Raw genomic sequence first — 144,179 nt, 5'->3', positions numbered from 1 at the left:
GTGCAGTGCTTACATGCAGGAACTGAATAGGTGTTGTCATGTCAGGGTTAGATATAATGGCAGATTTGACATCAGAAGTGCTGAATCTAAGTCATTCTGCTTCATAGATGCCAGGATTTTGTATTTTGGTGGCATTATCGTTGAAAGGTTTGGCAGCTGTTCAGTGCTCGACACAGTTGTCACCATTTTCAATGGTTTAAGAGCCTGAACCACGTCCTCGACTATTAATACACCTTTATCAGACAGAGTAACAATGTCCTTAATGTTCCTCTTGATCCTCCTATCTGTAAGAGAAAACAGCAGCCTTCTGTTTAAGGTAGCACTAAATTATGTCATGGCTTGAGTTCCACTTAAGCTTATTAAGGATGTTCCTTTCATGTTCAGGAAGTTGGAGCATCTCTTGTTTTCCCTTCAGCCTGTTGCAGCAGTGGCACTACGATGGAGGAAAATTATCGTTTTTTTCAGTCTGTCTAAAAGTGATCTGGTTACTACCCATTCCCTTCTGAAATGCCAGGTTAACTGTATGTGCAATGCATCAAATGTGTGATTAAAATGCAGCTGCTTAAACTGCATTCACGATGCTTTTACCGTTATCTGTCATGGGAATGGTGGTGTTTGGTCTGTCAGTTTTCCTATAGTATTTCTGACAGTGTGGGAGTTTCATAGAAACTGGGTGTCTGGAGAATGGATTTTTAAATTACCCAGTTGTTGGTAATGTAGCGAGAGCCTTGATTGTGATTAAGTTCTCTGTCTGTAAATTAAAGCAATTCATTTTTGCTTAGTTGTAAAGTCTAGGCTACATATTTTGACTGAAATGCAGTTCGCTCAACACTTCTCATGGGGGTATTTTATTTTTGTGTTGGCTACCTCGCATATTTGCAGTCTTTACAGCTATAGACAGTAGAGAAAAAAAATCTGGGGAGCATTAATAACCTTTTTTTTTTTAAATAAAGAGAATGGCATTTGGAACTTGCACTGATCCTTAGATTTCTGGACAAGCCCTGCACGTGAAACATCAGATTGCACAGTTTTACTAACAATTTTGGTAAGGGGGACTGAACTGCATACAATACCTACCTTGCTCATAAAGGTGTTAAACTTTGTGCCAGTGTAATAAAAAGTTCAGATCCTCATGAAATTAATCTCGGTTATTGAGTCTGATGTTGCTGTTAATGAGTTAATGAATCAACCAGATGGCTAAAGGTTAAACATCAACTCGCCTGTACTATGCTACCATACACAGAAACCTTAAAGGATCAAGCTGTGCAGCAAGCAGGCATCGCTGATGGATTATTTAACACTAGAATTACCAGAGTCTACGAAAAAACCTGTAGATCCGGCCAACCGTTCGCACCTCTCCACCAGCGTCTTTTGTTTTCTAAATGTGCCGATTAAGACGAGCAGCAAGCAGCCGGCTATTCCATCCCCCATCGTTGCAGAACGTTCACTAAGTTTTCTCACCTCATGCCTTGTTTGATTATCTGGGAGTGACTAAACTGCTGGAGTTTTAGAGTGGAAATAATAGATCGTTATTTGGAACACATGCATTTCATGCGTGTTCCCTTTCTACAGTAATCTGTGTAAACACATTGTTAAAACAGAAACTTTTTCATATTTTAGTAATAAATGTTACAAAATGTAGGCATAAACTATAGAATGTGTGAAGCCTGATTTGCTGTCAGAGTGCAGCAGGCCTCAGAGACGCGAGTTCAATTCCCCGCTGGGGAGAAAGTGTTTTTTTTTTTTGTTTTTTTTACCTTTGCCGCTCTGCCTGCCTGCAAGAGTTTGCTTTCTGCATTCTGGGGTGTTTTTCTTTAATTTTTTCTTAAGTAAATCTTAAAGTTTAACATGTTGATCGCGGCAATTTCTGTTGATTAATTCATGTTTTCATTGATTATAGCTAATACTGTTATCAAGTGGTCGCTATTTTTGCCTGTTGTATACAATCTATCTAGCGTCTTTCACATCTATCTCCACTCTCACTGCTCGCTTGCCTGTGTGCAGCGTGTCAATTGATATATGATTTAATGTATTTCTTTTTGACAACTCTCCGAGTTGTTTGTCTATCTATCTATCAACTTCTGTCTGTGCATTATTCAGTAATCTGTCCGACAGTGTGTGTCTTACAGAACTTAAAAATAAGAACAGTTATAAGGACACTTGTTCATGTTAATTGCAGTCTAAATTGTTAAAAAATATTTTAAAAGGAGCATCCCACATAAAAATATAACGATCTCATTAACTGACAGTGCATACCAATTTATAAAATTTTATGTCCATTTGAGGTTAAAAAGGGAAAAAAAAAAAAAAAAAAAACTTTCTACCTAGCAGGGAATTGAACTCAGGTCTCTGAGGCACAGCAGGCCTGCTGAGCTCAGACAACAAATCTTAGCGCTACGCCACAGAAGCTGTTGTATAGTTCTTGAACCTTTTGTGAAAGTGTCTATTTGATCTTTTGAAATCAAACTTCACACATTCTATAGTTTATGCCTACATTTTGTAACACTTATTACTAAAATATGAAAAAGTTTCTGTTTTAACAATGTGTTTACACAGATTACTGTAGAAATGGAACACACATGAAATGCATGTGCTCCAAATAACGATCTATTATTTCCACTCTAAAACTCCAGCAGTTCAGTCACTCCCAGATAATCAAACAAGGCTGGGAAAACTTAGTGAGCGTTCTGTGACGATGCAGGATGGAATAGCCGGATGCTTGCTGCTCGTCTTAATCAGCACATTCAGAAGACAAAAGATGCTGGTGGAGAGGTGTGAACGGTTTTAAGGTGTAGACTCTGGTAATTCTAGTGTTATAGGTGGTGCATCCTTCACAATCTTCAACACAACACACCAGCCACACAGGACAGGTGATGTTGAGACTTTGCCTGTCTCTCTCTCGGTCTTCTGGTCCCCTTTGCCATAGGGAATTACTAGCAAGGAAAAAACTTTTTTGCATGTTACCAATTGATTTTTTCTGTGCTGTATTGTATGGGTTATTTCATAATAAATGTGTTATGAAAAGTGCATATTATCAAAAATAGTGTTTTGTTATAAAGAATTTATGAAGAAAACATTTTGAGCAATCTTTAGCTATTTGCAAAATATAAAGCTTGCCCTAACTTTAATTTTGTGTTTTTTATAGTTTTATTGGGAAATAAGAAATGAGTTTTGCAACATAGTGAGAGATCAACAGACTGCAGCTTAAGTGGTCCCAGTGGTTCCATTTAAGACTGGACATTAGAATTGAGGTTTCAGTATCCATTTTAGAACTGTTACAAGCCTAGTTTTGTAGAGTACTTTCCCTATTATGTTTGATACCGAGTCCTCCAGTGAATCTCACCTTTGTCATTCACCTCAGAGACTGGGTACATTTCACATGAGCAAGGAACAGCTGTTGCTGCCCAGACTTCATCTCTGCCTTGTGTGCCATCTATTTCAGGGTTAAAGACAGGCTTTCATAGCTGACCTGTGACTAAGGAGAAAATACTCCACCATGCTTTAACCTATAAGGTAACTTCCAGGTAAATGTATAATGTGACAGGGAAAACTATTATCAGACACTGGCCAGTGAAACTCAGAAATGACCAGAGACGCAATAACCTAAAGAGGAATACTCCACTCGAAAATGTTTTTTTTTAGTATGTTACTTACCCAATGTAGTGATGGAAGAGAAAAAGTTTAATCTCATGTTTTCATGTAGAGCAACAGAAAAGGATATGATATCATGGAACGTATGTGTTGTACTATGGCAAATAGTAATTGTGTCATGTAATTCACTTGTCCTTCCAGTCATATGCCCAAAACATGCAAAATTCATGCTTTTATTTGCAAAATTGTTATTAATACTTACTGTACTTCTGGGAAATTCAGTGTACAACAAAGAAGAATGGCATATTCCATTAATTCTCTGCTTCCGAATTGAAGATCTGAATCTCTCCACCATTTATTGATCAAGAATCTGTCTTCAATTCAAAAGCACCAAATTAATGGAATTTACTTTTCCTATTTTTGTTGTTGAATTCTCCAGAAGTATTAATAATATTTTAGCAAGTTTTTCACGTTCTTGGCATACAACTTGATAACTTGCAGGAGAAATATGTGACATTGAGCAATGAAGATCGGTTTCTTTTTCCCCCATGGACGTTTTCACATCATTTGCTGTTGTACAACACTAGTATGTTCTATTGTATCAAACTTTATTCCTATAACCTATAAGTATTAAGTGTCCTGTTGACAGGTCTCCACCATATTTTAAAGTAGATTGTGTATGCTGCTATAAATCCACAAGTCAATCAACAGCAATAATGGTATTTTTTACATACCTAAGGGCGTTTTTTTTTTTTTTTTAAAACTAATTTGTAAAAATGCAATTTGAGCATTTAAATGTCAAGGTGAGCAGCATGTTGCACCCGAGTCAATCTGCTTTTATCAAAGATCCCATCCAACAAGCTGCATACAGTAAAAGGCTCATTACTATTGGGAGGGCTGATTTTCAGAATATTCCAGTGAGTTTTACCAAGATACTGCCATGCAGGTATGATTACTAGCAGACAAGTGATGTATAACATGTAACACCAACCACTAATTCACCCAACTCTGTGTACAAGACCTTGAAAGCATGTTTCATTCATACACTGTAATTCCAGATGACATACCTGTGGAAGCATGGAGGTATTTAGGGGAGATGGCAATGGAGTGTTTAACCAGATTGTTTAATGGAATCTTGGAAAGAGAGAGGATGCCTGAGGAGTGAAGAAGAAGTGTACTGGTGCCGATATTTAAGAATAAGGGGGATGTGCAGGACTGTAGTTACTACAGGGGGATAAAACTGATGAACCATAAAGTTATGGGAAAGTAGTGGAAGCTAGGTAAAGGAAGTGAGGTGATGATTATTGAGCAGCAGTATGGTTTCATGCCAAGAAAGAGCAACACAGATGCAATGTTTGCTCTGAGGGTGTTGATGGAGAAGTATAGAGATGGCCAGAAGCAGCTGCACTGCGTCTTTGTGGACCTGGAGAAAGCATATGACAGGGTGCCGCGAGAGAAGTTGTGGTATTGTGTGAGGAAGTTGGGAGTGGCACAGATGTATGTAAGAGTTGTACAGGATATGTATGAAGAAAGTGTGACCTTGGTGAGGTATGCGGTGGGACTGATGGATGCTTTAAAGTTGGAGGTGGGATCGGCTCTGAGCCCTTTTTTATTTGCAATGGTGATGGACAGGTTGACAGGTGAGATTAGACAGGAGTCCCCGCGGACTATGATGTTTGCTGATGACATTGTGATCTGTAGCGATAGTAGGGGGCAGGTTGAGGAGACCCTGGAGAGGTGTAGATATGCTCTAGAGAGGAGAGGAATGAAGGTCAAAAGGAACAAGACAGAATAAATGTGTGTAAATGAGAGGGGAGGTCTGAGGAATGGTGAGGATGCAGGGAGTAGAGTTGGCGAAGGTGGATGAGTTTAAATACTTGGGATTAACAGTAAAGAGTAATGGAGATTGTGGAAGAGAGGTGAAAAAGAGTGTAGGCAGGGAGGAATGGGTGGAGATGAGTGTCAGGAGTAATTTATGACAGACTGATATCAGCAAGAGTGAAAGGGAAGGTCTACAGGACGATAGTGAGACCAACTATGTTATATGGGTTGGAGATGGTGACACTGACCAGAAAGCAGGAGACAGAGCTGGAGGTAGCAGAGCTAAAGATGCTAAGATTTGCAATGAGTGTGACAAGGATGGAGAGAATCACAAATGAGTACATCAGAGGGTCAGCTCAAGTTGGACGGTTTGGAGACAAAGTCAGAGAGGTGAGATTGTGCTGGTTTGGACATGTGGAGAGGAGAGATGCTGAGTATATTGGGAGAAGGATGCGAAGGATAGAGCTTCCAGGCAAGAGAAAAAGAGGAAGGCCTAAGTGAAGGTTTATGGATGTGCCGAGAGAGGACATGCAGGTGAAGGGTGAGACAGAGCAAGATGTAGAGGACAGAAAGATATGAAAGAAGATGATCCACTGTGGCAACCTGTAACGGGAGCATTCAAAAGAAGAAGACAGACTTAACACATTTGTTAACCATGGCAAGAGATTACATAGGCACATGACCAACATGCTATTCTTAAACAAACATGCATTAAATGCTTTTTAGCGAAGAGACAGTTTGTGGCACATTTCAACATAATGACGAAACAAATTATCAAAACAAACACATACAATGCATTAGTAAAACATTTTCAGGGATGTTTATTCTTACATTAAATTGTCTGTTTTGTTAAGTAATGTGTCCCTTCCCTAATGATAACTTCTTAAATTGAGCCAAGCCAAACACTTATGAAAGGTTATCCTAGGAAAATTCCTAATGCACTTATTTTCTGAAAAGCACTACAAGGCCAAAACTCAAAGCCTTCCAAAGGAGTTTGTAAAATATCTACATTCACACCTAGAAGGCATATAGAAACATTGTCAGAATCAACTATATACCCTGAGGTGACCCAGGTCTTTTGGCATGGGTAGAAAACTTATTCTCTGTCTGTGGTAAGGTTTTTTTTTTTTTTTTATATAAAATGTGCAGACTTCTGTACACTACAAAGTTCCCCTTCGGATTAATAAAGCATTTACTCAAAATTGTAAGGAGTTCTCAAATTACAACAACAATGAATTCAAGCTAATGAAAAAAGTAAGGATGAACAAGACAACTGGTAGCTAAATATATATTGTGGAATAAGATACCAGAGGTAAGGCAGAAGGAATTGTCATTTACCATTAAGTCGATGTTTTGAACTTTAAATACAGCCATGGTTTAAAGGGCAAGTGCCATTAAAAAATACTTGTGACTGGCTTCTTCTTTACAATGTTTAAATACTTCACTCATATAATACAGTGTAATCTAAATAGCAGCTCCTATCAGTAACACCTTATCTACAGTACATTCTGCTGCTCTTTGGAACAAAGCGACCTTTGAGTACCTCTTTTATTAAGTGAAAAGCGAGCAGTTGGTAACACAGGTGACCTATACCTAAGAAAACTGGTTGCAAATAAAAGCTTGGCAAAGCATTAATATAATTTACACTTGCTTAATTGAGTTCTTCAAACATATACTGAATATACTAATTAGATATTCCAAAGTGACATGAGATACTGCAGCGGTTTAAATTTATCTACAAAACACTTTAAATAATTTAACTGTTTTCAATGTACGTTTAGGAATCTGTATCGGTACTCGGGGTGGGGTTTGGGAAATCTTGCCTTACCGAGGATAAACTGTGCTTCATTTACATTTTAGAAAGTGCAAAAAGTATTCGACAGGTAGGCATAGGTGAATGGGTATACAGTCTACTGCATATATAAACCAAGAGATATAGATATCTCATTTGCAGGTACATTAATTTTAAGAACTTGAGGGCCCAAATCAATCCGCATAATGACTACAGTGGTCCTGTTCTGTGCAAATTCCATATTTATATGAAGCAAAGGCAAAGGTTTTCAAACATGACCATCAAGAAAAACATTAACAAAAGAAATAGTTATCAAAGGCTATCACTACCTCAGTAATGACAATCTAGAAATGCACCAAACCATTTAATCAGCTTTACCTACCATCTGACATGAGGAATGTGACAATATGCTTTAACTATTAGATCAAAAACAAGCCACACTATTTTATTTATTTATTTATTTTTTAAAGTAACACGATTATACTGCCAGTGTATGAAAGTGAAATTATACATTTTCTCCCGATTAGCCAATGACAATTTTATCAATTTAATCTGAAACTCCATATTCAGTTATTTCCCTACCAGTCGAGCCTACCATAGTCACATTAGGTCATAGAAGGACTTCATGTTATTTAAGCTACACCTACTCACACAAAACCCACAAAATGAACTTCTACAACCTCATTTACTCCCATTCACAAATTTACCCAAACTTATCAATTCCTCTCTACATTAACTCGTTGTTGTACATCCAGCATTATCGCTTAAAGGAAAAGGAGCTGCAACTGTTGAAGCATTATAAATAATTAAATTAAGACATGCAAACAAAAATAGCATGCTTAATTGATTTATAGATTTCATCGTTAATGCTTTTCTATCTTTCACAAGAGACAAGTTTAGTTTTCACACACTATGTAAAAGTTTAATATGTAGGGACACCTTGAACTTCTAAGCATAATTAAAGAATTTTATTGTAAACTCAACTTTTGAAAGATTGCCTACAGCTTTTACTTTTTAAATTTGGTATACAATATATAACCTATTTAAGTTACTCACAGGGATTATTCTGAATTGCCCATGTGCCTCAGTCTGACATGTACTTTAATAGTACACAAGCTGAACGCACACTTTATAGGGACGAATGATGAGAGGACACAAAGGAAGAATTTACAGGTCACACAGCAATTTTTCCACCATAGCCACAAAGACCCTAACCCAGAAGTAAAGGCACAACTATTTAGTCTTCTGTTCACAAATGAATGATGACATTTTCCTGAACTTTCTAATACAGAGCAGAGCTCATCCTCCTTCAGTTACAGAAAGCTGTCCAGGTCCTGAGGCAGTAAAATATCACTACACCATCATGCTACCTACACCATGTTTGACTGTTAGCGAGATGTTCTAACCTGGGAATGCTAAATTTTCTTTATGCCCGACATCATAGGATCAGTGCCATCCAAAAAATTCCACTTTTGCATCATCTGTCAACATTCTTCCAAAAGAGATTGTCAAGGTGATCACTGGCAAATGACAAGATGACCACATTCTGCTTGAATAGCAGTGGTTTCCACTTTACTACCCTCCTATACAGCCCAGTTTTGCCTAGGGCTTTTCCTATCATGAAGTCATGAACACTGACCTTTACTGAGGTACGAGAAGCATGCAACAATTTGGATGTCATTTATAATCCTTTTTGCATTCTTGGAGGATTTTATGCTGCATCCTTGGGGTAATTTTGGTAGAGTGGCCACTCCTAAATAGATTAACTACCATTCCAAGCATTTTCCATGTGGGTAATATAGCACTCACTATGGCTCAATGGAGTATCAGAGTCTTGGAAAAATCTTTGCAAACCATTCCAATCATAAAAACAATTTTTTTCCTCAGATCTGCATCCTTCTGTTTGGCAACATGACTCTGAAGGTGAAGGTCAAAATAAGAGAAATTTATATTGAGTAGGGTTGGCTATAATCAAGCCATATTGCGTGTAATTAATTGACTATCACTTCAACTGGGCTGGTTTAACTATGGGACTCAGTGCTAGGAGGTGCTACAACTTCATACATTCAATAAATGGCAAAGGAAATGCAGCATAAATTAACTACATTAGCTCCATCTAATCAAGATTTACTACGTTTTCCATGGTAAACTGCAATTCTGCTCCTACTATTTATCATCTATTCACATTATAACCTGTTTATACAGCACAAGATCACAGGTAGGCACATACAGTATAGGGCCCATACACAAACACATACTCACAAAATCGACTTAGACTTGCAGTTAATCTAACTTGCTACTTTCTGAGACAAGGGAGGAAACCACACACAGGCAATAACTTGAAACCAGGATTATGTGGTTGCAAGAATATAAATCAAATGTTCAACACCACTGCTCTGAGGAACTGATGAATATCTACATCAGAGAACTTGTTCTGGAACCTTTGATTAACAGTTTTAGCTGCATTATCAAGGCGAACAATGAAACTAACACATTTAACAGGGTACAAGGCCAGTAAAAGTGACAAGTATCAATTATCTCTGAACTGAGGTTTTTGTTGGTCTATCATGATGCACAGCTCCTTTTACTGTATTCTGATACTGCAGAGATGTGGTTAGATTGCACTGTACAAATTGAAACTGACAAAAAGGCAAAGCTGCACTTGAAATGCCAGTTCAACCCGCTGTTGTTGCTTTTCAATGCACGATTAGTCCATTTACGTTCTTCTGCCCCAAAAAGGCAGTAGTTCCCTGTCAATACTTTACAATTTACTAAGCTGGAAAATGAAAACATTAAAATAACTGTTCAGATCTACAGTTTAAAAAAAAAAAAAATTACACCTTGGGATTAAAAAATGTTAAACTTAGTAAATGAAACAACAAAATGAAATAAGAATCTTTTTGGATTTGCAAACGTTCAAATTTGTTTGAAAATAAATACATACATAAATAAATACATACATACATACATACATACATACATACACCACTTTTCCAGGGTTTTAATTGCTTTCTCACAGCATTATATTTAATACCATTTATTAATATCACATGCTTCCAAGTCAAAACTGCCTTTATAGCTCAACATTATACAATTACCTCAATTAAATAAAACTAGTAATTACTATAACAATATACATAAAATCTGAGCACTATAAACACCCACATGAAGAGATCAAAATCAAACTCATTTTTATCATTTCGGAGGTCTTGTCAGACTTTAAATCTAACAGAGAGATTATAATAAAAATATTTGGATTTTTAAATTATATTGAGAATTACAAAAACTCTTTACTGCATGGTGCAGCTTCATTAGAGCTGAATGATCTCCAATGTTCTGAATTAAGCATAATGGAATTGACCAAAAAAAGGCAAAAATCAATAGCAATTCCAGCCTCCTAATCCATCAAAGAAATGGCAGTAGGCCCTATGTAAATAAAATTTAGCCCGAGTAATGCATTAATCTCTTAGGTATGGTAATTTATATGCTTTATCAGGACAGTCTATTTCAGATATTGATAAAACCACGGTCTTGAGTTAGAACATTATTAATACAGCGGCTAAAGACTATTAAGAAGCACAGCTAAGCATACACCAAGGAGGATAATAGCCTTAATTATCAAACCTAGAACAATTTACTGAAGTGCAAACCACCTGCTGAGCATGAATGTTTTTATTAATTTGCACAAATGACAATAAAATGGATACGACAGTTAGAAAATAAACCAGTGGAAGAATGGAATGATGCCTAAAACATAAACGACTGGTATAATGTCTAAAAAAATAAATCTACAATCTTAAATGTGCAATACTATAGCCAAACGCTTTGCCTTGCCTACTGTGATCTACATAACAGTTCTATATTCCCATTTAATTTCTGCTCTGGACCTTGCATTAGCAAGACAAACTGGCAGGATCGCTGGTGTTTATATATTTTGTTGTCCCTAACAATCCAGGCAAAGGCAGGTTAAGAAACATGTTCAGGATCACACAGTGAGTTAGAGGCAGGAACTGAACCTGTAGCCCATTGTTTTCAAGTCTATTGCCACAGTCACCTCAACACACTAAATTAGGTAGGATCTTAATAGTCTGCAAATGAATACAGAAATTCATTATTTTAGAGCAGATTTATTAACTAGCTATGGTACCCAAATTTGCACTGGAAATTTCCAAAGACAATGTTCATTAGTCATATTGTCATTGCTTAATTGAGTGTTATCAGAAGTTTGACGTAACTATGTTTCTTATACAATACAGAATTATTTATTTTTTTTAAACCAAGTGCTTATATTATTGGCAGGTAGTACGGTGTAGTGGTTAAGGCTTTGAACCTACACCAAGGCTGTGGGTTCAAATCACAATACTGACACTGTCTGACCATGAGCAAACCACCTCACCAGCCTGGGCTAAAGAAAAAAAAACAAAAAAACCCAAAATGTAACCAATTTTATCTCCAATGCCAGAAGTCACCTTAGATAAAGATATCAGTCAAGAAATAATTATAATATTCTTGGGTCACTGAAGCTGCTTACTCTTGAACATGCTATACACAATTGCACACGAGGAAGACTACTGTACTAGATCAGTTTCTGCTTTTTTCTACTTTTCTTACTGACCTGGCTTTGTTGTTGGTCATTGCAAAATACAACTTTACAGGCAAGTGTATTCTTTAGAACTGAAACAGGTAATCAGTAGGAATAATGCAAAATATGAGTATATACTATAATAAACTACTATAGTGGGGTAAAGGAAATGAAAATAGTATAAAGATTTATTGGAGTTAGAGCCAACAGCCCACGTATTATATATCAAAACACTGGAATAACTGTGGAAGAACTATTCATCCCGCTTGAATATACCGGCCTCAGAGCATGCCTTCTTCCTGGAGATGGTTCCCATTGAGAATCCTGCAGCACAACAATCCTCATTTTACGGTCTATTCTTTACAGTTTATTTCTTTTCTTCCCAGCAACAACCCATTCCACAATAATCACCCATTTTCGGAGTCTGGTATTGGCCTGTTGGGCCTGTTTCCACTTCACAAAGTTTCTGGACAAAAATATTTCCATGTTTCATGTCTGAAACCTATTCCTCTCAGCACTGCCTCTGGCCCCATACTGCTGACTGGTAACTTATAATAGAATTTTCTAATACAACAGTGCAGGTTTACCTACGATTAGATGTTTACAATTTTCATTTGTGTGTGCCACACACTTACATACCTATACATAATTTCTTTTTGTGGTTTTCGTCAGTTGTATGTATTTCCCCTGTCTGAAAGTGTGAATGAACAGTACATGAAAAGTAGTGCTTGAAGTGTATATACACAAGTGTTGGTACTACAGTATATGTGCTACACTGATATATTAAAAAGTATTGTGTTTTGATTTTACCTTGGGCTTCACCAAACTTTTTCCATTTTACTTTTTCCTGTCCAGCACACCAGCCTATGTTCTGTCATCCATCAACCCTATTGGTCACTGGTGCTGCTCACATAGCCCATTAATCACTTCTGCTGCATGCTTCTTTCATTTAAACCCCATTCTCAGCACAGTTAAGAGCATATACAGTCATGGCCAAAATTATTGGCACTCCTGGAATTTCCCCACAAAATGTTGCAATTACAAATGTTTCGGATAGATATATATACATATACACATATACATATACATACATACATACATACAGTGGTGTGAAAAACTATTTGCCCCCTTCCTGATTTCTTATTCTTTTGCATGTTTGTCACACAAAATGTTTCTGATCATCAAACACATTTAACCATTAGTCAAATATAACACAAGTAAACACAAAATGCAGTTTTTAAATGATGGTTTTTATTATTTAGGGAGAAAAAAAATCCAAACCTACATGGCCCTGTGTGAAAAAGTAATTGCCCCCTTGTTCAAAAATAACCTAACTGTGGTTTATCACACCTGAGTTCAGTTTCCGTAGCCACCCCCAGGCCTGATTACTGCCACACTTGTTTCAATCAAGAAATCACTTCAATAGGAGCTGCCTGACACAGAGAAGTAGACCAAAAGCACCTCAAAAGCTAGACATCATGCCAAGATCCAAAGAAATTCAGGAACAAATGAGAACAGAAGTAATTGAGATCTATCAGTCTGGTAAAGGTTATAAAGCCATTTCTAAAGCTTTGGGACTCCAGCGAACCACAGTGAGAGCCATTATCCACAAATGGCAAAAACATGGAACAGTGGTGAACCTTCCCAGGAGTGGCCGGCCGACCAAAATTACCCCAAGAGCGCAGAGACGACTCATCCGAGAGGTCACAAAAGACCCCAGGACAACGTCTAAAGAACTGCAGGCCTCACTTGCCTCAATTAAGGTCAGTGTTCACGACTCCACCATAAGAAAGAGACTGGGCAAAAACGGCCTGCATGGCAGATTTCCAAGACGCAAACCACTGTTAAGCAAAAGAACATTAGGGCTCGTCTCAATTTTGCTAAGAAACATCTCAATGATTGCCAAGACTTTTGGGAAAATACCTTGTGGACTGATGAGACAAAAGTTGAACTTTTTGGAAGGCAAATGTCCCGTTACATCTGGCGTAAAAAGAACACAGCATTTCAGAAAAAGAACATCATACCAACAGTAAAATATGGTGGTGGTAATGTGATGGTCTGGGGTTGTTTTGCTGCCTCAGGACCTGAAAGACTTGCTGTGATAGATGGAACCATGAATTCTACTGTCTACCAAAAAATCCTGAAGGAGAATGTCTGGCCATCTGTTTGTCAACTCAAGCTGAAGCGATTTTGGGTGCTGCAACAGGACAATGACCCAAAACACACCAGCAAATCCACCTCTGAATGGCTAAAGAAAAACAAAATGAAGACTTTGGAGTGGCCTAGTCAAAGTCCTGACCTGAATCTAATTGAGATGCTATGGCATGATCTTAAAAAGGCAGTTAATGCTAGAAAACCCTCAAATAAAGCTGAATTACAACAATTCTGCAAAGATGAGTGGGCCAAAATTTCTCCAGAGCGCTGTAAAAGACTCATTGCAAGTTATCGCAAACGCTTGATTGCAGTTATTGCTGCTAAGGGTGGCCCAACCAGTTATTAGGTTCAGGGGGCAATTACTTTTTCACACAGGGCCATGTAGGTTTGGATTTTTTCTCCCTAAATAATAAAACCATCATTTAAAAACTGCATTTTGTGTTTACTTGTGTTATATTTGACTAATGGTTAAATGTGTTTGATGATCAGAAACATTTTGTGTGACAAACATGCAAAAGAATAAGAAATCAGGAAGGGGGCAAATAGTTTTTCACACCACTGTACACACACATACACATATATATATATATATATATATATATATATATATATATATATATATATATATATATATATATATATATACATACACACACACACATTTAATCGCACGTTGGATCTCGAACAACAAAGTATTCAAGTGGAAAATCATTACTGATTAATACTGTGTAATTATTTGAGAACAAGATGTAACAACGGTCAATGGAAACCAAAATCACCAACCTATTAAGGACTGGATTCAACATTACACCAAAAACCAAAGTTAAAAACTTAAAGTCAAAATCAAAAATTGAAAATCACTACACACAACACCCCATAATGACAACGTGAAAAAAGTTTGAGGTTTTTGCAAATTTATTAAAAATAAAAAATTGAGAAAGCACATGTACATACGTATTCACAGCCTTTGCCATGAAGCTCAAAATTGAGCTCAGGTGCATCCTGTTTCCCCTGATCATCTTTGAGATGTTTCTGCAGCTTAATTGGAGTCCACCTGTGGTAAATTCAGTTGATTGGACATGATTTGGTAAGGCACACACCTGTCTATATAAGGTCCCACAGTTGACAGTTCATGTCAAAGCACAAACCAAGCATGAAGTCAAAGGAATTGTCTGTAGACCTCCAAGACAGGATTGTCTCGAGGCACAAATCTGGGGAAGGTCAGAAAAAATTCTGCTGCTTTGAAGGTCCCAATGAGCACAGTGGCCTCCATCATCTGCAAGTGGAAGAAGTTCAAAACGACCAGGACTCTTCCTAGAGCTGGCCGGCCATCTCTAAACTGAGTGATCAGGGGAAGAAGGGCCTTAATCAGGAAGGTGACCAAGAACCCGATGGTCACTCTGTCAGAGCTCCAGAGGTCCTCTTTGGAGAGAGGAGAACCTTCCAGAAGGACAACCATCTCTGCAGCAATCCACCAATCAGGCCTGTATGGTAGAGTGGCCAGACGGAAGCCACTCCTTAGTAAAAGGCACATGGCAGCCCGCCTGGAGTTTGCCAAAAGGCACCCGAAGGACTCTCAGACCATGAGAAACAAAATTCTCTGGTCTGATGAGACAAAGATTGAACTCTTTGGTGTGAATGCCAGGCATCACGTTTGGAGGAAACCAGGCACAGCTCATCACCAGGCCAATACCATCCCTATACCATCCCTACAGTTAAGCATGGTGGTGGCAGCATCATCCTGTGGGGATGTTTTTCAGCGGCAGGAACTGGGAGACTAGTCAGGATAAAGGGAAAGATGACTGCAGCAATGTACAGACACATCCTGGATGAAAACCTGCTCCAGAGAGCTCTTGACCTCAGACTGGGGCGATAGTTCATCTTTCAGTAGGACAACATCCCTAAGCACACAGCCAAGATATCAAAGGAGTGGCTTTAGAACAACTCTGTGAATGTCCTTGAGAGGCCCAGCCAGAGCCCAGACTTGAATCCGATTGAACATCTCTGTAGAGATCTTAAAATGGTTGTGCACCGACGCTTCCCATCCAACCTGATGGAGCTTGAGAGGTGCTGCAAAGAGGAATGGGTGAAACTGGCCAAGGATAGGTGTGCCAAGCTTGTGGCATCATATTCAAAAAGACTTGAGGCTGTAATTGCTGCCAAAGGTGCATTGACAAAGTATTGAGCAAAGGCTGTGAATACTTATGTACATTTCTCAGTTTTTTTATTTTTAATAAATTTGCAAAAGCCTCAAGTAAACTTTTTTCACGTTGTCATTATGGGGTATTGTGTGTAGAATTCTGAGGAAAAAAATGAATTTAATTCATTTTGGAATAAGACTAACATAACAAAATGAGAAAATGAAGAGAAAACAAATCACATATTTTATTTCTAAGCTTTCAACAACCTACCAGGTGTCATCATCAGAGGAAAAATTTAGACATACAGGAATCAAAGGCAATATACAGCAAATGAGTGGGTGGGAGGGTGCAACAATCAATAAGTGAGGTTAGGTAGGTGTTGGTCACAAAGACCTTTTAATGTACGACTAAAACTGGAACCAAATCAAAAGAAAAAGGTTTTCACTAGAACAGGCTATTCAACTAAACTATGAGTCAGCATAGGTGTGTCCTCAAGTATGTCCTACAAGACAGTTGGTGCTTTACTGAAGGCCAGATCATACTATGCTACTGATGCTACCAAATAGGTTTCAGTCCCGTGACCCTAAGCTAGATAAGACAATTTAAGGATGGGTGGACAAATAAAAAGGAAAACGCACTACAAAAAACATAAAAGGGAACCAGAACATTTTGAATAGCCAGCAACAAAACAAGACAACAAATAATAGCCTGTGAAATAAAATCAGCATTCAAGGTCATTCACTACACAAAGTATAACTTAACTGCATTTCCATCAATTTAATCTAAATGATACTGTGTTACTTTGGGTGCTCGGTGTTAAGAGTTTCAAAACCTCTAAATGTAACTGATAAATTTATTACTAGCAAAATACCCGCACTTCGCACCAGCGAAGTACTGCCTTAAAATTTTTATTAAGAAGAAAAGTAAACCTTTTTAAACTGAGGGAAAATATACCAATAATTATTTTTTAAGGATCTCTTTGTATGCCACGTTGTCAGTTCGGCCCTCCGGTTGTAATATGACCAAGCTGTGCACTGAGCTTACTCTTGAGCATGCAACGTAGAGCTGCCCATGTGAACAGTAATCTTGCCTCAAATCTCACAGCTTGGATTGCTGCTGTCATAATCGGTTTGAGTTTCATGGTTTGTTTCAATTACGTTAGTATTTGCAGGATTGTTGTGTGACATTCGGCATCTGTCAAGCGTTGTAAGCATACAACCAGTTTCATCGATAACTTCGCATCCAGCTTTTGAGAGTTTAAACATTAATAAACAAAGTGTCCACTACTCAAATCGTCACCTGTGAATCTAAGATGTTTAAGAGGCATTGGCGGTTGTCCAAATGTGTAAAATATTTGGCCATTTCGGTTCACTTGAAAGCGACAACTGAACAATTCAGTGGCAGCCATCAACTCACATGCAGAAGCATAGGTGAAGGGCTTAAGCATTTCACTCTTATAGTGCTCCTGTGTAGTATAATTATCTCCTGTACCGTCATCAGCTCACACCTTGAACCTGTCCCAGTCATTCAATACATAAGACACAATGTTCCTCCGCATATCAAGAGTGAGCCCGATATGGCCGTGCAATATGTAACAAAGAGAATGGAAAAGATAGGTGTCATCTCCGGGCATGGAAACCACTCGGTAAGTGACAGTTCTTTGATCGATGGTGATCACCTCGACAGACATGTTTTTGGGGGTACGGTTGGAATGATAAAGGAAATGGGTACCTGAACAATGTAAACTAAGTCTAAAATACCTATACAATAACTATAATCGTAATAAATGAACAATAAAACAGTGGATTAAATAAAAAGGCTGCAGTTATCAGCAGGGAGACGTGAATACCATGGCGAAGCAAGGAAGGGAATGAAGGGACAGGAGCGACGGACGGCCTTATATAGGCAGGCAGCCAACAACGTGGGAGGCGTGGGGATGGGGGACCCAACACCGCCTCACACGGCGACCGAGCTGCAGGCTATGGACGTATATATGTACATTAGTAGGATTCAGTTAGCATTAGGAACCCACGTACCAAATTTCTTGAAGATGGGCCCATAGGTAACAAAGACCGTTGGAAAATTCAATATGGCGGCCAACACTGGCGTCATACCACCGAAATAAGTACATACATCGGTTTCGGTTAGCGCAGGGAAGCCGCCTACCAAATTTCGTGAAGATGGGGCCATAAATAAGACGGTTTAACATGACAGATGTTGTTGATGTTATGACCGTTACACATAGAATTTCAAAATGAAACCTGCTGAAATTTTGTAAGTAACCTGTAAGGAATGAGCCTGCCAAATTTCAGCCTTCTACCTACATGGCAAGTTGGAGAATTAGTGATGAGTGAGTCAGTCAACCAGTCAGTGAGTCCTTTGCCTTTTATTAGTATAGATTATTATTGTACATTATTATCCCAGCAGCAGAGGCAGAAAAAGCCAGAAAGAGCATGGAACAGGGTGCTATTGTATGGCAAGGCCCTATACTCAGATTTTGTAAAGTGAAATTAGATATAGCACAGGTCTGCATTTATTAAAGTATACTCCATTCTCATTACATGCCTCGATTTCAAAAATGAAAATGTTTCCTCATAACTGAACAGCTAAACAATTTGTTTCCTTTATAAAATGACACTTTTTTTTACCCTGAGCAATGTCAAATCATCTATCACTCATACTGAAAATTTCCCAAAGCCTCATTGTCAGACATTGTAAAATAAAGTGCTGCATCTTAAGGGTCTGCACCTTTTTGTCCACATCAATCAGAATGATTATCTTAATTACAGGCCACTGTCTAAAGTATTCCATACTTAGACACCCATGTGTGCACATTTTCACAGATTAGTCAATCATTACTTGATGGAAATAAAAGCCCTGCAGAACAAATAAGAGCCTGGAATTTTTCACAAGGCAAACAGGTGTTTATCAGTGTAACACCAATGTAAGTCCCAAGGCTAACAGAGCAGGACAGACCTTAACTTACAATTTTGCCAAAACAGGAGTATTTGTAATAGACAGCAAAAAGTGCCCAAGTCCTTAAAATGCATCAAAAGGGCACTTTACTGTAGTTTATGAGCAGTAGCACTTACCAACGGGGGAGTGCTTCACTATTATCTGAAAACAAAATGATCAGTGCAGCACAAATATACGTCCTGCCATGGAACAGTGGGGAACAGCTGTGGCCTGTAGAGTCATGTACCCCACAAGACCTCTGAAGGCTTTGAAGACATTAGCAGCAGATCCTTTAAGTTCCTGTAAGTTGCAAGGTGGGATCTCCAGATGATCCTATTTGTTTTCCCAGCACATCCCACAGATGTCCAATCAGATTGAGATCTGAGGAATTTGGAGGCCAAGTCAACACCTTGAACTCTCAAACTAAACCACGCACATGCACTCAACAGTCCACGTGATCTAAAAGAAAATGCGATTCAATAAACCAGGCCACCTTCTTCCACTGCTCTGTGGTCTAGTTCCAACACTCATGTGCCCACTGTAGGAGCTTTCATTGGTGACCAGAGGTCAGAATGGCAATTCTGACTGGTCTGGGGCTCAGCAACCCCATATGCATCAAGCTGTGTTCTGCAGTGTTGGGTTGGTACAAAAATATTGACTTTGGTATCGATATCAGCTCCGAAACGGTACTAAAGCAAATAACCCCATTTCAAACAACTCCCAACTGCACTGGTCAAACAATTGTGAGCCTACCCAGTGAGCTGAACAAAAAAAGTGTGCTGTACCTATTTTGCTAAAAGCTACAGTTTCACTTTGAAATCTCCAGTGTATCAAAATGTTCTGTCCTCTGTAGAGTCTGCAGGATGTTGAAGAGAAGAAGGGGGAGGGTATGGTAGGTTGTCCACCGCAGAGTTTAAAGAGCATCAAAAGCAAGGGGGTGGTTTACGGGGATTGTCCCACACTGAGCCTATAGCTCGCCTCACTGCCTTGCTACAAGCAGCAGTTCCCCTTTGAATGCCCTACTGCAGAGCTTCTTAAGCTTTTTTAATCTGAGGGCCCAGAAAAGAAAATCCACACCATACTTGGACCCAAGAAGAGGATTATTATCATAATGACAGCGGAATCATAAAGAGACAAATAATAAAAACGTTTACTTTTTTATTATTTGGTCATTGTTTCCTTTTAACCACAATTCTCACTTGAATATTACTAAAAAAAGAAAAGTGCGAAACAAACTACTACTTACTAAAAAACACTCCATCCATCCATTCAAATCTGAATATCCTGAGCAGGGCTTGCGGGGCAGCTCATGTCTATCCTAGCCACCCTAGGGTGCAAGGTAGAAAACGGCCCTGAACAGGGCACCAGTCCATCACAATGTAAAAACATACTTGGACCAGTTTAACATTGTCAATTCAAAAAGTCTGGGACCAGTAAGAATTGTTTAACTCTGCCAACTGACATGTTTTTCATAATTTGTGTTACAGTAGTTCTTCTGTGAAATTGGACATGACAGGCTAGCCTTTACTTTCCACATATATCAATGAGCCATGGCCCACAGGTACCCATGACTCTGTTACCAGTTCACTGGTTGTCCTTACTTGAGCCACTTTTGGTAGGTACTATCCACTGCATGAAAGAAACACTGCACAATACAATGCTCTGAACCACTCACCTAGCCATTATAATATGGCCATTGCCAAAGTCTCTCATATCCCTTACACTTGCCTGCTTTTCCTGCTGCCAACACACCAACATCAAGAACCAAATGTTCACTCGCTGCCTTATACATCCCACCTGTTGCCAGGTGCCACTGTAAAGATAGAATCACTTCACCAGTCAGTGGTTTGAATGTTGGGGCTGATCGGCATTTACCCTAACACCCCAATCGTGAGATTACTTCCATTATATAAAACCTGGACATGGACACAAATAGATGAACATACACAGGCTTGGTCTGCAATAGAAATAAAATCCTGTAGTATTTCTTTATATTCCCTGTTTTGTGCCCCTATAAATGCAAGTTATCGCCAATATACTAACAACCCAATTGTGCTTCATTCACTCAGAATATGAAACCAATGTAGGAAGCATTTTAAGATAGAGAAGCTTTTATCTGTGGCACCTCTGCACGAGAACCACCTTTTTCAACCCTCGCAAACATATGCAGTTTTTAATATCTGGAAAACATTTGGGCTTAAATCATTTAGAGATCTGTACATAGACGACGTCTTTGCATCCTACGAACAATTACATTCCAAATTTAACTTTCCAGCAACACATTTCTTTCATTATCTTCAAATTAGAATTTTTGTTAAACAGAACCTGCCCGATTTTCCTCACCTCACACCTTCCTCTATGCTGGAAAAAAAATATCAGTTTCGAGGAGTCAGACAACATTTCTGCAATATATAAAACCATGTTACAGTCCCTCCTTTTCAAAGATCCAAGAGGACAGTGGGAAAAAGATCTCTTACTCAACATCTTAGAAAAGGAGTGAAAGGTAGCAATGCAGAGAATTCACTCGAGCTCCACATGTGCAAAGCATACAATTATTCAACTCAAAATTATATATCGAGCACATCTGTCTCGTTTAAAATTGTTCAAAATGTTTCCAGGGCAAGATCCAACATGCAAACGCTGCAATCGAGCTCCAGCCTCACTGGGCCACATGTTCTGGACCTGCTCCAAATTAACATAATATTGGACCAAAATCTTTAACTGCCCTTCAGACAGCCTTGGCGTCACAATCCCTCCTAATCCAATATGTTTTGTGTACTTCCAGATGGTCTTGAAGTGTAGAAGGACAAACAAACTGTGATTGCCTTTATGACACTATTGGTACACAGACTTGTCTTGCTCAACTGGAAGAATCCTAACTCTCCTCTTTTAAGTCAGTGGGTAACTGATGTTTTATACCATTTGAAATTGGAAAAAATCTAATTCTCACTTAGGAGGAGGATCTAATCAATAACATTTTTGATTAAGCTCTTAAAGCACTGAGGAAGCTGATTCTCTCCCCATTTCTTTTTCTTCTCCATTTATCTTTATCCGCTTATTAAACTCATCAACTTGCTTATTTTTACTAGCTTTAAGATTTACTCTGTTGGCCATGCTCTCTTTCTCAGGGGTGGGGGTTGATTTGTTTTCAATCCTATTTTTTGTAAAAATTCATCTATTTGTATGGAATGATTACAATAAAATCTAAAAAAAAAAAAAAAAGAAAGAGATTACTTCCATTATGTTACTTCTGGTGGGCTTTGGTGATCTTTTCATGGATGATTTTAATAAATTAAGGAAACCTGGAAAAATAATGAAATCTCAAATTACCCACTTTAGCATGGTGACTAAAATAAACCTAATCAAGTGATTAAGTGATAAGGCAATCGAATGTTGGTCAGGAGTAATAAAGACATCAATACCAACACAGTTTTCTATTTGACATTTGATGATAACGCAAACAATATTAGAATTCACTGAACAAAGTGCATTTTCACAAATATCTGAACCCAAACGTGGGCACACATGCTGTACTCTATATGCAAACTATTTCTCTATGCACTTTGGATGCATACATTTTATACGCATCGTTTCCAAATGCCACTTTAAGACACTTACAGTGTATAAAATTGCAATCTAATCATTTTTTCACTGAACAGCTATGGTGCAAACACAGCAATTGGCTAAGTCAGCATCACAAAGGTGATAAAGAACAGAATTGAGCAAAGAGCTTTGAGGCTCACGGTTAAATACCTAAGTCAGTACACCATAACTCCACACTGTTGGCTTTGCAAATCACAATTTCAAACAAACAGAGATCCCTTTAAAAAAATATATAGCCTTCGGCATTCTGGAGGAGTACCACAAGTAGCAAGATCTCTGCACAGGAAGAAAAAGGGGCAGGAAAAAAAAAAAATTGTGCACTTGGAAGCATTTTAATAGGTAGGCTCTACATTCTTTGTGTACAGAATCTGACTGCACTCTGGAGATAAAGACAGTTGGATGACTGTGTACTGATAACCGTTGCCCAGGACAATGATCTCTGTCCCACCCAAGCCTGCAAACCAATGCCATTCTGTTCAAAAAAACAAGTACTGTTTTAAAATATGAAAAAGGCTTGACTTGTGTGAAAAAAAAAAAAACTGCTTTTGTGGATATACTAACTTTAACAACAAACACCTGAGCTCCAGCAAAGGCTTTATGATGACTGATAGACAGACAGATAAATTTAAGGAGATTATTTTCAAAGTGCAGCAATAATTAAAAGATGGGCATATTATGTTAACTAACAAATCTAAACTGACCCAGTGTCCATGACTCTGGGTGTGTGCGAGTAGTCCCAGTGATAAACTGATGCCATGGTCCAGATCTTCTTTGTGCCTTGGGTCTTGCAGTGCTATGACAGGCTCTATACTCCTGTTAGCCTGGACAGGTTTAACCTCCTTAGCATTAAACCTGAATGCCACTTGGGCTATGAAAACAGTTCTAAAAGTGTTAGTCCCAAAGGAGACTAGGGCAACTGTATAGACACATCTCGTGTAAGCATTAGAACCAAGGATTACTCAGGTTGTATAAATGCTAACGGCGTTAGTCCTGAACATTACTTGGGCAACAGTAAAGGTGTATGTAACGTAAGCGTCAGAACCAAACACAACCCAGGCAACAGTGTAGATGCTTCTTTTCCTAGCCTCATCATAGAGTCTCATAAGAAATGTTTTTCAGCAGACCGGTGCTGCACACCCTTGACAGTGATATGAGCAGTGATGTGGAGGAGTCTTTCATCTGCAGTGATCATGAAGTGAATCTGTCTTCAGGCAGTGAAACTGAAACTAAAAGCGAATCTGACGAATCCGAAAGTGACGTTCACGTTTGCGTTTCTGTTGACCCTGCTTTTGTGAGGCAGCCAGGAATAAAAGTGAATGTTGACAGCCAAGATCCAGTTACTTACTTCAAGTTATTTCTTGAGGATGACAAAATCGAAACAGTTGTTGTTGAGACAAATCTCTATGCTGAACAGTGTTGGGTAAATGAACGTACACCTGAGCAGCTGTCCAGCTCAAGTAGGAGTTTAAACAGGTTTGAGAATGTTACATTGAGTTAATTTGATAACCCACTTTTTATAGTGAAAGTGGGAGTTAAGACCACCTGCATTCTGGGTAACAGTACACTATGGTCAGTATTCCCTCCATTTTCAGAGAAGCTTTTAAAAAAAAAATAATAATAAAAAATTTGTCCTATGGGACAGTAGCTTCTCCATAACTGCTGCTTGTACTTAGGTGAAATTCAAATTATGAATGCATGTGCTGTTCACATTGAACACAAGCCAACTTCCTTCAACAGAAGAAATTTTTAAAACAGTGCCGTGGTGACCAATTAGTCCAACAGTTTCATTTTGCATTTAGTAACTGTTTTGTAGCTTCAGCCCAAATTTAATGGAATTTTCTAAGGAATGTACTTCCCAGAACAAGACTTCTCTGCCCAACAAAACCCAGCAGTCATCCAATACACCTAATTGAAATTAGTCCTCAGTATGGTAAAAAGTAAAATCCACAGGAAAATGTTACATCCCTCAGTTGCTCCTTTTTACACCCAGCAGTTAACTCTTTATAAGCGTAACTGTCAGATTATCAGACTGAACTTCATCTCAAATGCACAGATGAAAAGCTTCCCATAGAATTTGAGTGTTTGACAATCTACCAAATCGGTCCAAATTTTTCTCTCAAAAACAAGGTACAATGGGATGACTACAACTGTTACCCATAAAGCTTATCTTCAGGACTAAAAAGCCTTTTTGAAAATATACTGCTGTCAGAAAAGAATTAGGTGGTGCTACTTTGTAGCAATTGTTGCTATGTACTATTTGAAAGATTATCACTAACCATGACTTACTGACTCAGTATGAAAACTGGTTTTAGCATTTCAGTTTTGGCCTCAAATGCTGATGGCAAGCACAAACCATACTGACTTCATACATGTGTATTCTTCGGCATGCATAACCATAGAGTATTCCCCTATCTATATCATAGGATTCATTATTAGACTTGTCCAACATGCTGAAGCCACTTTCCTAAAGTGCAGCAAATATGTGCAACTTTAGGTCTTTATTAGGAATAATTAGGAAAGTATATACTAAATTATACAAGATCCCGGTTGCAATTTAAAAATATTTATAAAAGCACTAACTTAAGATTTTAAAGTGTCTGCTTCAAAGTCCCAAATTCCCTTTCAATGTCTGTTTGTATAATAACTTCAATCTAGATTTTCAAACCCAATGTCAGTATTTTTTGATTGTTCCCAAGATGTGACCTTCAACCTAACCTAAGTGGAATACAAAGTCTAGTAAAACTCAAACAGAGACACTACTGTATTGCTTTTGAAATGTAAAAACTGGACATCTTTAAATCGTATGGAGCTAATACCAATTCTTCACTACTTTCTCATAGGAAACGGTAAAAAGGTGCAAACTTTCCCTGTCAATAACTCCTTCTCAGCCAATACCAGTTCACCACACTGAAAATCACAGCTGTTGTCGAATAAAATCTAATAAATCCAATAAGACACAATGTAAAGATCTGATGTGTCCAGCGCAACTTTCATTATATAAACCTGCAATTTTACCAGTAAAACACTACACGGCAAAATTTAATTTGCAGCAAAATGTATTTTCCTTCCTGAATTGTTCTACATTAGAGTTTTATATGTGCACAAAAAAAGAAACCCTGGTTTCCCACTTTAAATTGTAAGCATTACTAGAATATAGGAACTAAGGCTGCCTGCTTTGAATAACTCGTTTTAGAATAAGCATCAACAAACACACTTTCCATCTGTGCTAATCCCATGACTTTGCACAGATTCCTGTTAGACAGGACCAGCTTGTTTGGCAAGAAAGGCAGATACTGAGCAAGGACATAACACTGTAAGACAGAGATGTTTTTCTCTCTTATACAAAAACTTAAAGGTAGGGAATATAAGACAAAATCTTTTTTTGGGGTAAAAGCATGAACTGCTTACTTATTAATTTCAAAAAGTTAACGGAGATGATCTAGGCTTCTCATTTTAACACCAGCCCTGCTCTTAAGCACACCAGTCACTTGGGTGTCATTAAAAAAAAAACCAGTGTAGATATACACAATATAAATGTATTGTTATTATGGATAAAATTATCCATAATAAAAAAAAAAAAACAACAAGTGACTATATAGTATGCTTATACGAAGAACAGATTCATAAATCAGAAAAATAAAATTGAACTTGTGTCTGCAACAGTAGGTTACATTTAATTGCACTTTTTTTTTTTTTTAATTTAACGCATTTCCTCAATTCATCCATTTTCTAACCTGCCCTTGCCCAATTTAGAGACTTGGGAGCAGGTGTCTATGTCAGGAGCAGTACTGTTAAGTAAAATGTGGAACCAACCCTGAACAGGGCAGCAGTAGATCAACGTGCTCACTCACACACATCTGAGCAATTCAGTGTCACCAGCCAATCTCAAGTACAGAGAATAAAATCTGCAGAAATGAGAAGAATGAGCAAACTCAACACAAACCAGTAGTATTTTTGAACTACTCCTTTTTTAAACATTCATCTTAGCTCAACCTCTCTGAATTAGGGCAGGGCAAAATAGAGATGGTACATCATGGACAAAATCTCTGGCATGCTGCCATTCTCCACGATTCCAACGCTGAAAGTGATATCAGAGATGGGCAAAGGTTCAAGCTTGTCAAGAGTACGTTACAGTTTTAAAACTTCAAAGCTGGGTGTTTAATCTATATTTGTGCAACCTCACAGTGGGGAAAAAATATAGAACAGCAAAAAACAATAAAACACACAGAATTATATATATAAAAACAAAACACACACACACACACTTCAATGGATTCACCTAAAGTAGGTCAGGAAAAACAGGAACTGCATGTAAAGTGCAACAATATAAAGCTTGTATCTGCATATTTGGAGAACTTTAGACTAAAGTCAGAGTCAGTACACAAAAATGATGTAATATGAATGCAACATTAGTAGGGAATCAAATATAGTATAAAAAAAAAAACAAACAAAAAAACACAGACAACAGCTGTCTATGCCAGACTGTCAGCCATGCTGTGGACAAAGGGATGGGATAATAGTCCCTGAACACTTTACTTTTACAAATTACTTTATTATTTGATGGTTAATTTAGGGGTGCAGGGTGTTTCACTACTGTTTAAAATACCGAATTGTACCCATTCCACATTATTCTTGAAAGGGTTATGTGTTCAAATTGAGCTGAATACATGACAAACGTAAATAAGGTATGCCCTAAAAACCACTAAGGCCAGTAAAGCTCCAGTTCTGTGCACGTGTAATCATATAGCAGTATAGTTCTGCCCACCTAACAATATTACATCCATTTTGATTCACTTATTTCTTTCAGGTCTGCTTGAAGATGTGTACTTCTTCTCTCTGTGCTGAAAAGATGACAATTTCATAATAGAACAAAACAGAATTACAACAGCAAATATTTAAACAAGCTAGAATTCATCTCAACAAATGAGCATTTTCATATGAACTCAACATCTGAATTAGCAACAAAACATTAGGGAATAAATTAATAATCAACTCACAATTACCAAACGGAAAATGTTTTGGGCAAGGTATTGTGTAGCAATATGAAAAACATGGTTTATTTAGCTACAAGTAAATCCATTTCCTACCCATCAACATACTTAATTCCTTTTACATAAAGTTACACTGGAGGTAATACAAAAAGCTAATTAATATTTGCTTAATTTGATGATGCCCCTAACTGGATATTGTTCATGTATCGTGTCCGACAGTGTTGGAATAGGCCCTAGTATCCTTTTAGGAAAATCAATTGCACTGAAATAGTTTGCTGAGGACCATTCAAGAGACAACATAAAAAACATAATCAAAGATCGTTGTTTTCTTGTACATTTTACCAGTTGTGATGTTTCGTCATACCCATCAATTTGTTGTATTATGGAGCTACCAAATACAAAATAAACACGCTCACAAAGTACAGATGTAGATTCCTACACAATAATCTCTGCCTTATAATCACATTAGTGTTATGAAATCCATCAGATGACCTCACTTAAGGGGTAAACTATTCCTGAGAGACTGCACTCTAAATAATAGTCCTAATATTCTCAAAGTGAATCTTGCTGCAGTAACAATCCAATGTAAATCAGGGAACTTTTTCCACAATATAGTAATCTGCCAATCAATATGGTTAATGACTTTTCAAATGCCAGTCCCAAAATGTTTCAGTGTCACTTTCCTACTACATTTGAGTAATCACCTCCTTTTTAATTTCTTGTATGCTCAAGAGGTAAAGAAAGCCATTTGCTTTTATCTCTGAAAGTCAATAACAAAAACAAACTTTGTGCAGGGTGGAGGTGGAACTCTGTTATCAGTATGAGTGTGGCAGTGTTGTACTGTCATACTTTACTGATATAAAATGACATCACATACGATTTAAAAAATGGATTATACCATTTAATTTCACCCAAGAAGGTTTCTACATGCCAGCTGCACTATATGTCCAATCATTCCATCAGCCTTCTAAAACTTTCCTGCACACAATCAAATTGTACCAGCTCTACTTTTTTCCACTATCATGGAGAGCTGCATTAACTCCAGAAGGCCAGTTTTCAACTAACACACCAGTACAGCACAACTCAATCTGAGAACATCCAGCTCATAAAGTCAGTGATGCAATCATGCAAGACCTGAAATGGAAACATGGTGGGTGAGAAGCTGTACTAAAATTGCAAGGTTTAACAGCCTTGACTATTTCTAGTGGAAAATTACCAAGGGAGATCAATTACAAAGAAAAATGCTGCATTCGCATGCTATGGGCCAGACTGGAAATAATTCACAACACCATTAAAACTGGGAGCTCTCAATGGGATAGTTCAGAGAAAACAATGCTACCTCAATTAGTGGAACCGTAATGAAACAATACCTTTTCACTTCATTTAATAATTTAAAAAAATATTAGTAAACAGAAAGGCCATTTTTGCAGACTAATTGAATTTGGAGTCACAGAATACCCTTTAAACTCATTTATTTTGTTGATCTTGTAAAGCACTTAGAGCTACGTTATGTGTATGAAAATGTAGTATAGACATAAATGTTGTTACTTTGCTCTTTACTTTTAAGAAATAAGGGTTCTCTATTTCGTACAGACCAAAGCAGCAAATCAGTACGGACTTGCATTTCTCCCTAAAAGCCGACTGTCCCATTTATGTGACTATAAAGAAACCGTGATGTGAGATATCACTAATGGGAAATCTAAAAACTCCCACAGCACATGAACGCAGCAGAAGTGCATACTTATTATAATTCATCCATCCATCCATTTTCCAAACCCACTAATTTACAGTATGACAGCATAGTTGTAGGGCTGCTGTCTGGCAACATGGAGACCAAGGTTCAAAAGCAGAATTCTCCTTGCATGGAGTTTGCAAGTTCTCCCCATGTACGTGTGGGTTTCAATCGGGGCTTCAATTTCCTTCCACAGTCCAAACACATGCCAACAAGTGGACTGGGAATGCTAAATTGACCCAATGAAGGGTGTTTACTCTGCTATGGTCTGGTACCCTTTCCAGGGGATTGTTTGTGGCCATTTTCTTCCAATATATAAACAAAAATTACAAAGTACATAAACGAGACTCCCAAAAATACCAACACGCGGGTAATGCAATCTATCAGGTCAATTGAGGAGCAAGTTAAGAGGACCGAAGACCCACAAAAAACGTTAAATAGTTTGACTGGGCAAATTCGGAATACTCCGCAAGGAAAGCTCAAGACAGATGACTGATCAACGAACAGACTTTTTAAACGGCCCACCTACTTGACTATGCTTTCATTCTCGTACTGTTTCAGGACAGCAGAAAAACTACAGCCTCTCTCGGCAGAATGGAATGCACAACAAATAAATAAATAAACACACTTAATCATACTACGGGGTAAGGGAAGCTGAATCATACCCTGGCATCACAGGGTAGAAAGCAACCCTGGGTTGCGTGGGTAGTGTTAGCCCATCACATGAAAAAACATTTAAACATTTTCAAAAAACAGCAATGGGTGTGCTAGAATGGAATTATGTGTTCAAAAACCACTATACTCGGCTATTACGTTATTAAAACCTCATTAACTAAAAAAAATGTTAAAGGCCAAGAAGAAACGGAAACGTGTGGGTTCGGAAGCAAAAGCAAAGTGCGCGACTCGCTACTTCTATAAACACAAAGGGGGCGTGGTCATGAGAGAGGGAACAAGCGTGAGCAGGCAGGCAGGCGGGCGGGCGCAAACACACAAAAAAAGACACGACTAGGGGTGGAGATACAGCAAAAATGGGAGGGGGGAAGCTTATATAAAACATACGTGTCTGATGTGCAGACTGCAGCCCTCTACCCACTTCTCGTGTATGTCTCGATAACAGTAAAGAACTTTCCAGAACACGCGCGTGCAGGCCCAGCTGAATAAGACAAAGGGCAAGAATCGAGCACTGGCGTGGTTAATGCAATACTGTGAAGTGAGGCGCGTGCATTCGAAAGTTTACAGCAACTGGGCGTTGCGTTAACATTATAGAAAGAGAGTTTCTTCGTAGTATAAAGCAAAATTGTCCTGTCAACTGCCATAACATGCATGCATCAATGCAAAACCGGACAGAGAAAGATGTAATGATAGCTCGCACGAGCATCATGCTGGGCTGCCAGCTCTAGTGAACTCGTGGAAGGGATGCACATGGTGCTGTACATTCCCACTTTTTTGTGCACGCGCCTTGCTGAGGACGCTGCCCCTAGACACGTCCCGTTATTGTGATTGACTTACCATCCTCCTGTGGCTGTGACTTCCACGCTTCCACATCAGTCGCCATTTCCCCTTTTTTGGCTTGACTAAGTGCTCGCTTCTCGTCTGGATCTGTTATGGAAGGCCAAAAGGAAAAGAGTGGAAATGAACTGACATATTGAAAAGCCCCTCAACGCTTCCTTATCCGTGCGCTGTGCACGCTAGCATAGTTTTGCTTTTACTGTAAAAAAATCTCACCTCTCCCTTTCCAGATTGTTGCAAAAGGAAAAATATAAAGCACTTAAGATGACAACCTGATACGACAATGCAACCCCGTCGAAGACGTAGCTGAAAATTTGGTTCAAAAGAAAAACAAGTTCGCTTTGAAAAAATGGAAAAGATCCCCAATACCTTTATTTAAAGACTCTGTGGAACGTCAACAGATTCTGTTTTTAACTTTGGATCCCTCTGCTGATCATGTGATGCAGTACAAGAGGCGGATTGGACTGAAAGAAACTGGGCGGTGTCGATCATCCGCCAATCACACTGGTAGCCCAGGGGAAACGAGCAGCTGCAATGGATTCGATGTGAAGGAGTGAACACGTGGTAGCGTGGAGTGTTGTTGCCGAATGCATTATATTCAAGTTTATAATCACTTTATAAGCATGCATTATTCACTGTGTCACCAATTGACCGATCATGTTTGAAATACTTTGTTTTTAAAACAATGGCTCACTATATTTCGATAAACTCCCCTTCATATCAAGCAAGTTTTCAGACTTGCGCATATTCAGGATGCCTGTGGGCAGGGTCAATGACGTAATTGATGGAGGGTTTAGTGTTCTTACAGGAACTGCTGCCTACACCTCGAAGTGCACGATGTGCTCGTAGCATAGACCGTGTGGGATGTGCTAGTAAATACTAAATACTGTATGCAGAGCCTCCTTGTTATTTCTTTGTTCTAACAGTTTTCAGTATAAAAGCATTGTTTTAAGATGAGTTCAAAGTGCCGAGAAATGACAGCAAATAATAAGGCACGGGACTGTTAGTATTGTTTTCAGTCGCTAAACGTGGCAATATCATGCAGTTCACTTTTCATCAACAAACAAACAACAAACCCTGTAAGCAGGATTTGCGTAAACGCAAGAAAACGCGCATTTTAAAAGAAAGGGTATTGTCCAATTCGGATGTATATTTGCACGCGATCGACAGCCGAATTGCTATGGTCGGTGGTGGTAAGTTTTTAAAAAATGAAAACTCGAGTATTGCCTTTTAGTTACAGCGCATGCGTACTTTATTAGTATGGTCTGCGAGGGAACTGGGCGTTCACGTCAGGTAGGTGAAACGATCAGGTAATTTACACACTCTGAGCAAATTAGAGAAATCTGTTTATCCATGCAATTATCTGTCCAGCTAATCATGTAGCAGCAGCACAATCTATAACATCTTACAATCATCTCACACCAGCAGAGCACCTCTGTGATGAGGTGGAATGGAGGTAAGCGGCATACATGTTGTCCCAAAAATGGGTATAACCCACATGATGTTATTCAGTCAGCATGGCCCCAAATATGTAAACAATGGATTCAGCAGCCGGCTGGGTCCACAACTCAAACAGTTCAGATTGTTGTGGAGGCAAAAGGGAACCCAATCAGGTACTAAATGGATCTACCTAAGAAGGTGGCTTCCAGGTGTTTTATCTATTAAATCTTTTATGTAAGCATGCTTTGTGTGGGTGGGGTTACTGTGCCATTTTTTGTGGCTTTTTCACACATTGACAGGATCTTACATACTATACATGTAAAATTACATTGTCAAACTCAATTACATTCAGTGTCAAGTGGGACCAGAGGCCATGCCAGTAGCATTGGGTTGTAATTTACACTCTCGCACAAGTGAATGCAGTCACATAAGTAATTTATTTTTACACATATACTGTAGATTGTTGGATGCCACAGTTGTGTGTATTCAACTCACCAGTAATGTCACAAGCAAAAGTCCTTGGAGAGCTAGCCAAAAAATTGACTTTCTGGGTTTAAGTTCTAATTACATTTATTTGACCTTGAGGTGTTTCATTTTTGTATTTTTGGTGTACAAACACAGGTGTATAATGTCCATCTGATTATTATTTCGCCTTTTTTATCATGTTACCCATCTTCACTTTTTAATTATTTTTAGAGGAGTAGTCCATCTAAAAATTATAATTTTTGTATGTTACTATCCTGTATTGTGTATAGTGATGTCCATGAAAAGTGTTCAATCTCACGTTTTCAAGGAGAACAAAAATCTTAATACATTGGGCTTCAATGAGGATGTATACTGAAGCACAGCAAGCAATGTCAAAATGCCAATGAAAAAATCTCAAAATTATTCAAGTAAATCTACATGTTATCTATCCTGTCATAAGTTCAGACTATCCCAACACTTGTATTTTGGCTAAACTTTGCAAAATAAACATTTCTGGAATTTGTGGGATAGTCTGTGTGGGTGTGTATGAGGGCATACCAACTATGTACAGACAAAAGTGCATGTTGACAAATGCACATAGCCACTGGGTTGATCTTTCCATCTTAGATAGTCACTGTGGTGAAAAGTTAAGAAACTGAATTAATTGGACACTTAGAAAACAACAGAAAATACTCCCTGCACATTTAAATGTTGTTAGAGTAAAGTTTGTGCTTTGGAATGACATGCCCACTGATTCGGAAGAGGTTGTTGATATTTTCAGTCTGCAGCTAGAGGTGGTGTCTGAAGAGGCATGGGCCATAAACCATTTCATCCTGCATTGCAGATGAACTTTGCTTTGCAGAACAGATATCGAAGAAATGTTTTTATCAGTATGCTAAAAATTGGTGGAAAACCTGCAAACATATTTCAGCATAAACATGTTATTGTGTAGATCTGTGCATGCAAAAGGAAAAGGGGATAATATAATTTTATGCAGGTGTAATAATGTCTTAAAAGTTAATGACTTGTATGCAAATTGTGGGTAATAAGTGAGTCTCCCTTTTAAAGGATAAGTTCGGCATTTGTCAAGTCAATGGTATTATATATGCATTTACCACGTAAAATTGTGTTCCAAAGTCCAGTATTTTCTCAGTCTTTAAAAACTAATCTTGCCCACACTACCGTTTTACATTGGAATTAATGGGGCACAAGTAAAGGTGGAAAACAAAAACCTTAAACTTTACCAGATATGTCCATTTTTCAAGCCAAGACTGTTGTAGAGTATTGATAGGTGTTTTGTGGTTACACACACATTGTAAAATAGTTTAAACATTTAATTTTTGAACAAAAAAACACTAATGAGATTCTGCTATTTTATGCACTACCTCTGCCCTTGTAGTCTCCCAGAATAACGTTTCCTTGCAAAAGATAAAATCACAGAAAACGTTTTGTGCCATTGGTTGGTTTTGACTTAATTCTGTATTTATGCGAGTGCTCACACAAGTGAACAGAAAACACATCCTTACCTAAAGGAAAATATCACCAAGACTATCAGAATCACATTTATTGGTCAAGTATGCACGCATACAAGGAATATGGTTTTTGATGACTCTCCGAGTTTAGTTACATGACAGGCACACACAATTGATAAGTTCACATCTGAGATAAATACAAGATCTACAATGTAAACACATGCATACAAAGTACATGACCGTGGAGGAAATACTAAAATATACACACATTAATTATATATAAGAATATTGCGAGATATTTGTGGTGCAGGTTGTAGTGGCCATACTGAGATAGGACAGCCGCATTATCCAGTTGTGAGCATGATGGCCTGTGGAAAGAAACTGTTCTTATACCTGCTTGTTTTGGCAAAGTTTAGTCTGTAACAGCTTGCAAATAAGAGAAGTTCAAAAAAGGCTGTGGCCTTAATGTGAGGGGTTGGTAATGATTTTCCCTGCCCTCTTTACGTCTCTGCTATACAGTGATTATTTCCAGATCTCCTTTGTTGTCACAACGTGTATTGGAGCCAAGCATGGGGTTGGCATTTTCCAGAGAGCACCTGGTGGCCGGACATCCACATAACCCACCCAGGCTTAGCCTATAATGGTGATGTGGTCCCAGCTATCTTGTGGTCACATGATCTGTAAGATGAAGGGTGAGGGTTGGGTGCAGCTGGGTGCAGTGTTAGTTTAGTGCCAAGCATAGGCAGAGAAAACCTACACAGACTAGATCGGGGAAATGGAGCTTGGCTTTAGGAACTTGGAACATTATGTTTCTGATGTGGAAGGGGCCCGAGTTGGTGTAAGAGGTGGAAAAGTTACAGTTAGATATATCTGGTATCCCTCTACACATAATCACAGTGCAAAACCTCTTAATTGGATGTGGTCTCTCTCTCCAGTGCTAGAGTTCCTATGTGTGAAAGATCACTGGTGAATGTGGGGATGGTCAAAAGTCCCCAACTAAGGGCTGTATAATTGAAGTTTTCTCCTGTTGATGAAGTGATTGTCTTAATGTGGCTATTAGTTGCAGAAAGGAAAACTCTGACTGTTGTTTATAAATATGCACAAACTTTAGTATTCAGCCGTTTTAGTTAAGGTGTGTGAGGTGCTTGACCACTGACTTGGTAATCTTATTGGGTGATTTCAATTTTCACATTGGGAATTAGAGAGATACATGGAGTGGCATGATTGGAAGGAATGACCTGCTCCATCTGAGCCAAATTGATGAGTTGATATTAGATTTCTGTGCTAGTCAATGATTGTCCATAGTAAGCATGTTCAAACACAAGAAGGCTTATAAATGTACCTGCTCTCAGAGCACCTTGTACTGAAGGTTGATGAAAGACTTTGTAGTTGTGTTGTCTGACCTGAAGTTGTATGTTTCACGGTTATCAACTGAAAATCATTTGGTAGCAAGTTGGAGTCGAAGTGAGAGTCATATTCTGAATAGACTGGGGAAGCCTATAAGAGCAGTTGGGGTGCCCTGGGCACATCTGTCATTTGTGATTAAGTTCAACACCTACATCTGAAACAGCTTCTCCCAGATGCAAAATGAGGACTGGGCCATTGAGTCCAAATGGTCCCTATTGAAGACGTCAAGTTTTTGAAGCAGCTTATAAAATATGTAGCCAGCAAACTGTTTGTTACATCAGAAGAGTAAGGCTTGACCTTGCCCAGACTGTGTTAGATAGGAATGGAGAGGTAGTAACCTTTTCTGAGGAAATTGTCGAGTGGTGAAAGAAACTTTGGACATGCCCTCCTATCATAAAGGCAACACTGGACACATATGGTTGGATGGGGTGGGCACCATCACTATTGTGGAAGTCACTAGGGTGGTCTAAGGAATCTGTGATGCTTATGGCTGCTGGCATGGATGAAATCCGACTCGAGATGTTAAAAGCATTGGACATTTTTGGGATAGTGTGATTAGTGCATCTATGCAAAGTCACATGTAAGGCAAGTAAAGTTCTCTTGGACTGAGTGACTGGCATGGTGGTCCCCAAATTTGAGAAAAGTGACCAGATGGTGTGTTCCAACTACAGAGAGCTCACACTCCTCAGGTTCCCAGGTAAGGCCTATGCCTGGGTGCTGGAGGGGAGACTCCATCTGATGGTTGAGTCTATAATACCAGAGAAACAATGTGGTTTCCTTCATAGTCATGGTTTAGTAGACCAGCTGTTCTCACTGGTACAGTTGCTAGAGGGTGTGTGGGAGTAAGATAACCAACTGTATTTGTTTTGTAGATTTGGAAAAAGCATAGGACCATGGCCCTCGGCCTGTATTGTGGGAGGTGCTGCAGGAATATGGATACCAGAGCGATGCTTGTATATTAATTTCCTATATGAATGCAGTGAGAGCTGTGTCCAAATATTTGCTGTTAAGTCGAATTTGATCACTGTGGGCGTTGGAGTTCATCAAGGCTGTGTGTTGTCCTCGCTCCTGTTTATGGTTTTTATGGACAGGATAGCAAAGCACAGCCAGAAATGTGGAGGTGTCCAGTTGGGAAGGCTTGGTGTAGCATCTTTGCTTTATGCTGATGATACTGTCCTCATTGCTTCATCTGACTGTAGCAATTCACTACTCCGTGTGAAGTGGCAGAGATGAGATTCAGCACCACTATGTCCGAGATCACAGTTGCCTCATGCGTACACACAAAAAGAGGTTTGAAACATAAGTATGCAGCTTCCCACACAAAAGTCGGGATTTATAAAAAAAATCTAGACAGGAAAGTTTGCATATGGTTACGACAGCCCATCTATACACGTTTTGGACAAACCGGAAAATGATGATATTCTCAATCTAGTACAGAAATGCAGCCAAATGATGTATCAATGAGCTGCTAATATAATGTGCATTGACATAACAGACATTAAACCTCAAAAGTGATAAATGTGATATACAGACTATATTTTAGTTCCTTATAAAGAGGACCAATGTTGCATATTTACATTTTTTGTTTTTTTAATTAGTTTGTGTTGGCTACCTGTTGTCACTTCTAAGGATTAGAAACCAAAGAATGGTTGAAAAAAAAAAAACAGGTGTGACTCACTTCCTGTGTACTGAAAGTTCTAAATCACATACCCATATAGGGTTTGATACAGCATTGCTTGTTTGACAACTGTGCAAATGGCCACATACAAAGGGAAAAGTGTTTTGGGTCTGGCAGAATTTTTTTCCCCACTATGACTGGCTTATTATCCAATTTAGGCTTTCAAGATTAGTGTGTGCCAAGTTGGCCTTGGCATTAAAAAGACAGATTGCCTGAAATCAGGCTACACCTGTTTATATCCAGGTTTTAATAACAGTTGGCTTTTTTGGTGATCGGCACATACCTGAGGGAAATGGTCAAAGGGTCACGAATATCTCACAGAAGCTCCAGCTACATTATGCCCATTGTGCTGGAAGCCATAAATGACTAACGAGGCGCTGCATTCAGTTTAAATATGGCTTGGTTATACATGGCATCATGAAAGTGAAATTTGCAGGACTTACCGGTTTTCCTAATGTAACTGGGGCAATTGACTTCATTCATATTGCACTAAATCACCTAGTGAGAATGATGCTGCTTTTGTTAACCATAAGCAGTTTTACATTCCGTTAATGCACAAGTCATCTGTGATACCAAGATGAGACAAACTGATGAATGCCGTGGCTCCATGGCCTGGATCAACCCATGATGCATTTATTTTGGGCAAAGAAATGTTAATTAGACAACTTGTTGAAGGTGCTGTATCCTCAGTGTTTCATATACCCTGTACTATTCATTGTAACATTGTAATCATCTCATTACATATGCCAGTTGATAGCGGCTAGCTGCTCAGACACTGGTGCTTTACACTTTTTTCTTCTCCTCAGAGGGAAGAGGAGAGAGGTGCTACAATGCAGTGTGGAGCACACCATAGGATGCTTCTCCTCAAATGCAGGTGGTGGTGTCTCAATGTGCCGGGTGGGAGGCTGCTCTACTAGCCAATGAAGGGCTGTAGCATTGAGAATGTACATGTATGAGGTTCACTACCATAGTCCATATTTAGTTGTTTCAGGGTGGTAACTTGCGGTGGTGGAGGGTTCGAGGCACTTTCACATGTACACATTTAGAAGATAGCAGGTTTATAAAGGGTATATTGCAGTGAAATGTGTGAATGCCAGTTTTTATACATTTTTTTTTGGCCATACATATTTTCTTGTTTTAGGCGTACACATTTTCACATCCGAATCCATGAAAAGTTTTATAAATGAGACCCCAGGTGAGGGGAAAGAGCTGCCCTTAGTGGAGGAGTTTTAGTATTTTAGGAATTTGTTCACTCTTGATAGAAGAAGTGAGATTGACGAGCAGACTGGAGTGGCGTAAGGCACTGTAAAAGTCTGGTGGTAAATTGGGAGCCGAGTCTAAAGATACAACTCTTGGTTTACTGGTTGATCTACATCCCTGTCCACACACATGGTCATGAGCTGTGTATGATGAATGAAAGAATGAGATTGCAATTACAAACAGCAAAAATGATGTTTCTTAGCAGAGCCACTGGGCTGACATTCTATGATAGGGTGAGAAGTTTAGCAATTCAAGAGAGCATCAAAGTAGAGCTGCTGCTCCCCTGGATGAACAGGAGCCAGTTGAGGTGGTTTGGCTATGTCATAAGCATGCCCTCTAGGCATGTCCCATGAGGCGGAGACCCTGTAACAGCCCTAGGACATGCTGGGGTATTTTATCTTTTAGCTGGCTTGATAACAGCTGGGAATTCCCCAGGAGGAATTTGTCTTGGCTGACCTGCTTGGCCTGCTGCCACAACGACCCTCACAAGGAAAAACAGTTGGAAGATGAAATAAGGTCTTTTCAGTAAATAAAACTAACCCCAAGACTAGGTTTCTTAGCTGTGTATATTTTCCTCCACCAATCTGTCACTGTATGCTCTTACCGTCATAAATTTTTTGTCTCTCTCTTGTCTTGCATGTTTTTGTCATGGTGCTGTGTGATCTACTCCTAAGGCTTTGGTGTCCAGACAGAAACATCTGAGGATCAATTCCCACTGCTACCATCTTAAGGTTGAATGTGCTTTTTTGAAGGTGTTTCTGGAGTGAAGAGACACGATATTTCTGGGTCATTGGAGCTGGAGCCAACCCTGGGCAGTATGGCAGTCCAGAGCAAGATTGCCACACTCTCAAACCCACAAATTTAACATGCTGGGGCCAGTTTAGAATTTCCAGTTCCAACACCACATGGTTAACAACGAGACGTGGGATTCAACTCTAGCCTGCTGACACAGCAGCAGTTGCTAACCACTGTATAGCACAATTTTTTTTAGATGAATGTCTTAAATGATGTTGTAAATGTTATTTGGCCTAAAATTGCAGTTTCATTCTGTGTGTGTTTTTCTGGTCTCAGGGGTACACTTATTTGGGTGTGCTGACTTTACTGTTTACCCCAACTCTCCTAAAGTATATAACTTCTTGGTACGCGGATCCCTTTGACACATTCATGTGACAAAAGTAGTGTTTATTTTTCATGCCAGTCCATTTAAGAACATGCACACCAGACTGTTGTTATAGCCTAGGATGACCAGATATCCTCCAAAAGGAGGACATGTCCTCTTTTTTAACATGGTTTCCTCCATCCCCCAGCTATTGCAAAAATTCATTAAAATGTCCTCCTTTCACAGAATCAGAAACAGAGTTGACCATTTTTGACTAATTACATATGATATATAACGAGAACGAGCAGCCTTCAGCCATTCTCCATTCATCCGTATCACCGTGTGACATTACGTTACATTATCACGTTATCAATAATTGTAACATCAAGTAGCGGCAACACTGTTTTATATTCTATTTTTGCCCGACGGCCCAATGGATAGCAGTTAGTGGTTGAGTGGAGCTGAAAAATATATTTGATAATTTTTGTCCTCCTTTTTGACTGTTGGCATCCTCCTTTATAGTCGAACCCATCTGGTCACCTTATTATAGCCTGCCTTGTCTATGTTTGATAAACTGCACATCACTTCAGCAACCCGCAAGACAAAGGTAACCAGGGGTGAGTGCCAGGGCCCAGGACAGAGCTGTACAAGTGGGGTCTTCCTTTGCCTCAGCCTCATAATGTATTAACCATTTAACACCACCATTACTAACAGAACATTTTCAATGTGTATTTTTGTAACATTTAGCCAAATGCAAAAGATCATCAGCTGTTACTACTGCAAACCAAATGCAACAAAACATCCTTTTAACATCATGTAAAACAAATATAGTATACACAATAGTCCTGTCTTACTGCATTATTTTTTTTGAGTTCACGCTTGGACATTCGTAACGTCTTTAATAACATCTGCAAAATTCACCTGATGCGCAGCCTCCAATTCATTGCACAAAATTACAAGACCTTTCAGTCTTTCTTGGTACATCATCGTACATAAGGTCCGCCACTAAGAAATGAGTGAAACCTGGCTAAGGTGGGAAGCAGCTTTGTATCCCAAGGCAGGCACTGAAGCACTTACTGATCTGTTACTAAGCCACAATTACAAAAGTAATGAATTTCTTCCCACTGTTGTGGGCCACTTGCAAGGCAGGGGTCCAGGACAAGTGTTCACAATTCCACCTTATGAGAAGACCTGCAGGTAACCATTGATTCATATAACGTTCTCTTCATTTGAGTGTGTTTCTGTGCTTTTCTGGACATTTACAGGCAGAACAACAGTGGGGTTGTTTGATCTTGTGTGGGAAAACTGTTGTCCAGACTTGTGCCAGAATGAGTTCCACTTGAGCAATGAACATTCATTTTAGCACCATGTGATTGTCATACCCTGAGTGTTTGGTAAACAACAGCCCTGATACCTCAGTTTTGTATCATAATTACCAAGTACTTGCCGTGAACACATTTTTTTGCTTAGAAAATTAGGGAAAATATTGATCCCACAAAAATGATGAACTCAAAAAAGAAAAAAATATCCCAGTACACAGTGAGAATTAAAGTGGCACACCCAAGACTTTGTCATAAGAACACACTTTGTTCCTTCAGACGCTCCATCTAATATTTTGCTTCAAGGTGATGGCCCGTGACTTAGCACTGCTGTTTCGCTTTGTGAAGTTTCCTCGTTCTCCCTGTGTTTGTTTGGGTATTCATTCCACAATAAAAAAGCATTCATGTTAGTCGGATTGGCAATGCTAAATCGTCCCTGTGTGAACAAATATGGATAGGACTATGAGTGTACCCTTCATGGTGGAGGATATTACTTCCTGTGAACCTGCCGTTCCATTAGATGGGTTCAGCAAACATATTTTTTACCTCTTAAGATAATGTGTAAAAATTAACATTTACATTCTACTTCATCAGCCACATACTATGTATGCATAATATAAGTTCTGGCTGGATTCATTGTTAGTTGTTTTACTCAGTATAAGGTATCTGCTAATCCACCAGTTTTACCGCCCTCTGATAATTCACAGGGCATGGTAGATGTGTCATTCTACAGACCATTTACTTAATTTGGAAGAACCAGCAGCCCCAGTACAGACTACTGTGGGACACCATGTTTAAAGGATACGTTTGGTATTTTTCAAATTTAAGTTATTTCTTCAAAAACATGGTATATATGCATTTACCGCGCAAACTTGACTTCCAAAGTCCAGCATGCTTTCTACATTTTTAAAAATGTATTTCCTGCACTGAAATTTTACACTGGAATGAATGGGGCACAGGTAAAGCTGTGAAGACGAAAGCACTAAAAACTTACTGAATACATTCATTTTTAAAGCCCCAACAGTTGTCAAGTATTGATCCGCTTCCTATGATTACACACACATTGTAAAATAGCTTGTACATATTATTACAAAAAAATACAAATATCATCAGAGCCCACCATTTAAACAGAAAACCAGCTGTATGTGTTACCTCCGTACCTGTAGTCTCCTGCAAGACCCTCTCACCCCCTAGGGACATGGTTTCCTCTTGAAAGATAAAATCATAGTCAACGTTTCATACCGCAAGGCTGGTTTTGTTTCGATTCATTTCTGTATTCATGTGAGAACTCACACAAGTGAATAGAAAAATGTGTCCTTACCTCAAGGAAAATATTACCAAGAATATGCAATAAAATGATTAATTCCAGATCCCTTTAAGTGTAACAAATATTCATCAGAAGCACAGCAGGTACATTTACTTTTAACAAATCTCAACAAGGATGTATTCAGTAAATTTTAGGCTTTTATTTTCTAGTGGTGCCTCCTGCCCCAAAGCCTCTATTGTAAACCAATAGTGCGGGCAAAATATTTTTAAAAGTTATTTAAAAATGCTGAACTTTGGGACACAGTTTCAAATGCACATACACAGTGTTTTTGAATAAATAATTTCGACCTGAAAAATACCAAACTCATTCTTATCCAGCCGTTAGAAGAGTGTCTGTCTGCTGAGGGACTGTCAACCTTGTTGAGAGGTTTACTTATCATGGCAGTGACATTCATGTCTCTGGCAACTCTTCCTAAGAAGTCAGTAGACTAAATTTGCTCAATGTAGTAGTGTTAGCTATTTTATTTTGGGTAAGACGTCTCCAGAAGAACTAGGTTTTTTTGAAAAACTCAAACACTTTATATATATATATATATATATATATATATATATATATATATATATATATATATTTGTGGAGGACTGCTAGCTTCTCATGCCGGTCCTCACCCTCAGGCCGCCAGGAGGAGCCCTTCCGACAGCAGGATAGTACCCCGAGGTCCAGCAGGGCCTCATGGACTTTGTAGTATTTATACACAGCCCTGCTGGATACCTTGGGGGCCACCAGGAGTCGCTGTGGGGGGGGCTTATGGGCTCTTTTGTGTTTACGTCACGGGAAGGAACGACGTGCTCCCGGGTTGAAGTAAATGACTGATTGCCCTGACCCGGAAGGAAAAAGGAACTGTGGACTGTTGGGACAGAAACACCTCCGGGTCAGGGGCTATAAAAGGGCGGTGCCTCGCTCCAGACAATGAGCTGAGCTGGGTGGTAGGAGGGCAACGCGTCTGGGAGTGGAGGATTGTGATTATTATTGAGGTATTTGGGAGTGGAGAGTGCTTTGTGCACAATTATTATTATAATAAATAATTATTGGACTTTTACCTGGTGTCTGACGTGGTGTCCGAGGGTGCAAGGGTGCGAGCAAGCACTTAATCTGTCACAATATATATATATATATATATATATATATATATATATATACACACATACATATACACACACACATATACATACATACATACATACATACATACATACAACACACACACACAGTATATGATATTAATCCATTCATCAAACAATCCAGGGCTCTCAAGAGGACACAGCTGATCCCTGTATCATCAGGTTCAAGGCAAGAACCAGTGCCAGACACACTTGTACAGGGCAATTTACAGTAGACTCTCCAATAAACAGAACATCTATATGATATGGGATGAATATCATATAAAGCAGTGAACAATTTACAGAAATCCAAGACCGGATTTTAACTGAAAACTCTGGAGGATAGGAGGCTAACTACAATACACCAATAAAAACAAAACAAAATACAAAGTACAGCCATTAACTTTTCTAATTACAGATGAGACAGAATGTTTCAGCATCCACTCTAATAAATATTAAAATAGGGTATGACAGTAAAGGATATTGAATGAGTCATCAGCGAATGACGTAAAGTTCATGGCAAATGCAAAAATGACCCCCGCTTAAAGGCCTTCAAATTTGTCCTGTAAGTGAAGGAAGGGTCTTGGTCCCAGAGTGATCTTTGAAAACACTGCAATGGAAATACAGTTCCAAATCCTACTGCTTTATCCATTAATGTGAAACAGAGTTGTTTACCAAGTGACCAATCACAACTTGGTTTTGTTCTCAAGCATCATACACACACACACTTGTCTGTCAAGCTGAGATCTGCCATGCTCTGCAGCAGCCTGTCATTAAGACCGGTGCATGCTATTCTGCCACTCCATCTTGTTCTTCTTTCGCAATCCAACACCTCCAGACACGTCTCCCACCTCTTCTTTGGCCTTCTCCCGCCGTCTGAAGACTAATCAGGTGAATTCGTCACCCAGTTATCCTTGCTCAGGTGGCACTCCCTTTACAAGGTGTCTTCACTTGATTGGCTCAAATGACCAATCTGGCTCTTGACTGTGACAGTTTCCTGCTTCACAGCAGACTTAATAAATAAGTTCCCTTCCTGGACCTCCAGCATGACAGAAGTTATTTTTTTATGGTCCAGTTAGTATCAAAATCCTGTAATGTTCACTTCTTGCCAGCAGAGAGCACTGCAACCATTTTTAATAAATTCACAAAGAGTTGATAAAAACATATTCTCACTCCAGATAAAACATAATTTTGCATATTTTTCACAGATGTATATTTATAATTGTCATTTTGGAGCTTTGCACAATGCAATTTTATTTTACTGCAGATGCATAAACAATACTTGAAAAGTTTTTAGGAATTGTCACTTAACTCACTCTGCATTTCTGCTGTTAACTGATTTACTCCTTGACATCTGTAAAGTGATGCAGCTTTACAGCAGTGCACCTCTGGTGAAGGTAAGGGGGTTTGTTCAGTTATTGTGCACTATTAAATTTCTGTAGCTGTCAGCAGAGAGGCATCTTATAGATCGGGTGGAGCCAGCACTACAGGGACCCCCAAAACACAAATTCTTAAAGAATATATTTTTACATACCTTTTAATGCATGTGTTTTACATAATAAAAATGAAGTGAATACAAATTACAGTTTTTCAAAAATGGATAATGTGCCAGATTCTTAAGTCAGCAGTGCAATGTGATTTTGGATTGGTCCCTTTAAAACGCATTGATCAGTACATGCAGCATCATATGAACTGTAAATACCTGGCAGAAAAGACGAGGTGATACCATGAATATGAGTGCATGTTTTCCAGAATGCCAGCATAACTGTCTTCGCACAGCTAGTGAATTGCTTTTTCCATTATGGGCATTCGCTGCGGAGAGGAGAAAACTTTTAAAAATACTTATAAAAAAGGTTCACCTCCATATTAAAATGTTATTAGTTTTCTGCCATGTGATGCCATGCCCACTGTTTCTGAAGAGGCTGTGGAAGCTTTCCATTTAAGGTAGGGAAATCCAATTCAAGAGCTTATTCGCTTGCCCTCCACAAGTAATACTAGCACATGGATGGGTGCAGCATTTAGATGTTTTTACAACAGATTGCACAGTATGGTTACCCTTTTATTTGCATAGCTTTTTGTTTTCTCTCCTTTTCTGGATGTTTCCTTTCATGTTCTTCTCTCCACTCTGTAGCACTGGGAATCTCCTGAATTCTGCATCCTCAATCAGTTGTTCACATGTAGTCACTCCTAACTTCCTCCAGTTCCCATGAGAAGAAACACTGTGCCCTTGTAGTCAAAAGGGCCACCCCAGACTTAGATGAAGGTCAGGAAAGATGTGTTTTAAAATCACCGCATTGTAGGAATTAATTGTGCTTGGGGTAAATGTTCACTGCCAGGAAGATGAAACCAGAGTCAAGAGAGATAGGAGGTGGCATTAAATAGGTCACTAATTAAAAAAAGGGTTAGAATGAAAACCTGGAGCCACTGGGGCCCTCCAGGATCAGTGTTGGGGACTCCTTTGTTATAGCATGGCTTTGGATTGAGTGAAGAAACCAGACTTATATGAGCAAACTCCCAGGGACAGCATGCAAACTTAAAGAATACTCAAACCTAAATTGAACTACAAGCATTGTGAGACTACACTGATGCACCTCTGGGCAATTACCATTGATCTTATCAGCACCATTTAGTACTATAAAGAGATTCCCAGTGTTACTCATATAATGAAGATGGCTGTGAGAAATACTATAGTAAGTTAAGGGAACATGGGGGTAAATAAGTAGTAGATGTACACTAGCTTGGTAGACTGAAAAGCATCTCTCATTGATATGATGGTTCGTTTATTTTACGTACTCTACTCCTGCAACAGCTGGTTCAGTTTATAACCCATCCCATTTGCTGGGGCTGTGAAAAAAATGTTCAAAGGCCTTCCAGCTGTTAGTTTGTGTCAGGGTGTCACTAAATGCTCTCACATTGTAATTGTTTTAACAGGCTCGCTACTTATAAATGCTAAAGTGGTGTCACTCATAGAAAAGTAGTAAATCACTCCTAACTACCACCCAAACAAGTCTGTTCAGAAAAGTAAGTGAATGGGATCTCTTTGGTTCCTTATCTTGTCTGCAAATCTTGGCTTCAGAATATGTAATTAATAAATAAATTAAAAAAATTAAAGTTAGCAAAGCAAATTAGAATTCCTCAATAATAGAGACTAACATTTAGGTAAGCCAGAACTCAGCTTAATTTATACTCACAAGGCAAGCAAATATTTACCTGAAGAGAAAGAACTTTTTTCTTACCTTCACACCTGATTGTCAGCAAATGACAATTTGTGCAGAACACATCCCATATCTTCTATTAAATATCTACCTACGAAAGCATAAAGAGAAGCCTGTTAATAATAACTAGGCTGACCCGCCTTTTAAGGCAACCGACTTTTAAGTTGACCACTTCTTAAGGCAATTCAATATGTAGATCAATTTGATATTTTATACAAACTAATTAATTTGGTTATATTGCATTTGAGCGGTATTACTTTAATACTCGTAGTTTCTGTTATTTTTGTGATGAAATTTAAACTTTCTTTCTATATTGAGGTCGCCCTTTTGAACCCCCCTGATATTTACTACGTGGTGAGGCATTTGTACTCCATCAACATTAATTATTTCCAGAGACATAATTTTGTCTATTTTTCCAGCGCATCACACACAAAAGCAAGGGAACGATGGGAGCACCAGAACTCTGCTCACATCATGTTGCTTCGTACCGCAAGCTCCAAGTAGTAAGTCTGTGATAAGCGGAATACCGCTATGCTTTCCACTCATGGGACGGAAGGACAATCCCGACCACTTTTATATAGTAAGAAAGAAGAAGAAGATATCGCACAGTCTGGAGTAGAAAATTATCTTTTACCTGGAAAAACAAAACTACAAATCCCATCGTGCATTGCAAAATGGACGGGGCATGTGTGAAACTTCGCGCCTGCGTAGCACTCACGGGACGGAAGGACAATCCCAACCGCTTTTATATAGAAGGATTTATTTACACTTTGTAAGATATCCATGCAATGCATAGCAAGAAATTGCATTTTTAGTGTCTATAATTTCTTTTGTTATCAAATGTTTGCAAACTCAGGTAACTGTTACAAAGTTATGCAAACGGACTGATCCAGGGCCGGATTAAGCTGGGTGCTATTGATACTGCAGTATTAGGCCCATTCCTGAAATAGGCCCAGATGAAAACAGACGAGAATTTTCCGGAAGTTGAACAGTTTTCCTTTGGTATATTAACCTGAAAATAATTCTTAGAATGAAATTTGGAGTCTGACTTTCGGACGCCTAGACACAGCGTTACTTATTATACAGTTACTATTGTTCTTTGCGCTGTGACGCAACTAAAACGTTGTGTTTATTGTTAACTGAAGATTTCAAGTTAATGCTATCAATTTTACGTTAAACAGTTTACTTAGTAATTTAGCTGCGTTTTTTGCAATATCTTGGGGATTCTTGCCACTTTATTATTGTTCGGTAAGTGCCATGTAGTAAATTTTTCACCTTGAAAGTTAGTTGGACAGTAAAAATCAATAGCTGTTTAAATGGTTATCTGTAAAGGTAAAACTAAAAGCCGGCCCACGGGCCTGGCATGGATGTTCAGAATTTTTAAAATCCTCGACAGGATTCTGGTCTATTATGAAATTTAAATCATGGACACATTTTTACCCTCAAGAGCCTGAACTGAGTCACTTTGATCCAATGTCTCTGCAAATTCATTTTTTCTTACTCTGTTTTGTAAGAGAATTGCGAAATTTTGTGTATTTCATTGTTAGGTTTTCTGCATTAAGTGAAATTTTCAGACAATCGCTATTGAATGTTGAGGTTATATAGTTTGATGTTAATCTCGAGTTATTACGATACTACGTCGTTGTTATTATTCATGTTCAATAAAGGCTGGCTGGTTGCGTCACAAGCAATTAAGGCTCCTTGGTCGGTCTGAGTGCGCATGTACGGTGAGTGTCAAATGCACATGCACCAATGATGAGAAAAAATAGGCCTTTTTTGCGCTGCAGCATCAGGCCCAATTTCGTTTTAATCCGGCCCTGGACTGATCAAAGTATGCCTATTAAAGAATGCCGCTATCAGACACAAAGTGAACACTATGGATGCCCATCTCAGTAGTTGATTTACCATAAACCCGAGTAAAGAATTTGCCACCATTACAAACCTCTCATGTTTGGCACTCTAGTCACTCTACCCCTAACCCTCATGTTCAGAACATCACTGTGGTCTTCAAACCTGGTTAATTGAAATATACAGTACATACACTTAGCTTACAAACGTGTATAAACTACACATTAGCAACTTAGCTTACTAATTGACATGTGTATTCAAACTTGAAGTAGAAACATATTCCTTTTTTTAGGGCAATTAAAAAAACAGGGCATAATTCTTGAATGCTGCTTAGGTGTAAGCCTAAATTAGACAATAAGTGAAGAGAACAATATATGGTTAATAAAGGTAACTTAAAGTCAGTAATTTTTTTAACCAGTTATGTGTCGTGTGGATCAGAAGAAAATATTTTCTTTGAGTTACTGAATATTGACATATTATGTAGTAACGGTCATCAGAATATGTGCTCTTATTTGATGGGCTGCTTTTGAAACAAAAGATCTGCTCTTTGGATATAAAATAAACAAAACAGCTCTATGGAATTCAAAGTTTACCATGAAACAACTGAAGACATTTCCTCCCGCACATTCCTAGTAATAATACCTACATCTCCAATGAAGTGGACCAAGGCAATAATCAGACATGCTACTATGGCATCATGCTTTCTGATGAGCTTACTTCAGCAGTTTGTATTTGGCAGTATAAGCCAACACTGAAAAGCAAGTGTATCCTTCCTTAAGTGTTGTATCTTCATTACTGACATGAGAGACATAATGCACTATAATGAGCTTTTTTTCAGACCTAGCAAGAACCTTTTTAGTCAGCTCTCTGAAATATTGCTTAAGATTCAGCTACTAGATGGAATTATACGTTTTTTTTTTTTAATCTGTTTCTTTAGCAGGTAAACGAAGGCATCCCTTTAGTTTTTTGTTTATAAGCTTTTCACAAACTCTGTGTACTGGGAATAAATAGTTAGTATTCTATCTTTCCTTCAGATCTAAAACTTTAGTATAAAATATATACTATATATATATACTATATAAAAAATAATTACCACCTGTCACAATCACTCTGCTAAATATCAAGGAAATGAGCTATTGTTTTTGGCCATTGTCTGCTTTTCAACAGAGAAGGTTCTTTTGTCTCTGCTATATGCTCTAAGATTATGCATTAGCATAAATGACACATGGCTCGACAGAAATTAACTTTCATCATCTCATGCCAACTTGAGTGTGAATGGTGCAATGGGTTGTCTACCTGTGTTTGCAATGTTAAACCTCTGGTGTCTCTCTCCCTCTGTGCCCTTTTTGTTCACTGAAAAAAATTATTTTCAATCAGCACCTGTATATACAGTATGCCTGTCCCATCGGGTGTCATTTTGGCTTGATTGACAGTATTCTCGTCAGATGTATAAATTCCAGTTTTATGACTCGCTTCTCCCATGCATTCAGTTCAGTTCAGAAACATGGAATAGAAGGAAAAAAGGAGCCAGTCAGAGCCACTGGAAATGTTGTAAGACCATATGACGGATAAACAGGTCATATAAACAATGGTCTATGGACAAAACATTTGCACAGTTGTATGAAATCTAAAAGGGGAAAGCATTATGAGAGAAGTATGTTAAATCTGATTTACATTAAGCAACAAAAGGGATAATACAGAAAAATGCTGTTTAAACAGCTGTGAAAGAACTGAGCTGCCAGTGAGCCCTAAACCCCCACATGAACACACAGAGTCCCGGGTTCAAATAAAGGTTTATTCCACAATAACTTCACAGTAGTACAATCACCTGTTTTTCTTTCCACAAATCATAATTCTCTCACCACCGCACTGCCCTCCTCCAGTCAAGTGTTGCTCCACGTCATAGCTTTGACTCACCTGGAAAAGATAGTGCAGTCCTTTATTGTGAAACTGGGAATACTTCTGGTTCCAGGGCTATGGTCTGATTGAAGTACTTCCAGGTCATATGGAAATCCCATATTTTAGGGAGGGCATCTATCTGCAGCACCCCCCAGTGGTATCCATGGACCCCAGCAGGGCTGTACTGCCAAACTACAACTCCCGGCATTCCCTGCTGGTTCCTGAATGGGCACAGATATGGAGGGCTGCTGCCATCTAGCGTGCTGGAGGGGATAAACATCCCCCAGGGACAGTCCTTCCCCATCTTCTTCTGTCATGCCCTGGGAAAGTATAATGTCCATGTCCGACAGGGACCCCTGCCCACTTATTCAGGGCATCCCGTTTGGGTAAGAGATCTTCTGGACTCCTCGCCAAGGTTTGCATCTATCCTGTGTGCCTCCTACAAAGTACCAATGCAATAGGGTTTGTAGTATGAAGAGCAATATAGAAAACAGAAGGTGAAAGATATGAAGATTAGCTTGGAAATAGCACAGATGCCTACAGTATACTGTGGAAAACTGAGCTCCGGTTCATAGCAATGTCTTCTTCTTTTCACCAATATGTTTGGATCTGAATAGAAATTACAAGAAACTGCCAAAGTTTCACATACAGTTACATATTTCATGTGAATAAGAGGGCCATTTTGGTAACCTAGATTTTGCTGTTGAAGTACACAGCACACAGACTTTTCCAAGAATTCTGTTCCCTTGTTAATAATATTTCTAGTCTTCCAAATAATTTCTTTGTTGTCACCCCTTCCCTACTTCATGTTCTCTATATATGACAATATTCAGTCCTTAATTTCCACATAATGCCCACTATCTGTTAAGCCAGCAGGGCCATTTGTTGTCATTTCTGTTACTGGTGCCATGTATGTCCTTCTTTTGACAAAAACAAAATGAAAGGTCATAAGAACAAGATATAAGTGGTTTTTTATTTGCAGTCACATTTCATTTTGCTTTAGGCCTTTTCTGTTTAACTACGTAACATAGTTTTGAAGCTGGTGTTTGTTTAGCGTGCATGGGTTAGAAAATCCTCTAGTCTAGTCAATGCAATTTACCAGTCACTAGCCATGTCCAAGCCTTACAGTCATACTCTAAGTATGGGACAATGGTGCTATTCTTACACTTAAATATGCAGTGAAAATAAAGATATGGATCAGAAATGCAAGTAAGTTTGATTGAATGATCTCCGAGAGAACATCAATTAATCTATAAAAATAAACTGCATAAATCAAAATGGGAATGGGGTGTCTGATCATACTAGTTTCTTTAATACAGGCAAAAAACTTCAGAAAACTATTTTTAATACTGGTAATATATCACAATTAACAAAAATGACCTTTTATATATAAAAAAATGTTTATGCAAAAACTGAGTGCACCTTAGATTTTAAAATATTTTTTAAGTAAACAACCTGATAGGTCGCTGAAGAACATCTGCTGCTGTAACTCTTATGACCCAAGAATGCCTCACCAGACATGGAGGCTATCCGATTCCACCTTTGATTATATGAAGCTACTGCAGGGGCCACAACTGGGTCTGGATAGGAGGAATGCTGGGAAAACATACACAAAATAGTAAGATTGTCCTTTGGGTTCTAGTTATGGTATAATTAGAGGCACATCTTTATTCTTGAATCATCATTTAACTCTTTCAGAGCTGATGTTGACTTTTGTCAAAATTCAGGGGTAGAGGACGGTAATGGGTTGTAAAAAGTGACAAAACTCGTCCTTATGTTTTAGTTCGACTCTCTTTGGTTGAAGGAAAGTTACGTAGCTTTGTTGATTTTACCTCGATTCCCTGCATGTGCATAAGTATTGAAGAGCCAACAGCCTCTAAAATGGCATCGACTACTGGCGAGACTAACACAAATGTGTAAGGCAAAATACTCCATGGACGTTGTATATGTTATCGCTGAATCGGACTCTGGAGTGAGTGATCTGGAGATGAATATCGAAAATGAAAATGAGGTACCAGCATCAGCACATCGGTCCCCAACTGATCGTGGTGCTAAACATGTTCATGTAGCTGATGCACCTACAGCAGCGTTCGCCTAGGAGGACCACCACTTATGATGACAAGAGGTACAAACCAAATTGCGTCACACTGCGACTACCACTGTCGCCCACATGCTGTGCGAAGACAAAGAGGTAGCTGGCCTGCAGTGCATTGCTGCTGGCCATTGAGCCGCCCCTGCACGGCCAGTCATGTTGAACCGGTGCCAACAGCAGCCACAGCACCCAGCAGCAGGCGTTTTATATTGATTAATGTGTGAAACCAAGCATTGTGTGCTTTTCAGAAAACTACGTTTTTCTGAAAAAATATTCAGCCCTCAAAGAGTTAAACCTCCTAAGGAGGCTAATTAGCTAATGAAATCTTTCATGCATTTTAAAAGGCACAATTAACTGAAAGCAATGTGTCAAGTTAAAATTATCCCTTACTAACTTAAATTTGAATGTGCATACTTAATATCTAAAGTAACATACAAGCATCTATTTTAAGTAGACAAGCAAAATTTGTAACTTCATTATGAGCAGCTGCAAAAAAAGTTGCACCTAAAAGCACATTGGGTGGCCAGCATGTGAATAGTGTGAGATATACTTTAATTTCAAATGATGACACTGGAGACAGAAGAAGAGGGGGTGGTGATAGCTTGGTGGGGACAGATGGAAGTATAAAATAATATGTTGCATTATTCCTTTGAAATCTACGTATATATTTTAGGATGTGTGTTACATAAGAACATTAGAAATTCAAACAAACGACAAATACTTCTTAAAAATTGTCGAGGATTCTGCTTCAACTACATGAGTCAGTAGTTTGTTTCGGATTTCCACAACTCTTTGAATAATGCTTGCTTGAGTCTTAAATGCACTTTCCCTTAATATAGACTGGCGCTATCACATGCACGATTAGCCATCCAGTTGAAAGTATTGTGCAGATTCTGCTCTCTCAATGTCACTGAGAATATTTAAGAACTGGATTAGGTCTCCACATAGTCTCCTCTACTCGTGACTAAGTAGGTTTAATTGTATGAGCCTGTCCGAGTACAAAAGTCGAAAGTTCTGGGATGCACAGTGCTGCTCTGTGCGGCTTCAAATGCGGCTATGCCTTTTTTGTAGTGTGCTGACCAGAAATACACACAATACTCCAGTGGCGGGGCCACTAGTGCAATATATGGTCTAAGTTTATCCATCCATCCAGTATCCAACCTACTATATCCTAATTACAGGGTCACGGGGGTCTGCTGGAGCCAATACCAGCCAACACAGGGCACAAGGCAGGGAACAAAGCCCGGGCAGGGCACACAAACATACACACACACACACACACACACACACACACACACATCAAGCACACACTAGGGACAATTTAGAATCACCAATGCACCTAACTTGCATGACTTTGGACTGTGGGAGGAAACCCACACAGACACGGGGAGAACATGCAAACTCCACGCAGGGAGGACCTGGGAAGTGAACCCAGGTCTCCTAACTGTGAGCGCTACCCACTGCACCGCCCCGGTCTAAGTTTAACGTCACTCAATTTATGTTCAACCTTTTTAGCAATATAACTTAATATTTCACTCATTAATTACTTCTGCACATTGTTGTGACCACAAAAACACTGTGTCAACATAAACACACAAATAATTTTAAGAGATTGCTTCCTGTAGTGCCATGCCTCCCATCTTGTATTTACAGTATAATTGATATTCATTTTGCTCATGTGTAGCACTTTGCACTTTTCTACGTTAAACTGCATTATCTATCAAGTCTTTTTGAACTGTTTCTGCTGCCTCTTCAGTGTTTACTGCTCATCCAATTTTAGTGTCACACCAGCCAAGTTTACCAATTACTCCAGAATGTATGCCATTAATATAAATTAGAAAAAAATGAGTGGCCCAAGGATAGATCCCTTGAACTAAGTTTTCTCATTCTTCATTTTTAGCTTTAACTATATACAGCAAAGTGCTTCTAGATGTTTTACAATAGGGTCATGATTTTACTTTAGATTGCATTTCAAGATTTCTCGATAACCAACATGCACCACTCTCCTGAGTCATTATACCCAAGAATGTATCAAAACACAGAATTTTTTTTTTTTTTTAATAAAACAAAACAAAAAAAAAAAACACACACACACACAAGCAAGAAGTTGCAAAAAAAAAAAACATCACCACTGATTTTTTTTATCTTATTAAATGCCACAAGATCTTAGCGGTCTAAATCACAAAAGATTTAAAATTTTAGAGACATAACATAGGTGCTTTTTCTGACTTTTTTGTCTTCTGTTTTTGCCATTTATACCATAGTATATCATTTAATTCCTGTTGTAATTGTGTAGGCTGGCAAAAGTGCAATATAAAATGAAAACATTCATTGTTTAACAACTGTCAGAGCACTAACTGATTTACACTACCAAAAATGGGAACTGCAACCCATAAAGCTTTTATTCAGTCCAATTAAATTTGACATGCACACTACTTAACTGTCCATTTTAAATGATTAAAGGTTTAACATAATAACTATAGAGGTTGTCAAAACAGGTTAGTAAATTCTGATGATTAAAGTAGTGTGTGTGAAAAACAGGTTTGGTTGAGTAAAACAAAAAAATCTGATCAGGTGAGCAGCTTTGCTTTGACAGCTGTTGGTCATTTACTGGCGTTCATAAACAGGATTTGTCTACTGGAGATGTTGCAGAATAAACTGCTAATACTGTGTGGCACCACTTGCTTACAGACCCAGCACATGACCACAGACTTTGGTAAAAGCACTAACAATTGCCAGTTTATAACTTCCAATTTTGATATTAATAAACCACAAAACAACAGCAGTAAAGATCCAGTCTGAGACAATGTTAAATGTCACAAGACTGACAATAAGCTATTGTCTACATGATACCATCCTGCACTACAGTGTGATGTCACCCACTGACCCCTCAGCACAAACAGCAAACACAGTGTGACCAATATAGTTCCAGATGGGACAGAGTGGTATACATCATCACTGCCTGGTGACATGTTTTGGGGAACTGTAGCAAACCAGCCAATTTTACCAAGTTTATTTTTGCTGTGAAAAACTGTTGCTCGAATTCAGAAATATAACAGGCAGATTGCTTCGTAAAGCTGTCCATTACAGTATATAAAAAAGGAATCTGTGAGCAGTAGGTACCTTTGTCGTCTAGCAGTAGGTAAGTCCCTTTTGAATTCCATGCATCTGTTCTTCCTCGATCAATAAACTCCATGTCTTTCACCACAGAGATCTCCTGCTTCCTTTCAAAATATAAAAGACATCTGATCAGGTATTCATTTCAAAGTCACTGCGTCCTATCAAGGGTTAGGTTACTGCCCATTATTTACTATTACTGTGACATGACCCTGAAGAGGAGAAAGTGTACTGAGAAAACAGATGATCAGCCCACATGCTTGAACAACATGATTTCCTCTTTAACTGTTCAATCTATTTATCCTCTTTTGTGCTGTATTGTGTCAAATGGCTCTACAAAGTAACCATTTTTCTAAACCGATAACCGACTTCTTTGTCTCCTGCTAATAAAAGCTTTTCCTCTTCACTTCTCTTCCATGTCCTGCAGTCTAATCTGAGCACATATGTATTATTCATGAAGTAAAAGTGCAGCCATAACAATAGACTGGGAAATGCAGATCTGATGGATTTAGCTACTTTTAAATTTAGATCTAAGCCTGCAATGTCTATGAGCACATTTATAGTATATTGAAAAATGGAATATAGGAATATTAAAAAAACAAAACAAACTGTATTATATTCACACAGAAACTGCCCAGCCAGAAATTTATGAATTATGATTTCCACATTCAATTTTTCAAATTTTTTTTGCAGTGTTGTAGATATTTAAATAGAGCACCTGAGAGATGAAATGGTGCCCATATTTGATTGTCTTTAAACATGCAAGCATAAGATTAAAATGCTGCCCCCAGTCACACACAACAAAATAATAATTTGGGGCAGCTGTTTAAATACTGCACCATTTCCAAATATGATTCCCACCTTTAGTCTTATACTGCCACAAAAGGCTCCTGACCCTGCAATCCTGCTGTTGATTAAGCAGGTTTGACAATCTGGCTAACAATTAGGCCTCACTTAGGTTAGCCATACCTGATATAAATGAATCAATCTACCCGCGAACATAAAAAATGTCAAAGACAGGTTCCAGAGTTACTCCAGAAAATGATCAAATGAAACTTTTGGGGTCAAAATGAAGATGTCTGGAAAGGGTAGCAAAGCACTCTCTATTTACACGCACACACATACACAATTATATATATAATTGGGGAGGAAGAGCACATGGCCGTGATATCTCTGGCAATGTCAAAAATTACTCTTTAACAATATCTAGATGATAATGTCTGCTGAACAAACAGGTATTGCTAGCCAAGTGGAGGCAAGGTATGCTCCCACATGGCAAGAGGTAGAGCGACTCAAACAGAGGCTGGCACATGAGCGAGGATGGACCCACCCGGCTCCTTACTCCCAAGGTCCCGCCTACCCCTCTCCTCAGCCCGAAGCCTGTCTCTCGGATTTGCACAAATATATTGGTGCCGCAACCGAACTATGATACTCATTGTGATGACAGAAGTCGCTAAATCAACCAGAATGTTCAAGCAAATTATAGAAAAAACCCAATCTAAATCTTGTGAAAAGCAGACAGACATACAGACAGATGTTGGATTGTATATATACATGCAGAAATGCAATAAGTCTTAAAGTAGCTGTGACCATCTGCATAAAAGCTTCCCAAGAGCAAAATATCTGCGAAGTCACAATGGAGTGTAGAGCAATTCCTAAGGATCTGCGAGGATCTCTTAGAGCAGAGGTGCACAAAACTTAGCTCAGAAACCAAAAAAGTCTACATGAACCCATGCAGCAAAATCCTCTCAGCAACAGTCAAGAATGACTGTTGTGTTGTGTGACGGTTTTTGGGATTACATGTTGCAGCAAGAACTAATATCTTTCTATCTAATTTTAATTGACGATCAGGTAACACTCACTGTACAAAATACAGAACAATTCTGTGGCACATTAGTTAGCAAATGTGTCTCACAGCTTCTAAGTCTTGAGTTCAAATTACAGCTTGTTCACGGTCTGCCTGGAAAAGGCAAATATTCCAGTTTTTTTCCACATATCTCCAAAATATTCTTGTTAGATTAAATGGTTTTGACCAGTATAAGTGAGTGAAGGTGGTACACGATGCATCAGGAATCACCTCAGCCCCTTATCTGGATCAATCTGATTTCATGATGGATGGAAGAATTCAAGGTAGAACACTGCATTTGTTCTCTATCCAGCCACAACTCTGCATTGTCTTTCAGGGCCCGACTGAAAGTATTGGGCTATGACCAGCTGTACCAGAGATGTGTGACAGATCTGAAGTTGGAAAAGAATAAACTGTTTAATTCCTACTGAATTCCAGGACGTTCAAAAGAAACTGATTGTTATGTTCATCTGTTCTTCCCAAGTACTGAAATGACTAAAATAAGACATTTAAGTGCTAACAGTAAGATTGAATCTGCATGGTTTTAAAAACTACAGAACCCACAATTATTTGGTATAAGCAGGTTATTTATCATTACCACAAACACAGAAAATGAAATTGAACATAAACATATATTACTTTAAAAATGCTTGTAATTTGCTGATGGACTCCACCTGTGGAAAAATTATTGAATAGTCTACTTTAAATACTTCTCTGAGGATTAACACCCAATCTCTTCCTGCGACATGCTAGGGAAGGACCCAGACAAACATTTGTGTAATTAATTTCCCATTCCTGTGCACAGAGGTGAAAGATCTGGAAGCAAAGGTGATCTTACCCCACAGTTCCAAATCTGTGCACCTAGAGGCTGATGACCGGTTTATTTACCTAAAACTCCTATCATCCTTTAGCTCAAGCCCCTAACTATGTATTATCATCAGTAAAACCCCTAGTTTTACCATCTCTATCTGAACCTAAAAGACTAGGACAAATACATGTCAAATAACATTTCTCTTACAGTATTTATTTAAGTACACAGTCAATTACAAAAACAGATTAACTGGGTATATAGCAAACCATGCAAAAGATATAAGTAGCTGAAACAGAAAAACTGGAATATGTTAACCAGAAGTTAAATAAATATTGAATTCAGGAACTGAGCCTGATATCTGCAAAGTGGTAGAAACCATAAAGTGAAATAGTGCCATTCCTGCATTACCACTCAAATGAATTTTCAATAATCCGTTAGAATCTTGAACAGGCTTCCAGTATTAACAGATTTTAACTTTATAAATAGAAATTCCAATATAACATCTCATTGGACCCAAACAAATTTCTTTCTTTTCAGTATCTAAACGGTCTTAACTATTCTACTGCCTTGGAAGATTAATGCGAGAATATTTTTCTTCTTAAGGCACATATGGATGCAAGTAAATGATTACAATCCCATTTATGATGCTGCCAAGATAGGATCTGTTGATTTTAATCTAAAAATAAATAGGGCCTGAAAATGGCTGGAAGGATGGCACATAAATGAGCAAGCCATCCACATTAATTCCATGTTCTGTGAATTTAGGTCCGGGGGGCTGTACTTTGAGGGTGAGGTTTAGTTTGAGGGCTTTGTTTCATATGATGAGAACACATCTTTTAGAAAAATAGAGCATATCAGTCCCTGCTCTCCTAACTTTGCAGTAAACTGTTAATGAACATTTAATGGTCACCAGAACACTATATTATCCCAAATATCCACTGTTCTTTGTATTAAGAAATAATGTTTAAGAGAAATTTATCCTCTTTCCATCTTTGCCCCTCAGTTTGCTATTATGTATGGTCTGAAATGTTCTATCCTCTCCATATCCATTCTTGATTAATAAAAACACATCATTACGATACATAGAAAATGAAATTCTGTGTCACAGAAATCCTCTTCCCTTTATCAGTGGCACATATCAGTATCAATTAAACTTAGTAAAGTAAAATTTGATTTTTGGAGGATTTCTTTTCCAACTTGAATTACTGAGCAACGAATTCACTTCACAGGACTTTGCGCTGTTCTCTTACAACGTTGAGAATGCGCCTGAGAATATCCAAATGGAATTGACTGAACTGCCGTCAGATTCTATTCTGAAGGCAAAATACAACAAAGTTGGTGTGCCAGGCTTGTATGCTTACCTGCCACCCTCGTATGTGCAGATCCATAAGTTAGCATCGAGAGTACTGTCTATGTTCGGAAGCACTTACCTATGTGAGAAATTGTTTTCATTAATGAAATCTACCAAAACCCCACATCGCTCAAGACTTATTGACCTTTCATCCCTCATAAAAGTTGCAGCTGCACAAGATTTCAAGCCTGATATTGACGAACTGGTTACTAACAAGAGATGCCAAGTGTCGGGACAAAAAAAAAAAAAAAAAAAAAAAAACTCAGACTGTAAGACTCCTATATAAGGACCTAGCTAAGAGGCTAAGACTGTAATTGTACGCTGTTGTACAGAGAGTGTATGGAAATAAATTGCTTTTCTTTAAACTTTAAGTGTTACATTTTTTAAAGTTTTCAGTATTGGAAAGAAAGCTACAGTAACTTTGTATAATAGTATATTATTATTTGTTACAGTGCGGCCCACTGACGCACGTATGGCAGTTGAAGTGGCCCACCAATGGTAGTGAGTTTGACATGCCTGATCTAAATTATTAAAATAAATTTATAGTAATTGGATACACAAAGACCTCAGAAAAGCCAACTACTACCTTTCATTGCAAGTAAAACGTACTTTATCAATACAGATTGTGTATCCCTAATCTGAAATTCCTAGGGCAAGTATTTCAGATAATTTCTAATTTTTGAAAATTTGCATATACAGAATCAAATATCTTGAGGACACATGTGATCAAGTAGGGAAAATGCCAGAAAACTATTTACAGTAAATAAAGTCTCGGGTGTGTAATAATTCAAACCATAGAGCCATTATTGTAATGTCCATTGACTTGACAAACATATTATACCTCAAAAGTGATGAATATGTAGTACTGATTGCAAGTACTTGCACTGAAAAAGTGTTTTGTTTTTTCATCAGTTTATATAGCCTTCCATAGAAACCAGCCACAGTTGATGCAGAAAAAAAAGTGTTTCTTCGTACTGGTCCCAAGCCCCAGATAATTGGGAAGGGTTACATCAGTAAGGGCCTCCAGTGTAAAATTTTTCCAGATCAATGTGCAGACAACAATATGGATTTCCATACCAGATCAGTCGAGGTCTGGGTTAGCAACGGCCACCACCAGTTCTATTAGCCAATAGGGTGCTGTGGGAAATTTAGCTACTGTTGGTCAAAGGAGATGAACAGGGGGAAAGCATGTCTGGAGGCAGGAAGAGAGAAGGAACAATAGGAGAGTGGAAGTGAGGGTAGGAACTTTGAATGTTGACAGTATGACTGGTAGAGAGAGAGAGAGAGAGAGAGAGAGAGAGAGAGATAGCCTATATGATGGACAGGACGACGGTTGATATATTGTGCATGCAAGAGACCAGATGAAAGGGGAGTAAGGCCAGGCATATCAGAGGCGGGTTCAAATTGTTCTATAATGCTGTGGATGCGACAAGAAATAAGGTAGGGGTTATCCCGAAGGAACAGTATGTCAAGAGTATTTTAGAGGTGAAAAGAGTGTCTGACAAGAGTGTTATTATGAAGCTGAAAACTAAAGGTGTGATGATGAATGCTATTAGTGCATATGCACTGCAAGTTAGGTATGCAATGAATGAAAAAGAAGATTTCTGGAGTGAGTTGGATGAAGTGGTGGATAGTGCACCAAAGGGAGAGAGTGGTGATTATAGTGGATTTCAAAGAACATGCTGGTAAAGAGAACAGAGGGGATGAGGAGTTGATGGATAGGTAGGTATAGGTATAGTGTCAAGGAGAGGAATAAAGACAGATGGTAGTGGATTTTGTGAAAAGGATGGACAGGGCTGTGGTGAAAACATTTTTAAAAGAGGATGGAACACATGGTGTTGTACAAGAGTGGAGGATGATGAACACAGGTGGATTATATCCTATTCAGGATGGTCAGTGTAGTTAGGTAGCAGAGGATGGAGATCTGTAGGATTAGGTTGGAGATCAAGAGGAGGAGAAATGTGGGGGCAGAGCCAAGGATGAAAAAGTTGAAGCTGAAAAAAGAATAATGTAAAATGGAATTTAGGGAGGAGGTAAGACAGGCAAGTGAGGGAGAATGAAGAGTTACAAGATAGCTTGGGCAACTACAGCATAAGTGGTAAAGGAGAAAGCTAAAAGGGTTTTTGGTGTAACATCTGGACAGAGGAAGAAGGACAAAGAAACCTGGTGGTGGAATGGAGAAGTACAGGAGAGTATACAGAGGAATAGTTTGGCAAAGAAGTGGGATAGTCAGAGAGGTGAATAAAGTACACAGGAATACAAGGAAAGAAGGGGTAAGGTAAAGACAGAGGTGGCGAAGGCTAAAGATAAAGCATATGATGAGTTGTATGAGAGGTTAGACTCTAAGGAGAGAAAAAAGGACCTGTACCGATTGACAAGACAGAGTGACCGAGCTGGGGAAGAAAAGCAGCAGGTTAGGGTGATAAAAGTATAATGATGGAAACATACATGCAAGGAGAATGTGTTGAGCAGATAGAAAGAGTACTTTGAGAGGCTGATAAATGAAGAGAATGAGAAAGAAGGTTCAATGATGTGGCAACAGTGAACCAGGAACTGCAACAGAGTAGCAAAGTAGAAGTAAAGTCAGCTATGAAGAGGATGAAAAATGGGAATGCTGTTGGTCCACATGACATACCTGTGGAAGCATGGAGGTGTTTAGGAGATATGGCAGTGGAGTTTTCAACCAGATTTTTTTATACAATCTTGAGGAGTGGAGAAGTAGTGTACTGGAACTGATTTTTTAAGAATAATGGTGATTTAAAGAACTGTAGTAGCTACAACGGGATAAAACTGATCAGCCACAGCATGAAGTTAAGGGAAAGAGTTGTGGAAGTTAGGTTAAGAAGGGAGGTGATGATTAGCGAGCAGCAGTATGGTTTCATGCCAGGAAAGAGCACCACAGATGTGATGTTTGCTCTAAGGGTGTTGATGAAGAAGTACAGAGAACACCAATAGAAGCTGCACTGTTTCTTTGTCGACCTAGAGAAAGCATATGACAGGATGCCTAGAGACCAGTTGTGGTATTGTATGAGGAAGTCAGGAGTGGCAGAGAAGTATGTAAGAGTGGTACAGGATAAGTACAAGGGAAGTGTGAAAGTGGTGAGGTCTGCAGTAAGAGTGATGGATGCTTTTAAGGTTGAGGTGCAATGGTGATGGACATGTTGACAGAGGGGAAAAAAAAAGACAGGAGACCATGCAGGTGGTGGCAGAGTTAAAGATGCTAAGATTTGCACTTGGTGTGATGACGATGGACTGGACTAGGAACGAGTATATTAGAGGGTCAGCTGGCGTTGGATGTTCTGCAGACAAAGCCAGAGGGGTGAGACTACACTGGTTTGGACATGTGCAGAGAAGAGATGCTGGGTATAAAGGGAGAAGGATGCTAGGTATGGAGCTGCCAGTCAAGATAAAGGCCTAAGAGGAGGTTTATGGATTTGGTGATAAAGGCCATGCATGTCATGGGTGTGACGGAGCAAGATGCAGAGGACAAGATGATATGGAAACATGACCTGCTGTGGCAACCACTAACAGGAGCAGCCAAAAGAAGATGATATAGGCTACCATAAACATAATAAGCCACACAAAAAGACTATTTGCAACAGTGGCCAGTTTTCCTAACATAACTGGAGCAATTTACCGCACTCATATTGCGATATGGGCACCTAGCAAGAATGAAGCTGCTTTGTGCTTTGTGGTGTTCCCAGCTTCATGAGGGGCCCCAATCCCGACTGGCGATTGTGCGTCCTAGCTTCCTTGTGCTTCACAGGGGGAAACAGTTAAATCAATAAGGTTGTTGATTGTGTGTCCTAGCTTGTGTAATCCCACACCACAGTCATTCTAAATCCTTTTGGAATCTACACATATGTTGCTCACAATCCTTCAATGGGTGGCTTTAAAAAAAAAAAAAAAAATTAAGGCAACATAGGTGGCATCATGTCAACACTCAAAGTTTTCAAAGTTTCGGATTTTGTAGCACTTCCGATTTTGGAATTTTAGATTGGGGATAATCAACCTATAATCATTTTAGTTTTAGAAATTATATATTGATTATCTCTGGCAATTTTCTTAACAATATCAACATAAAATACCTGGGATCATATGATAGAATGAGTTAAAGTTTCTAAATTTAGGAGGGGAAGACTAAGAACAATCCACTGTCCAAAACCTCTCATCTCCTGACAGAAGAAAAGGAATAACCTGAATTGCCATTTCATTGTATGATATGGGCCACTGGGGTCAATGCATATAAAGGAAAAAATGAATGATTTTCTTATAACCATCCAAGCCAAATAGGAGAAATTGCAAAATTAGTTCCATCTTGCATATAAACAAAGACTAGGAGTTCATTGTACAGCACTCCACACTTTTACCACAACAGATGAAAACTGAAAGCAACAATCAAGACATGAACCAATTCAGTTTCACCATAAGACTTCCAAAAATTCACAACAGCATAACTCTTAAAATAGTAAAACATACAGGGTTAGTTAATGCTCAATCTTCAGACACTGACTCCCACCATTAGCATAAAACTTTGTAATTGTTTCAATCTTATTATTATAAGCTGCTAAAATGACCTAATACAAATAATAGTGCAGTTTTCTAAAAAAATTAAAGATTGTTTAAGGATTTAAACCATAAACAATTAGTTTTCCTCCTCTATATTTTTCACCTTTTAACTTAAAAGAAGCTGCAGTATGAAAGAATGTACCTTGTTCTCTGAATGAGTTTATCTAAATCATTTAACAAGTCAAGAAAATGAAAATATTCTGTTTCTGTGCTACAGTCTACATATTTTCAATACGGTATTCTTTTTTTAGTTCAATATTTGTAATCATTATCGATAAAATAGACTTGTGTTGCATTTAGGATGAGAGAAGAAGGGCACTTCCTACTTCCTGTAACAAACTTTCTACAACTCAATAATGCCAACTTTATAAGCTGTTCATCACCATAATGTGAAATAATGTAGTTGATAAAGGTGTAGAGACCCTGCTCACAAGAACTAGGGTTTCATTAATGACATATGTAAGCTACAGTTGAAAACATTCTATTTACTCCTTTCCAGTAGAGTATACTATCACTCACGTTTTTAAATGAACTAATTTTGGAAATATATAATACTAATCTGTTTGATTTATGTTAGGTAGATTGCCCAGAGGGGACTGGGCGGTCTCTTGGTCTGGAACCCCTACAGATTTTATTTTCTTTCTCCAGCCTCTGGAGTTTTTTTGTTGTTTTTTCTGTCCACCCTGGCCATCACACCTTACTTATTCTATGTTAATTAATGTTGACTTATGTTTATTTTTTATTGTGTCTTCTATTTTTCTATTCTTCATTTTGTAAAGCACTTTGAGCTACAATTTTTTGTATGAAAATGTGCTATATAAATAAATGTTGTTGTTGTAATCTCAAGATGTCATAAAATGAATGCATTCCTTTGAAAAATAGTACTATTAATCCTGAAAATGCAAAAACAAACTGGAAATGTTTAGTAAATGAGTGCATGATTTAAAAAAAAAATTGGCAGCTGCATTATGCTGTGGAACTCACAGGAAGGATAATATAAATAAGAGTTCAAAATTTATCAACGGTACCCGAACTACACTGCAAGGGAAAAGCTTATGAGGGCATGTTTTCTCCAAGAAAGCTCTGAAGTGGAAGATATTATGATTATGACAAGTTGATATTGGATGTGCTATATATATTATAAATAAGGAGCCATACATTTTCTTACATCTACTTTTATAATGTTAGTACCTTCCCCATATTAAATGTTTAAATATCCTACTCATATTTAAGGGCAAGAATGGCAAAATGTCATTATGGACAATATCAGCCATCGATTTAAAAGTACATATAATATATACACTTTATATTATAAAGAGTTTTATATTTAACAGATGCTTTAAAATAAAATGCCATTAACAAACTAATTAGGCTCATTTGTTAAGTATTTGTCACAATATGCATTATATCAAACTTAATTTGCTTCTGCATTTTTTTTCGTTGGCTATAAAAAGTTTCTTATGCAATAACTACATTTGACTTCCAAAAAAGGAAAAACAAATACTGCTGTCTGACTCAAAATTGTCTCTTAAACAACATGCAAGTTAACTGGTCTTGTGCTTTGCACTCAATAATGTTGGGATAGGCTCTGACTCTCCCATAACCCTAAACTGAATTAATCAAGTTTTAACACAATATATTTATATCCACATGCTTACATTAAACCTCTAAAATACATAACTAGAAAGCAGTAACCACTACCGAATAACTTAGCAATAAATATATTTCAATTACATAAATCATAAACAACCATTCAGTTTAGCCATCTGTCCTCCACTCTCTCCATATGACACACTTAAACTGACCATGAGCATTTTATTATTCATCAAGAGGAACTGTACCTAATAAACATGTCAGAACAAATGAGGACAGAAAAGTACACAGTAATCAATAAAGAGAAAAAATGTCTATAAAGTGAAATATGAATACAACAAAAGCTTCTCATAAATACAGGAAGAATGTGCAAAGTATCAATACAAACAGTAAACCCATCAGTATTTGAACCTAGAACTCCCCAGAAATGAGACAGTATGTCACCAAATTCTATAAACCAGGACCCTTAAAAACTCGATGGTTTTTCATGCTAGCTACTTCATTATTTATTTGTGCTGGGAAACTATTTGTGATCACAAGATCTGTTTGATAGAGCAGAGACAAGCTTTTTTTTCCTTTTTTTTTTTTTAAATATAAATAAAAGACAGTTCTAGAACAACATTATATGCTCAAGTGAAAATAATGCATCTCCCACTGAAATATGATGGTCTAAAAGCAGTCACTATCAGAACACAGTATGGCACACAGTACAGTGTTCAGAGAAAACACAAGCCGAGTATGAATAAGGTCAGTATCACAGCACTGGCCAACAGTTATAAAGCTTAAATTATTCTGCTTAAAAAACAAATAAAAAGCCTACTGTGTCACCAAAAATAAATTATGGTGAGAGTTCTTATGTTTAAGAAAAGGAAGGCTCATAATTGTTACAGTGAAAGTTAGGTTGCGAATATTTGGTACCGGTTTTAAAACACTTAGTTATATTAATGAATAATTTCTTTAATATATTTTTCTTGTAACAGTAGGATAAATATGGTTACCACATTGATCAATAGCTCTACGCTAATCATTCCTGATCTCTTTTCGCATATCTAGGCAAGTAAAATCTATTTACAAGATGATGGGCTACAAAAGCAACAAGATGCTTCAAATGTATAGCAGCATCTTTTACCTAAAACTAGTTAAGCTTGTGAATCATGCCACAAATGCCACATTTAACAATGAAGTTTCAATTATATTTGAATTAAAGTATTCATTAGATAACAAACTCAGCAACTCCACTAATCCCTAATTAGACAATGAATATCAGCCAAATGCTATTCTCCATATAGAGATTTCATTATGCACTTTATACTACTACTGCTGAAAAACACACACGAATATTTAAATGTGTGAGAACATGTAAATGCTTCTTATATCAAAAGACAGCTGGGTCAGCTGAACTTTTAACATCTGCTAAACGGTCAGTTGATCTGCTCAGGCCAAAATGATTTATAAAAGTGACAAGACCAAAAACGACACCAAGTTTTCTAAAATCTGTGTTAAACAGATTTTGGCTTCAAGGAGGCATAATTAGAATGATTCAGATAAACACAAGATAATTTTACAATCTTGACGCTTTTGAGAAGAAAAAAGTAGCTTTTTTTGTCCATTTTAAAATTCATCTACAGTAACTTAAACTATCTTCCCACAACTTTGAAAGAGATATGTGAGCTAGAAAAAGAGGTTTGGAACCATCATACTATTTCACTAAAACTGAGCAACATGGTCATTCTTTAGACAACACACTTATCTAAGATGTTTATGAAAATATTAGTAAAGAAAAAAAAAAAAAGATACTAATCAAATCTGGAAATAATAAAAAATGTGATTCAACCTACCCTCTTTCTCCCTGAATGATAATTAACAAAGTTGTCATTTGCTGTGCAACAAAAAAAATAGAAATCTAAAAGAGTGTGAACTAAAGATCCAGGTGTTGAAACAGAAGAACATAAGATTAGTGGTTAATTTTACATCGCTTCTCATCATCTGGCCATGAAAACAGCAGGTCATCTGCCAGTTCCTCTAAAAATGCAAGTAAAACGACGCATGTTAAGCTATGGCTCACAATGCATACAAATGTCACTAGAAACTTTTGCCAAAAATAAAATGATTTTATGTTTATGTTTAATCTCTAGCTTCAAATGTAGCACTCTGAAACTAATATGTGGAATTCATTATTAAACACTACACGTTTAGGAACAGCTAATACCTTAATATTGTCTGCATACTGATAATTTAATTAGTGGTGAGCAATTATAAAAAGAATGTCCTTTCTGTTTTAAATCAGACTGTGAAATCATAAAACAAAAAAGTGGAATACTGTCACTTGTACAAGAAAAACATTACTGAAATGGCATACTAGTTCATTCAATAATAACTAAAAGGCACACTATAAATATTCAGATCAAAAGTGATTAACCATTTCACTATAAATTACAATTTTCAAAACATACTTTCATTCAACCAATAAGCAGCTTACTTTAAAAGTCATGATACAATTTTTTCTGGGAAAAGTGATGAGTAAAGCTGATCTACAGTACGTTTCCCAGTTTCTTCAATGACTTTACAGAACAAAATAAAATTTATGTTCATAAAATATAAAACACTCAATATTAAAATGTATATTTTTGGAGACATAAAATAAAGATGATACCTGATTTAAGTCTACCATATGTGCATGGTAAAAATCATATCTTGCTGCTCTTCTTTGCAAATCAAATATTTAGAAGTCCCCTCCCATAACCTGTCTGTGGAGCTCTGAAGCATAAAGGAAAGACGTTCATTTGTCTTTCTATTAAATAAACAGTCATTCTATTGCAATATCTGAACTGATGTAGAGCAAAAAAGAAAATCAGTTAACTTTAAGAATGGTACACAATTAATCCTTCTGGAAATGTATATAAAACAATCCAGACATACCATTATCAATCTGAAAAACCAGGACTCCTGAAAACACCATGTAAACAGCTTGTGTAACAGCAACCTTCTATCAATGGTAGTGTAGCACAGTCAGAAATTACAGTATAACTTGCAGACACAAATTTAGCATATTTTCCCTTTACTCTGAAAAAATGTCTTATTGTTCAGAGTAAATTCATTATAATTTACTGATTTTTAAGACAGCTGCTGATGACACTGCCGGGAAGTTAAAATACTTTATGATGTAAAATTACATTTCAAAACCAAATACAAACATATGAAATACTGTGAAATCATATCATCATATTTAATTCATATATAATATACATATATACACACTTCTGTCTCAGATAGATATATACTGTATATACAGAGAGAGAGAGAGAGAGAGAGACAGACACACACAAAAACTGAGAAAACCTCACTAAAAGTTCTCATTTTTATTGGATTTTTAAACCCAGTTTTCACTTCAAACAAATCAGAAATGACTATGTAACAAAACAAATCTCACAATAATTGAGAATTTTTATTTAAGCTTTTTGAAAAAGAATAAGATTTTTAGATTTGTCAATAACTCTTTAATGGTTGACTGCATGCAAAATCTATTCCCTCTTTTCTAAATGCTCATTTTATAACAAAACAAAATATTATATATATATATATATATATATATATATATATATGGTCGAGGGCTTGCTTGTGCCTCCTCCAGACCCAGGAGGTCCGTCCTGGTTATGTTGGGGGCCTCGGGTACAGGGCTTGGAAGCCCAGCCCTGTAGGGACCCGCAGCTGGCACTTCCGCCACACTGGGGTGTGGCTAGGACTGATTGCCGGGAAGCAGCTGGAGCCCATCCGGGTTCCTATAAAAGGGGCATTAGTGGAAGTCGGCTGGAGTGAGGACTGGAGGCGGCCAGGAGGAAAAGAGGCACAGGAGTGTGTGGCCAGGACATTGGGAGAAACGGTGCTGGAGGCACTAGGGTTTGTGCACGTGATTATTGTACATATTATTGTAAATAAACAGTGTCCGTTAAGATGTCCGTCTGTCTGTGTCCGGGTCCAAGTTCACACATATATATATATATATATATATATATATATATATATATATATATATATATATATATATATATATATATATATATGAATTTAAAAGTGGAGCAAAAGTTTAGCAACATCCTTCTAAAATAGTCATAGAACTACTGAACAGTTGTCTGAACGATTTTTGGTTGTGCACTACAATACAGGTCCTCAAAGACTACGTTACCATCATACAAAATATTCATCAATAAGTTATTTTATAAATAGTGTGTTTTCCATATGCTTGTATGTTTGTTAAATGGTTATCATCACCTCCCAAAAAAAGACAATTGAGAAAACTACTGTTGCATATAAAAAGCTGCAATGTGCTGCTCAAACAAGCAATGAACAAAAAGTAATACATAATGTGGAACAGCAGCAAACCAATCTTAATTTTGCAAAAAAGTATGCATGTGTGTGTGCCAATACAGTAACTTTATCTGCTCATCACACTAACAAGAATTATAAAACTTTCTAGTTTTCCTGAGCCGACTCCCATTTTAAAGTTTCTTTCATTAATGCTCTTTACCTATATCTCAGTATTAGAGGTCACCAAAAATTTTGATATTTACTTAAGGCACTAGGGTTTTAAGTGGAGGGCTGGCACATTTCTTGATTCAACTTAAAATGCCTTTAAGCATCAATCTGGTAGACACGCATCCACTAGCATTATTTCTCATAGAGAACAGCCTTTCAACTGAAATTTATGCAATAAACCTTGTTTACCATTCATTCACAGGTTTTATATTTTAAGCAGGATATCATATTGTTTAAAATTCTAACTCATAAATGTTTGACATTCAGTAGCATTGATTCAAGATTAGAAGATCTATACTGCTATGCATTTTCTTTATTTTAAAATGTGCATACAAATGGGAAAAAAGCCCAATGTCATTTTGGCTCATGCAAGTTGGTACTTCCCACATTTGCAATAATGAATGCATCTTTTAAAGCAACCAGACAGGAATTAAGATGCAAATCCAGCCTTCTTTGCTGTAAAAAAATCCATATACCAATTAGTAGTCAACATGGGATTTTGACGTACAGTACTATTACAATAACATTTATAAAATCAAAAAATATTTCTGAAAATGAAAATATTAATGAAAATATTTAATGAGGTTACTTTTGCTGATGTTATTTGTAGGGGAACTAATGCTGAAACAATCTCTCTGCTAAACACTAGAATTAATTACTGCAACAGAAGAACTTTGTTATTAGTGTGAAGCTGCAGTCATTCAAAACTGCATCCCAAAGAAAATGTCTTCAATTTTTTAATGGAAGTGTGCAATGAGAAAAATGATTATCACTCTGGAATGCATTTTCATCAAATTACAACATATGACTTTTTATTTTAATAGCCTGCACTATTACACTTGGTTTGACTTTGAAATGGTGTGGTAGATTTTACTAATCTATTCACAGTAAAACAGAAATAATCCACTTGTGAACCAACAGTGTCATCAGCAACCTAAAAAATACAAAAACAATTTACCCAGACTGAAACCTGCATTTTCTCTGACCACTCAGACATTTTCCGTTTTCAGAAAATAACAAAATGTAATTGTTCAGAGTATAAGAAAATCTTAATAAAACACAAAATAGCACTTTATATAAAAAGAAGACTTTTTAATTACAGCACTGATGTAACTGTGTTGATCTTAAAGATAATTAGTGGGAAAAAGTAGCACTTTACAACATTAACAAAAAGAAAGATATAAAACAATAAAATTAAAAAACAATATGTAGGAGAAATACTTGTTATAACAATCAGCAAATAAGTCTAGTACTGAAAAAGACACACTGTAAGGAAAATTCCAATTTTCAAAGTTTGCTTGTCTGGAATTATAATACCAAAATCATGGTCCCTTCTATGATTTATCATTTTGTTCCTTTTGAAGTCACTGGCAAAGGGAGCCCAAGAGAAGCCAGACCAATGGAGATGCACCCTAATCCAGGCCTGGATAGCTGACCGCAGCACTTAAGCTTTATGCATAGCTTTGAATAGCAGAAGGAACCCAAGTCTTCACCAAACCTCCCAAAAAAGCACTGCACACTTATACCACCACAGGGGAAATTTATACAAAGCACAAATAAAAATGTACCCCACCCATGCATCGAACTACAAATCTGCTTTTCTACAGGAAAGCTCTCATTCATAACGGACATGTGCAATCGGTTTCAGCAGGTGTAAACTAAATAAAAGTGTTGCTCTTTAAATCATACTTTCGTCCTACAAAGAAGAAAACTACATAACAGTTACAGACTGTGCTAATGAGAGTATGTTTTAGAATTATTTGATACAGGAAACATGAACTTAAGATTTTTAATTTTAAATGTAGTGTTTAAAAACATCTGTTTATAAATAATCTTCACACACAATGAACAAAATATCTTAACTGCAACTTTTATGTAATACTAAACAAATGTTTAATGATCAACAAAGTGTGCTCAGAAGCATCATATTCTTCGTCAAAGCTTAGAAGAAACAAGAATTCATTAAGTTGTATATTTTACATACCTAGGCTCAAAAAAATAAATAAATAAATATTTATAACATAAATCAATTATTAAGCTGAACTCTGACGGTTTGATTTCCTGAAGTAAATTTGTGTTTACGTGTTCAAAGGCAATTTTTTTTTTTTGTTTTTAAACATACACACAAGTTGTTATTAGGTGGTACAGCATGAATGCAGAACAGCTGCTTTAATTCAGAAACTGACAAATAATCTCAAAAAAAATCTGGAATGATATAGAGCGTTATACTCAAATATTCAGGGGTGCAATTATTACATTCAGCTTTCTGTCTTTATAAAAGTTTTTTGTTTTGATTTAATTCATGCATTTCTAAACTGGCTTATCTCCTTAAGCTGTTCTGCATGCTTTGTTTACCACAGTCCACCAATAATTAAATTATATGCTTTGGCTTAGATTTCTTTCTATGACTAAAAACAACATTTAGGTAAAAAAAGACAATCAACTTTCAAAATCATTTACTCCATTACATTAACACCAAAAAAAAAAAAAAGGTATGAAAACTGAGCTTCCAATAATTACTCTATTTTTACTTTTTTTAATTACCCACACTTGGTAAGTCTTTGTAGAAGGCGATACATTTTGTTCCCATTCAAAGCCAACACTTCTTGGCCACACCGTAGGAGTTCCTTTTGATACAACTGGTGTAATAAATGTTCTTACATTCAACATGTTTAGTGAGGAATTATTGGCTTAAAAGTGGCCATCTTTTTTATACACATTGCTTCCACCTCAGAAGCTAGTTTTTTTTTTTTTAAATTATGAACACATCAGTTCAGGTCTTTGCATTTTTTTTGTTTGTTGCATGCTCTCAGCGTGCCCATATATCCAAAGAATGTATTTCCTTTTGACAAATATGCAAATGAAATTAATAAAATCCAAACAGCCATTGTCCATCTGGGGCTAAATTGCACTAATAGGAAGTGTTAAAGATATTATTGCCTTTGAATTGATAAGCTGCTCCTCCTGGAAACCGGATGACAGTGTACTTCAACATGTCACGTATGAATTTAGGCTGGTTATCATAGAGGAGACTGTTCACAACATTTACTGCAAAATGACAGGCTATCAGCTGCCCTTTTTTTTTTATTTTCACATCTTACCTTTTTTTTTTTTTTTAAGAACACAGGTTTGATCATACACATATCAACTTCAAATTGCCTCCTCCATTTTAAATTTAAGGGCATGTTAACACAATGCTTCATGCTACTAGCATTATTGCCAAGGAGTTATCAAATGAACTCCACTTTTTCCAAACTTGGAATACATTCACATACGATATTTTTCTTCACAGGCTAAGATTTCAAATGGACTCCATAGACACAACAAATTCTCCACTCATGTTAGCAGCACATAAGTTGACATATTCTTCTTGTGGCTGGCCAGACATCTCATGGCATTGTTGCACTGATGAGACTTCGCTCCTATTGGAGCAGCCAGAGCTGTCATGAAGTAAACATTTCATTTCCTGAGCCACATGTTCTTTGCTGGATTCATTATCTTCATCCTCACTATCAATCTGACAGCGACAAACCTCAATCCCTGAATCCCCAGTAAGCCGACGATGACGAAAGTGCTCTTCATCTGCATCCTCATTTTCTTCAATGTCTGAGGAACAGCAGGCATGGCAGTCAGGTTCAAAAAAGTCTACATTTGAAGAAAACAGAGCATGCTTTGGTGGGGAATTCATAACTCTGGGTGACTGTGGCTCCTCTTGGTTTTTACTGCTCCCTTCTCCTTGTTTGTCCTGTCCTGTTACCACTGAAGTTGCACCAAGGGGATCAGCAACTACTACAGGAGTGGACGTATCTGCTGTTGCACTTACTGGCCGAGAATCTCCAGTCTCACTAGGTGTTGTTGCATTGCTGGTGTCTGTCTCATCAGTGACCTGCACAGAAAATGAGGTGCTACTAGGTGAAGAAGCTGAGCAGGACTCACAGGAACAGCTGGTATAATTATCAGAACTTTGGGATGATGTCAAGCAGCTAGGACCTGGGTGGGCATACTGCCCTCCTTGAAGGGCAAACACAGTGCTGTAAGGAGGTGGTGGGGTGTTAGGACGGGCAGCAACCTCTTCATATGAAGGCAACTTGAAGGAGGCCAAAAAACCTGCCAAAACAGAAAATATTTTAAAATCTGGTTCAGTTAAAATATGCATATACATTTAAAACATAAAAAAAACAGTATAAGTAATGCTATTCCTAAAATTAAAGGCTTTAACTATGACAATCTGGATGTCCATTAGGTTTGTTACTCTATCTTGCACATTCTTTTAGCATCGATTGTTAATCACACAGCAACTTTTCTTTCTGGATAAAATTAATGAAAAAACAGTTAATGCAACATATGCATATTGCCCTGCTAAAGTTGCTGCAAATAAAATGTAAAGATTAAAAAAAAAAAAAGAATTGTATTATTTTCTTTTTCAAACCTTTTATTTTTAATAAATATGATGCTTTTGGCTTGCAGACTAGAAAAAACAAATGCATGCTAAACAATACTACTTTGTCAGGGTGCCAATGACATATTGTTCATTGGGTCAGTATTAACTGGAAAACTAAATCAACTTAACAAATATGTATTGAGAGTAAATACTTTTTGCTCAATGTAAGTAATTATGCAAATACTAATTTCTCATAAGCATTTCGACAGTGAACCGCCAGTGGTTGAAAGGCGATTGCAAATAGCAGCGGTTACAAGGGACATCCCTGTCTGGTACCTCGTTCTAGTTTAAAGTAGTCTGAACTAATGCTGTTGATACAAACTGAAGCTTCTGGATTGGTATACAGTAGTTTGATCCATTCACAAATGTTCTGGCCAAACCCAAATTTTTCTAATGTAGTGAAAAGGTATTTCCATTCAATCATGTCAAATGCTTTTTCTGCATCCAATGATATTATTATTTCTGGGGTGTTTGACTTTGTTGGTGAGTATATTACATTAAACAGGCGTCGAAGATTGGAAGATAAGTGTCGACCCTTGATAAATCCAGTTTGATCTTGCGATATTACCAAAGGGAGCACTTTCTCCATCCTTCTAGCTATGTTTTTGAGAGTATCTGAACGTCATTATTCAGAAGTGAAATTGGTCTGTATGATGCACATTGTAATAAGTCCTTATTTTGTTTAGGAAAGACTGTGATTAATGCTTGGCGAAAAGTTTGAGGAAGAGTTCGATTGTCTCTAGCTTCTGTAAATGTTACTAATAGGAGAGGAGCTAGATAAGCGGAGAATTTCTTATTAAATTCTGCAGGGTAGCCATCAGGGCCTGCTGCTTTCCTGCATTGAAGTGACTTCATAGCATCTAGTAATTCTGACAGCGCCAGTGGATTTATCCAGTTCCCCCGCACTAAGAGTATCAATTTGTAGTATCTGTAATGTATCCAGAAATGTATTAGATTGTGTGTTGTCTTCTTTAAACTCAGTAGAATATAAGGATTTATAGTAGTTTCTAAATATGTGCATTATATTTTTATGGTTGATGATTTTATCTCCGTTCATGTTGGCGATTACTGGGATTGCGTTGCAAACTTTTTGCTTATGATTTGTTAAGCTAAAAGCTTATTAGCTTTCTCTCCGTGTTCATAGTAATGATGTCCGGATTTATAAATTATTATTAATTTTAGCTCTGATACTTCCTTGGTTTCTAATTTATTTCTGTGGAAAGATATAAAATAATCTGTCCTCTTAAGAAGAGGGTTGAGACGCCATCTGTGAGGTGAGTTTGTGGGGCATAGTGACCTTAGATCCAAAATCAGAGGTGCATGGTTGAAAATAACAATAGCTTTGTACTTGCAAGATTTAATCATAGGCAAGAAATTATTATCTATAAAGAAATAATCAATTCTTGAGTAGCAATGATGTACTGGTGAGTAGAAAGAATATGTTCTTGAGTTTGGGTTCAGAAACCTCCAGGGGTCTGATAAGTTGTGGTCAATTATAAACTTTGTAATTATCTTTGCAGTGTTTGATGTCGTGCCCCCTGTGATAGAAGTCCTATCAAAGAGTGGATTTAAAACATAATTAAAGTCCCCAGCCATTATAATTTTATGAGTGTTCACATTGGGAATGGATTCAATTAAATTTTGTATAAATTAATTTATAAAAGCATTTATCAAAATCATTTTACAGTTAAATAAATTGCCCATGGCCATCACATCTCTCTCTTCAGGATCCGATACTACAAATGACACTGTTCTAAGTATGAGAATTCCCACACCTCTAGTTTTCTTTGTAAAGCTTGAATGGAACATTTGGCCAGTCCAGTCTGTTTGCAGACGGAACTGATCCTTGTTTAGTAAATGGGTCTCCTGTAAAAATACTATTTTAGCGTTTAAACCTGTTAGATGAGAGAATATTTTCTCTCTCTTTAATTCGTGATTGAGGCCTTTAACATTCCAGGTCACAAAGTTAACTGTCCCATCATGGAGACATTGATTCTGAATTTATGTCATTTTATAGTCTTAACTGGAAGTGAGACAGCTTTAACCTTAATTTCCTATTTCCCCAAGAGTTATTGCCATGCAGCCTATTGTTACGTTGGTAGTTATAAAGATTAAAAGGATAGATTAGATATAGATATAGATATAGCCTGCTCTCTTTCTCTCCACCCCTTATCCCCCCACCCTCCCATTTTGCCTCCCCACGTGAGGCTGGACCCCACTTCAGGCAGTCCCGGTCCTCTGACATACCTAGAGACAGAGCACGTCCAAAGCAAAACAAGCCCCCACGCATCAGCGTTTTAGGATTAAAAAACAGAGATATCTATGCCAATATAGTCTAAATACTATATGCCTAAAATATAATCATTAACAAAACTATAAACTTAAAATATAATCTTCAGCAATCTTAAAGTATTAAGATAATAAACCCGGGGAATGGTGTTAGAAAGTGGTTCAGAATAAGCATAGTATGTCTTAATGCAATAATAACAATAAACAATAAACCAAGGGTATGATGTTAAACAGTCTCCTTTAGGGTATTAGGGAAAAAAAATAATAAATAATTAAAAAATAAACAGAGTCCGAGTAATTAAAGGGATGTATAATTATAATACCCGTATCATTACAAACGGATCAGACAGTAGGTTATAGATCCTTGCCATGTCATGACAGGCTATGACTCACTATTGTGAACAGCAACAATATTAAATCCATGTGCATAATATTGTGCGGGTCACTTTCTGCCACCAAAACAGCTCTGATCCATCATGGTATAGACCCCACGAGACCTCTGAAGGTATTCTGTGATATCTGGCACCAAGACATTAGCAGCAGGTCCTTGAAGCCCTGCAGATTGAGAGGTGGTACGCCATGAATCAGACTTTTTTTTCCAGCACATTCCACAGATAGTCGAATGGATTGAGATATGAGTAATTTGAAGGACAAGTCAACACCATAACTCTTTGTTATTATGCTGAAAAAAGTTGCTACCAGCAGGGAATACTGTTGCTATGAAGGGGTGAACATGGTCTGCAATAATATTTAGGTAGGTGGTATGCAAAAAAGCAACATTCACAGAGATGCCAAGACTCAAGTTTTCCAGCTGCTGGTTGTGCTGGCCAGTATACTGCCCAAAGCATCACACAACAACAACATTTATTTATATAACACATTTTCATACAAATAATGTAGCTCAAAGTGCACACTGCCTGAAATGTCTTACCTTCTTCCCATAGTGCATCCTTCTGCCATCTATTCCTCAGGTAAATAATGCAAATACACTTTGTTGTCCACACAATCCAGGAATCCTACATACCAAGAACAACCACACAAGACCTGCCCTTTTGGAGATTCTCTGTCCCAGTCGTCTAACTATCACAATTTGGCCCACGTCAAAGTTGTTCAGATCCTTACGCTTGGCCGTTTCCCTGCTTCCAACACATCACCCTTCAAGAACTGACTGTTCACTTGCTACCTAATATATTTCACCCCTTATCAGGTGCCACTGTACTGAGATTATCAATGTTATTCACTTCACTTTTAAGTGGTTTTAATGTTGTGGCTGATTGATGTATTTATAACCGAATATTTAATTAAATACAGTACTTATAAATACACAAAAATGAAAGTGCTACAACAATTTGGGATCTTAACATCCCTCAATAAAAGTACATTTTGGAAAACAATAAAGGGAAAGTAAAATAAATTAATTACTTAAAGCACAGGTGTCAAACTCAAGGCCTATGCCAGATCCAGCTCTTGCACCTTTATAATGTGGTCCATGTCATCAATATTTAAAACATGTTAAATATGGCCCATGATGATGCCTTTAGCAAGTGTTTCATAAATAAATTTATATTTGGCATTCAAATGCATAGCACAAGGCAGTCAATAATTTGTAGTCAGAATGAAAACAGGCCACCTATAATGACCCAATGAGGAAAAAAAAGTGAAAAGAATGCGAGATGCTACACTGCTACAAGAAACATGTTTTATCAAAATGTAAAAGATGTAATCATCTCATTAAAGAAATGATCTATCTATTTCACATGTGCTGCTGCATTCACTTTAAGTTACCTGACTGCTGCCGCTGCCCTAAACAATTCTTTTGTCTTTTCCTTTACTTGACTGCTCGATGTGGATCGAAAATGCATTTGCATTTCCACTCATGTTAAACATGATCACAATTCGTTTCTGTGTTTAGTGTGCTCCATCACCAGCAAATTTACATTACTTTTTTTTTTTAATGACATCAGGTGGTATCGATCGTGATGCCCAACATAATGCCAGTGTAAATGGATACGCTTTGTTTTAGCAACAAACTGTTTCCAGATTGTTACTCTTTCTTGACTGTTTGTGCTGACCAGGGCACCCTTTACAGGTTGTGTTCTAAATCTCATTTGCAATGAACTGGCTTCACAGAAGCAATCTTTAGCTGATCACACTTATTTCTTTACTTTCTGTAGGTGCAAGTCCGTAGTTTTATTTTTGTTTTACTACTGTGTCCTTTTCAGCAACTGTGTCCTTTGTCTTCTTCTCCACCCTTATTTCGTCATTGTCTTGAGGCATACATAAAGTACATAGAGGGTTCTTTCCATTTTTTGGTTTATGTTTTAAACCACAGTGGACTGCCATTTGGACGGGTTTTAGGATAATTTATGTCTTTAATAATGTAGCTAAAGGTTACCGGATTCCCATTACTAAGAAATCTTTACTAGTTACAGAACACATCCATTTTTCCCTGCCAAAAATGTTAAAAGTATTGATCCAAGTCTTGAGATTACATATAAATTACAAAATAGCATTTCTATGTCATTTAAGGAGAAGGGGGAAAATAAAAAATAAAAAAATCACAAAGAAAAATACTGTTGTAATGATCAGCTATTTTAAAAAGAGACCGGCTGTGCAATTATCTCAGAAACTTGTCTTGCTGCAAATTATCTTTTGGGGGCACAGGGCCAGGGGTGTGGATTCACCAGAGAAGGTCATCGCCAAGCACTATTATTGACATTGAATGTTGATTCCCAGATGTGAATTACTCACTCTGTTCTTTTGGCAACTAAGCAATAATAACAGAAAAGTCAGACTTAAGATTACTTATATATTATACTTGCTATATAAAATGCTTATTTCATAAAGATATTCGCTACTGCCACAGAACTGATAATGTACGTGTGCGCTTTAGTGAGACAGAACACTGAACGGAATGAGTGGGTGTGAGAGACAAAGGAAAGGATTTAGCCACTTTATGCTAAATGTTCATAAGGTGGCCCTAAAAAGGACTTTCTGGTTTCTTTAATGGCCACTTCCACCATGTAGAAACACGCTTTTCCAGCTGCTTCGTCAATTTCCCTGCTCACAAATGCTCAGCCTCACTCTGCTCATCCAGGCTCAGAGGCAACTCGTATACCTCATTTGTGCCTCGACAAATATGTCTGATGTGCTCTGTAAGTGCTGTGTCTGTGTTCGTCCTGCTAACACTGTGGTGGTGCTTGTGGAGCTCGTTACATTACAACTTCGCCAGGGAGTGCTGAGGTGTCATTTCCAACTAACAGCATCGGGGTGTGAGTTTTACATGTTCTCTTTAAATAAATAAAAAAAAAAAACGAATTGCTGAAGGAAAAGCAGGATTATAAGTAGAATATAGCTTGGTACTAGAGGCTTGTTACAATTGTAATAAGACTGTAATCAGACAAGGCAGTAAGAATAGATTCTTGGAGCTACTTTTTTAAGGTAAGAATACAATATAAAAGAATTATTTTTAGCTTTCTTTCCTACCATTCAGCACCATTGTATGCTAAAAGAAAAGATGTGGAATTTATAACATTAAAAGAAAAGAGCTTCACTTTAGAACACAATTTTATGTGGCAAATTAATACAAAGAAATAATTTTGATTTGAAAAATTCCAAAATTACACTTTACAAGCTGTGTTACCCAGAAACATTTCTAAGAAAATGGCTGTCAGTTATAGTGCCATCGCTTAATTGAAAGTACTATGTAATTAACTGTTTTTCTTATACAATATTTCTATTTTTTTAACCAAGGGCTAATATTACTGACAGGCAAGTGTGATGTAGTGGTTAAGACTTTGAATTTAGGTCTTCAGACGCTGAGGTTGTGGGTTCAGATCATGCTACTGACACTTTGTGACCAAAAGCAAGTTAGTTCACCTGCCTGTGCTAAAAATGTAAAAACAAATGAAATGTAAGTCACTTTGGCTATAGGGACCAGTCAAGTAATAATCATAATATCAGGTTAATGAACCTTCTTACTCTTGAACATATTATGCAACTCTACATGAGAAAAACATTTCTGCATTATATCAATTGTCGGTTTTTTCAGATTTTCTGAATGACATGGCCTTTTGTTGATGATCACTGCAAAACACAATTTTACAGGAAAGTGTATTCTTTTGAACTGAAATGGGTAATCAGTAGGAATAATGTGAAATTTGAACATATATTGTAAAGAACTGCCATAGTGGGGTAAAAGGAAATGAACACAGCATAAAGATTGAACTTTGAGGCAATGGCCTGTATATTATAAATTGAAATACTAGAAAAACTGTGTGGATGGAGAACCATTTACATCCATTCCAGCCTTCCATTTGTAGGAGGAAGGCTACCACTTACAAGCTTTGATGTTAAGGCCTTGGAGCACACTGCAATTATCTCTGTAACCTGCTCTAGAGGTCAAGGCTGGGAGCACACCTGAAATATCTCCGAGACCCACTCCTCTGTTCTGATCGAAGATCATGCCACACACAGGCTTCGCCGCAGCAGATTCCAGTATCATGGCACTGGAACATGCCATGAATGACTCTGCACTCCCCACCACAGAGCAAAGTAAAATTAATCCTTCAAGTCTGCTCCAAAGTTCTGACCTTCGAGCACTCCTGATTTCCTGAGAATCCCTCTGCACAATGATCCCCCTCCAATGGTTTGTTTTCCTGCTCTGTGCTGCTCACCCCTTTTTAGAACAAGGTATTTGTCCGTTAGTGCAGACTCCCATAGAGGTTTCTAACCCTCAAAGTTTCTGGATGCCAATATTGCCAAAATATAGAAAACACACACATCTACTCATCCCCTGCAAGAATCAACCAGACAGTTAGGGGTAGAATGCACTGTTTAGTTCACGTTGCCATGGTAGAGTACCAATTTAGAGACAGTTAATGTAACAGACAAGCCTTGATATTAGCAGAGAAACTGAGTATCTGGAGAGAATACCATAAAAACATGGAGAGAACATGAAAACTAAACAAAATGCCTTGGACTGGATTCAAATATAGAATTCTGGAATGATGATGTGGGAGAGCTAACCACTACGCCACTGATGTACTAGTCATAACTAGGAGTAAATACTTAAGCAATCAATTATTTTACATCTGTAATTAATTTAGACCACTTTGCAGATGTGTTTCTATTCAGTCTGTTTCTGTTAATTAGTATCAAAAAATCTAATTAAATTCATTATGATTCAATGTGATATAACAATGCAATTTTAACAATTTCAAAAGAGTTGAATAATTTTTGTAGGCACTGTAACTAGGTAAACTCCATACTAATAGATTCCAGGCTGAAATCTGATCCCAAGGCTTTGGAGTTCTAAAACGGCTTCAATAAACACTGCCATCTCCCATACAAAGAGCTTCATCTCTGCCTTTGTTTTGTTGCTTCAGGATTAGAATTTTTTGCATCAACATTCTGCATCAAATCTCTGTTGAATATCATTTCTTTTATACAGTACTGGCAGAATACCCGCGCTTTGCAGCGGAGAAGTAGTGTGTTAAAGAAGGTACGAAAAAGAAAAGGAAAAATTTTAAAAATAACGTAACATGGTTGTTAAAGTAATTGTTTTGTCATTGATATGAGTGTTGTTCTCATATCTATCTATATATATATCTCTATATATATATATATATATGTTGTTCTCATATCTATCTATCTATCTATATATATATATCTATATATATCTATATATATATATATACCCGCGCTTGGCAGCGGAGAAGTAGTGTGTTAAAGAAGGAAAGAGAAAGAAAAGGAAACATTTTGAAAATAACGTAACATGATTGTCAATGTAATTGTTTTGTGTATTTGGCGGCAGCGTCACGGAGTTGTTTTTCTGCATCAGAAAATGTACCCACGCCTGACACGCCTCCTTTTACTGTTTTCTCACAGCTTGGATTGCTGCTGTCATATACATACACACACATATATATATATATATATATATATATATATATATATATATATATATATATATATATATATATATATATATATATATACACACACACATACATATACTTGTGTGTATGTTTGTATGTGTCTATATGTGTGTGTATAGGTATGGTCACTGAGTGCAAGGGAAAAATAATAAATTATAGTCTATAAGTTATTAAACAGCAAAACATTAACGTTTTAAGAAGTACAGGTACATTGAAATTACATTTTCTATGTGAACGTTCAAATTTGTGCCTCTGGTAGTGTGCCTTACCGGCATTTAAAGAAAATTAGTTTTGTGTCCTCTGCAGTGTTAAGAGAAAGGCTTTGGTTTGGGATAAAAGGAAAAAGGTGTAAAGAAAGGAAAGTTGCCTTTTTCTTTTATATAGTATAGAGAGATGTGTTCGCTGGCGTTATGATCGCCTTTTGGGGACAGTCGCGGGTCTTGTGTAGACTGGTGAGGCGTCCCGCCATTAAATCAGCTGTGATGGCACTGTCAGTCCTCCACTCCTGTGCGTGTCTTCATAATCCGAGGTGAGGACCTCATAATCATATACGTGCAAAAGAAAGTGTGAATCGCCTTAATATTATTTTGCCGTGGTGTAGAAAAGGGGTCCGTGTTTGCACTTGTCTGGGCTATAGCGCAGGGGAGGATGAAAAAAATTAAAAGTGCTCACTTTGACTTAAGGCAGAAGCGCAGTCAGCGTCTCAAAGGCCGGCACAGCTATGCACGCGCGCTGGCTGCTCGACTTTTGCTGGGCAGGAGACCCCAGTTTTTGCAGACACGTTCATGATATCAAAAGTCTCAGCGCTCTTTGGAGGTCATTCATATATATATATATATATATATATATATATATATATATATATAGCAAAATATATAGCGCCAAAATACCAGCGGAGAAGTAGTGTGTTAAAGAAGTAATGAAAAGAAAAGGAAACATTTTAATAATAACGTAACATGATTGACATTGTCATGAGTGTTGCTGTCATATATATGCCTGCCTAAATAAGTCACCCTCGCTTTGCTCTTACTTTTTACCGTTCATTTAATCATGGCTAGTGGCGGAAAAATTATAAAATGGAAGGAGGATGGCTTTACCAAAACAATTATTGATGGCGAATCGATTATTCATAAAGCTTGAATTGGTGATCTGTTTTCTGTGTTAACCTCATATTTTTCATACTTCTTCTCAAACTAAGGTGGTGCGAGGGTAAAATGAATCGGGATGCTGATCAATGTAATCGGTGTACCAGGAAATCATGCATTGACAAAAGCTCCCTTTGCTTGTAATGCAAAGTGTGATTAAATGCATTATTTTTAAGCGTTATGGAGCACATGCATCAAAGCTTCTCAGCTGTGCTTGTGCTAAGAAAAGGAAAGATTTTAAAAATAGCGTAACACGATTGTCAATGTGACCTTTTGTAAGTAGTGCCTGGAGGATTCAGTGTGGAGAAACTCTAGAGACAGCGTGTGTATTAACTTGTGGATTTTTCTGTGAGTATTTGGTGGCAGTCTGACGAAGTTGCTTCGGAGCTCAGCTCAGAGCGAAATTAGATGAATAGGAGGGGAGATGATGACGTGACTCCCCACCCGCCTTAACTGTCAATCCCCCACAAACACAGTCTCTCGGAATTTGCATAAGCACACCCCTTCACCTACAATTTTAACTTAGTTACAAAGTGATCAAAACTCGTTTATATCCTCGTCCTCTCATTAAACTTGTATCCTGCATTACCTGTGGGCATGTGAAACGCCAGCGTAGCCTGTCTATGAACTTAATTTAAAGTTTAGGTTTACACCTTGCTTTGTTTCCGAGGTAGCAGCACTCATGAATATGGTAGTATATGTCACTCGCTCGCTTCTTATTGTTTCGCTGCCTTCTCAATTATATAATGCATGTTTTCTTAAGCGCTTTTTGGAGGTCTTCCTGGTTTTCTACGCACTGCGTTGACAGTCAGTTCACGTGATTACGTGGGAGGCGTGATGATGTCACACGAAACTCCGCCACCCACGTCTTTCCAGCTCAACTCTATTACAGTTAATGCAGAAAAATACCTTCCAGTTATGACCATTAGGCGTAGAATTTCGAAATGAAACCTGCCCAACTTTTGTAAGTAAGCTGCAAGGAATGAGCCTGCCAAATTTCAGCCTTCTACCTACACGGGAAGTTGGAGAATTAGTGATGAGTCAGTGAGTGAGTGAGTGCTTTGCCTTTTATTAGTATAGATATAGTTTACCTCAATTCAGAAAAGAAAAATGCATATAATAAATCTGGCCTACTGCTTAGGAAATATTTGATTTTGTACGGGAAAAAATAGTTATTACCCTCAATTTTCAAAAGGTACCTTTGTTGAAAATGGCATTTTACAGTAAATTCAAATATCCATGGGACATTCTCTATTAATTTATGTTGAGGCATTGATATAATTTAAATTTAAACAAACATAATTAAATGTTAAAATTAAAAGGATTATTTATTTTAACTCATTTAACAAAGATAAATAAAAAAACATAACAAATCTCTACCTAAACAGCTACAGAAAACTGTAAACAGACAATACTTTAAAGATTGCACTTACAGACACTCTTCTGTTTCCAGCATTTACAGTGGAGCACTGAATACTTTTGCACACCACTGCACATACACCTATCAGTCACAACATTAAAAGCATCTGCCTAGTATGTGTAGGTCACACTCATGCCACCAAAACAGCTCTAATGTGTTGAGGAATGACTTTGAAAGACCTCTGAAGATTCCCTGTTTAATCTAGCACCAAGAAGTTAGCAGCTGATCCTTTAAGTCCTGCAAGTTGCAAGGTGGGGCCTCCATGTATCAGACTTTTTTTTTCTCGCAGTGCATCCCACAAAATTGCTCCACGGTTCAGTTCTGACACTCATGTGACTACTGTAGGCACTTCTGGCTGTGAACAGAAGTCAGCATGGGCACTCCGACTGGTCTGCTGCTACAAAGAAAGCTGCTATGCACTGTATGTTCTGGCATGTTTTTTTAATGGGCAGATTTCAAAATTTCAGTGGATAATATCACTGTACATAACTCAATACTTTCACTGAAGGTTTGTAAAGCACAAATTACAAAAGTTTTAAAACCTCTTTATACTGTGCTAGTTTGAATTTAAGTTTTTAATCTTTTTACATTCAATTTTCCATTTACATAGAGGTCACAATTGTTAAGCTCAAGTAAAACTGAACTCTAGTGGGATGTTTAAAAATAAAGTTATGTCAATTTAAAATACCACATTGCCGCTTACATCACTATCCTACAAAGTCATCCCCCCATTGGTAAATACACCTGTATGTATATTATACTAATGTAAGCAATAAAAAATGAATGATTACAATATGCAGATTCAAACACTGATATAGTTAGATTTATGATTAACTTTGAGGAAAATAAAGGAAACGGTCACTGTTTTTTTTGTTTTTTTAATTACAAACACTCCTTATATTAAAATGTTTACCACAAATTACAACCCAGAGGCAGCATCAAGCTATTTTTACCAAAGTAGAATGTCTCCAGATATCTTTTGAAGTTAGATTCACCAGATAATAAAATAAATAACTAACAATGTGTATTTATTTAAAAAAAACACACACACATATTAAAACAATTATTTCAAAGTTGAAAAAACAAACAAGTACATAAATCACAGAGATGGTTCATTTGATTCATCATTAAAATCCTAGATGTTTGAACTAATACCAGCTGCAATACTATTTGTAAGTCAACAAAAGAATGAAGAGGTAGAGTATGCATTGATAGCATTATGGTAAAAAAAGGAATTTTCTGATGGGTATTCCAAGACATGGATGTGACTGTTGCAGGTGCAACTGCATGAGCAACAGAAGTGAACAAAATGTTTTGGTTTCAACGGAAAAATTACATCTTTTAAGATTTTTAGAATGTCTCAATTTAATTCTTCAAGATGTCAATTTCATTTTGCCAGACACTCTAAAGATAATACTAAGCAAGGTCAATGATTTAATGATTTGATGGTGGTGAAGCAATTAGTTTCTACTTGCCTCCCTACTTTAAGGGATTGTATTTGAACCTCAGTTTACTCCTCTACATACATAGAAAGATGTTTGTACTAGACTAATACAAACTGTAGATTAACCTGAAGAAAAAAAATAATCACACTCCTAAATTAAAGGTAACAGTTTACAGATTTACACTTATTAATGTGCTTATAATTTAGAAATAAGACAAAAATTCTGTGTATTGACTTGCATGTTGACCCTACAAACTTTTGGCTAAATTAGTTGTGTTAGCCACTTTAGCAGGTATTGTCTATTAGCAAATTTTGCATAAAGGCTTGCATTTATCATCCAGTTTTCACTTTCCATTTGCTACAAAGCCAAAGTATTTCCAGACACCACTCCAGTTGCACTCTGTCTAGGACTGGGCGATAAAGATAATTATCGTGAAATAACTTTTCCTCAACAGAAACATTAAGATATGGTCGACAGAAAGTCAATACAACTCATTCCATCCATGCTTTGACAGAAAACACAAAAAGCTAATTATAATGAGAATAGCACCGCACTGAACCAATCATATGGCTATAATAGAGTTAGAGCCACATCACGTTGGGTTAATGCACACAGCACGGAGCTGGCAGCAGAATATGTGCAAATGTTTGCATTGCAACAGCCGTGCATGCCAGTATGTCAGTTGTGGGAGTGAGAAGAGAAAATAATGGGGGTTTTTGGGAATTCAGCATTATTGAAGACGACACCCCAATGGACAAGGACATTGTTGAAAAGAAGGGTTTGAGGAATTCAGTAGCGTGAAGATATTTTGGCTGTTTTAACGTCTGTCAAGAAGCAGAGTAACACGCTTTTGATATAATTTGCAGTACATGCTCCCAAAAAAGATTGGTAATACCACTGATCATTTGTACCATCTGAAACAGTGCCATCCTTCAGAGCACGCACAATGCAACTTTACAGTCAGAGACCCAAACAAGCACTGGGATTTCTTGTGCCTTTCCTTTTTTTGCCTTGAAACAAAGTAGGTAGGAATACAAAATAAATGCTTATTTATTTGGAACTGACCAAAGAATTTACTTTGAGTAAAGCTTTAAGATTTTAGTTAAATATTTAAGATTTTTGAATTAAGATTTTATTTTATTTACTTGGAGAGACAGAGAGAGAGCGCTTTTTTTTTTTAATCAATTCAAGTCATACAGGCAAATACCTGCTATCTAATCCATTTGAGCGGAACTGTTAACCAGGGATTTGACAGATGAGACGTGCCTCTGTGCACAATTAATCATTAATGTGTTTGTTTAAAAAATATGTTTCAGTCTTAAAAACAAATACATTAAATATATACCTCATGAAACACCCAGAACTTTTAATTATACACTGATATGGATTTTGGCTGTGCCGTCCACTCCTAATTGCATGAATAACATTCAAAGCAGTTATGATATTTCTCTCCACAAGTTATTCGTTTTTGAACTGTATGATCATGAATACATTTACAGCCAAACCAAGTAGGAAAACTTTGTTTGACTCTTTTATACTTTGAGTATAATGTATCCGTATTTAATGTCAATTAAACTTGTTAATTAATCAAAATAAAAGTAATTATGTTCTAAAAGCAAGGGCACATAGCCAACTCAGCAAACGTTTCTCAATAGTTGCAGATATTTAAAGATACAAATAACAAGAAGTTCTACTCATTCTGAATGTGTATTAAAAGATTTAGAGAAAAGTGCATCCTGGGTTTAAATTTTACACTCAGTGGCTCTCTGTATGGAGTTTGCATGCTTATATATCTGGATTTAGTTAGGTACTGAAAATAGAAAGGCATGAAACAAAAATTTTGATGCTATAATTGCTCTTTTTATGTTATATTAGAAGACAACATAAAATGAAACTTGATTACTTTTTTTTTTTTTTTTATATATTTTTGTCCAGCCATACTGAGAATTCAAATACTTTTTAATGTAAGCCAATTGTATTAACTTATAGATACACAAAAAAAAATTGTTTCTGCCATATTTACGTTCTTTTACAAAAGTCATAAACATAGGAAGTTAGCAGGTTAATATACAGTATAATATATTTATACATCTGTGTGCACACATCACTTTGGGTCATCAGGATTAAGAATGTAACCAAACCTTACTTTTACATTGTGCTTTTCACTGTGAACCATCCATCATCCAACTCACTATATCCTACCGTGCTATTCAATTAACTTATTTGTAAAACATGAACAGATGTAATCTGCTTAGAATGCATTTGCTAAATCTTAGACCAAAAGCAGGAATATATGATGGATTTACAACTAGGGATGCAATGATTAGTCAACGTAATCGAAGACGTCGACTACAAAAAATCGTCAATGTGTCATAAACAGAACCTTCAATAGAGGCTTCTGTCACAAAGAACCACATTGGTTTTGTAACTGCAATGCACTACATGAACATCTGGGGGCACTATCGTTTGTTATTGTTTGTCAAGACTGCCCACAGTCCTACCAACACAAGCATCCTGGAGCTGTGATGCCACCATCTCTCAAAAGGTAAGTTTTAGCGAGTAAAGTTAGTGTCACGTGTTGAACGTTGATGTTTGTACTATAATGTGTATATCAAGGTTTTTGACAATGATATTTAACCCTTAAACTGACACATACTTGGGGATTAACGCACCCCTGGACGCCAAATACTTTTTAGCTGCACTTTTTAAGTAAACATCACAATTCACAAAGAAAATGTGAAATTTTAATGGAACACATTTTTTATACTGCAAAACTCTATTATTACATGTTCAAGGTGCAACTGAAGCCATTGATGAAATTCAGTAAATCACCAAGCAAACTGCGCTTGAACTAGGTGCACGCAAACACACAGAGGTACACGCTAATGATTGCAGGCTCGTCTAGTGCAGTGGCTGAATCCCAGAGACAGTGGTCGTGAGCTGGCTGCTCAATGAATATATGGCGCTGACTAATCAGCTCCAGTGTGCTAGCAAACTGCTTTGTTAAGCAAATATAGCCGGTTGCAAGGTTCAATGAATGTACGTTGCCAAATATATTCGCCCTCTGCGTGCGGGCAAATTGCACTGAGATAAGACTATAGCCGGTTGCAGCATTAAATGAATATACATTGCCGAATATACTCGGCTCCAGCATGCTGGCAGTAATTAGCTTGTTACATATTTTAGTCCGTTATTTTTTTTATTTTGGCATACTATAGTACATGATGTGATAAACTACTACACTTTTCCTTCAGAGTGTGGTAATTAAAACATCTTTCTCTGTCTGCAAAATCATACTTGTGTATTCCTGCTACCTCTACTCCCTCTGAGCGTCTCTTCTCAGCAGCTGGGAACATTGTCTCAAAGAAGAAAGCCAGCCACACACCAGAGCATGTCGAAAATGCTCATGTTCCTGCACTGCAATCAGGAATATATGAACTGGATTTTTTATAAACTGTACATTATTGTTTTATTTTATTTTAAATGGAAGCTTTATTTAAACTTTTAGACTTTAAAACACACCAGTGGCCATTTTTGGTAAATGCACTTTTTTTGTTTAAAGACTATGTGTATTTTAGTTTGCATTGTTTAATGTATTTCTTTTTTATTGTGATGGTCACATGAATATAAAACATCTGATTATTTTCAAATTCATATGTTTCACTGGTTATTTTAATTTAATTATTATTAATTTTAATCGTGTTAATGCAGAGACATCACGGTGACATTCACAGGTGGACAGACGTGAGCAGATGAGGTAAGACATGCACTGGAGCCCAGAACAGGATGTGCAACCACAGGTCACAGGCATGAAATAATCATGACTAATCGAAAAAAAAAATTGAACGATTAGTCAACTACCAAAATAATCATTAGTTGAAGCCCTATTTACAACATACTCATTTCCTAGAAATTCACCAACAGGAAAACTAAGCTGGTGTATAGCAACTTGGTGTACCTTTCCAGGTATTTGACTAGCTTGCATCGTTATCTATTTAGCCGTCTACAGCGGCTGTCAGATGAGTAAAAGAAGAAAATATACAAGTTGAAGTGACCTCTCTCAAGATACATTTGAAATAGTGCACTAATACAGAACTCAAGTTGCACATAAAAGCTTAGATTAAAGACAGAAAAGAATACAAATTCACCAATGCATTTTCAAAATCAAAACATTTGTACAGTGCACACTATTGGAGAGATCAACAAAAATGTAATATTGCTCAACAAGTTTCCTTGAATAACAAATGTGCCAAATTTCAACAAAACCAGTCCACTGGGGCCCAACTAGTTTCATGTAAACGAACAGACAGACAATCAATTACAGCAGGTGCTTTTTGTATTATATGCGAACTAAAACAACATAAACATTAAAATGTTACAAAAATTCAGATGGGAACAGGCCATTCAGCCTAACAAAGCCTGCCAGTCCTATCCAATTAACACTAGAATCCCTGAAGCCTATTAAACTTGCAATGCAGGGCCACGTTACATTCCCTCACACCTCTTCATCAGCTTCTTTGTTTAGCAAATGTGTCAATCAGCACAAGCACCAAGCAGGCTACTATTCCATCCCCTACTGACTCTAATGAAGTCAGTTGCAAAGTTCTCCCAGCTCAAGTTTGTTTATTTGGGTGTGAGGTGCCTTGAAGTGTATAGGGTAAATAATAAATAGTTATTTAGAATACATACATTTCATGTGTATTCCATGTCTACAACAATGTGGGTAAATGTAGGATAAGCGGAAATGCGAAGCAAGAAATGCTGAACATAACTAAAACACAAACTTTTTCATGTTACAGTAATAACAAAATGCTGATGTGAAGTATATAATGTGTGAAGACTGAAGTCCAAATAACATACTCTGTTAAAGAACAGTCACTGATTACATCTATAAACTGTAGTAAAATATGTAGAAAATTAGCGCCATTTAATATGAGTAGCTAAAAGTTCCCCATTATTAATATCCTCCTGTGATCTTGGCTTTTCAGTATTATTTAAAAGATGTGAATTGAAATTACTGTCTGCATTGAGGGGATCTACAGCATGCCCCTAAAATAAGGCTATTCTCCTTATTGATTTTTAGACAAAGCCAGATGTCCAGACTAAGATATGGCTCATAATCCAACTGAAGACAACTTGTCACCCCCTTCTTTTCTGTTATATGTATCCTCCCTAAAAAAATTGTAACCATCTATGTTATACTCAACCCCTTCCTTTTATTGCTATGATATTGTTATCCTAATTACGCTCTACTACATAAAACCAACTCATTTGTTTTTAATTTTGGTACTTCTAGCATTAAGGCAAGTTATTTTACTTTTGATTTTAAACTTTTGGTTATGTTACTATTCATATTTGTTTTTACACTGCTGTTCATCAACTCATGTACAGTTCTAAAGCTGACCTATTCTAAACTCGCTTTCCCTACCATTCCTGAGTTTACAGTTTTTGACTAACCTAACACCTCTCCAACACACCCGAGCCCCTCTGGTTCAAATGTAACCCACTGTGGTAGAAAAGGTCTCATTTCTTCCAAAAGGAGACCAAATGCCCCATAAACCTATACCAAGATTTGAGTCACATGTTCATCCTTCTGATTACTACATTCATACCTGGACTCGGTCATTAGGGGAATTTGCATGCCTGCCTACCACCTCAGTCTTTAGAGGCACCATCCAGCTCCACAATAACCTGAAAATGGTTTGAAGCTTCCATTTCTGAGATTGATGCCCCATGACAGTGTGTACCCTTTGACTTGTACCTTGTGACTGTGATCCACCTAACTATACCTAACGTCTTCTCCCAAGTCTCCTTATTGGTGCATACCATCTCTCTAAAGAACACTGGGCCAGGTCTAGCAGTTCTCTACTACAACACAGGAGTGTTATCTCCTCCTCCAGTTCAGCCACCCTGTGCTGAAGGTCCTGGATTAGCAGTCATCTCCTGATGTAGCCTTCAAGGAGGACTGATTCTTCCAAACCATTTCCCAAAAAAAAAAAAAAAACCCACATGCAACAGGACTTGCATTACACTTGCCTCATTTTTAAATTTTGGCATTTGGATTATTACACTGCTCAAATGTTTTTAATTAAATTTAGACAATTTAAATTATTTAAAACAATGGAATAATGAAATACTCCAGTTATTGAACATCTCCTGGCCCCTTATTCGCCAGTAATGCTCTATCCCACAACTATCTGCTGTATGTCTTCCTTTGAAGTTGTTAAACATTACCTTTTTCCCCCTATCTGTATTCTTAATTTTGTTCCCCCCTTATTACTTCCTTACTTTTAAGCTCTCCACTGATATTGTTTATATTTCTTTCATTTAATGAACCCTTACGTTGTTGCCCTCTTAATTGCTGTAGCTTTCCTAACCACCAAGAACTGGTCTATCAAGCTCTTTTTTTTTTCTGTACACCCTACTTTCTTCATACTGAGAAAACTCTCTTACTGATATCAGCTATTTCCTTACTCTCATCTGTTTCTATGGGTGCTTGAGCCTGATCGGTCACACTAGATGCCGGTTTATTTACAGTGGAGTCCCACTCTTTACCGCTTTGAAGTCAGCTGCTTACCTGTCCATAAAATAAATGCTTTCTTTTAAGGAATGAGCACACCTGTCCTCACTTTTAAGCACTAAATGGTGCTGTATCCAATTATTCTTTATATGCCTTAATTCTTACCACTAAAGAATTGCTGTTGCTTTTAACTATTCAATGCTACAATGCCAGTTATTTATTTACAGACTTGCCTGTTTGAACTTTAGCTTTCTGCCCTGGCACACATTACCGACCCTTGTTTGGAAAACAAATAAGAACAAGCACAGGTTACTTTCCAAACGCTTCCCCAAACACAGATACTTTTGTTGCTGTGTGGGTGAGGAGAGGAAAAAAAAAAAAAAAAACCTTTAAAAATTCTCGCACTACTCTAAGTTGCAACCAAACTTGTTTTAGAAACAAAGTTTGTATTTTAATTATAATTAACTGTCATACAGCAGTAACACACTCCACACATCTTCACTTCTCCACACTTCTAATTCAACCATAAGGATGACATCAGCAGTCTACAACTCAAATGCAAAGGTGTCCAAAACTCTCCTATGGAAATAATTTCTAGACTGATTAAAAAACCATTTTCAGCAGCATTACTGGAAGGTGGAAGGTGAAATCAGAAGAACGTTAAACACAGCAAAATTTCAAATTATTAAATTAATTATTAAAGACAAAATATAAAACTTAGTTGGTAACTTTGCTTCTTAATAGGGAATTTGATATTCATTAAAGACAAAAATCCACAAACAACAAAAGATTGTCACATACTAAGATCCAGCATAGACGCAGGATAATTGCATGCCCCATGGTAGGCAATGAGGTTGATTTCCCTTTGACGTTGTTGCTGTTGGATGCGTAGTTTGGCTCGTCGGTGTCGGTAGGCACAGCAGCAGCTGAAGAGAATGAGGATGGTCCAAAGAAGCCAAAACCCTAAAAAAATACACACAGATATAAGAAATAAAATGTGGTGCTTGTACATAAAAATACAGCAAACCGAAAATCTGTTCCAGTCACTGAGCAAACTAATGGATATAAATGGACTACCACATTTATATTTGCAATCTAATATACATTCAAATCTATATTGCTTTTTGAATATTTAAAACTAAACTGAAAATTTCAAAAGTCTCCAGCCAGAATAACATTCTCCACATACAGTAATCACTGCGTGATTTTAGGCAACTAATGTACCTTTACGAAACAATTTTGTATTCTGTTGCCATAAATAAGACTGACGGGCTTCTATGCCGTGAGAGAAGAAAAAAAAAAAAAAGAGTCGTCTTAAAATGTTACAGTATATGAATTAGACAATGCTGTTGGCATTAGTGCTCGTTAGTTTATATTTCATGTGGAGGTGTCAGATTCTCCATGCACATAAACTGAATAAAAAGTGAAAGTGAAGAAGTACACCTCTCACACCATGGGTCTCTCCAGCTTCTCACACACAGTGGGTAGCAGCTACATTTTAGTTGTATTTCCTGATAGACTACATGGGCAAAGAATTATCATATTCTTCAGGGATTCACAGTTTGTACTAATCTCAACTATTCTCCGCTGCTTTTTCCAGTTCTTCTGTGGTGGTGATTTGTGTCAACACCCGATCAAGGCACCTTACAGCACCGTGTTGATGGACTGAAGGCAGGTATTTTAGTTACCCACAAGACCAACATCATCAATTACTATCACGTAAAACCTGAAAACAAAGAGGACTGATTTACAAAGTGGAGGCTGGGCAGTCTTTCTGGTCTTGGAACCTCTGCAGATTGTACAGGGTGGCCCAGATCTAATTATGCAGATCCAGATCATCTGGATGACTTTAATTTATGTGGGGACGATTCCAGTTCGGCGCAAAGACGATTCTTCTTGTCATCAGTTTGCACATTTCTCGATGGTCCGGGATTTTTCGGGTGATTTTCTATGTAATAAACTTAATAAGTTATAGCGTAATGAAAATTGCATAATTTGATCTGGACCACCCTATACTTTTCTCCAACCAAACTAGAGGGTTTTCTTTCCTATCCTCCCAGCCACCTGACCTTACCTTTTGCCTTTGTTACTTATTCTTATATTATTGTCTAATCTTATTTGTTTTCCATTTCATATAACCTTTTTTGCTGTCTTGTAAAGCACTTTGAGCTACACTGCACGTATGAAAATGTTCTATATAAATAAATGCTGTATAAAAATAATAAAATAAATCACTTTCTTCTTCACATATTTTATATACTGACAGGCCTTACTCAGGTTCTCCTGCCAGCACAAATTCTGTGTCAACCGCCACTCTCCATCATTAATTGCAATTAGCTGCAGATTCTTACTCAGGGATGACTGTGTGCATGTATCTAGAAGTGGATGAGATATATCAGGGATAATGCAAAAGGATTAAATAAGACTCAAATGATTATTCCAGTGGAAGAAATAATTCTTTGAAAAACAAAATAACAAATCATTTTTCTTATTACCGTACTTGTTTAATTTAAGGGACCCTGCAGACTAAAAGAGCATAATATGGCATAAATGGTATAAATGGTATCTTGTCCTGGTGATTTGTTAGATACCAGCCTATTTAACCTAAGAAGCAATTCTCCCACTGCAATTTCCAAATCAGTGACTCCTCAATCCCAGTTACTTATATGTAGTTAGACTTGTTTGTGCATAATAATGTATATTCAAAGCATTTGCTAGTTTACTGTCTCCACATTATAGCTCCCCTTTACCATTCTTAATACTTCTCATCCCTTGACTGTTCTTTCCTCTCTATTATTTAAAAAAATCGTAGGATGAGACAAGACATTTTTCAAGAGATATTTTCAAGTCCAGCGAGAAGAGACTTTGGCCATGAGATGTTTTTCAAGTCACGCCCTCCTCTCAACCGTCTGCAATCACACCAGGGGTGCGGAAATCCAACACCCGACTCATCCGACATGGGTAAATTGACCGTCAGACAAGTGCGTTTTTCTGGTTTTAGTTGTCCGTGGACAAGTGCAACTTTCTGGAGAAAAAAAGAATTATGTGCGCTGTGCAGGGCACATTTTTACCGCTACTTAGGCATGTTCTTCATGTCTCAAATTAGTCTTCAATATTGTTTACAAAATGATGCAGTCATTTTTTTCACGCTGACATTATGATGTAATCTGATGATTTTTCATTATAATCAATATATTATTGATAACATTTATTGTTTCTACATAAAAATGCGGTCATTTTACTTGCAATGCAAATGTTTTCACCACATAAAGCTTGTTAGGCAGTTAATCTTTTCTGAAATTTGCGATTTCGCGTAGGTTATGATATACTGAGGAGTTAAGAAATTTATTCAATGACAACATCAATTTTGATGAGCTGTCTATAGATCGTTTTTGATTACAGAATTTTTCATATAAAACTTGGTTTTGCGCTGTCAGTTTATTAAAAATAAAGAAGAAAACATTCTAATGGTTTCCAAATGTTCTGAAATATCTAGAAAAATCTTCACTTAGATGTGATTATATTTCCCCCCCAACAACATCGGTAATATTTACTTCTTTGGTAAATCAGTTCAGGAACCATGCAGTTCAGCTCAAGCAGAAATGAACAGCATTCACCCCATGCTGTCTGAGATGGTAAAGATTCTTTGGGGAGAAGATGTTGCAAGACAAAAGCTGAAGAACATGGCAGAAAATGAATCAGGACAGTGTTCTATATTATGTAACTGTAATATGGCAAACAGAACTAGTGTAGCTATAATGAAGGCATTGTTCATTAGTGAGATAAAATGATAAGGGAATCTTTTATATAATGTTCTAGAGCAAGGTGGCAAAATACTACTCCCTGAAATAACTTTTTTTTAGTTTTAAAATGGAAGGCAGTTTTGGTATCAATAAAAGAGATGAGAAAAAATAAACTATTTTTCACTTTTGTTATTTGCTTATGTGCAAGTGAATTTAATTGGTGGACAAGTGGATTTTCTAAGTTTACTTGTCCGTGGACAAGTAGAAAAAAATTTGATTTCCATACCCCTGCACGCACACGGTACTCTCACCTCTCATTCGTGTGAATGATTTTGTCAGACAAAGTTCTTGCTCTCTCAGCTCTTATAAATTTTAACATTTTCCTCACTTTTAAGTTTCCAATTAAAGAAGACTTATTCTGTCTAAATCTTATTGAAGAATTTCATCATGATGGGTTATCAACAGAAAAAATGAGTACACGAGCAATCCTAGCACCAAGAAACAAAGTCAAAGGAATTAACACCAAAAATGTTGAGCGGTTACACGGCAAATTGGTTAAATGCATATCAATAGACTATGCTGAAACAGTTGGTGGTGATCGCACGGAAAATGAAAACATCAACTTACAATATTCCGAAGAATATCTAGAACCGTTAACACCATCTGGTGTCCCATCGCACGAATTACTATAGAAACAAGGATGTACCCAAGAAAGGTAATGTAGTACATCTTCCAAGGATAACATTAGACAACAAAGATCTTGAAACGCCATTCATATTAAAACGTTAACAGTTTCCCATTAGAATAGCTTTTGCTAAGACATTTAACAAATCTCAGAGCCAAACATTCAAAAAAGTCATTTTATTTAATTGAGAGAAAGAAACGAAAAACAATCATGGGTAGTTATACATTGTGTTGTCACAATAAAAGTCCAAACAGAATGAAAATTCAATTCGATATTGATGAAAATTTAATTTAAGTATCCTGTCAGGCGATGCTCTGCCAAGTCTCTAATGCAGCCATCCTCAGGTCCTGCTGGTTTCTGGGTCTTGGCCCCTTAGGTTTTCTCCTCACCATGTTGAGGTCATACTGGCTTGGCCATTCAAGAATTTTACATTTTGAAGCTTTGAAAAACCCCTGGGTTACCTTAGCAGTATGTTTGGTATCATCAACTTGTTGTAGGCTGAAGTGCTGTCCAATGAGTTTGGAGGCATTAACAGGAACTTGAGCAGATAAGTTTTTATACATTTCAGAATTCATTGTGCAACTGCCATCAATAGTTACATAATCAAAGAAGAGAAGCATGCTAGCACCTATGGTAGCCATACATGTCCCCCCCACCATAACGGATGAGAGGGTATGTTTTGAACCTTGGACAGTTCCTTTTCTTCTCCACACTTTGCTCTTGGCATCACTCAGATACAGGTTCATTTTTGTCTTGTCTATTCACAAGACCTTTTTCCAGAATTCTGCAGGCTCTTTGAAGTACTTTTTCACAAATCATACTCTGCATCTGTATATCTGTTCATGAAGTCTTCTGTGGATAGTAGTCTCTAACACATACACTTCTGTCTCCTGAAGACAGTTTCTGATCTGTCACAAAGAAGAATCCTCACTATGCTAAAGAAAAAGCCTGTCATCAGCAATGGAGGTCTTCTGTTACCTACCAGTCCCTTTGCGATTACTAAGGTCACCAGTGCTTTCTTTCATCTTAATGATACCCCAGACATTTTGCTTAGGTAATCCTAATGTTTTCCCAATGTCTGTAATGGTTTTATTCTTGTTTTTCAGCCTCATAATGGCTTATTTGACTTTAATTGGCAGAGCTCTTGCCCTCATGTTGAACAACGGCAAATGCAGATTCTGAAGGGTAGAACCAGGCCTAGGTATCTTACGACTGCACTAATGAAGCAATGAAACACACCTGAGTAATCACAAACATCTGTGATACCAACTGTCCCAAACATTATGGTGCTCTGAAATAGGTGTTGTCATTTCTATATGGTATGGCTGAAATGTATGCAAATACCCATAAAATTAAAAGATACAATGTGCTCTTTAATCACATCTGAATTTTAACTATGGAGCAGAGGGATATATCAAGGAAAAATGCAGCTTTGTCCCAAAGCTCCGGCTCTCCCTTGTTCAGTATAATCAAGGTTACAAGCATGGTATTTGCATGCTCAGTACATTATTCACAGCAAAGCTTTTAAAATTATAAAAAAAGTAGCATATTTAGGGCCCTATGATTTCCATGATGCGGTAGGACAGGGTGTTCTGAAGGGCACTCACTGTCCTACTGCAGTCTCTGAATACAGCATCAAAAAAGGATGTAGGCTCCTACCTGATGAATGGAACTGCAAAATAAGGTTCAGTTGTGCTACTGCTTTTCATTAAAAGGAATGTAAAGTGCCATTTCATTTTGCTTGTTTTATTGCAGCTTGTGCTATTTACAGAAAAAAAAAATTAAAAAATCCAAAAATCTGAATTAAGGTAAAATAAAACAGTGAAAAACGAAAATAAAAAAAAAATAAAACAGAATTTGTGAAAAAATAAAAACTGATTCCATAGGGCCCTACATATTACACTTACAGGTCGGTCTCGGATAATGCAGATCCTTGGTAAATTAAACAAAAAATATGACAAAGGGCTTTTCCATTGCTTTCCAACACAAAGTGCATGAAGAAACTGAGCACAAATTCAGTGTTAAAGAAACAGTACATTGTTTGCGTCTTATTTTACCAGACCCAAAACAGTACTTGATACATTCTGAATCAAACCATGAAAAATTAGCAATCTCTAAAATGTATTTGCTACTCTGATTTTCTGCTTGGGGCTGATGGTTAACCTGATATCTGACCCAACTGATGGGATAATACCTCAGCTTTTCACTTTATCCAAGTATATGCCAAGCATAATAATGAATATATAAAACAGTCACACATCAGTTAGTCATGAAACAAAGGAAGTACTTGACCTTTAATTCAAGGTGTTCTACTTCTGAACAATGTTGTGTTCACGCTTGGTGCTTCTCATGAATATAACACTATCATCACGGCATTCCTGTAACAATTCATTCATTCTTGAGAGATAAGACAGACTGTTTTTAAAAAAATCTAGTTCCTCAAGGTTTCTCCAAATGAGCAACATAGGCTCCAAGTAGGATATGCAGGATTGTTAGTTATACCTTTCTGAACACTACAGCTGCCATTTCAGTCCAAATAATTTATAAAGCACATAAAACCGTGTGCTTCTGTAATCAATCCACAGGCACAATGAAGACAGACACTTATCCACTATCTCAAACTTTAATTACACAGCACCCTGCAATACTGCAACACCAACCCATAGCTACCCACACTAGTCAACTTTAGAAAATGAGAAAGGACATTTCCTGGCAGTAAAGTGAAATTCCACTTCACAAAGCTAGCGTCCACTGTACAGTATGATGGAGCAGTGGGAAGTGTGGCCACCTCACAGATTCATCATTGTAGATTCAAATCTCATACCCATTCATTTTCTCTGTGATGTTTTGCATGTTATCCCAGTGTCTCCATTGATTTTCCTCCTGACATCCCAATGACACCCTGGCTAGGTAGGAAAGTTACTTAGTACAATTACCTTGTTACTGCACTTAAGTACATTTTTGCATAAATCTGTACTTGAATAGATTTAGCTGTGGATGCTTTTGAATTTTACTCCACATTTTAGATCAAATATCTCTACTTTCTAGTCCAGTATATTTGCATATAGCGATGCATTACATTTTACTGACACGCGATTGTCTTATTCGTTCTGAAGGACTATTTTCAGTGAAATCGACTGACTAGAGTGCCATTGGAGTGTTAAATTGTACATGTGATGCTGCCAGTCTCTTTCGATTAGAACAGTGCTTCTTAAAACTATGGGTCATGGACGTCTGTGATGGGTCGTCACATAACTGTGTGGTATAATTAACCAAGTTTGTCCATTTCTGCATTAAGTTATAAACCTTACACTATTTACTATACTATTTGCAGCAGTGCAGGCTTTAGTTTCTGTGTAAATAAGATATACAGTAAGTATTCCCACCTTTCATCTCACAAAAAGTGAAACAATCAGTCAAACTGAGAAGACCAACGGCAAAGACACGTATAAGAAAGGTGGAGAGAGGAGGAAATGACAGATAAGCTTGTGAGGTGAAGGTACTGTGGTGCTAATGTGAAATGTTAACATGAAAAAAAGCAAATGTGGCTTTAGGAGGTGACAATTTGCTGGGTTTTGGGAGGGATCGCTCAGTCAGTAAAGTGAGGGTGTATCGCTAGAGCTGTGGCAGTGTTTTATACTAAATGAAGTTTCAGTGGCCATGAACAACTGGTTGTTTCCTCATTAGTTGTTCGCCTTTATGGCATACATTGTATCTAAATCTGCAACTGTGCAAGTATTAAGTTTAACATGCATTAGTTAGGAACAATTCCTTCTTGTCACATTTTAAAGTAGTGCAATAATAAACAACCTATTAGCAGTGTGAAAGACTTTTATTTTAATACTAGCCGATTACCCAGTGGCTTCACTCACCGAGTGCAAGGGAAAAAAATAAAATGTAGTATATAAATTATTAAACAGTAAAACATTAACATGTAAGAAGTAATGATACATTGAGCAGTACTGGAGTGCTTTCGGGTAAAGCACATTTTAAAAGGCGCTATAACACAACAGGTAAGTAGCACTAATAGCAGCTTAAATGTATTTGGATCATCTCTCGGTAGCAGATCCCTTGTGAAATGCATTACGCGGCCACTGTGGTATAGAAATTACATTTTCTATGAGATCCTGCAAATTTCTTCATGACAACCTTGCACTATGTGACTGTGATTTAAGAGAAAAATTATTCTGAGAAATGTAGACGCTGCCCTTCCGTGTTTAATGTACAGAAGGTCCATTCCCAAATCCAAAACTTAACATAAACAGGTCGTTACATCATCTTAGATGTAAACCCTCCGTCTTCTTAAAAGAATTCATCACAAAAGCAACCTTTTAATGTTGCAGGGTTTTAGTGACCTGAACTCACCTTAAGGGACAGTACGTAGTCGTGAAGCGCAATTTACAAAGAGAGTCCTGCTTTGATGGCGCCGATTACACTCATTTGCAAAGATTTCCAATTTCCCATGTTGTCGTAAACAGTGCGAGAAGAGAGGACGCCGCATGAAACTGCGAAGTTCTCGACCCGGCAGAGCAGCCCGTCATTCCACGCCTCCGAGCGTCCACTTTGCTCTCGCGACCCCTCTCTGCTGAAGGCGGTGTCGTCTTAACATTGTTTACAGCTCGGCGTAGTTAAAAAGTAGAAAGACGCAAAGCTGTTTTCCTCATCTCTCCTACTGACAAGTACTGCCAATTTAAAAAAAGTTATAAATGTGGCAGTTTCTGCGACAGTCCCGTGGATGAATAAATAAAACTTCTCTGTCAGAACGTGCCTGGCGGTGAACGGGTCAGCGCTGGAGTCCAGAGAGGAGGGCTGGGAGAGGGTAACGTGGGGCGCACTTCTATGGGATAGATCGGCGTATTTGTGTTTACTTCTTTTCAATATCAGTAAAGTAACTCACACAAATAATAACAATTCATAAAGACGATAGAAAAATCGCATCCACAAACGAAGTGATTTGTTCCTGTATTATTTTCTGTGGTCAAACGTATATTCCGTTTTGCGTGGTCATACGTATTATATTATATATAGATAAAAAGTGCAAGAACACCATAAAATATCAAAAGGGTGAGAGAAACAGTAGACATCCAGCACATTTAGGTCAGCACAGTTAAACATTTCAAACTGGACTGTTCAATGATTCGGCGAGATTATCCCATCACACATATAAAAGTACACAGTGTATATATTTTTAGTAATAACTTAGCATTCTCCCCCTCCATTAAATAAACAGTTAAATAATAACAGGAGTATTTATAAATATTCGCAACCTTGTTTACAAAAATGTACTGTTAATGGTGAAACACATTTGAAAAACACTTTTTGTTGTTATTTAAGACAAGATAAATAAGCAACATTGATTCATTACATTTTAACTACTTTATTCCTTAGCTAGTGCCATGAGTCAAATGATTTAAGTTGACCTTTCACACTATGCTTTCAGAAATCGTCATATCTTCAAGTCACACCCAAGAAATTCTCTCTCTCAGCTTTACTAAAGCTTAAACTAAGTATTTCCACGGTCAGTGATACATCTCAGAACTGTGTTCCTGTTATGAATGATAATTGTTTTAGGTTCAAGCCCTAGGTGCTCTCTGTTTTCACATGGGTTTCTTCCCATCATTCAAGGAAATGCAGGCTACTTGAATTGCTATGCTGAATTGACCCTAGTTTGATAGTGTATGTGTGTTCACCCTGTGATGGGATGGCATCCTGTCCAGGGTTCGCTCTTGCTTTGCCCCAAATGGTTGCTCAGAATTTGGAATATTGATAAAGAGTATTGTTTTACCAAAACATTAGTTCTCTTTTAGCAATATTCATGTGACAGAATTATGCTTGAAAGTAAACAAAAATGTACTTTTTAATTGTATGGCCATTGTTATTGTCTCTTGACTTTGTTGTCTCTATGATAATACAGTAATCCATCCTCGATCACGGGGGTTGCATTCCAGAACCCCGCGTGACAGGTGAAAATCCACAAAGTAGAAACCATATGTTTGTATGGTTATTTTTATATATTTTAAGCCGTTAAAAACTCTCCCACACTGTTAACATTATTAGAGCCCTCTAGACATGAATTAACACTCTTTAGTCAAAAGTTTAAACTGTGCTCCATGACAAGACAGAGATGACAGTTCTTTCTCACAATTAAAAGAATGCAAACATATCTTCTCTTCAAAGGAGCGCCGTCAGGAGCAGAGAATGTCAGAGAGAGAGAGAGAGAGTGTGTGACAGAAAAGCAAATAATCAAAAAATCAATACGTGCTGCTGTTGGGCTTTTAAGTATGCACACCACGATAAAGCAGCCGCAACAGAAGGGAGCAATGTGAAAGTAGTCTTTCAGCATTTTTAGAGTAGCGTCCGTTCCTTCTAGGCAAACAGCCGCTCTGCTCACACCCCCTCCGTCAGCAGCAGAGAATGTCAGAGAGAGTGAGAGAGACTGAGAAAAGCAAACAATCAAGCACCGCTCGGGAAGCACATCGCATATCATTGAGGAGTTTAATTTAATACGTAATACATGCTCTGATTGGGTAGCTTCTAAGCCATCCGCCAATAGCGTCCCTTGTATGAAATCAACTGGGCAAACAAACTGAGGAATCAGGTACCATAAATTAAAAGACCCATTGTCCGCAGAAATCCACGAACCAGCGAAAAATCCATGATATATATTTAGATATGCTTACATTTAAAATCCGCGATAGAGTGAAGCCACGAAAGTCGAAGCGCGATATAACGAGGGATCACTGTAATCCTCTTCTTGGGTCCCAGTATAGTACAGATTTTCTAATTTTGGTACTCAGATTAAAAAGTAAAAGAACCTCTGTTTTAGAGGTTTAAGCCAGGGGTTGCTCTAATGTGTGATGCTGTCAGCCTCTTTCATTTAGTATATGTTTAAAGTGCAAGTACCGCCAGTCTAATTCATGAGTCGTTCTATTTTGAGCTAATTTATCAAGGAAGAGCAAAGGAGAAGTTTGTCATTGATCATTTTCTTATCTATACTAATAAAAGGCAAAGCCCTCACTCACTCACTCACTCATCACTAATTCTCCAACTTCCTGTGTAGGTAGAAGGCTGAAATTTGGCAGGCTTATTCCTTACAGCTTACCTACAAAAGTTGGGCAGGTTTCATTTCGAAATTCTACGCATAAGGGTCATAACTGGAAGCTATTTTTCCCCATATAATGTAATGGAGTCTTGAGTTGGAGATGGCCGTGGGGGGAGTTTCGTATGACATCACGCCTCCTACGTAAGTACGTAGAGAATAAGGAAGAACTCCAAACAGCGATGAGCACAAAACGCCATTTCACAATTGAGAAGGCAGAAAAACATTATGAAGCAAATGATGCATACAAGCATATTCATAAGTACAGCTACTGCGGAAACAAAGCACGGCGTGAACCGTAAGTTTATATTAAATTAAGTTCATAGACAGGCTGCCACTAGCGTTTGTAATTTAGTGCCTGCCCATATAAGGCCGTCCATCAGCGGCAATCCAATACAAACACTGCCGGTAAATGTTCACGGGTGAAGGACTGTGCTTATGCAGAGGAAGATGAGATGGTCAGGGTGGTGTTTGGCACAAACTCATTGAAACTGCGAGAGAAACTTTTAAGTGCGGGTCTTAGCTGACATTACGAGATGGCACCAGTACAGCTGGGAACCTTCGATGCAAGAACACCAAGCGGCTCACGTGAACTGACGCAGTGCACAGACTAAAAGCAACAGTTCCAAAGAGTGCTGAACAAAAACCGAATTACACAATTGAGAAGGCAGCAAAAAAATATGAAGCGTCTTATACATACAATCATATTCATAAGTGCAGCTACTGCGGAAACAAAGCACACGGTGGAAAAAGTGAATGTCCTGCTAAAGGAAGACAGTGTAAAAAAACCCGTGCATGCAGTTTGTCACATCACAGATAAAAGGAAGGCGAGCTGTTTATTGATGCAGTAAGGAACTAATCGATGAATGAAACCTCTTATCTTTACAACGATTGACAAACACGGAATGTAACTTGAACACATCCTACAAATACGAGCCTGATTGAAAGAAATAATGATAATCAAATCCTTGATGACAGCAACATTCAATAACACTCACAAAACAATTACTGTATATTGACAATCATGTTACGTTATTTTTAAAATGTTCCCTTTTCTTTTCATAACTTCTACTTCTCCACTGGTATACGGGTATATATATAAATGTATATATATACCCCGATCTACAATACATACTTTAGCATAGACAAGCCACACGCCGTGGTGCAATTGTAGAGTCTTAAGCCTCTAACGCCGACATTCGAGGTTCGATTCGAGAGGGATGTACTGACTATGTACGCTACCGATTCATTTTACCTTCGCATCTCCTTGGTTTGGGACGTATGAAAAATATTAGGTTAACCAGAATCATGTTACGTTATTTTTAAAATTTTCCCTTTCTTAGCACAAGCACAGCTGAGAAGCTTCGATGCATGTACTCCATAACAGCGTTAAAAATAACGCATTTAATCACACTTTCAATTCCAAGCAAGCGGGAACTTTTGTCAATGCATGATTTCCTGGTACATCCATTACACTGATGCACACATCACAGCTACAAAAATGTTAGAGTCGGAATAAAGCGTTCCTACGACTGATCATTTCGACTACCCGAGCGAAGCCTTGATAAAAGCATGGTTTTGTGCACACTGAAAAGCAAGCAAAATTAGATGCATTACAGAAAGCGGACTTTGTGGCTCTTACTGGGGATCATTGGACTTCCGTGACCGTTAGTAATTCTAAATACATCTAATTACAAAATGTTCAATGATCACACTGTTTTAGCCTAATGTACAAAATAATTTTGGCTAATGTTACTCAGAGTTTAAAGAGTAAGCTGGTCAAATTACCTTTTATGTTTCTGACTTATTTTTTTAAGAAGAAAAACTGCACTTTATGTTGAAATTTTGGTTATTATTATTTAAAGACAATACTATTCTGAAAATGTACTTAAAGTACTTAAACTACCACTTTATTTTTAAGTCTGCCCAATTTTAACCAGGGATGATATTTTTGTTTCTGTTTTGAATTCAAATGCAGTTTAAAAGCTTTTTTTCAGAAATTAAAACAGCTTCAGTTTACAATATTCATGTCCATGTCTATTATTTGATTCTGTAAGCCCACTAAAACCGTTTTAAATTAAAAAAAAACATTTGCGATTTGGGGCAAATTTACGTGTCGATTACATACGATTAATCAAGATTAATTCTTACACAGCCTCTAATTAATTGGATTAATTTTTTTAATCGAGTCCCACCCCTAATATATATATATATATGTAGATATATATATGTAGATTTGTATATATATGTGTATATACAGTATATATGTAGATATGTATATGTTGTATATACAGTATGTATATATGTGTGTGTATATATACAGTATGTGTATATATGTATATATATATGTATGTGTGTATATATATATATATATATATATATATATATATATATATATATATATATGTATATATATAGATGTATATATATATATATATATATATATATATATATATATATATATATATATGCCAGCAACACTCATGACAATGACAAAACAATTACATTAACAATCATATTGCGTTATTTTTAAAATGTTTGCTTTTCTTTTTCATAACTTCTTTAACATACTACTTCTCCGCTGCGAAGCGCGGGTATTCTGCTAGTTCATAATATAAGTACAATAGGGTAACAACACGTCTATACTAAAAAGTAATAATTGTTTTGTTCAGCTTATTACTGGAATTGTTATAAACAGAATATATAAAGATAATATTAAACTAATATGTATATCAGCAGAATCTGTATCACTCTTAATAAAAATGGCATAACCTACATGATTTTTGAATTTGACTCAATATACTGTACATTCAGTAGGCAAACAAAGCCATATTATACTGGGAAATCAGGAAATACATTTGGCAAGTACATTTACTTTAAGTATATTTTTAAGCAAGTACTTTCTTACTTTTACTTAAGTAAAAAGATCAAAGAGGTATTTTGATTTTCACTAGAGCAGTGGTTCTCAATCTGTGGGGCGGGCACCCTAGGGGGGCGCGAAGATGTGAAAATATGAAAAATACATCTATTGAAACCAAAACAAATTAACTTAAACTACATTCTGATACTAGAAAAATAGAGTTAGATAAATGTCGATAAAAGTTAAGTAGGTATAATAAAATATGCATCTATGATATATCATTAATTAAAAAAAGAACAAATTGGTATTAGTGGGCTACATTCAAAAAAACATTAGGGAGGCACGATTAAAACTGTTATGAAAACTCGGGTCACAAATAATTAAAGGTTGAGAAATGCTACACTAGAGTGTACTTTGCTCTTTTGTTTGTATTTTTACTTAAGGAAATTGTTTGAGTACTTCCTCCATCACTGCTGGGGATTCTAAACTAGCCCTTAGTGAAAGCAACCATGTTTGTATTCATAAGTGTTCACTATCAGGGCTTGAAATTCATTTTTGGGAAAAAAAAGGGGGGGATTTCACACTCATGGGTTGGGTTAAAAGCCCATCGCTGAAGCAGCACATTGATTAAAAAATAATGCGTGACATATTAGTGTTACAACTTCTTCTTTGTGATGTTTACAGATGTTTATACAATTCTGAGTAGATAAAGTAGTCAGCCAGTCTTTAAAACATTTCCACTCCTATTTAGCCAAAAAGGCAGACTTGCAAAAAAAAAAAACTACAGAAAGTTTTTTTTTTTTCATCCACACTAGTCGATTCCGGTTAATTGGACCACCGGTTAAATCGGACCAGCCGCTTATTCAGACCGAATCCTAAAGAACCGAAACAGATCATATTACATAAGCCTAATATTGTTTGCTTATTTAGACCAAAATTCAGTTTAATCAGACCAAAGAACGTGACAGAGAATAAGAAAAAGAAGCCACAAGTCACCCGCGGAAAGCGGATGTAAAGCGGGTCAGCGACATCGGAGGATCCCTGGGCTCCCAGGAGAATTTATGCTTTTATCAAAGGTCAAGAAGTCGGAAAATTTGTACCAAGTGCAAACCAGTGGGGTTGAACATGCCTGCCCTTTCTTTCCTAAAACGGACCGCCCAGTAGCCGGCGACATGAAGTTGAGCGTAAACAAGTGCAGTGCGTCAACAGAATGCGTCAGATCACACTAGACAAGTTCTTCAAACGTTGACTGGAATTTGGTAATGTAACCTTTTTTATTGTGCTTCACATGCTGAGTGGATCGTTTCGAAGAATTTGTAGATTTCTTTTTCAATAAACAAAGTTGTAAGCAACCGTACATGTATATGTATTTAGTTCTTGTTTGTACGTTCGTCATATGCGTGTGCAGCACAATAAAAGTCATAATGACATTTTAATATGTTACTTATAGCACGTCCCGTCTTGGTTGCGCATGTATAGGGCATGTTCATGTAATCGGACCAGCCGGTTATTAGGACCAAAATGATCGCGTCCTGATGTGGTCCAATTAACAGGAATCGACTGTATTGTTTTTTTCTCAAAAGTACAATATTCTGTAACTTTAAGGGGACTAAGCGGTCCATATAAGGCTGTGTGAATGCTGTTGTTAATTTAAGACATCAGAGATATTCAGTTAAAATATAATTAGTTATTAGCTTAAATGCACAATGAATAGCAGTTCCACCTTACAGATCCTACATACTCAGTACAAGTCCAGGACCTGATTCTCTCTGCAGAGTTTGAATGTTTTCCCTGTCTTGTGATTTTTCATTTTTTTTAATGGGTACTTCAGTTTTCCTCACACATTCTTGAAACCTGGAAGTTTCGCAAAATAGTCCCAAGGTGGGTGTAGATGTGTTTAAGTGAACCCTGCAATGGACTTGTATTTTGCCCAGGCCCTAATCCTTTGCCCAGTACTGCCAGGACAGGCTCTCTCTGCCTGTTCCTCTAACATGGAGTAACTGGGTTTGTGAATATTTATTACTTTTTTTAGTTTGCCACTGAACATACAAGGGGAAGCCAAGCTAAAGTTAGAAAATGGGGTTTATCAGAAAACGGAATGAACCTTAACAAAACTGAGAATATCCATTCCTCAATGTACTGTAGTCTCCACCCTTCTCAAAGCACTTGGGCCACCTGCCTGGAAGTGCCTGGATTCCAGTAGAATACAAGGTTTTGTCTTATCCTCGCAACCACTCGTGCACCCGAGTTACTGTCAAACACTACATGCCTAGGGGTGCTACAGTCACTAGTGCAAGTTACTGTGACTTGCTGGAGACCAATGTGAAGCCTGTTAGTCAATCCAAGCAGCGGGGACTTCTGTCTCACGGTGTCCTTTTGCTGCAAGACAATGCCCGCCCACACACTGCTAACACCAAGGCTTGCCTGGAGAAATTGAAGTTTGAGGTATTGCCACATCCTCCATATTCACCAGATTTGGCACCTTGTGATTTCCACCTTTTTAGATTGCTAAAAACACATCTGGGTGGTCGTCGATTCAAGACAGATGGATGACATGAAGAAAGCTTTCATTCTGCTGGAATTCAGGCATTTCCAGGTAGGTGCCGCAAGTGCATCGAGAAGGGTGGAGACCACTTTGATAAATGACATTATCAGTTTTGTTAAGGTTCGTTCCACTTTCTAATAAATCACATTTTTTAACTTGAGCTTGACTCCCCATCGTATTTGCTTTGAGATTACCAGGAACTGTTGCAAGAACTAAAGTACACTTCTAAAAAAACAAAACAGAGTGTGTTAATGTTGGAATGTATTGGTGAATTATAAAAACCACAGGGCACGGTAAATTACAAAGTCATTTTTCTGCTAGATTATCCTACTTTTCAGAGTTAGAGAGGTGACAGCCATTGCCACAGTTGCTTATCTTGAAGGTTATCCTTGAGCACAGTTTATCTTTTCGTATCACTGATTTTACTTTTGAGTTTTAAAGGTAACCAGTCCACCACAAACTAAGGAAATGACAAATTGGCAGCTGTCAGTCTGTTAAACAAACACTCTTAATTGTCTTTGAGTACTGATGTGCGCTTGTGTAGTTCCACTAAAAATATGAAATGATGCAGTCAAAAGTAGCTGAATCTAATACGTGTAAGCTTAACAAAATAATGAAAAATTTCAATTCCAAAACAAATACAGCACAATTATAAAACAGTGAACTAAAAATGTTGAAAATTCTTGCAACAAAGTAAGCAAGACTGCTTCCCAAATAAATACGTACATGAAACTAGCACATGAAGAATCTGAATTTGCAGGAATTAATACATTTATGCTGAATATCCAGAATCTCGTGCCAAATTCCAAGCCCCAACTATAATGAACTGCTGCCATATCCTGGTCCGTTTACTGCATAGTACCCAGTGATGGAAGAAAATGCAGTTAAAAAAGGTTAGAGAATGTTAAATGGTGCCCTACTGCAAAGGCACTATCCTTCCAGATCAGTGCTACTAACGTAGTTCAAATGCACCACTAGTCCTTACCTTTTAAGTAGTGAAGAAGCAATTGTCATAAGCAGTATATTGGACTGGGAAACATGGTTCATCTATCCACCAGGAGCTCTCAATTGAACACGATTACTAAACTTAGCCGTGGAATTGGTCCCATTATATTTGTTCTTGTTTGAAATGTCAGTTCTCATTAGATTATTTTTTTTCACTCTTGGGCATGCCAGCCCATCAACCATTCCACAAACAATATCCTAAGTGTAAAGCTCAATACATTAACCCTTAAAATTGATTAATATACAAACCTTTCAGGGGATAGGAAACTATCAAGTTCATAGCCATGTAAAACACTTCACATAAACCAAAAGAAGTATAAAACTTGCCAGTCATTAAAATAACGTAACACAACTTTTGAATATGGACAGGGTACTTTAATATATGATCTGTTAGTTTATTGGGGTTACAATACAAAAACAAAAAATTGATTATTTCACACAAGCAGCAAGTAAGGCTGGAAAACTTACACCACAGTTCGTAGTAGTATGTACAGCATCCTGTTTCTCCACAGCAGTGTCCTGTTTCACACTGATACCCAGCATTGTTATTTACTCCAGGACAATACTTAGGACTGGCTATAATGGGCTGGCTGGCACTTCCAGGATACTCTGGCCCCTAAAATACAGACAAATATGAAAATATTACACTCTCCAATTTTTTTTTTTTTTTAAATCAATTTCATCGTAAAACCTAGTTACCTTTTTTTCCTGCATGAAGTTAAACAAATAGTATCATCATCATAGGATGAAGTCAAAATAGTCTTTTTTTTATGAATAGCAGAGACAATGTAAAGTAGATTTGATGTTCTTACGGACAAAAATATGTGATAATGCTGCATAAATACAGGTCTTCCGATGTACATAACAGAAGGCACAGAGTACTTTTCTGGGGAGGGGAATTGGCAGGGAACCCCAACAACAATTTTCCCAATAACTACATCACAATGCAATAACAAAAAAAATGTAATGGTTAAAAAGAAGCAAATTAAATGTAATAGCTGAGTGAAATAGGAATATCATTTATACACCATGCTTTTTGCTTATTCTCATGTTATATTTAAAAATAAAAATAAATAAAAAAGGCATAGAACTTTTAGGAGTGGAATAAAACAAGCACTACCTGGCATCACCTGGGAAATTTACTAAGACAGTGAGCTTCAGTTAAAGTACAGAGGACTAATCTGATGTAACAGAAGCACTTTTCTGCATACAATGTTCGCCCCCCCCGAACTAATATTAGTTCACTGAAGCTTGTTACTTTTGAACTGGCCACATATAATTGCCCATGAGTAAAACATTCCTGCCTGACTTGGCTTTTGTTGATGTTCACTGTAAAACACAATTTTAGAGAAAAAGATTTTTCTTTTATAATTCAAACATATAATTAGTAAGAATAATGTAAAATTTTGGGCATAAATATAATTTCTCCCTGTAGTATATCCTGTAGAAATGGCAGCTTCACATTTGAATGCAACACTTTGATATTAAATATTTTAATATTATAAAAGTTCAGGACAAAGGTCAAAAGTAACATATCCTCAACTGTGGTTTACTTTAACTTATTATATATGGCATTGATGCTAACATCCTGTACATTTACAAAGTGCATACAATGAACTGAATATTTTAGACACTGTACAGAAAAGGACAGCTGAAGTGAAATATTATCAACTATATACAATGAACACCTCGTATATTTCATATTGTAGGAGTTGAATTTAAACCCTGGTTCGATGTGCACCTAGCATTTGATGCAGATGCACTGTTCAAAAGAACACAGCTTCATGATTTTCTGGGTCTGTGCAGAGTCTTACATTTTCTAAGGTTATGCTTAAAGGCTAAAGGTGTTATTTTGATATTATGATAATGGTTTGAATTATTAAGAAAAGGCAATTCAAGTAACTTTATAGCAAAATAGGAAAAGCAAGCCTTGGTATTAAAAAAAGCCATCTTTTAAAGTGTGCTGGTTGCACTATTATGCTCATGGTTAAGTTTCCTGTTGATGAACTAAGGAGGCAAAAACATATGGTCACACAAAGCATTCAGGACGAAAATGAACCTGCATGTCCTACATGTAAGCATACTTTAACATTTAAAAAAAGTCAAATTCTCTTAAGCTAACAGGACTGTCAATCAGCCTAGTGGACCGGGTTAAATTTTGTTATTTAAGGTATCGATGTTTTGTTATGTCCAGTTAGCAACTGAATGTAACCAATCACGTTAAGTTTTCAGATTATGTAATGATGAATTCCTTGGAATTTTGATCTAATCAATTAAGTATAGAAATAGACCACGACAGGCGCCCCCTCCTTTGTAACACTTGCTAATAAAGGTGTATGCAATCCTGTAAGTTTTACTTCTTGCAAGACTTCGATAATAAAGAAGAATGACTGACATTTTTCTCCTGCCTGTGTTTGTCTACAAGAGGCACCTGGGGAAGTGGAGGGGGTTTGGCTGTAAATTTCTTCCACAATATCTGTGGGGGAACTCCTTTACTGATCTGAGCAAGCGTTTACACTGACCAAGGCATGCCACCACTCCTGGCTTGTGTTGTACCAAGGGGTTGAAGTGGGCCAGAATGCTGTACTGGCAGTTCCCCATTTCTGCTTCGCAAACTGGAGTGTAGCAGCACATTAATGTCAAACCTTGAGAGGAATACCCCCAATATTGCATGCATTTTACCAACAAGGCCTCCTTCCCTCCCCTACCCCAAACTTTTGGAAGAAAATGAAAATATGCACTCTCAAAAATCCAATCCAACTTGAATTTCAACATATTTTAAACCACACCAGGTGGAATAAGAAGAATCCACCAGAGTAGGCAATACTGCTTATACCCAAGGATAACATTTGTTAATCATGTCTTCTTTGAGCTTCACCTAACTTTGCTGTGTCCACTTCACTGCTCATTCTCCAAGTACCCCCCCACAATCTTCTTCCTGCACATGGTGTCTGTCCTACATTCACCGACAGCCCTGTGCGATTACAGCAACAGCTTGTAGCAGGGGTCCCCAACTCCGGTCCTAAAGGGCCCCTGTGGCTGCAGGTTTTCATTCTATCCTTTTTCTTAATTACCAACCTGTTTGTTCCTAATTAACTTCTTTTGAATTAATATTAATTGACGTGCTCTTGAAGACTCAGACCCCTTAATTGTTTCTTTTTCCTTAATTAGCAGCCAAACAATAATGAGATACAAAATGAACCAAAACGTGACCAGCAAAACATGACCAACACTGTTGATCATACAATATCCGAGAATAAAGAAAGGTGAAGGCCTGAGTAATGCTGATCTGCTCAGGTCCCCAAAACATTTTGACAGTGCTCTTAAAAAAGAGAAAATCAACATATATATGCTATTGCACAATGACAGTAGCAACAAGCCATGGAATTAAAGAAAGGGTCTAATCACTAACAAAAATTAGAGCCTAATTAAGCCTAATTAAGGTTGGAATGAAATTGGCTGGAGTTTCAGGCCCTGACTTACTTGGTCTTCTGTTGGCTCACTCACTTCACATTTCATTTCCCTTTGGTTGCAATTTAAGGAAAGAAATGAAACAATTCAGAGAAACAATGAAGAAATTCAGGGTAACAAATCTTAAAACAAGCCAATTAAATTTAATTCAAAAGAAGTTAAACAGGTCATTATTTAAGAAAAAGGTTAGAATGAAAACCTGCAGCCACTGGGGCCCTCCAGAACCGGAGTTGGGGACCCCTGTTGTACAGTGACCATCTTTGCTTGAGGCATTCATTTGCATAAACTGCAAGCCCCATTTCCCTGCACAATTACTTTTTAGCACTAAGCCAAAAAAGGACGCTGTGCCTAATACCACCCCACTTGCTACAAAATATTTACCGACCAATACATATTAAAAACAAAAAAAAAAAAAGTCACCTAATTTTCTTTTTTCTACAACTGCAAATTTCAATCAAACCAAACAATTTTTGAGACTTTGAAATATTTAGTGTATCTATTGGTTTACCTCTAAATATTAATATATCAAAATGTTCTGAAAGAAACTATTACAATACAGCAAAGGTATTAAGAATGCATTTCAAAAATAATCAGTTTAAACAGAGTTGCAAAAAAATACAATTATGAAAGCAAGGGAAAAAAATCAAGCTTGCAAAGAACCATATCATGGCAAAATACAGATAGAAAAAGAATGAACATATTATGCATTATGAAAATATATTAAGAAAATAAAAATAGGGATATTACTTTGAGGGGCCAAGAACTAACAGAGACAATGAGAGAACCGAGTAAGTTTCAGAAAGTAGAGAGCAATAAACGTGCTTAAAAAAGCATTTTTTTTATTGTAAAAAAAAAAAAAAAATTGATGTTGAATAAAGGAAGAATTTTACAGACTTGCAGTAATGGAATCCTTGAGAAAAAGAAGTAGAATGATATCAAAGAGAGAGAGAATTTAGACAAATCTTTACTGGAGCATGTTTATATACATATATAAAAAATAGCAACCTGAGGGGTTAGAACATTGGAAATGAAACAAAAGAGAAAGCTTCAAATAACTGATTTTAAGCAACAGTATTTAGTTAGATATTTTCCATTCTTTATATCCTCAAGATTAAACTTATGCCAAGCTCTTAACATCTGGGGGGGTGGGAGAGGGAACTTCTTGTCGAAACAGAATTCAGATATCAAAATATTCCCCAGTATACTTTGTAACGTTCAATTATGGCACAGAACATACAAAAACACAGGCATAAAGTCTACGTTTAGCTCTGACTGAGTCCTTGTGAGTTAAGCCCTTAAATTTCCAGTAGATGTTTATAAAAGGATAAGTGTCTGTGTGTCCATCTGTTTGCTATGTCTGTCAGTCTAAAAAATGGCACATCACAAACATTAACACTGCTTTTACAAATCCCATACCAAATGACATATGACAGAGACATATGCACTGCACGATGCACTATACATGTTAACACAGAGGTTCACATTGAATACTTAAGATTCTTAGATGGATAATGGTGTCAATATATCCATGTCTGCATTTAAAATTCTAACAGCAATTAACATGGCCTTTTTATAACTTCAATTTAATCTTAATACTGATACTCTGTATGTTCAATTCTTCATAATAATTATTCACAGTGGCTCCAAAATCCATACTGACCCCTACTCTCTTCTGTTTCTTTTTCCGGTTTCTTTGTGGTGGCGGCCTGTGCCACCACCACCTACTCAAAGCATCATGATGCACCAACATTGATGGACTGAAAGCCAGAAGTCTTCGTGACCATCATCATCAGGTCCTTCCATGAAAACCCTAAATACAAAGAGGACTGTTTGATTTACGTTAGGTAGATTGCCCAGAGGGGACTGGGCGGTCTCTTGGTCTGGAACCCCTACAGATTTTATTTTTTTCTCCAGCTTTTGGAGTTTTTTTTTGTTTTTTCTGTCCACCCTGGCCATCGGACCTTACTCTTATTCTATGTTAATTAATGTTGACTTATGTTTATTTTTTATTGTGTCTTCTATTTCTCTATTCATTTTGTAAAGCACTTTGAGCTACATTTTTGTATGAATATGTGCTATATAAATAAATGTTGATTGATTGATTGAACATGCTATTAAAAAACAATGTAAATTTATAAGCAAAACATTTTGAGCACTGTTCAATTCTCATATAATGACTGGAGTTCCATGTTAGTTAACCATGGCAGGGAAAAACATTGTGAAATGCTTTGCATGTTGTTATTTTTTAAGTCGTGAATAATTTGTGTTTTTTTTTTTTGCTGGCTGAGTTTTGTTGCAGCTGAATATGTAAGTGCTAGCTTAAGTTTTACAAGTTTTAACGTAGAGGTACATTAATTTGGATTTTGATATAGCACCTTTCAAACACACCGTGTGATACTGCACGATATTACAGTATATACTTCTTTGCTATACTGATCAACTATAGGACAAACCTTTCTAAAGAAAGTAATACTTTCCTCAATAGCAAGCCTACCTCTAAAACACAAACAGAATGGTTATAATGTTTGAGAGCTGTCTTTTTAAAAGTCACTGCTTCTTACACTGGAATGTGGCTTTGGAATAACTTCTGTGTTTGCAGGGTTCATGCTCCACATGAAAAAAGTGTTTAACTTCAAAAACTATTAAAAATGGACAATGAAATAACAGTTATTAATGTCCATACAGCTTAATAACAAATTCTGGCAAGCTGGGAAAACAGGAGTCAATCCAGGATTCATCACCAGATAAACTTAATCATTTACACCTTGAAAAATACTAGAGTTCCTGGATAAAGGGGGAAATAAAAAATAAAAATAATCAATCATAAGATGCAACTTAAAAATACGGGAGAAAAAAAAAAAATGAACCCAATAGAAGTTAATGCAGCAGTGCTAACCACAGTGCCAAGATTTCTTTAATACATATTTTAATTTTTTTCTAATTTAGGAAAATTCCAAATATTTCAAAAATGATGTGTTTATGTTGTGCAATATTTTTGAATTTCTATACAGAGGTTAAAAAAAAAAAAAAAAAGTTTTACAAGAGCCACAATGCATACTGCACAACATAAAAAAGTATCACTATCAAACTCCTTTACGTGAAACCAATAATATCTTGCATCCCCTGCTTTATACACTATCCCCATTAGAGATCCATTTTAAAGTTGTTATTTGATACATTCCTTTCAGTCACAGATTTTAATCTGATTTTGTCATGAAAGACTTTTACATAATAAATCACAAGTCAATTTATCCTATATGATTAACTGTGAAAAAGATACATGCTCACATCTCTCTGGAGAACTTTTATAATTTAAAAAAAAAAAAAAAAAAAGGTTACAACCTTACTGTTTAGTTAACCTGCAGTGTGTATCCTGAAGGCAAACAATTATTAAATGGTTACTGCAGACAGGGACATTTAAGCTGTAGTTTCAAGATTTCTACCTGGTGGGGTTTAGGGCAGGCAAACCTGCTTATAGAGAGACAAATGTTTACAGCTCTGATATTCGTGTGATAACTTTTTAAAAAAAATTAAAAGCGATTTTTGAATACTGGTATATGGCTTAATTGCTAGAAATTTGATTTGTTTAATATAAGGGATGTTTGCAACAGAAGGGGGCAAATCCAAACAGCAATTTCAGTTCGCATTCAGCATATTATCGCAGGATGGTCCTGTGTTCTTACAAAAACTGTAATATTTTTAGACGTAGCACCTTCAGTTTAGCGTAAGAGTTTCCAGTACCAATTCAACACACCATACTTGCTGCTGTGCAACTTGTGACAAGTCCAACAACGACCTCCTTTTGATCACCCCTAGTTTTAAAGCATTGCATTCCGCTGAACATGTTAACTAAACAGTAATGAGTTGTCCTGGCAGGGAAGAATAAGATATCATACGTTTACTGAATTATAGTTATCCATCCATTATTACATTACTAGGCTGAACCGCCTTTTAAAGCGACCGACTTTTAAGTTGACCACTTCTTAAGGCAATTCAATATGTAGATCAATTTGATATTTTATACAAACTCATTAATTTGGTTATATTGCATTTGAGTGGTATTACTTTAATACTCATAGTTTGTTATTTTTGAGATGAAATTTAAACTTTTTTTCTATATTGAGGTCGCCCTTTTGAACCCCCCTGATATTTACTACACGGTGAGGCATTTGTACTCCATCAACATTAATTATTTCCAGAGACATAATTTTGTCTACTTTTCCAGTACATCGCTCACAAAAGCAAGGGAACTCTGCTCACATCATGTCGCTTCGTACCGCAAGCTGCAAGTAGTAAGTCTGTGATAAGCGGAATACCGCTACGCTTTCCACTCATTGGATGGAAGGACAATCCTGACCGCTTTTATATAGTAAGAAAGAAGAAGAAGAAATCGCACAGTCTGGAGTAGAAAATCATCTTTTACCTGGAAAAACGAAACTACAAATCCCATCATGCATTGCAAAATGGACGGGGCATGTGTGAAACTCCGTGCCTGCGTAGCACTCACGGGACGGAAGGACACCCGACCGCTTTTATATAGAAGGATTTATTCAGGGGCACAGACTGCTCTGGTAGTACTGAATACAAGACAGGAAACAACCTTACTCACAAATGCACCCTTACATGGTCATTTTAGAGACAGGAACAAAACCAGAGCAATAATTTTTCTTTATTACAGAGAAATTATATTACTTGATTGTCAGTGGGAGTTACTTTAGATCTCTGCAGACCTGGACCCACATGTACAGGTATATCTCAAATTAGAATATCATCGAAAAGTTAATTTCAGTAATTCAATTCAAAAAGTGAAACTCATATTATTTATATACTGTAGATTCATTACACACAGAGTGATATATTTCAAGCATTTATTTCTTTTCATTTTTCGAATTACGGCTTAAAAGTAATGAAAACACAAAATTCATTATCTCTGAAAATTAGAATATTACAGAACACCAATTAAAATATATATATATACAGTATATATATATATTTTTTTTTTCATACAGAAATGTTGGCCTACTGAAAAGTAGGTCCATGTACACAATACTTGGTGGGGGCTCCTTTTGCATGAATTACTGCATCAATGCGACGTGACATGGAGGCGATCAGCCTGTGGCACTGCTGAGGTGTTATGGAAGCCCGGGATGCTTTGATAGCAGCCTTCAGCTCATCTGCATTTTTGGGTATGGTGTCCCTCATCTTCTTCTTGACAATACCTCATATTTTCTCCATGGGGTTTAGGTCAGGCGACTTTGCTGGCCAATCAAGCACAGTGGTACCATGGTCATTAAACCAGGTATTGGTACTTTTGGCTGTGTGGACTGGTGCCAAGTCCTGCTGTAAAATGAAATCAGCATCTCCATAAAGCTTGTCAGCAGAGGGAAGCATGAAGTGCTGTAAAATTTCCTGGTAGACGGCTGTGCTGACTTTGGACTGGATAAAACACAGTGGACTAGCACCAGTAGATGACATGACTCCCCAAATCAACACTGACTGTGGAAACTTCACACTGGACCTCAAGCAACTTGGAATCGGTGCCTCTCCACTCTTCTTCCAGACTCTGGGACATTGATTTCCAAATGAAATGAAAAATTTACTTTCATCTAAAAAAAAAAAGGACTTTGGATCACTGAGCATAAGTCCAGTCCGTTTTCTCCTTAGCCCAGGTAAGACACTTCTGATGTTGTCTCTGGTTCAGGAGTAGCTTCACAAAAGGAATGAAATAGTTGTAGCTCATGTCCCGGATACGTCTGTGTGTGGCGACTCTTGAAACACTGACTGGGCTTCAAGGCTGCGATTATTCCTGTTGCTTGTGCACCTTTTTCTAGCACATTTTTTCCTTCCACTCAACTATCCATTAATATGCTTGGATACAGCACTCTGTGAACATCCAGCTTCTTTAGCAATGACCTTTTGGGGCTTACCCTCCTTGTGGAACCAGACTAAGAGACCATTTAAAGGCTCAGGACACTTTTGCAGGTGTTTTGGGTTAATTACCCGAATGGAGTGTGACACCAGGAGTCTACAGTATTGAACCTTTTCATAATATTCAAATTTTCTGTGATACTGAATTTTGGGTTTTCATTAACTATAAGCCATAATCAGCAAAATGAAAAGACAAACGCTTGAAATATATCGCGCTCTACGTGTAATGAATCTATAGACAGATGGATACTTTATCAATCCCAAGGGGAATTTTACATACTCCAGCAGCAGCAGCATACTGATAAAGAACAATATTAAAGAGTAATAAAAATGAAGGTAACACAGACAGACAATAATTTTGTATAATATTAACGTTTACCCCTCCCCCAGGTGGAATTGAAGAGTCGCATAGTATGGGGGAGAAACGATCTCCTCAGTCTGTCAGTGGAGCAGGACAGTGACAGCAGTCTGTTGCTGAAGCTGCTCCTCTGTCTGGAGATGATCCTGTTCAGTGCATGCAATGGATTTTCCATTAACAGGAGCCTGCTCAGTGCCCGTCGCTCTGCCAAGGATGTCAAACTGTCCAGCTCCATGTCTACAATAGAGCCTGCCTTCCGAGGGCACTCGCCACTACCGTCTGATAGAACATCTGCAGCATCTTATTGCAGATGTTGAAGGATGCCAGCCTTCAAAGGAAGTATAGTCGGCTCTGTCCTTTCTTACACAGAGCATCAATATTGGCAGTCCAGTCCAATTTATCTTCCAGCTACACTCCCAGGTATTTATAGGTCTGCACCCTCTGTACACAGTCACTTCTGATGATCACAGGGTCCAGGAGGGGCCTGGGCCTTCTAAAATCCACCACCAGTTCCTTAGTTTTGCTGGTGTTCAGTTGTAGGTGGTTTGAGTCGCATCATTTAACAAAGTCCTTGATTAGTTTCCTATACTCCTCGTCCTGCCAACTCTTGATGCAGCTAACGACAGCAGTGTCGTCTGCAAACTTTTGCATGTGGCAGGACTCAGATAGTTGTATTGGAAGTCTGATGTATATAGGCTGAACAGGACCGGATAAATTAGTCTCCCGCAGCGCTTCTGTGTTGCTGACCACAATGTCAGACCTGCAGTTCCCAAGACGCACATACTGAGGTCGGTCTATAAGATAGTCCATGATCCATGCCACCAGGTGTGAATCTACTCCCATCTCTGTCAGCTTGTCCCTAAGGAGCAGAGGTTGGATGGTATTGAAGGCACTAGAGAAGTCCAGAAACATAATTCTTACAGCACCACTGCCTCTGTCCAAGTGGGAGAGGGATCGGTGTAGCATATGGATGATGGCATCCTCCACTCCCACCTTCTCCTGGTATGCGAACTGCAGAGGGTCGAGGGCATGGCAAACCTGTGGCCTCAGGTGGTGAAGCAGCAGCCGCTCCATGGTCTTCATTACATGCAACGTCAGAACGACAGACTGGAAGTCGTTCAGCTCACTAGGACGCGATACCTTTGGGACTGGGGTGCTACAAGATCTTTTCCAAAGACTCGGGACTCTTCCCCTGTTCCAGGCTCAGGTTGAAGATACGCTGTAGAGGACTCCCCAGCTCCAATGCACAGGCCTTCAGCAGTCATGGCAACACTCCATTTGTACTCGCTGCTTTGCTGGCACGAAGTCTCCTCCGCTCTCTGCTTACCTGGGCAGCTGTAATTGTGGGTTGGGGGAAACTCTCTCCTATGCTGGTATCAGCAGAAGGATGGGTGGAGGGAGTAGTACTCCGAGGTGAGAGTGGGTTAGAGTGGTCAAACCTGTTGAAGAAGTTGTTCATCTGGTTTGCTCTCTCCACGTCTCTCTCAATGGTGGCACCCCGCTTCGAGCTGCAGCCAGTGATGATCTTCATCCCATCCCACACTTCCTTCATGCTGTTATTCTGCAACTTCTGCTCCAGCTTTCTCCTGTACTGCTCCTTCGACACCCTGAGCTGGACTCGGAGTTCCTTCTGCACGCGCTTGAGCTCAGGCTGATCACCGCCTTTAAAAGCCCTTTTCTTCTGGTTCAAAAGGCCCTTGATGTCACTTTTAATCCATGGCTTGTTGTTAGCATAGCAGCGTATTGTTCTTACTGGAACTACAATGTCCATACAGAAGTTGATGTAGTAATATAATATGAATTTCACTTTTTGAATTGAATTGCTGAAATAAATTAACTTTTTCATGATATTTTAATTTATTTAGATGCACCTGTATAATACCGTCCACAGAATTCACACTAAAAACATGGAGTATGGACAAAAACAGACGTGTGCACACACAAAAAATTCAGATGCATAAAACAATGTGTAAGAAAAGTTCCACACACTTCCTCATTGTAAATCCCAATCACTGTGAATTTCAACGCATATGTGCCTACAGCCATACCCACAGATCCTCAAAGAATTTCACCTATATGAATATAAAATCAATATAAAATTGCCCCTCACCTATATGAATATAAAATCAATATAAAAAATTGCCCCTCACCTATATGAATATAAAATCAATAATAATTGTCCCTTTTGTTCATTTTGTTTTTTTTTTTTTAAAAAAACCAATGGTAAAAGCACATATAAAAAGAATAAAAAAAAGAACTGGTTAGATATCAAAGTTAATATGAAAGGGTGAGTTAGTGTCATACAAAAGTACATTAGGGCCACAGAGAAGACAAAAAAAAATGTAAAAAAGGACACAGTGAAGAAAAAAAAAGGTATGTGTTGAGATTAAAGTCAAAATGTTGACTTTAATCTCATAGTTTATTTTGTGATAAAAGTAGAACATCATAAACTTCATCTTAGAATCTGTTTAATTTACTAGAGTTTCTCAAATCCCATCGTAACTAAAGTAGCACAATAAATGCTTTGTATTCTATGTGTTCCCCAACCCAGTCATTAATTGTTATGTGCTTCTTAAACGGGCTTTCTCTTTCACCAATAGGAGAGTGCAGGCAGTGATCGCCACATGCAATAGGTTACATTCATGATATTACAGCTCTCTGAGCATTTTAGAATACCAAGATGTATACCTGATATCATTTGCATAAAGAAATACATTAAAGCACGTGTTAAACATGTGGGGGAACCATGGCACAGCAGAAACGATGGGCTGGCGCCCAGTCCAGGGATTGTTAACGCACGACCCTGGATGGAATTACTGCAGCAGTACTGCATCTTTCAAATGTACCAACCTCCAATTCCAGTCCTTCTGTTTTCTTTCTCCACATAACCAATTGCTGTGCAGCAAGTGTGTATAATAAATGAAAAAGCACCTGCAAGTTTATAACGGCGAGTCTTCAAAACTTTTAAGGAACATAGAAAAGTCTGTTATACTGTACATGTTTAATTATTCCATTCATTCATCCATGGTCGAACCAGTCCCAGCAAGCATAGCCAGCAAAGTAGGAACAATCCTTGGAAGGGGGACCAGCTCATAGCTACCACATGTTTAATTAACAACTGTATATTTATATGAAGTTAACAATCTGTAAAATGTAATATATATACTTTAATGTATTTCATTATAAAAATGGTATCAAGAACACATCCTAGTATTCTAACAACACACAGGTGCAAGAGTATAGCTCTTGGAAATCTAAATCAACTTAGTTATCTCTAAATACATGCTCTCTTCTATTGAATTAAATTCCTTTTGTGTCATTGTATGGTACAGTGAGATTCAATATGCAACTCCTCCATAAATGTATTTTCCTATAAAATGATGATTTAAAAAAAACAAAATACATAAAATATATAAAAAAAAAGCATAAGTACAATATACATGTACATATAGTGCAAATGGTTCATAAAGTGGCTCAGATTGTGCAATATCACAGTGGTAGTTTACAGTGAGGTAATTGTAATAAGTAGAAACAGTTCTACCAGAAGCAATTGATTGAGTGCGTTTATAGCTCTTGAGATGAAACCGTTTCTGAGCCTCAAGGTCCATGCAGGAAAGGCTCTGAAGTGTTAGCTGGATGGGTGAAGTTCAACTAGACTGTGGCAAGGGTGAGTGGAATCCATGCAGATGTTGGCGGCTTTCTGGAGGCAACATGTGCTACAAATGTCCTCTGGGGCTGGACGCTGTATCCTCTGCTGTAAGCTGTAATCCTCAGCGCTCTCGACACAACCTGTGCAGCTGTAATACTACACACAAATACAATAAACAGGTTACAATACTCTCAGTGGTGCACTAAGAGTAACAACGCTAAAGTATCCCTTTGCATTTGGAATAGTTTGGCCATTCCATGCACCATTATAGTGTCACAGAATGATTATAATCAAGTGCCTTAAATTTGTAAAGATATGTAAATATTTTCAGTATATTTGATACAACCTGCATCACAGATGTGAATAAAAACAAAAAAAAAAAAAAAAAAATGAGCAAAAAGTGCGTACGCATGGAGCGAGGCTGCTGCATGGCTTTACAGCTAGTTTTTATACATCTCTAAGTGAGGATGGTAACGGGCACATGCAAAATTTTTGTGCGTACACACCATTTATACATGTTACTCCTGGGCAGTGTGGAATCAAAGCTTCAGGAAGCAATCAAAGGGATGTAGTGTGCACTGTCTTCACTGCTGCAACAATGCAAGTCCAATTTTAGGAAGTAGAATCTTAACTTTTGTGTGAGTAATTTGGTAGAAGAAAATTTTCCTCCTGCCTCATCTGTACACTTTTTTTAAGCAGTATTCCAAAATTACATACACTTTTTAATAGTTTAAAATCAATAAAAAAAAAAAAATGGTTTTCAAAGCAAAAAATATACCACCTGTCTCTGCTAAAAACTTAGCACTCCAGCAAAACACGGAGCAGACATACAAGCAAAAACACTCAAATGTAGTTTTATTTTCTTGGTTTTATACAGTTCCCTCCATAATAGTTGCAATGAAGACACATTTTTCCTTGATTTATCTTTCTGCTCCACAGTTATGATTAAGAAGAAAACAAACTGGCGAGCTCAGTAATCGGAAAGGGACTGGTACGCCAATGGAAGATAATGACAGAATTCTCAATATGGTGCGTTCATATATATATATATATATATATATATATAAAACACACACACATCCAAATACATGTCCTTGATGTGTTTGTGTCAGTGTCTGCTATCAGCAGAAGACGTCATGAACAGAAATAAAGAAGCCACACTGCAAGTTGCAAACCACTACTCGGCCACAAAAACAGGGTGACCAGATTACAGTTTAAGAAAAAGTACTTCAAAGTACCTGGATAATTCTTGAAAAAGGTCTCGTGGACAGACAAGACAAGACAAAGATGAACCTGTATCAGAGTGATGGCAAGAGCAAAGTGTCGAGAAGAAAAAGAACTGCCCAAGATCCAAAGCATACCACCTCATCTGTTAAACATGGCAGATGGTGTGTGGTGTTCTGGCTTGGGTATGTATGACTGCAACAGGTACCGGCAGACTTATCTTCAATGATGATGTAACTGCGAAAACACTCAAGCCAACATGTGTTCAACAAGCTGCTAAATATTTTAGGTAATTCAAGACTTGTTAGTTGAAAAAGGCTACCTGCCGCATCAGTGTACATTTTGTTTCATTTAATGAAATGACTCTGCACTACAACAGCATTTGTTAGATCTTGCAGGCTGATTTAGTATAGTTAACAGTCCAATATATTGTGTTTTTTTATTTTTTTGAAACTTAAATTAAAATTACTTCTGCCTGAAAACAATAGACAACTTGTGTGTGGTTTCTGGATGCCCTCTGCATACAGCATGGTGTAGTTATTTTCTATTCATTTTTGTCATAATGCTGCTTGTAATTATGATTCCTTTCACTTATAACTGGTACTTAAATAGTAGGGGAATCTTGGCAGGGAGACCAGAGAGACGAGGCGTGATCTTCTCGGAAGACAATTTGACGCCCGCACGAGAAATTTTAACGTCACGCAAGACAAGGCAGTGAGACAGAAGGACAGCTGCTGTGCATGCTTTTAAATGATCGACGCACAGAGAGACAAGCAGAACACACATCTTGGCAGAAGCAGCACAAAGGCAGTAGCTGATCCGTCCGCTTCTCCTTAGCGTGCGTTCAGCTCCACCCCTTCACAACGCGAGCAGGAGAGATGCAAAGTGGCAGGAGCGTAGCGTCTCTCCAGGGAAATTGAGCGAAGCAATCAAGATCAGGTCATCTTGGAGAGACACTTTAAAGACACGCGAGACTAGACATTACAACCTTAGGAAGCAAAACCCATAAGATGGTGACTTTTGCACGTCACATACCAAAAGTTAGACCTCTTATATCATTGAAAGACGCTGAGAAATTAATTCACGCTTTTGTTTTCAGTCGACTAGATTACTGTAACGCACTCCTCTCAGGACTACCCAGAAAGACATAAATCATTTGCACTGAGTGCAGAATGCAGCTGCTAGAATCCTAACTAGGAAAAGAAAATCCGAGCACATCTCTCCAGTTTTGATGTCACTACACTGGTTACCTGTGTCATTCAGGATTGACTTTAAAATTCTGCTTATGGTTTATAAAGCCTTAAATAATCTCGCTCCATCTTATATATCGGAATGTCTGACACCTTAAAATCCAAATCGTAACCTTAGATCCTCAAATGAGTGTCTCCTTACAATTCCAAAAGCTAAACTTAAAAGAAGTGGTGAGGCGGCCTTCTGCTGTTATGCACCTAAAATCTGGAATAGCCTGCCAATAGGAATTCGCCAGGCAAATACAGTGCAGCGCTTTAAAAAACTGCTGAAAACACATTACTTTAACATGGCTTTCTCCTAACTTCGCTTTAATTTAATACTGATACTCTTTATGTTCAATTCATCATAATAACTATTCATAGTGGCTCTAAAATCCGTACTGACCCCTACTCTCTTCTGTTTCTTTTTCCGGTTTCTTCGTGGTGGCCTGCGCCACCACCACCTACTCAAAGCATCATGATGCTCCAAAATTGATGGACTGAAAGCCAGAAGTCTACGTGACCATCATCATCAAGTCCTTCCATGAGAACCCTAAATACAAAGAGGACTGTTTCATTTATGTCAGGTAGATTACCCAGAGGGGACTGGGCGGTCCCTTGGTGTGGAATCCCTACAGATTTTATTTTTTTTTCTCCAGCCTCTGGAGTTTTTTTTTGTTTTTTCTGTCCACCCTGGCCATCGGACCTTACTTATTCTATGTTAATTAATGCTGACTTATTTTTATTTTTTATTGTGTCTTCTATTTTTCTATTCTTCATTTTGTATGAAAATGTGCTATATAAATAAATGTTGTTGTTGTTGTTGTCACGCCCTACTTACAAACAATTTAAAACAAGTTCACGGACATCTAACCAATCTAAGCAGTTGTTGTTGGAATGCTTTTGGCAGACACACTTCAGGTGCTCCCAGCTCTTAATACAACAACAAACAGAACAACCAACCACTTCACTTTAGCATGTGTTCAGCTCTGACCTAACCCCCCCCACCCCCCATCTCCCTCAGAACGCTAGCAGCCGAGATGCGAAGTGGCAAAAGGACAGCTGCTGTACAGGCTTTTAAATGATTGATGCAAAGTGTGACAAGCAGAAAAAGCAGCTTGCCAGCAGAGCAACATGCCAGCAGCTGAACCAATCACATCTCTTTAGCATGTGTTCAGAACCCCTCTTCACAATGCGAGCAGCGTTATAAGTCCCACAAGAAAGATTTAACCATGCCCGGGGCAGGAAATAAAAGACAAATATTGTTTTTACAAAAGTTTTAAAGTAAAAATGAAAATGCATATGTAACAATTCCCATGAAAATAAATCTCTTTAAATTTTTTTATCCAGTAAACCAAACCCAGGGGTGGGTGAGCGAAGCCCCCTAGTAATAATAATAAATCTGCGATGTAGCAGGGGTGCAATAGCTGAACCGCCATATAGCGGAGGATCACTGTATTGCATAGACCAAAGATCCAAAAATGTCTGGTAGTCAGCTGGTCTTTGAGTCTGAAGTTTGGTTGTCTGGATTTAAAAACCATTAATCCCAGGCATCCGAACTACCAAGTTGTTCCCTCCTGATTACTGTACAGTATATAACACTTTCCACAGTGAGCATCACCATAGTGCTTTTCCAAAACAAAACAAAATTCAATGCAGTTTGAAATAACAAAAATCTGATATGCATTGATACATGCATTTTCCTGAATTTCAAAACTATAAATTTTATAGTGTGCACCAATTTTGTTTTTAATGAGAAATTCAAATGTAATGTAAATGTAACGCATCCTGTCCAAGATCAGTTCCTGGCTTGTGCCCGATGCTTCTGAAAAATAATCTGCCCCCTTGTGAGGAGGAATAAGCAAGAACGAAAAACTACTAATTAAACTGGTAAATATTTAAATTACTATGTCACATAATTTTTTCTCACACTAAAAGAGGCTTCCAACTATTTTTAGTCCTAGACTTCATTTACGTAATCTTAACGAACAACAAGACAATAAGAGCAAGCTTCCATGAATGGCAGTCATGTATTGTATCCCTAGTGACTCTGTCACATTGCCCTTCAATGAGCCACAATAAAATCAAGCGCTTTGACCAGCAGAAACAGAAGGAAGGCTCATGTGTAAAATGTTTTTCGTTTAATGTACCACAACAAAACACAAATGACCCAAGACAGGGGTTGAACTTACTACCATACCTGGAAACATACAAGTTATTGTCTGTCAAAGGGCAGTTAGCTTACGATAACAGGAAATTTGAAATCACGCTGAAAACTTTTGAAGGTTTCATGTAATGTATTATGCCCTGTGATTCCTAGTCATGCAATTTCGCATCCTTAAAGCAACAAGACCCTGCAGCTGCATTTGTTGTGAACATGTTCGCCAGCTTGTAGTCATGTAGTGCAACACCAGCTTTAGCCAGAGATAACTGGACTATAATTTTTAAAATTAACTGGCAACCTAGTTGGCAAGAATCAGTTTTGGGGTTATAATAAAGGATTATAAACTACAAAAAGAATGCAAAAAATAATAGACTGAATATAAGATGCATATGACATCACTACAACATTATATCCAAATACAACAAATGGAATTTACTCCACAATATACAAAAATAATTACAATTATCCGTTATACTTTATAAATCTTTAGGAGGAAACACTATTTTCGATTGGACAGAAGGGGTCAAAGATGTGGTAAAGACAGAGATAAGCCAAAAGAAGTGACTGAACAGAGTGACTACACAATAGAAAATTATATCGACACCACAAATAATTTGTTGTTCAACTAACCAGTAAGGTTTTCCTGATGATAATAACTGAAAGAAATGTTTACCCAGATAAGTATGGTGGTCTTTGATTATATTATCTGCTCATTTCTTGACCCTAGTAGCACACAGGTACTGTTAAAAATTTAAGTCATGGAATGCAATTATTTTTTCTCTTTGAACACCAAATTACCTGTATATATAACTATTTGTTCAAAATACACTTACTTAACAATTAACTGCAGTATGGCAATCAAATATGAAGTATGTGCTATTAGCACCATATTGGGTAATCTTGCACAGATATAATTTTAAAACAAAAATTTCTTATCTTGCTACACCTAACCAACATAATTTTTTTCTGAGAAGTATTTAACTGAATATTGGTATGGTACTGCTTCAACACAAAACAAAACTCAAAATAAAATCATTAACTTACTCATAGTAATAAAGAGAAATCTGATAAATAATGTTAAAAGCAAGCAAACACAGTATTTCAATTCACAGGATCACTTAAATTGATACAAAAACAATAAGGTCAGTTAGTCAGTCAGTTATTGTCCAACCCGCTATATCCTAACACAGGGTCACGGGGGTCGGCTGGAGCCAATCCCAGCCAACACAGGGCGCAAGGCAGGAACAAACCCCAGGCAGGGCACCAGTCCACCGCAGGGTGCGTACACACACACAAGCACCCACCCACCCCAGGTGAGTGAGTGAAATAGGATAGAACTGGGCAGACAACAGCAGGAAAGTCTAACACAACACCAACCAAGTAACTGTACAGAATCAATGGACAGTATTTTAGTTCTCACTTAGGGTGAATTATACAGCAAGATTTGTCTTTGCAAATACGTACAGTAAATTATACAGTTTTTTTCCTGAATAAATGTTATACCTTAGTCAAGTCATATGCCTATGTATTTTGTAGCAAATCTGCAATTAAATACTTTACAGTAAATGAACACTCGGCACATAATCACAAAGAAAGGTAAAATTAACTGTGGTGCTCTCCAGAATTGCCCTCATTTAACATCTGCAAATACCAACTGTACGATGCTTACTCTACAAACTGTTCTCCTTACATTTATTTGTCTGAACAAGTTATTTCATTCCTGAGACTCAACTCTATACTTAAGGCTTCTGCTACTTAGTAATGAATTCTAAAGTTGGCAGGTTTATTCTTATTTGATATATAGTCTTTATTCCTATGTTGTATATAAATTGTAAAGTATAAAAAGAAAAAGGAGGAAACGTTACAAAACTTAAAAAATATGAATATCCGTGTTCCACATTGATTCAATTTAAACACTTTGCTGGAATATCCTCTGCCCGTCTAGCAAAATACAAAATAAATCAATTTCCTGCTCACTTAACAAATATTTCTCATATTCCCCCTAGACACTGAAAGTTGAACTTTTCTATACAGCTTGAAATATTAATCGAATTCTAAAAATAAATTCCATTATTCTACAACAGAAAAAAATGCAAAACATAGACTAATAATCACCAGCACTGAAAAAAAAAAAAAAACAATAATGTGGTCTCATTTTCTTTCAATAACACTTCATCATCTTTAATATATTAGAAATGTACTCAAAACATACTCGTAGAGAATGGCAAAAAATATATCAGTATCAAAATATGAAGAATGTCATGTAATGGAATATTTACATTACTTTAGGTGACAACTATATAAAAAGCAATCCTAATGTGTACTATAATTAATTAACAAAGTATTAAGAGCCAACACATTTTACTTTTCAAAGTGAAAAAATCAAAATCCTTTTACTTGGTTCTGCTTCACTGTTAACATAAGCAAACTTAAATTAATAATTACTGAACAAGAGAGAAAAACATGCGGACAGAAGAGTATGACTTTGGAATGTTACATCATCACTGTGAAACTTATTTTCATGGTGAAAACAAATTGGAAAAGTTTAGCTTGCACTTTATGAACCATCCTTATTTTAGAGCTAGTACAGTACTTTACAGGATTTTGCTCATCTTGCTTATGTATCCCTAGATCCATTTAATCCAATTGATTGTTATGGCGGCCCAAGCCTATCCTGGCAATAAGGAATGCAAGGCTGGAGAAGGACCTGGACAGAGGCCAGTCCATCACTGAGCCCCACACACAAGGCAAATCTGGAATTCCCAGCACATCTTTAGGATGTGGGAGGACACAACACACAGAGTGAGGAAAATTGTATGAATTCAACATGGATGAGTAAGTGTTGGATTTGAACCCATGATACTGAATTCATGAACTGGCAGCAGTACCCACTCTGCCATCCATTTGTTCTTACATTAAGTACATAATTTTTTTACATTTATAATTAGGATTAAACTTATTTTGGAAGAAAAAAAGACATCAGATATATGCTGGAAAAAGAAGCCAGATATCATTACAGCCCTCAATGTTTACTTTCACTTAACTAGAAATAAATTGTAAACAAAATCTGCTGCATGTTAACAAGTCTCATTATGTTACTGCTCTTTTTTTAAGTTTTTTTTTCCCGTTCCTGACTTGAATACATTTTATCTACATCCATCAATCTGTCTGGGAAGTAAACGTGGTAAAGCTCATGTGAATTCTGATTCTTTGAAAAGCAATAGGAGAGAACCAAGAATTACTGAAGGTCTACAAATCTTAAGGCCTGTTTATTGAAAAACATCTGCGTTTAGTAAAACAATTATGCATACTCGGTTGAAAAAGTACGAAAAGGCAAAACCGTTTCACTTAATTGTTAACAATATAACGAAATACTCATCTGGTTATATGAAAACACAAAGAGCAAAACATATGCAAAATTCACGACTATTTGGGGCAAATCTTTTCGATTAACATTAGAATGATTATTTGGTACTTTCCTGCCACCCCATCTGCCTCCATAGGTTTAACACCATTAGGTCTTCTGCATCTGTCAAAATGAGAATCCTCTTTTACCGCTCGTCTAATCTCCTTTCAACCTCCCATCATGCCACTATAGCGTCTTGCAAAGGTAATTTATTTTGGAGAAGTCGGCAAACAGACGGATGAACGCAGGACACCCTAGTGGCTAGAGAGAAAGCTGCAGTAGAATATGAGGCTGCTGCAGCCTCTTAGCATTTATTGCCTGTGAATAATTATTCCCGACTCGAGAAACGTTGCTATATAAACTCACCTCCAGTTCACTGAAATCCACACACGACACGTACTCTGTTTCGTTCGTGTCTGTGCCCATTTTAACAAAATATTAACACATAGGCACGGCTCAGTGCTGAAAAAGATATTAAAACAAAAAAATACAACAAACGTTGTTATTTCCAAGTTCCCCCATCTATTCCCTTTTCCTCAGCTCCAAACCATCCACGACCGCCATGACCGCACTTGCGCTTTGCACCGCCCCTTACAAATCTAAATCTCCTTCTGTAACGCCCCACTCGTAAAATGGCAATAAAATCTACCAATCGCTAACTGTCATGACATGAATGTCCGTTAAAAACGTGTCTCCGCCCACGAGACTCTGCGGCCTTTAGTCACTAACCAATCAGCGAACTCCTACGTGATGCAAAGCATTCATTCGTCAGTTTCTTGCTTTGCTAAAGTGAAAGTAAAGTAGCCGCTTGATTTTTGATTGGCTCAAGCCTGCCCTAGTAACAGCTTGCGGAAATAAGAGATGAATGTTTTGCATTCAAATGTGGGGAATTGGTTTCAGTCAGCGGTGAAGTGTCTGGATTTTTGCATTATAATCCCACAACGGGATTGGTCGGTTGGGTGGCTCTATTTTAACCTTTATTGAGTCTTTTAGCATATGTTATTTTTTCAACAACTTTTAAGATCAAGTCGCCGTTTTCCTGCGATATGTGTCGGGAAAAAAAGCGACTTTTATGAGAGAAAAACTGAGACAAGGTCACTTGGGAAGACCTTGGCGCCAGCCGCATCTTTATTTGCTATTTGTCTATGCTGTTTGGCCCATGTTTTAGATCCATGACAAGCGGTACGGTGGCGCTATTGCCTCCTAGTTTCTAGAATGTGGGTTCAAGTCTCAATTTAGGCATGACGTATGTGTCTTTTTTGTGTACCATATGTCCGGCTTCCCAGGTTTTCTCTCGCATTTCTCAGGCGTCCTGGTTCGGAACAATGTTACCTCGAAAATGGACAAATGTCCGTGCGTCTGCTTCCTATGTTACGACATGCCGTCCGCGACTGATTCACAGACCTCCCTATCAAATAACTGAATAAGCAAAGCCTCAAGAAAATGAAATTGATGGTGAAATTTAGCTGTAGCAGAGGGACCTTGTAAATTAAGTCTGGATCCAACAGTTTAATTTATTTTATGGTGAATACAGATTGGATACAGTTGCACGTTCTACCCTTGTGTTCGTGACGTTTACTGCGATATTCCACAGACCAGCAATAACTTTGCACGTACCTGAACGAAAGAGCTTGGCAAGCCAAATTAACATTTAGAGATATCCATTTATCGATTTTCTAAACCCGCTTAATTTTGGGCTGGGTCGAGGAGAAAGGCACAGGACACAACGGAGTCAATCGTATGGTGAACATACACATATTAACGTTCAAAAGCTGCCCTAAATTAAGAAACAGCGTGCAAAATTTACCTTTACAACTTTCCATTAGTGCTGTCATGTTCCTCTGATGGATTTTCTAAAAAATGCCTGCCATCCATTAAGTTACCTACTTTATAAGTTTAAACATTTCGATCATGTCACTGCTCAGTCCCCATTTGCTTAATCTAAAATTCTCAAAATTTAGGAATTCTTCCTTTGTAGCTCATATCCTGTAAGAATGAATAACATTTAAGTGGCCCCTCTCTAAAATATCTTTCACACTGATATGTTCTTCTTGTAATATGAAAACAAAAATTGCACAAAATATTTCAGAAGTGACTTTATAGTTGTGTTTTACACCTACTTTGTCTCTCATTTTGTACATGACACAGCATACTTTTTAATCTAGCATTTTATTTGTCTTGTAATCGTTTCTGTATGCTGTCTGGTTCTGAGCAGTGATTAATTGACAATGGCAGAGGTGCCCATATTTTGGGACATCTGTGTGTAAAAGTTGTATCTGTATAATTTGTAATTAGGAAACTATTCTAGTCTATAAACCAATGCCTGTTTAAAGATTTTGTTACTCCCTTTTTGAATCCAGAAATAAACACTTGTACCCGATTTACTCTTGCAGGAAATTAAGGAATTGTTTCCCACATCCTGAAAAATGGGTAGATTAAATTAACTAACATTTCCAAATTGGCCCTGTGTGAGTGTGGCTGTTTGCTGCTGGGAAAGGATCCAGCACCCTGTTACCCTGAATTAGATTAAATGGGTGTGAACATTTTGATGTTTTGTTTTGCCATACTGCAATGAACTGACATCTCATCCACAGTTGGATTCCTGTCTAGCTTCATGTGCTGTAGCCCCTGAAACTCAAATTGCATTAAGTGGGTTAGTGGTTGTTATTTTTTATGGTAGCTTTTTAAGATATAGTAGTTCCTAATTAATTTTCCTTTTTTATTTACTTTTTCTATGTGGATTCCACAGCTAACTGCAGTCAGAGTAATGAAAGAAAACAAGTAGGGCTATACACAAATGATAATGAAGAGAATCACCTTCTGTACAATGTCTATGTTGTCTCATTAGGAAGCCAAATGATTTAATATCAAACCTATGTGACTGACTCTGTAAATCTGGCCGTGTGTGTGTGCATGCATTCTCTACGTAGTCTAGAGTCAGAGAGGTGAGATTGTGTTGGTGTGGATATTTGCAGAGGAGAGATGCTGAGTATATTGAGAGAAGGATGCTAAGCATAGAGCTGCCAGGGAAGAGGAAAAGAGGAAGGCCTAACAGGAGGTTTATGGAAGTGGTGAGAGAGGACATGCAGGTGATGGGTGGAAGAAGATGATCCGCTTTGGCATCCCCTAACGGGTGCAGCCGAAAGAAGAAAATCAACTACATTTCATTAAAAAGTGATCAGATTCTGGTTTTGCAATGAAATAACACCTCCCTTATGCCAGGATTTCTATATTTTTTCACAAATCATACTGTACCAATGGATGGTCACAGTTTAACAAAACTGATCTCCTTGATCTCTAGTTGCTTCTGCCAAAACCTTTTGTGTAATAATACTATGTATGTGAGACCTACCAAGGAAAATGGAAGCACCAGGGTAATTAATTCCAAGAAAAATAATTGTTTTAGTGACGTGCAAATTTTTAAGTATATATATATATATATATATATATATATATATATATATATATATATATTTACATTAAAATGACAATGTTGCTCTTTTTCAGTGTGGAATGGTGACTTCACTGTTCTTCTTTCAATTATTTTGGCTTTTGTCATTACACTGTACAGCTGAATGGAAATACTGCTTGAGTAACTTTATTTAGCCAATTGATTTAAGCTAGCAGGAAGAGGTCAGTGGTTAGCTAAGAATATCCTGTCATGTGCTTCTCATGATCAGTAATGTACCAGTGTTATTTTGGTCTAATTAAATTGTCACACATTTAATTATATATTATAGATAATATCCCCAAATTATAAGAAAGCAGAGTCCAGTGAGTGTTGTTTGCCAACCAAACCATGCAACCTGATATTGCTAGCTGTGTGGTTTCAGGTGACACATAAACCTGAACATGTTCACGATTCTTTCTAGTCTGCTCTATTCAGGATGGAAACTGGCAGAGAGAAAGACAGCATGCATTTGCAAGCTTCTTCTTGCTTTGTCTTTGCAGCACCCAACACTCCTCCTGGACACTTCCTCAGCCATTCACCAGAGAAACAGCTCAGATACAACACTCACTCAAACAAATGAGAAAGCAAGGAAGTGAAGCTAATGAAGTCATAAAACTAGCCCTCTATATCAGAGGTGCCCAGAGCATGAAATTCTGACCTCTAATAGAATTCCTAAAACTTTGGGGAAAGGAAATTACAGTGGCTTATATTTCAGAAAGCTGCTTCTTTCTTTAGGTCACTAATTATGTCTTAGATGACAATTTGCCAACAATTATCAAAATTTTAATCTAAATAAGAGGTCGCATCCTGAAAAAGTCCAGGATTGTGCATAAGTATAGCAATATACAGATATAATAGTGTGTTTATGATGTTATCAGGAACCACTCGGACCTCCTGTCCTCAAAGCAAGGTGGTTCATGCACTTCTTAAGAAACACAGCAGGGCAGATCATTTTTGCTGAGGGTGATGCAATCTTTTTCATGCCCAAATGACATATGACTTTTTTTTGCACTCAGAGTGTATGACTTGCATTTGTGATGAAAATGATTGGTAAGCTTGTGCAATGTGCTACATGGTCAGGAGATGTGGCCACGGTTCTTTACTGGTCAGCCATAGCACCACTTCCCGTGAGAGAAAACTGAATCCCAATAACATGGCCGAGGTGGCCCACGCCACCAAATCCTGGGTTACGTTATGTGTATCATGTTAAAAGCCCTTGATTAAGACCAAGATCAAAGTTCATGGTCCTTTAGTTTATGAATTTGTGCATGACAGACAGACACCCCTTAGCATTTTATATATATAGATTGTCCATTTCAGTTTAGATTTTCTAATGTTAGATCATACTAGGCTGATGTCACAGTTTCTATTTAGCGCTGTATAGAATCATGTAAAGATTCATTATAATTTTAAATTCATGTAGAATGTTTTAATCATATAAAAAAAATTCATCTCTCTCTCTCTCTCTTTTCAAAGGCCTCCATGAACATATTTTTTTTATTGATTTATAAGATTCCAGCTTCTCTCCTGGTTCATCCCATAAGAAGAGGCAATGATTTCTTTTAAAAACACTCCAAACCCACTTTGCTTTTATTACCAGGGTATAATTTTACAAACCAGTGTTCTGGTCTAGCATTAAAGTGTTAAAAAAGTGTGTAGGTGAGAATGGGGTCTAATAAATACTGTACATTTTTCATTGTGGGAGAAAAACTTTATTGCCAAAAAAAAAAGAAACAAAACAGCAAGGCAAAGGCATGGTGTGCAAGAGGCAGAGTGGTTACTGCTGTTACATCATTACATCAGAACAACAGGTTTGAAGACCAGGCACTCCCTGTGTGGATTTTGTCTGTCTATGTCTTAATTGGTTTCTATCTAATCCTAAAAATAAGCAGGTTAAGTTAACTGCCAACTTGGCCTGGTGCGAGTGTGAGCACAAGCATGTTTCCTCCTGGTTCCCCTTCTTAGTTTGATTACTGCCTTGCACCCAGCATTGGCCTAGCCAAGTTACTAGATCCCCAAGCCCCTGAACCTGATAAGCACATTGGAAAACACATACAGTAGGTAATGACTTGTAAGGATATTCACCTGTGAATAAAGCTGCATCCTAAGCAGTGACTTATATATTTTGAAATATTGGTGGGGATGTTCATCCCTTTCATGTGTAATTTAATGTAGTCTTCTCCCCTCAATGCTGGGCTGTGACACTAATTGAAGTGAATGGCCAAGGTAATCGATTGTGACCTCACTCTGAAGCCAGAAACACTGAAAATAAATACTTTGGATATGAAAATGATTGAAAAGCACACGTAAACATGAATACACCTTTTAGTTATAATCAATTTACCATACCATAAGGTTTTCTTTAATTTTTAAGCTTATAGTAAATGCATCATATACTGTGCCCTCCATAATGTTTCGGACAAAAATACAATTTTTCTTGATATACCCCACCGGTCCACAATTTAAAACTACAAATTAAGCAATTCAGATGTGATTAAAGTGCACATTGCAGAATTTAATTACTGTGTATTCAGATTCGTTTTGGTCACAGCCTATAGATGTGACAACACTAATTATACATTGTCCTCCCCAATATTTGGGAAAAAGCAATGGCAGGCATATTAAAGCAGTCACACTTTGTACTTTGTTGCAAATCCTTTGCATGACTGCTTGAAGTCAGCGATTCATAGACATCAGCAGGTGCTCAGGATCTTCTGTGGCAATGCTCTGCCAAACTTGTAAAGCAACCATTTTTGGCTGCTGGGGCTTGTCTCCTTAATTTTTCTCCTCAGCATATGGAAAGCATGGTCAGTTGGTTTTAAATCGGGTAACTGCCTTGTCCATTCCAGAATTTTCCATTTTGTAGCTTTGAAAAACTCTTGTGTTGCCTTAGCTGTAAGTTTGGGACCATTATCTTGTTGTAGGATGAAGTGCCGTCCAGTGAGATTAGAGACATTTTCTGGAAATTCAGCAGATGTTGCTATACACCTCAGAAATCATTGTGCAACTGATGTCAACAGCTACACCATCAATGAAGATAAGTGTGCCAGTACCTGTGGCAGTCATACTGTACATGTGCAAGGCACAACACCACACTCTAACTGCTATATTTAACAGATGAGTTGGTATGCTTTGGATCTTGGGCAGTTTCCTTTTCATCTCCACACTTTGCTATTGCCATCATTCTGATGCAGGTTCATCTTTGTCTCTTCTGTCCACAAGACCATTTTTCAGCACTCTGCAGGCTCTTTGAAGTACTTTTTTCTCAAATTGTTATTTGGCCATCCTGTTTTTATGGCTGAGTAGTGGTTTGCATCTTGCAGTGTGGTTTCTGTATTTCTGTTCATGAAGTCATCTGCTGATAGTAGTCTCTTACACAAACACATGTGCCTCCTGAGGACTGTTTCTGATCTGTCGGACAGGCATTTGGGGCCTTTTCTTTACCATAGTGAGGATTCTTCTGTCATCAGCAGTAGACGTCTTTCTTGACATACCAGTCCTTTTGCAAGTACTGAGGTCAACAGTGTGTTCTTTCTTCTTAATGTTATTCCAGACATTTGATTTACTGTAGGTAATTCTAAGATTTTACCAATGTCTGTAATGATTTTATTCTTGTTTTTCAGCCTCATAATGGCTTCTTTGACTTTTATTGCTGCAGCTTTTGTTTTCATGTTGAACATAGGCAACTACAAAGGTAGTCTGTAGGTAGAAGTGAGCCTAGGTATCTTATGCCTGTATTAATGAAGCAATGAAACACATCTGAGTAACATCTGTGACACCAGTTGTCCCAAGCATCTTGGTGCCCTGAAATGGGGGCACATAGAAAACGTGTTGTAATTTCTATATGCTGTGACTGAAATGCATGAAAATACCCTTAAGGTCTGCAATGTGCACTTTAATCAAGTCTGAATTGTTTGACTTGTAATTTTAAACTGCGGAGCTGATCAAGGAAACTTGTGTTTTTGTCCCAAACATTATAGAGGGAGCTGTATGTGTATTATAACAGAAAAAAAGATATTTCATTGCTAGGGATAAACAAGACATAGATATATCATGTAATATTCACACGATCACCTGCTGTGTGGTATCATTATAACTTTACTTTGCATAGTGCCCTTCAGAGCACACTTATGACAAAGCATCTCATAAAACAAAGTCTAACTTGATACAGGGAACAGAGGATTACATTCAAAGCCCAGAAATAGAAAAAATTTCCATATATACTCGCAGATAAGTTCTCCCGCTGATAAGTCGGGACTTGATTTTACCGTATAATTTCTGGTATTTTATAATGTCGGTCGTATAAGTCGAATGTGGAAAACTCACGCTATTGGTCCAAGAGATTATGATATGCTAATGCCCACCTGAGAGAGTAACCACGGGGCACACTGCCTTTTTTTGCGTTGTATCAGCGTGTGCTTCTAACCTCTATCTCTATCTCTATCTCTCTCTCTCTATTGTGCCTACGTGACCACACGGTAACACCCAAAATATTCCAAAACAATGTTTGCACTGATTGTTTGTGTTTTTTGTATGTCACATACACCTTTATCGTAAGAGCATCCCTTATCTGCGATGGAGCGTTTAATCAGAAGAAAACATGAAGCTGGTTTTCAATTAAAAGTTTTTAAAAAAATTAAGTGTCGCATTTTTGAATGGGTGTACAAGTCGGGGTCTGATTTTATGATCAATTTTTCAGGTTTCAAGACCCAACTTATACGTGAGTATATACAGTAATCTTTATTTTTTATTTTAACTCTTTCAGGGCAGGCGTCGACTTACATCAACACACAGAGTTGAGGCAGATGTCAACATTAATCGTCATCCGGGGTAGAGGGCATTAATCAGCTGTAGGCGTTGATAAAACCCCTTGTTAAGTTATAGTTCTGCTCTGTTTGCTAGCAGTATGCTGAGTGCATTATGTGTTGCACTGGTGTAGCTGTCAAGCGTCTTTTGCTACATACTGTGACTGCTGTCACTACCCGCTGCTCAGCCGCTGCTGGCTGCATGAAGACAGCTAATCGGAGGCAGCCACCTCTAGCTGTGCAAAGAAGGCTGTTGCTGATTGCACAAAGACACCTGATCAAAGATGGCTGCCAGCTGCCACAGTGGTCACAGTATGCAGCAACAGGTGCCTGAAACAGCAGCACCAGTGTAACACATGCTGCAAGTGATGTAATGTGGCGATGCACGCCATTGGCTGCTTCTAACCTTACCATACCTTGCAGGATTATGCTGTGAAATAGGTATGTGCAATCAAATAGTGTAAAGGCTCATGGAACATAAAACACAAGGACATTTGTCATAAATACTGTAAATATTTGATGTTGATTTTTGTGTGAAGCCGTTGCTTTGTGTACTTTTTAGAAAACTGAGCTTTTTTGGAAAAAATATTTAGCCTTGGGCCAAAATGGAAAACAAAATAATTAGCCCTGAAAAAGTTAATCACAAAACATGTTCCAAAGAAGATATTTCAGCGCTTTACAAAGACATTAATAATTTAAATCTTGAACGGACTGTGGTACTATTATTTGGACCATGAGTGTGCTGTTGTCCCTTGTCACTTACATTGCTTTGCTGCTATTTTTTTTTACAGTTAAACAATCCACATTTTCTGGTCATTGTTGGTTGAATTTTGAGCATTAAACAGTTTCTTTCTTGGCCTACGACGTCATCTCCATTGGGTTTATGTTTGGACATTTTGCTTGTTTTCAACCAATTTAATAATGACTTTGTTTTGTGTTTTGGATTATTGTCTTGCTACATGACCCAAGTATCCCTCAGCTTATGGAGGGAGAACCTGATATTCTCCTTAAGAATTTTTTAATGCAGCTCAGAATTCATGGTTCCTTCAGTTGTGTCAGTTGTAAAGCAACCCCTACACCATCAAACTGCCCCATGTCTGACTGTATGATGTTCTTACTTTGGGATGTTGTGTTTGATATACACTAGATATGATAGGACCAAAGTCACCCATAAAATTCCACGTTTCTTTTCTTTTCTTTAATCCTAATGAGTATTATCGTTAAAGGTTTAGGGGTCATCCAGGTTCTTCTTCACAGCTGAGAGACAATCATTACACTTTCTTAGTTAAAAGTCGCTTCCGCCTTACCAGCTTGTCTTTCTGATTGTGGTATCATGAAAACACATTTGCTCAGGCAAAATAAGCCTGCATTTTTGAATGTATTTTAGGATCCTTTGTGCCAGCCACCTCTTTAAATATTAGTACTGTTCCAAGTGTTTTCCATATCTGGACTGACAGTGTGGTTTTGTGAAGCTCCAGCCTTAGAAACAGCTTTGTAATCTTATCCACTCCACACTGATGGGTATCAACAACTCCTTTGCTTCTTTTTTGTGACATTGTGTGCTTGACAAATGTTTATGTTTGAATTTGATTCCAATCGTAAAGGTTAAAAGAAGTCAAAATATATTTAGTGAAAAAGACAAAACTCTTGAATCAGATGTGCAATTGCATGCTGCATAACATCTGATGTGACACCACAGGTGACAAAAGAAGGAAACAAGAATCCACAGAATACAATTCTAAATGCTGCAAACAGCACAAGCAGCCAACCTGCTTTGCAAACTTCAAATCCACACAGCTTTTTCAGTGTCACCAGCGCTCATGATGAATGGAACTTCTACCCCGACCAGAAGCACCACAATCTGACACACAACAATGAAAAGCCACCATGCAGTCTCTGACAAGCCTGCTGAAACAAACCTGAAAAGACAGGGCCACAAACTCACATCCTGTCTACGTGCCTATGGTGCAGAGATTGGGTTAATATAAAACTTATTAGATTTCTAATGGCACCCATGTTCCTTTTCATAAACTGTTCTCAGTGCAAATCCATCAAACCCAAACACTCCTTTTCACTGACAATTCACATTTTTTTTTTTTTTTCCCCTGTTATGTACGTTGACATGTTGCCACACGGTGGTTAACTTTAGTCACTAAAAATAACGGCATTCATTTATATAGCACATTTCCATACACAAAAGTAGCTCAGAGTGCTTTATGATATTTTTAGCTAAAACATAGTTACAAAAAGGAAGTCTAAACCAAAAAGCAGTTACTTATAACAATAAAGGTTCATAATGTTCTGCTTAATTAAAACTATAGTCAAATGGCCAGGGAGAACAGGAAAATAAACACTAAAGTTGACAGGATTTTGGAGTAAGTAAACCTGTGGGGGTTTGAGGCCAAAAGACCACCCAGCTACTCCTGGGCATTCTACAGTCTACAGTGAATGTCTCACCATTAGCAGGATACTCCTGTGGAGCTCTTTTTCTTCATCTTCTCAGGACACTTAGGCCAGGAATCAGTGGCACATAGCGCTAACAAGGACTACCGGGAAAAAAAGAAAACACGCAAGACTGGTGATTAGTGTCCAGCCTAATAAACAGCAAATACAATGGATTAGTGCAGAATGCATTAGCTTGCCTAACTGTGCTGATCCTGTGTGTCCAGCAGGGAGTGTTCACTAAACGGATGGACTAGGTTCAGTATTGGGAATCCCATTGTGGAAAAGATGTTCCATTTACAGTGCCATCTCAAATCCTCAATGGTGACAAAACAGTGAAAAAAGTAACGCAAATCAGCCATGACACAGCACGGTTAGATTTAGCCTGTATTTCAGCATATACAGTAAGTCCACAATCAGCATAAAACGTCATAGAGATGAATGCAATAGTTAGCTAAAGTGCCCTCCATGCTCATGCTGTTATGTTCTCCTGGTGTTGTTGTAATGTGTGGAGAAGAGAGAACATTTACAGAGGACAACCATGCAGAAGTCCCAGGATTGATCAGATCAGAAGTTGTGGTGCTGCAGCAAGTCCAGGGTCCAG

The 144,179-nt window shown here is 37.6% G+C and overlaps 2 protein-coding genes across 4 annotated transcripts in view; both read right to left on the bottom strand.

Annotated features, from left to right (window-relative positions):
- pdcd4a (programmed cell death 4a) overlaps positions 1 to 31,347 on the bottom strand; it is a 75,988-nt gene extending 44,641 nt beyond the window's left edge. The window contains exons 1-2 of one of the 2 annotated variants that reach the window (XM_039751806.1): positions 31,241 to 31,347; positions 30,872 to 30,961 (exon numbers count right to left, since the gene is read on the bottom strand). In XM_039751806.1, the coding sequence (XP_039607740.1) occupies positions 30,872 to 30,917 (46 nt within the window). In that variant the 5' untranslated portion in view covers positions 30,918 to 30,961; positions 31,241 to 31,347. Of the gene's footprint in view, positions 1 to 30,871; positions 30,962 to 31,087 lie in introns of both variants that reach the window. The other variant, XM_039751805.1, reaches the window with a different exon arrangement.
- Positions 31,348 to 71,389: 40,042 nt separating this feature from the next.
- Positions 71,390 to 133,480, bottom strand: LOC120527883 (WW domain binding protein 1-like). 2 transcript variants are annotated; one of them, XM_039751803.1, is made up of 4 exons: positions 133,244 to 133,480; positions 111,917 to 112,064; positions 94,313 to 94,474; positions 71,390 to 74,419 (listed from the first exon to the last, which is right to left on the bottom strand). In XM_039751803.1, exons 1-4 carry the CDS (start codon positions 133,301 to 133,303, stop codon positions 73,614 to 73,616), a joined length of 1,176 nt encoding a protein of 391 aa, XP_039607737.1. In that variant the 5' UTR covers positions 133,304 to 133,480; the 3' UTR covers positions 71,390 to 73,613. The 2 variants fall into 2 exon arrangements, with proteins under 2 accessions (XP_039607737.1, XP_039607738.1); XM_039751804.1 differs by lacking the exon at positions 133,244 to 133,480 and adding an exon at positions 132,951 to 133,010.
- Positions 133,481 to 144,179: the final 10,699 nt, after the last annotated feature.

Source organism: Polypterus senegalus, chromosome 4, assembly GCF_016835505.1.
Source record: "Polypterus senegalus isolate Bchr_013 chromosome 4, ASM1683550v1, whole genome shotgun sequence".
In the NCBI taxonomy this organism is placed as follows: Eukaryota; Metazoa; Chordata; class Cladistia; order Polypteriformes; family Polypteridae; genus Polypterus; species Polypterus senegalus.
Note: the sequence above shows the minus strand (reverse complement) of the source record. Positions and strands in the feature narration are given on the sequence as shown.

Coding starts and splice junctions, on each gene's coding strand:
- LOC120527883 (XM_039751803.1), bottom strand. CDS start 133,303: ATGGGCACAGACACGAACGAAACAGAGTACGTGTCGTGTGTGGATTTC. Junction 94,475..111,916: donor ATACTACTACGAACTGTGGT/GTAAGTTTTCCA, acceptor GTATTTTTTTAG/GGTTTTGGCTTCTTTGGACC. Junction 74,420..94,312: donor TGCGTCTATGCTGGATCTTA/GTATGTGACAAT, acceptor CTGTTTTGGCAG/GTTTTTTGGCCTCCTTCAAG.